The sequence below is a fragment of the Arvicanthis niloticus genome, chromosome 18 (genome assembly GCF_011762505.2).
Source record: "Arvicanthis niloticus isolate mArvNil1 chromosome 18, mArvNil1.pat.X, whole genome shotgun sequence".
Classification (NCBI taxonomy): domain Eukaryota; kingdom Metazoa; phylum Chordata; class Mammalia; order Rodentia; family Muridae; genus Arvicanthis; species Arvicanthis niloticus.
The window spans coordinates 37,167,915-37,276,501 of NC_047675.1; the positions used below are offsets into that span (position 1 = coordinate 37,167,915).

The following is a 108,587-nucleotide window of genomic DNA, read 5'->3' on the forward strand; positions in this document are numbered from 1 at the left end:
CCTCAAATTTAATCTGTGGTTAGAAAACATATTTGGGAGACTAGAATTCTTTCAAACACAAGTAGCTCAAGGCATGGTGTAAGTTGACAAGTGTTCCACAGAAATAAACTAAACTATATTCTACAGTTGCTGGGTAGAGTATTTAGGGGTTGTTGGCTAGGGTGGTGAAGATAGGCCTTGATGAAGGTCATGGCAAGGGCCGAGCTGGGCACCAGCTGCAGGGCCACGCTAGCCATACGAGGAGTGCCCAGAAGAGGTAGCTCGTCTGTGCCCTCTCCAGGACAGAGCCTCTCACAGATGGAAAGAATGAGTAATTCAGGAAAAAGCAGCCCCATTCAAGAAACCCAAGATGTACCTCCCAACTTGCTGCAGCTCCCTGAAAAGGGGATGCAGGTTTCCCTTCCAGATCCTGCAGTCTCACCTTGCTGGACCGCAACAAGCTAGGATCCGAAGACCCGGCAGCAAGGCCTGTGTGCGTAAGTTGGCTCACAGCTCTGTAAAACTGCAAGGGTAAGAGAGTCCTCCCGTTTACTACAGAGAATATTCGACAAGTACAAACCTGCAAACTCTTTATTAAATTCTCCCATTTCATCTGTACAGAAAAAAATGCACATTATGTTCAGAATCTCAGTAACATCTCAAAATTACACAGCATGAACATGTAAAAACAAGGAACTGCAGGGAATTTATACATAGAAAGGAAATCCATTTACAAAAGAGGTTTGTTAATTGTAATTTTCTTTCAAAAAAACAAAAACAAAAGCAAAAACAGGTTAGAGGCCCAAGACCCTGCACAGCACGCCACACAGTCTGCCTGTTCTGTGACTGACCTGCTTGATGTCAGGAAGCCCTCTGCCACCACTGTGCTGCTAAGTGAGCTGAGACCTGTTCCAGCAAAGGACCTCATGCTCTGAGGTTCTCATGTCAGTGTAGGCTGGGAAAAGGCGAGACATGACATAGAGAGCAGGCCTGTCTGCACGCCTCCTCACCTAGGAAGCTCTCCACTGCCTGGCGCTCAGTGCCCAGGTAGAGGGTAAAGATGTCACAGAAGATCCCTGTCAGGATCCTGTCACCACCTGCCTACACAGTCAACCGTATCTTTGTGTTCTGGGTGACAAGCAGCCCTTGGCCTCTACAGCAGTCTCACTGTCTGCTCACTGGACTGTGTCACCCTGAGGTTTAATCTTGGTTGCTTACAACTTACTGTTGTCTGAGGTCTGGGGAGAAGGAAGGGAAATTTGGCTTTAGACTTGGTTACTGTACCAGGTGATCCTGACCCTCCCTAGTGGAGAGGCCAAGGAAAAGTGTGGCTGGACAGATGGCAAAACAAAGCTACATGGAGGGAAGGGGGGGGGGGCAGAGTATCAGGTACAGCCCCTTGAGAATCAAAGCCAAGTGGAGCAGAGGTGAGTCAGGAGACCTGGGCCCTGAGGCTCATACTCTTCAGAACTACTTAGTGTGCCCAAAGGGTAAAAAACTCAAGGGCGTTCTGAGCTGTGTGAGTTTTCAAACTCACAAGATGAAAGAAACACAAACTCCCAAGAAGCATGTGATTTAAAAAGCCACCACCTTCTTTTGGTTCTCTGGCCCCTGTCTCAGGGTGCAAGTTGCCGGATTGGGCTGGTTGACTTCTGAGATACTGAACCAGGGCCAAGTAGAAAAAGCTTGTTTTTGGGCAGGGAAAAAAGAATGGAAGGGAGGTTTCTTTCCAGAAAGTCCAGAAATGGTACCATAGCCTCTAAGGAAGGCTGGGGGTTCTGGAAGTCACTCTGATCTGCAAGAGTGAATGCTCTCTCGGGAAGGCTGAGGACACTAATCACATTAACTCCATCCTAGTCTTAGTGTCTGATAATCAGGGCATCTTCCATCAGTTGATTTCAGGAAACAGGAAGACATAAAAGGTTGGATAATAACTTTCTGCCAACTCATCTGGGACAGTGGACTGTATGTTCCTATCTAAGAACGGGAGGTGGCAGCCATGGTACCTGTCCTGAACTCTGTTAACACCTAGTAACTAAATTCCACTTCATCAGTGGCTCTGCAGTGCCCCGACCTACTAAGAATGCATGCCTAAGAAATCTGGCTTGATCCACAGAACTGGGGCTGGAAATGGTGGCCAGATGTTCTGTGGCAATGCAGGGGTTAAGGCTTTCTCAGGGTCAGACTGTATCTCCAACAGCAGCAACAACAGTCAAGTCCAGGGACTGGGTAAAAGAAATGTTTTGCTCCTTCACTGGGAGAAGCCCTGTCAGAAAAGAAATCTAGTTTGTCTGGTTCTTCGTTCACTGTCAGATTTCTGACCTCCTGGTCCACAGAGGCCCTGGCCCAGGCATGGGTCCCAGATTTTGAAATAGCAAAAGGAAGTGTACTATCAACAGTCCCCAAGACACTGGCAAGATCTGGCAAAGCTAGACCACGGAGACTTAGGAGTGCCTGAAGCCTTGGCCTAACCCTCCTAACTCCTTCTGTTCTTAGGCAATGGAAGCAGAACAGTCCAGGGCAAGGCTCAGACTCTGGCTTCTACTGTAGTAGGTCAGGGTTCTTGATAAGTTCATGTCTATCTAATTCAAACCCATGATTGACTCATGAGGCCACAGAGCCCACTCCACTAAGCCCAATGAGCTACAGAATAAATAGCACTGGGCCCCCTACACATAGACTAGGAAAATCTGTTTAAGACCAGGACCATCACGTCATAAGAACTACTCCAAGGAACATGATCACTTTCTTGTACTAAGCAATTCAAGACACTAGTAGCTATCTTTTCTGACCATTTCTAATGCTAAATGTTTTAAGGACCAAACTCACCAAACCTACGAAACCTCCAAATCTGCTGTAGATAGTGTGGATTCCTGTCAGTGCAGAAACAGAAGAGCTAAGGCATGTCAGAAGCACATATCAGAAGGGAGGCTACAGGGATCAGAGCTATGATTCTACGCCCCAACGCCCATCTAATGGTGAACATCAGTGTGACACAGAGAGTGTCACTGTCTGGGGGAGGGAGGGCCTTTATATTGGCTCAGCCAGTTAGCAGTGGAGGAGGATACTTACAGAGCAGGGGTTTTAAGTCTCATCAAACTCAAGAATCCCAGGACAGCTGCTGAGAATCAGGAAGACTCTAAAACCAGTACATAGGTCCAGGTAGCTTAGCAAGCAGTACCTCTGGTGAGTTCTATTATCCTATGCAGGAGATATACAGCTAGCCCTGGAACTTACTGCCACCAGAAAAGGCAGCAAAAAAGAAAACCACAGTATTCAAACGAATGTCAGTCAGGTCAGACACGGAGTAATTTGCAGCAACTGATGGCCTGCACCAAACACATCTCAGGAAGACACGCTGCTCTGGTGCAGCAGCGTCTGCAGGTGCACATGGGGCAGGAGCAAGGAGGCACCGCAGAGGGCCGGGGTCTGTGTGGACAGGTTTAGGCACATGATTTATAATACTCTGTGGACATCTAACAGGTTAATAAAATATATATTATATAAATATATCTCCTACTGTACATGCCACCCTCTGTACAGTCACTGGGACACCATGGCCCAAACTCGTCACTGAAGGGGAATTGCAGTGCCTGGACACCTCCCTCCTATGCTCCAGCCCAGTCATCTTCACACTGGAGGCATAAGGGAAGACTGCTGGGGACCCTGCTCCTGTAAAGCTCAGATTATGGAAGGTTGTCAAATCACCAAAATATAACATTTAGCCAGTGCCTACTAGAGTGGGTACACACAGCAAATGAACAGAAAGGGGACAAGAACAAAGAAAATCCTCCATCTTTTAATGCAATCACTTCCCGCATCCCTTCATTTAGAGGCACAAAGGAGCTTGTCAGGGAAGTCTGCCTGGCATGTACAGAAAGTCCGGCTTCAATGCCAGCCACACACCCGAGACCACACCACATCTTCAGAAGCCATCACTTCTGGCCTGTACTGTTGCTCAAAAAACTAAGTGAGTCCTACCTACACCTGTTCCTTCCTGCCCTGCCACCCCCTCCCTCATCTTAGAAGCCCCACACCCCAACTTAGTAACTACTTCCTGTTGTGGTAGAGAACTTCCAGGGAACCCCACACGTAGCAGGGTTCATCAAGATGAGGCAGCTCCATCCCATCTTGGAGGAAGATGATGGCTGGGCCCCTGCTGGCTGTGCCCTCAGGCCTGCTTCAGACTTTGCTTCCTTCCTAGTCTGCCAATGACCCAGGGAGGTTCGTGTCTGCACTGAAGTGGGGAGACCACAGAAATGCTTGTTGCTATGGGAGCAGTGGCTCTTCTGGGGTAGAGGGTAGAAGGTAGAAGGCATCACACTGCAGTAGAAGCAAACAAGCCCTAGAGCAGGCTGCTGAGTGTCCCCACTACTTGCTGAAGTTCCTGCCTTGATGTGGCCCAAAGTTGCTTCTAGGAGAGGAGACAGACATTTCAATGGTCAGGCACCGGATGTGCATTCTCCTCCAAGTCCTGCTGACACCTGCTGCATTTACACGGAAGGAAGGAATAATCTACTGCTGAGGCAAGACTGAAGGAGATGTTCTACTATGTACACTTTTTCCTTTTTAAGTTTTTTTTTGTCTTTTGTTTTTTGTTTTTAAAAAAAATTTGAGTTGCAGGTCAGGTGAGTTGGTTCTGGAAGTACCAGCAGTTCTGTTGGTATGACAGAATTGTCTACAGGCAGGTAAACCTTCACCAACAAAAGCTACCACCAAAGCAGCCAGCTGCCAACGCTGCAGGGGCAGCTGGGAGGAGAAGGACAATGAGGACATGGCCAAGTCTGGATGGGAAGATGCAGTGGGCACGCGGTGCTGCTCTACTGTGGGTGCCTGCGCCACCGTTAGAAGGGCGAGGTGAGAGGGTACACTATACAGGACGGCTGTACACGCGGGCGGGCCTGGGCAGGTGGCTCCTTTGGTGGTCAGGCGGCTCTACCTGTCCTTCAGCTCTCGTGTCACTCTCTTAGTGATCCGTCCACACATCAGGCCAATCAGGAACAATATGCAGATGCTCCCACTGATCACAGACAGGATGTAGTTCTTCGAGGGGGATGTCATCACTTGCATGGCAAGATCAGAGAACCCGTCTGCTGGGGCCACCTGAAAGGAAACAGCAATGTGATCGTGAGGTAAGCTGGGTAGGGGGCGGGGCTATGCCCAGCTTGTCCCTTGGAGGTAAGCTGGGTAGGGGGCGGGGCTATGCCCAGCTTGTCCCTTAGAGGTAAGCTGGGTAGGGGGCGGGGCTATGCCCAGCTTGTCCCTTGGAGGTAAGCTGGGTAGCGGGCGGGGCTATGCCCAGCTTGTCCCTTAGAGGTAAGCTGGGTAGGGGGCGGGGCTATGCCCAGCTTGTCCCTTGGAGGTAAGCTGGGTAGCGGGCGGGGCTATGCCCAGCTTGTCCCTTAGAGGTAAGCTGGGTAGGGGGCGGGGCTATGCCCAGCTTGTCCCTTGGATTCCTGGTTCAATTATCTTTTTTCCTTTAATTTAAATTAGATTTTTTTTTAATTTTAAAAAATATTTTGGTTTTTTAAAATGGAGTCTATTCATACATGAGCTCTTTGTATGAAGAGCTGCATCAGGTAGCTCTGGCTGCCTGGAAGTCACTATGTAGCCCAGGCTGGTCTAACTCAGAGATCTACCTGCTTCTGACTCCTAAGTGCTGGGATTAATGACATACAGCGTAACACTGGCTTTTTTTTTTTTTTTTTTTTTTGTATCACTGCTCTTCTTGTTCTGTGCATGTGTCTGTATGTGTTAAGATGTGAGTCTGTGGGTGCACACATGCCCTGATGACATGTGGAGGTCAGAGGACCACTCTGGAGTCAGTTTATTCCTTCTGCTTCTGACTGGGCTCCAGGGATTGGTCTTCAGGTTCTTACCCACTCAGCCATCATGTACACCCTATCCTTTAGGTCATGAAGAGACAGGGAAGGAAACCAATCCAGCTTTAACAGTCCTCCTGGATCATAAGCTGCAGGTCCCCTCTGCCCAAACACATACAGAAAGACACCAAGAGGTGCCATCAGGTGTTGTTAATAATGCATTAGCAGCTCCTGGACAGGACTCTAAAAAGCCGAGACAGACCATGTTTTATATTTTTCTTTTCTCCCTTTTCTGTTATGAATATAAAGCGTCATTTTGACATTTTTACTGTTGTTAGACGAAGGTCCTGTAGGCTGGCTCAAACTTGAGATGCACTTGCTTCACCTCCAAGCACTGGGATTAGAGGCACAACCACAACTCTGGCTGGTCTCTATTGAGCTTCTTAATTTGACTTTACTTATTAACCACCACATTGTAAGTATTTCCACATCAAAAACATTGTATAATCATCACTTAGAATGACAGACTACGCTTTACCACACACCAATCTTGAACATTTATGGTTTAACTGTTTTCATCCTCAATTCCCACTGCATATGCCAATGAGTCAGTGTAGTACCTTGTATTATAGAACCAGGGCCAAAGGTTTCCTAGGTGCACATAAAATTGTTCTTTTGTATCATCCATCCCAGACGCATGGTCAAGGGAAACCCGAGTGGCTCCTAGGTTCATGATATATATGTAAGAGCAGCATAGGGAGGGATGAGATTAACAAGATTTGCCAACACACAACAAGCAGTAAGTGACAACCTGAGCAGCTCCAAGGAGAAGACAGCAACATGGGACGATGACTTAATATCTGCTGTTCCACCTAACCTGGGGCTTCACACATGGCTTCTTTCTTTGAGGAGAAGTGAAGGGATGGCAGACAGCTATGATAAATAATAACCTTTCAGTAGTGAAGTCTGGGAAACTGAGACAATGCTTTGCAGATTTAGTCTGCTGTGAAGGAGACAGTATTTCACGGTTCATAAACAGTCCAGATTTAGGAATAATATTTTTTTTTTTTTGAGACAGGGTTTCTCTACATAGGCCTAGCTGGCCTAGAACTCACAGAGATGGGCCTATATACTACCACCTGGCCTGATTTTTGGAATATACCTACTGCTCAATTTCTAGCCAAGATAACATCAATGACATACGCCACAGAGATAAAAATTGGCAAGAGGCTGCCATGTCAGATGCTCTCTTGGTCTTTACCTTGGCTGCGTAACTCCACATTTCAATTCGGTCATTCAGGCGCTTTTTGCACTCTGGCTGTAACCTCACTCGCTTATCTTCCAAGGCCTCCATCAGGCAGGACATCTCTGTGGAAGCAAATGAGTAAGAAGTTTGCAACTGCACAGAAATAATTTTGTAAAATCTGGGAGAAGATTCCCAAGCATCTGAGAACTCAGCAATTTAGGACTAACTGAGTCAAATTCTTTCTAAAAACCTTTATCAAGACCCCACTGGTGAGCACTGTCAGCTGCTCATGAACTCTTAATACCTCCTATTTTCACTGGGTGTTCCTGGTCAGAAACAAGCTGTGTGTCACCTGGGTTCCAGATGCCAAGAAGCTGCCATAGTGCCTATTATGGCCCCTGGGATGCTCAGTGTGGGAAAAAGGAAAGAGGGTATGATGGTGACTGAACTTTTTTGAAGACAGAGACTCTCTATGTAGTGCTGGCTTTCCAGGAACTCTCTATATAGACGTGAACTCCAAGAGATCTGCCTCTCTCTGCCTCTAAGTGCTGGGACTAAAGGTGTACACCACTATGCCTAGCTGTACCTGAATTATATAATAAATACCTCAAATTAATTTTTTTTTCATGAAATTTCTGGCTGTGATCAGTTCAAACCTGCACAACTGTTCCCAAACTCATAGCCACCAAAGCCTAGCTTTACCATCAAGCAGACATATAGAGATGCTGTATATGACTGGATAATAGCCACAGAACAGAGTAGCTGCAACTAGTACCTCAAAGGTAGCTTTTGTTCTGCCCAAGAAAGTTCAAACAGGGACAGACTGAACAAACATTACTCACGACGCCCGCGGCCGGGGGTGATGGCTGCACAGTGGTGTTTAATGTCCAAGGCACATGCTGTGTGAAGAACTGGGTCCACAAAGATGTCTGCTTTGCTTTCCTTCAACATGTTTAACACTTCCTGAAAAGGGAAGTTCATTGTGGAGAGAGCTTTGTAGAAGAAATGTATCCAATCTGCTGTTTGTAATACTCTATAGAACATGCAAACAAACAAGCCAAAAAGTGAAGGTGTAGAGAAACTATTCTGGAACAGGAGGTTGGTAATGACCAAATATGCACAGAATGTAGACTTCTGGCACCTAATTTAATTCGCTAACTACCTCTGAGGAATCCAGGATAGTCTACACAAACTGGATGACCGGGCAGGGTCCTTGGCACTCTGGCATGCCACATTATTTTAAAGTATGTATACATTAGTATTTTGTTGATATAATAGTTATTCTGTTACTTTGGAAAGTCTGAACAATGTGAAACTCAAAAATTAGACTGAGTATATTAATATACAGCCTATAAGTTTAACCTTTGAGTTCTGTTTTTCAATCACGAGGCTGGAGACATGGCTCAGTGGCTGAGAGCACTTGCTGCTCTTCCAGAGGACCTGAGTCTGCTTCCTAACACTTACAACATCCAATACCTCTGGCTTCCTTGGGCACGATGGACCTATGTTCACATATGCACATGCAGGTAACACATAACTTTAAAAAAGACTTAATTACTCAATCACATAAGGGTATATTTTATAAAGACTGTGCTGAATGTATTTGAGTCCACATTTTGAAGAAAGGTAGGAGAAGGTTGTAAACCAAATTCAAGCTGGCTGTGGTGGCATAAGCCTTTAGTCTCAGCACTTGGGAGGCTGAGGCAGGTGGATCTCTGAGTTTGAGGCCAGCCTGCTCTAAAGAGTGCATTCCATGTCAGCCAGGGATACACAGAGGAACCCTTGTCTCATAAAAAAAACACAGGAAGTATTCAAATACAAAATATAAACCTTTCTACCCAGCATTCCATGCTGTCACCTCTTTTCAAACCATAATATGGTCCTTGACCATTATTCTATGTCTCTCCCAATAACTAATGTAACAGAATCAAAAGGAAGAGAAAAGGAGGCAGGCGATGAGGCATGCGTGATGAGGGTGTGGCTACCTTCTTACACAGCTCTGTCTTGATCTTGAGCAGGTTGACCTTCAGGCATTCCTCCACTTGGCCTGTTTGCTCCTGGGCTGCTGCTTCTTCAGCACATAGATTGGCAATCTACTCAGGAAACAAGAAAACAGGGCCGTCCTGCTGAGAAACAACTGGCTTCCTTCCAGAGAAGACCAACCCTGTCCAACTAGCCCTGAAAACATGGTGCCTGTTGCTGACTCTGAATGGAATGCCAATGTCTTTAGAAACCTGGGTGTCTAACATGATGATGATTCTCCCAAACATGTAAACAAGGTTCAGCTTTACAGCTTCCTAGTGGACTGTACCCTCCCCACACCTGCACTTGATGCCAAACACCCAAGTTCTGTTCTCCTTTCAAAGTCCACTGTCAGTTCTGAAATGAGTCGCATTGTTCTTCTGTGATTCCACAGGAGGAAGGTCAACTTGACATGTGTTGCATGTGACATGAACTCACAGACTTTTCCCAAACATGGTCTTCAGAAAAGAGAGTAAGCCACTTTCTTTAGATAGCTTTAAGAGCAACCTAAGCAGGGCTCGTCAGGTGGCCTTCTCTAGCCGAGTAGATCAATTATTTCCAAGGACAGGCACTTAGAGGCACTAGGCGAGCACTGTCATTTTTCTGGCAAGGCTTAAGGAGTTCTGAATGACTATCCAGAATCATCAGGGAGGATAACAGCACATGGAAAAGTGATTATAAAGAATATTCTTATTCAATAGCAGAGCGTGGAAGCAGTAGTGTGGTGTAACAAACCGATGCCCAGACTGGCTCAGTGGTATGTAGAACCTGGAAGTTTTTCCTACAAGACAGGCCTGTAAGTAGCCCCGTGTCAGGAAGAAAGTATGGTATAGAACTTTCTCCTGTCACCTCTTTGGGGAAGCCCTCCTTTGCACCCATAGCCTACCTCATCTGAGCAGTGCAGCTGGAGCTGAGGGTCCAGGCGGTAATCTAGAGCAGACTCCTGAATGATGATACGAATCTGGTCCTCACAGTCTGAAGACAGGCGCTAGAGATGACAAAGGGAGAGCAAATCATTGCACCTGAGAGCATCAGATTTATTTGAGCCCTCAGACCCCAGCTTGGGGAAGGCATAAACATGCTAACAGGAGTGTGCTAGTGATGTCCATGGAGAAAATGCTCGTCAATGCAGCTCTACAGAGCCTGGTCAGCATACCTGATCAGCGTATCTCAGCTTGAGGCATGAGATGACTTGGCCTTCTAGCTCCGAGTCATCCTTGGCCTTGGTCAGGATGCCATGACAGAACTTAGGGATGTCAGCTTTACAGGCCTTTCTTAGCACGGGATTTAAGCGGTAATCTAGAGTAAAAACATGTCAGTGGATGATAAAAAGGTTCACCTGTAAATTTTCACATGTTTTTAGAAATTTATCTTTCAAAGGGGACATATTAGTTGGGGTGCAATTAGCTGGGGTGCATATTAGCAAAGACAGAGGCGGTGGTGCAAGCCTTTAATCCCAGCACTTAGGAGACAGAGGCAATTGATCTCTGTGAGTCTGAGCTATTTCTGTCTACAGTTCCAAGACAGGCAGAGTTACAGAAAAACCTTGTCTCAAAAAACCAAAAGAGGGGTGGGGGTGGGAGTCATGGGCGCATATTATGCCAATAGTCATGAATATAAATACCAATTTGTTATGTTAGATAATGGCAGATGAGTTATCATGCTAGGATTGCTGTTGTTTTTAAAGAAAGGACTTCCTATAGTTCAATGAATAGATCCTTCAGAGGGGAAAAGGCATGGCAGCAGGCCTGCTAGTCACATTGTTTTGAGACACAATCCTCCTGCCTCAGCCTCCTGCTGGATTTTTTTTTGGGGGGGGGGGGGAGAGGGGGGTCAAGACAGGGTTTCTCTGTGTAGCCCTGGCTGTCCTGGAACTCACTCTGTAGACCAGGCTGGCCTCGAACTCAGAAATCCGCCTGCCTCTGCCTCCCAAGTGCTGGGATTAAAGGCGTGCGCCACCACTGTGGCCACATGCTGGATTAAATGTGTGCTACCACACCTATTTTCACCAACATTGCTAATCAGCAAAGTGACTCAGCTCAAGGGCACTTTGCTGGTTCTCAGGAACCCTTCACCTCTGCAGCAGCTCTGTAGGATTTGTGGTCCAATATTTAAAAACAATCATTTGGACAGCAGAAACCTTGTCCATAATAGATAATTTTGAAAGAAATATCTAACAATTTTTGTCTACTAAGGTACAAAGTTTCCCATGCAAGAGATGAAATTTTGACTATGATTGAATGAAAATGATTGACTATGCTCATGAAGTTTGAAATTCTAGAGTAAATCTAATGCTGATTTATTTTCTATGCTTTTTAAGTCAGCTGCTCAGATTTTCAACCCCTTTCCCTTGACCTTCATTCTATTTTTCTGGAAGGCCTGCAAAGGAGGAGAGTGCACAGCTCAGATAACAACATGTCCTGCCAGTTCTACTTGGGATGCGCTCAACAGAAGCAGGACAGCCGAGTCAAGATGTACCTGTGTTCTGGGTGATCTGACGCTTGGTTATCATCTGTTTGCATTTGGGATCCATCAATTCACTGTTCTTATTTTGTTTTAAACACTGCAACATAGTTTTAGAATCTGCTTCTGGACAGAACCGCTGCAAAGAAAACACAATTATATGAAAATGGCTCTCATATTGGCCAATAATCTACCTGTGATTTTTGGTTTGCCTAGTGCTTTTTCAGTTACCAGGGAGCTCACAGAAGCACAAGTCAAAGGCATCACTTGACCTTGATGTAAGCAGAGAAAGGCCCCAGGGCCCCTCCCACATTCCTCACATTTCTCTCTGCCACCACTGGACATCAACCATTCAGGATGTACATTCTGCATGGGTTTAGTTCCTATCACTATGGCTGTGTTACAGTACAGGCCGTTTCACAAGTGCAACTGCTTGCTGAGTATGAATAATAGTCATCCTGCCCTCAGGCCGTACCTACCCAACCACAGTGGTAATACTTAGGATAACTGTTAACCACTGTGAACAGAGATTTGAGGTAAGGATCCATGTGGTTTACCCTAAGTGTTGGGAATGTAATCCACCAACATGAGGTTAGCCCCTGTATACTCACTGCTCCTTCCATCCGAGCTCAGCGTGGGGCTGGTATGAGCTCTACCTTTACTCGTCAATCTACATGTCTGGTCACGGCACCTCACACTCGGCTTAGGACCCTTCGTCCACCACAAGGTCTCCCTTGCTTAATGTTTGTGTTTTTCCTCCCTCCCTTCCTCTTTCTTTGGCATGTGAGTGTACACACGCACAAATAAATAAACATTAAATTCCCACGGACAGTTATTGATAGAATCAGGTATTTTAAAGGAAATGAGGAATTTTATTAAAGTTTCTTTGCACTTCTTTAATTTTAATATGTTTGTATACATAGCCACATTAAGAAAATTCACTGTAAGCCATGTGGTGGTGGCACACGCCTTTAATTCCAGCACTCAAGAGGCAGAGGCTGGCAGATCTCTGTGAATTTGAAGCCATTTGGTTTACAGAAAAAGTTCCAGGACAGCCAAGGCCACACAGAGAAACCCTGTCTTAAAAAACTCAAACCAACAAACAGTCACTGGAGGATTATTTGAAGCAAACGAATATATAGACTACCTACACACTCTGCAGGTTACAGATGGCTAGTGGATAAGGGCATTTGCAGATCCTTACAGAGGATCTGGGTTCAGCTCACAGCCCCCACGTGGCAGCTTACAACCACCTGTAACTTTAATTCTAGGAACTGCAATGCCCTCTCTGGTCTCAGTGGGCCCCAGGCACATATATGGTATCCATTCATACATGCAGGCAAAAGACTCATACATAAAATAAAGTGTAAGAATCTTGAACAGAAAACAACATCTTGAGTGTGGGATCCGCTCTGAAGAAAACACTGGACTGTGGCTTTCTCAGCCCACCTATGCTGGCAACCTATTCAACTGTGCTGTGTTCGGAGCACAGCTAGTCAGCTTGGCTCTGGGATTTTCCAACATGAGCAGCATCATGTTGCATAGAGGGCTGATGGACACTCTGGCTGTTCCACCCCCAGAGAATCTGGGGCTCAGGAATGCACAGGTTGGCAGGTGAAGATAATGCTCCTGGATTGCAGACCACACCGGAGGGCATCACCACACTGGCAGTGCTTAACAGGACACACTGTTATTGTCACGTAGGTTGTCCTTGGTCCTTTACCTTAATCATCTGCTTGCAGACTCGCATGAGTGTATAGTCTAGTTCTGGGTCCATCATCTCTGTCTCCTGCAGCTTAAATACTTTCTGGTGACAACGGGTACTCAGCTGCTTCTTGTTTTCTTTTAGACATTCAATAATCTATAATAGAAGATCACAGCTGAGTTAGGAAATACACCAGAAATTCACAGTTCATCTACTAACTAACAGTTATGATTAATGTAAGAGTCATGGTTGAGTTAGGAAGTGGATCAGGTTGAAAGTCATCTATCTATTCTGACTGACACACTCATTTCAGTGCATGACACTCCACTGTTTTTCTAACCCAGGACCTTTTGTTTCTAATTTTAGGCAATAGGATTGAGGATTTCCCCATTAAGGAGAATTATACTCATGGATTTATATAACCTTAGGGCCAACAGTGAATCAAATGACAAACATTCAGAGTGATTAGCAGGTGGTACTGAAATCTAAAAGGGAACCCATTTAGGCTTTCTGAGTTCTACCTTCCTGAGCCATTCCTTGTAAGGATTCCTTGTGGAGCACACATCTGACTACTCTGACTAGAGAGCAAGTCTAGAAACTTGATCAAGCTCAACATATATTTTGTAAGACTAGTGTTAAATGCTAAGTGTGAATTGTACCCAATCCTCCATGGCAAATCTTGAGGGCAAACTATGAAGACCTGTAACAGCACTGGTGGGGTGGCACTATAGAAAACTGTAACAACACTGGTGGGGTGGCACTATAGAGCTGCGACAGCAGACATGAGGTGGCGCTGTGAAGAGCATCACAGGATGGATTTTATAGTCTCCTTTCTATACCAAAGCTTATATATAAAGATATGTAACCAAGGAAAGCAGATGGGAAGCAGTCCCAAGCTAGGGCAGCAGCATGAAGTCACAACACTTCTCTGAAGGACTTTAGGGACAACCAGAAACCATCAACTACTTCAAGTACACTGACACCTTAAGAAATGATACAGAAACCAAGCCTGAGAGGAAAAGGTAATAGACCAAAGAAAAATGCAAAAACACATGGAATGTCCTAGAAGCAATATAAAAGAAAATGATAAATAAAAAGAAGCAAGCAGAGATTTAAGAACTGAAAATGCCCAATGGTGCTGTTTAAAGAATGAGATTAGTCTGGCAGCAGTGGCACAGGCCTTTAATCCCAGCGTTTGGGAGGCAGAGACAAAGGGATGGATCTCTGTAAGTCCAGGGCCAACCTGATCTAAACACTGAGTACCATGACAGCCTGGGTTATACAGAGAAACCCTGTTTCAAAAAATAAAAGCCAGAAAGAGAGGGAGGGAGGGAGGGGAGGGGAGGAAAGGGGAAGGAGGGGAGGAAAAGAGAGAATTAAAGAATAATTATTAAACGGGGTAAGTTGAGTCACTACCTCAAATGCAACACTAAGTAACCAAGACTGAAAACCAATGAAAAATGAAAAACCAAAACCTAGGGATAGACCTGGGTGCACCACTTGTCCACAGAATTCCGGCATAAAGGAAAAGCAGAGCTATATCTGAAAGAATGACACCCAGAAGAAGAATCTGTTCTGACAAGTGCCCACCATGTTAGAGAACAAGATCCCGCTTGGTCTGATTTCCACCGAAATTATAGATCGTCGAACAGAAACTCAAACCTAATAGAAAGACTAACTACAGAGAAAGAGAGAGAGAGAGAGAGAGAGAGAGAGAGAGAGAGAGAGAGAAGAAAGAGAACTCGTTTGCTCTGGCAAGCATTGACAAAAGACAGGGAAGAAAGCATCTCAGAGGCTAAAGAACCTAGCTTGGGCCTTGATAGCTGAATAAGCAGACATTTTTTTAACCAGGGTGATTCCAGGATTTGCTTCTATGTTATTTGAAAAACCTCACCGGTTATTTTACTTGATGTCTAATAAAGATTCCCCTGCAGTGCTGGGTAAGGTGGTTTAAGCCAGGTGGACTGGGAGTTGAAGACCACCCACCCTAAGCTACCTAGGGAGTTTGAGGCTAGCTGGGTAATATGATACCTTGTCCTAAAAATCAAACACACAAAAATTTCTGTGTGAGGCGCTGTCAGGAAAGAGCACGCAGATCATGGCTTAGGCAGTGAGAGAGCTGAATAAAGAAGTCAGTATGACCAAGGTATATCACATGCACATATAAAAATATCAGAAAACACCTTATTTTGAATAATATGTTGTAATTACAAAATGGAAGAAAGAAGCAGAGATGTAGTTCAGTAGGAGAATGCTAACCCAGCATTTATGAGGTCCTAAAAAAGAACTGTGCAGCAGAACCCTAGGTGGATATCGATGTGAGTTACTGGGGAAGCTGTATAAGGAAACACCTAAAACACCAGGAGCTTACTAAGCAGACAAGGCAGAGTGCATGCTGAGGAGCAGAAGGGGAAAAACTGGGCAAAGCACTCTGGGATAGCCCATGGGACTATGAGACTGTGGTGCTGGCTGTTGCAAGGGTGCCTGCCTTGAGCTGTGTAATTAAAGATGGTACCTGAGCGTTTCCATACTGCACTGTAGAACAGTAGTTCTTGATGTCACTCTTGCAGGCTTCATACAGATCTGGTTCCAAACGGATGTCCTCTGTCTGCATGAGAAAGAGCCCGTGTGGGAGAAAAATGAGAGGATTTTCAGCTGGAGATGTCAATGTATCTTTTAAAAGGTTTACTTTTATTATTTTGGGTGCTGAGAACTGGTCAGTTTGTAAGAGTAGCAAGTGCTCTTAACCATTAAACCATCTCTCTAGCCCCATGGAGATGTCAAATTTTTATACACTTGTTTGTTGACTAATGGCTTCTACAGGTGACTGCGCACTAAGTGTCACGTAGTAAAACTTCATTTGTGACTCTGTCTCATGCTTTACAACGGTGGCTGAAGTTGTCCCCTTATGCCCTTCTCCCTCCTCAGTTGTTTCAGATGGGCCACTTGTACAGCAGCCACAACTCCCAAACGGACACACTGAGATTTAAGGGAGAGAGGAAGGAGAATTCCCCTTTCTTCCTTTCTTGCTGGAGATGAAAAGTGAAGTAGTGGTTGTGATGCAGCCACCCTGCAGCCAGAGGACCAGTCTTAGGATGAAAGTGATGCCAAAGTTAGCTGAGTGTACAGGAAAGACCTCTGTCCTTGACGACAGTACTGACTCAGTGACTGCAGAGACTGAACTCTGAGTCTGTCCTAGTTTGGCTTCCAGCGTTGTGTGGTAAAAAATGTTCAATCACTTAAAACCAAACACAAAACAGTAAAGAAGCTAATGTCACACGGAAAGATTTCCAACTGTCACTACACGATGCTTCTTCGCAGCTGACTAAACACTAGTACTGTGGCTCCTTGAGGCATTACCATCTCCAGCTCCTCCACACGAAGCTGCTTGCGGCACTTGAGCGATACCCGGTGCTCCTTGGCTTCCTGCAGAGTGTCGTTTCGTACAGTGGTGCTCAGACAGATCACTACGTCCACCCTGCCATGGAAGAAGCGTTAGACCATCTACAGTGGGGTGAACACACAAGCACTAGGCTGAAACAGGGGCAGGGGTCACACTATTTGCTCAGAGTTCATTCATAAAGAGTTGTGTTTTTAAATGTCTTTTTTGGTAAATTTTGCTGTTGTTTTAAATAATTCATATGTTCCCCTTATTAACAATGGCTCAAAAAGAACAGACCCTGGAAATGGCAAATAAACACAATCATCCTTTAATTGAAAAGGTGAAGTTCTAAATTTGTAAGGGGAAAAAGTATGTCAAGATTGTTATGGATATAGCTATAGATGTTATATCTATATTCATATAACTTTTTTTTGAGACAGGGTTACTCTGTATAGCCTTGGCTATTCTGGAATAGACTATGTAGATCAGGCTGGCCTTGAGCCAACTGCCACTTCTGCCTGAGTGCTGGGATTAAATAAAGGCATATGCCACTACCTCCCTGGTCTATATTCATAGAGTATATTGTTTTAATTTCTTCTTAAAACAAAAAGAAAAACAACAACAACAATAACAACAATCAGGGTCTTACAATGTATGCCAGAATGGCCTGGACCTCATCGTCTTCTTATTTTATCTCCTGAGTTGATATTAGAGATATGTGCCACTCCAACTGCCCATATAATTAGTACCTATTTTCCTACTGTGGCTAATTTATCTAAGTTAACTTTGTCACAGGTATGCAAGGTTTGTGCAGTGGTTGGTACCATCTGTAGTCTAAGCCTCACTGTGGCTTTAGAACATGGCCCCACTGCATCTTCACAAGTCAGTAGCCTGAATGATGATTATAGTTCTGACTAGAACAGAGGTTGCACAGAGCATAAGTGATAGGACAATTCAATACTTGTTTATTAAGGACAATGTGACCATAGCAAGAACAGTGCTCTTAACATTCACACACTGAAACATTCATTAAAGTTACAGGGGAAAAAAAAACCTGTCCAAAATGGAACCTGGTCACAAAAGGGAAAATATGTCCTAGTAACATGGTTTTTCTCCCCCTTACAACTTGTAAGATTTGGGCAGCTGTGCTGTCAAAGCTTATCATCAGTTTCCTTATTAAGACCTAGTTCCCAAGCGAGTCAAGCTCCTCTACTTCAGTGAGGCTTGTGCTGCTTCTCTGTAGAAATGACACACTGTGGTGAGTCTGGCAAAAGGCTGTTCCAGCAATTTCCTTTTCCAGGCTCTCCCTACACCTGATTCAGACAGATGGTCTGAGCCTAGAGAAAAAAAAATCAGGAGTATTCCCATACTCCAGGAGCTTTTCTTTTGAGAATACCTATGTCCATGGACAAGTATGGCTGTCGGCAACTATGGCCATGGTCTTGCAGACAATGCCAGTTTTATTAGACTACCAAATAGAGACACAGGAGGCCTCTGGGCCTCACACCCTACATATTCATTAAGTAGCCCAGGGAGGCTTGGGAAGCAGAAAAAATCAATTAAGAGATACATACTTCTTTTTTATGTTGGGGCAAAGTTTTAACACGTCCTCCTTGCAGGCCATTTTGAACTTGTAAGAGAATCGAAAATCCTTCATCTGTACCTGAAAGATGAGAAAGAAAAACAGCTCTGTTGCAAGTTACGATTAAGAACAATGAGTGACACTTCAGCCAAACAATGACTGATAATGCAACTGGCTGGCATGCACTAAACTGGCACTACAAAAAATACATGCCCTGGACACCAGCACTTGGGAGACAGACACAACACAGGAAAATCAGAGGTTCAAGGTCATCCTTGGTTATATAGCAAGTTTGAGGGCAGTCTGGTCATAGATCTTTGATAGTCTGCTGAAATCTCATGTCTCTCCTGTGACAGCACACTGATCTTCCTTCCACATCTGAGCTCACTATGTCGACAGTGTTCCTCTGGCACAAACATAATTTATGCTGCTATCCCCCGAGGATCATACAGCTGTGATATATACTATACCTGCTCTGGCATCTTTTACTAGAGTCTAGATGTCAGCAGGGCAAGAGTCCATTAACATAATGAAATGCAAGTGTAGGGGCTACTGGCTCTGAGAAACAGTTAATAACTTCAGCTGACTGACAAGTCATCCTCTCTGAATAAAGTTCTTGCTATACCCAACTTCCTTAGCTGCTTCTTATTACCAAGAGTGTAATAAGAAGTAATTACAAGAGTGTAATTACCATATTATTCAAATGGTAAATTGAGTTGATTTAAAAAGAAAAAAAAAATGCAGATGTGCTGTGTTGGGATTTAGTGTAGTGGAAACTGCTTGTAAGGTGAGGCCTGGGTTTACTACTCAGCACACAGTGGTAAGGAGGGGGGAAGGGAGGAAAGGAGATGGTGAGGAAGGGAGGGAGAGAAGGAGATGGAGAGAGAGAGGAGAGAGAGGGAGTAGGAGCAGAAGAGAGGTGTCAGGGTACAGGTATTGATGTACATGCACCACACAGAAACTACAGATCCCAGTGATATAGCATCACTTAACGTGAGCATTACAGCCAGAGCAGGAGCTGCTAGCCCTCTATCTCTATCCTCCTGTAATGAATGGTTCCTAGGACTAGGTCTCATTTCACTACATGCTAATCTGATGAGAAAAGTCCTGTTTACTGAGAAGTTTGGGAAGAGCAGAGCTGCATGGCTGCTGTAAAGCAGGAGGTAGATATCCCACAGTTACCACAGCAGCCGAGACAGGAAGGGCACTGACCAGCTGGAAGTGAGTGACGCCAATAGCACACTTCTCATTCATGTCCTTCTGGTGCTTGTTCTGGATCAGACACTCCATCAGGTCCCCAGAGTCGATCTGGTTGTCTGCCACATCCTGGGAAAGAGAATACACATATACACTTTATGTGTCACAATTAACAATACAATCTATAGTGCCATCCACGAAAATGCGAATGGGGTGACCCTCAAAGTCTTCAAAATAAATTCTTCAAAACCAAGCCTGTGAAATCAGGAAAGAGCGCAGTTCAGCAGAATAATATTCATGAGGCGAGAACACCCCGTGAGAACTGTCTCCCTATTTCCTTGTATGAATAATGCCAACAGCGGATGATCCCTATCTGTCAGATCTTAAAGGTTACTAAATGTACTTCCCTCCTACAATCTAGGAAAGGGTGAGTAAGAAATAAGGTGAGGGAGTCCCTCAGCACCAAGGTATAAGGACACAGTTACTAGTTACTGCCAGTGCTTCTGAGAAGCCATAGTTTCTGAGAAGCAACTCAGCCACCTCCTGGAGTTTCCCTCTTACATCTTTTCTTATAAAGCCATCTCATCCACTGCTGCTAGCCACACTGCTCCACTACAGAGTGCTACCAACTGCTGGAATTAGGTTCTAAAATCAAACAGGGTTCCTGGATGTTGGCCTCTCCCTTGATCTTGTTTACAGTTCCAAATTTTACTTGCTAAGGCCGGTTATACATTCAACAGTAATGTATTGTGAAGACAGAGGGTCTTTGGGGTACAAAGTCCTATTAAATTTGGTTCTGTTAATAACCCTTGTTCCTATAGACATCACTTACATGGCAAAAGTTCTGAATTATAGGCTCACAGGCTCTCATCAGCAAAGCTTCTATTTGTATATCCTGTAGAAGATAAAATAGATTAATTACTCTACTATACAAAGGCCAGGGATGGAGGAGGCTCTAGGTGTCTCTGTGTATCTCCCTGTCTTAACTATGTAGCTGCAGTTAGAACTCAGAGATCCACTGGCCTCTGTCTGAGTGCTGACATGAAAGTGCCTGGCAGGCAGATTCTTCATCACCGTGAACAACTGAAGAGGCAGAATTACTTGGCAATAATATTAAAGCATGCACGTTCTCTAGAGTTTTTATGATCTCTCTATTTCTGAACAATACTGTCTATACTTATTGGGCTTTTTAATCTCATTTTTTATTTTTTAGTATGTTTCATGGTATAACAGGGATAAACATGTGTTTAATCTTTCATGTATAACTGGAAGTCCCAAGACTTTATTAAGCATAGAAATAGTACCAACTGACCAGACTAAAAGAGCTTCAGATTAAAGAGACTATGGTTGCTTAGATTGCTTTTAAATGTGATTCAGACCTGAAGTTCAGGAGCCATCTTTTCTCTAATACACAATAACTTTGAGGAAAAAAACCAAAGAGCTAACCGTATAGACTTCTGTATAGCTTCTGGAGCTGTGATAGAGGGGTCACACAGATGACTACTTTCTTATTCTCCTTGACCTCCCTTTTGTTTCTTTTTGTTTGTTTTGTTTTGAGAAAGTTTCTCTGTAACAATTCTGGATGTCCTAGAACTTGCTCTGTAGACCAGGCTGGCCTCGAACTCAGAAATCCACCTGCCTCTGCCTCCCAAGTGCTGGGATTAAACTGACAAGACAGTATGTTCTCTCAAGAGTAAGGGAACAAAAGTGCTAAGTAATGCTGGCAGCCCCTCTCTTTAGGGAGCTGCTCACTACTTACCTCAGACTCTAACTCGGTGAGGTTGCCCACGATGTCTCTGCATTCCACAGCTAAGTCATCCAGATGGTCCTGAAGGCACTCGAGCTCCTGAACATAACAGGCAAGTCCTTCAGTCACGTAAGTCAACAGGGGAAGTGGGGTTCTCTGCTCCCTTTGTACTCATCTTCCCTTTAAAATCCCCTCAGTAAACTGAACACAAACACTTCATATGACTGTAAACTGAGGTGTAACATGTTCCTTGATGTAACCTAGTGGTCGAGGGCCAAGTGTCACAATAAGTCATGCAAATTCAGAAGGCCAAATTTACAAGCCCAATGGGAATTATTCAGCTGTCTTCAAAGTATAAACCCCAGCCTATAAACTTTAGCAGGCTTTTTGTTTTGTTTTTGTTTTTCGAGACAGGGTTTCTCTGTATAGCCCTGGCTGTCCTGGAACTCACTCAGTAGATCAGGCTGGCCTCGAACTCAGAAATCCGCCTGCCTCTGCCTCCCAAGTGCTGGGATTAAAGGCGTGCGCCACCATCGCCTGGCTAGCAGGCTATTTTTTAAAAATTACTTTATGTGTAAGAATGTTTTGCCTGCACATATGTCTATGTGCCACATGTACACAAGTCATGAAAATGATATTCAACAGCCATACCCTTGGTAAGTAATTACAGTGCTTCTTTATATAGGCATAGCTACAGGCTTATTTATAGAAGCATGGTCTATACTACTTGCAAGGTCCTGGAGTGGCCAGGCCCAGCTCCTGAGGACAGCCAACTGCCAGGCCCCACCCTCTCAGAATACAGCCAAGCCCAAAATCAGGCCACAAAATCGTACCAATCCCAGGGCACCCTAGAATAGAAAGGTCTACGTCAAGAATCCTTATAGAAAGCCTGTCTCCAGCTCAGGTCTTTGTTGCTTCTCTCCCTAGTAGAGGCAGCCACTGTCCTGTTTTTCCCTACATAACCTGTGTGAGATTGGTTGTATGGTGTAATTTTGTGGTATTCCCTGGAGCTTGACTGCTAGGATACCTTAACACTAGTGAATAAAATTTCATAGCTGGATGCAGTGGCACACACTTTTAATCTCAGCACTCAGGTAAGCAGAGGCAGAAAGATCTCTGTATATACAGAGGCCAGCCTGTACTACCTAATGAGACCATATCTCAATAAATAAATTAAGAAATAAATGAATAAGAAAAATTTTCTTCATGGTCATTTACTGACTATAATCTTCAGGGAAGAGTAGGGCCTTGTGTCCTTTCCCCACTACATGCATGTGTAGGCATAACACACATGTATAGGTGTGTGTGCACATGCACATGGAGACTAGAGGTCAACCCTAGGTGTTGTTGCTTAGTAACTGTCCAACCTGTTTGTGTAGACCAGGCCTCTCAATGGGATGCGGGGGATTGCCAATTTGGTTAGGTTGGTTTCACAGTGAGTTCCAGGGACCTGCCTGTTTCTCGTTCCCAGGTTCCCAGGTGCTGGTATTATAAGAAAGAGCCACCTCACCCTGCTTTCACTTGAATGCTGAGTATCAAACCTATGTTTGTACAATAAGCACTTTAGCAACTTGGCTATCTGTCTAGTCCCTGTTGTTTGAAACAATATTTCGCACAGCCCAGCTGGCTCCAAATTCTCTATGTAGCCAAGGATTATCTTTTCCCGTTTTTGTTTTTTGAGATAGGATCTAACTGCCTAATGTAGAGCAGGCTGTCCTCAAACTCAGAGATCTGCCTGCCTCTCTTCCTGAGTGCTGGTATTAAAGGTGTGAACCATGCCTGGCTGCCAAAGCTATCTTTGAACTGATCCTCCTGCATCCAATTCCCCAGCGCTCTTAGACTTAATTATGTCATGTACTACCATGTCTAGCTATATGTGACTCTGAAAATTCCAGAAGGGGTCTGTCATGGTATAAATGAAGCCCAGAGGCCTAAGTTCAGTCCTTATTCTAATATTAGGATCTTTCTAGCAAGCACCTGCTCTTCACTTATTACCCTGCTCCACGAGGAAGATGTACTGCCTTGCTCATAACTTTCAGTAACACTTAACCACAAAAGAAACACACAGCCTTAGAGACCAGTCACAGAAGGCACGTAAGTATTGAGACTACTCTTTTCTGGTTTATTCTTTGTGGAAAGGTTATAATGAAATAAATTCTTAGTTAAAATTAGTCTTGAGTTTTTAATAAGGAAGTTTTCTTCTTTGAGTCTCAATTTGATCAACTAAGTAGAAAAATAACTCCATTCCCATGTATCTTGTAGGCTGTTTTAGGGCACGCACATTATCTACTGGTATATATCAGACACATATGAATATAGTATACCTTGCTATCACAAAAGGATTTAATGTAATCTATAAATGTTAGAAAATAATGAATTAAAAATGAGTCACAATAAGGAAAGAAAAGTAAACTATGCTAAGGAAGATGGAATGTCTAGCACAAATAATGCCTACCACAAAATCTTACATTTTTGTCAGAGCAGGACATATTTTGGCTCTAAGATTTCTTTCATTTTAAAAATTTTTAGATTTTAGTTTAAATATATGTTTTTTCTGAATGTCATGTATTTGCAACATTTGCGTTTCTAGGCCTGCAAAGTGAGAAGAAAGGAATCAGGTCCCTGGAACCGGAGTTACAGAAGGTTGTGAGCCAGTGTGTGGGTGCTGGGAACTGAACCTGGGTCCTTTTCAAGAGCAAAATGTGCTCTTAACCTCTGAGTCATCTTCTTAGACTCTTTTGCTCTAAGCTTTAAACAAAGAGGGAAAATAATCAACTCTAAATATGCAGAAACAATAACATTAAAACATATGAAAAGCCAGGCAGTGGTGGTGCACGTCTTTAATCCCAGCACTTGGGAGGCAGAGGCAGGTGGATTTCTGAGTTCGAGGCCAGCCTGGTCTACAGAGTGAGTTCCAGGACAGCCAAGGCTACAAAGAGAAACCCTGTCTCAAAAAACAAAAACAAAACAAAACAAAACAAAAAAAAAATATGAAAACTGTTTATTGTCATGCATGTTCTTTGATTATCTGGGTTTCTTGTCTTCCTTGTTCCTGGACCATTTATATTTATTGTATTGCTAGTTCCTTGACCTAGAACTGACCTTAATATTTGCATGTAATTTCAACAGTATAAAGGCAAAAAAGGAGGAGGGGGGATGGGATCGGGGAGTAATGGGTGGGGGGAACGGGGAAGAGGGATGGCATCTGAAATGTAAATAAATAAAATATTAAATTAAAAAAACATATGAAAAATGTAGTTATTCTTAGATATAAAAACAAAAAACTCTGGTGGGTTTCTCCTAGAAAGAACACTTAAGATATAACAAATCCCACCAGCAAGCACTGTGCTAGCCGTCACGGGAACTTTAGAAAAAGCAGCAGGTGGAAGCTGTCACTGACCTGCCCAGTCTCTGTCTTCTCACTGCACCACTTCCCGAGGTCTATCAGGCACTTGTCCTGCAGGGCAGGGTCCAGCTTAACATCCATGGCACGCTGGTGCAGGATCCTCTGGACTTCAGCTCGGCATTCTCGTGAGAGCTACAGAGAAAGAATGAGTAAGAGACCTTAAAGGTAACAAATAAATACATGAAGCTCCTAAGCAGAGCAAACTAATAAATAACCAACCAGGCCTGTAGTTTACCCCTTAAACTTTGACTAAACCAAATGATATCTTCTAGGACAAAAAACTAAATGCATTCGGAAGCTGCTAGAAATTTAACTCTAGCCGGGCGGTGGTGGCACACGCCTTTAATCCCAGCACTTGGGAGGCAGAGGCAGGCGGATTTCTGAGTTCGAGGCCAGCCTGGTCTACAGAGTGAGCTCCAGGACAGCCAGGGCTACACAGAGAAACCCTGTCTCGAAAAACCAAAAAAAAAAAAAAAAAAAAAAAAAAAAAAAGAAAGAAATTTAACTCTACAAGAAGTTTGTTCTAAGTCAGCATTTTCACTAACCATTAAAAACAAAGGTGTCCTTTTCTGAAAGTATCCTGAAAACAAGTGAACTAGATCTGTTCAAAGGAGGGTTTTGTTTAAGCAACCTAGCTTCTCATGAGTATGGATAAAACATTAGATCTGACTCAGGCAAGATTTATATATACATGCTGAATGCAGGAAAGAACAGAGGATCAGTTATTACATACAGTCGGGGCTGTGTATAATACAGGTGAATTACATGGACTGAGCAGAGGGTGAGAAAGATGAAAACTAATCTCTTGGAAGCTCATAGAAAAGGTGTTACAGTACAGCCAGCTTCTCATCCTAAAACACACCCACCTGAGGTAGAGTCATAGACATAATTCATTAATAGGTATGAGGCTTCATTATATTTTTTTAAATTATATCCATTTATTTCTCACTTATCTGTGACTGTGAGTACAGTAGCTGTACAAGTGCCATGGCGTGTGTGGACAACAGAGGACAACTTACAGGTGTCAAGCACATTACCCACTGAATCCAGCCCAAGGAGTTCCCTTTCAGAGTCACAGAATATTTTGACAGTATTTGTACAACACTGTGAATGTATGAATGCCATTGAATTTTTTTTCCTTAAAAAGATTAATTTTATGTTCTGCAAATTTCAGTTCAATTCTTTAAAACACATACATACATACATACATACATACATACATATTTATTTATAGCTAGCAAAAAGGGTGTGGAGAGATGGCTTAGTGGGTAAAGGTACCTCCACTGAGCCTAGTGATCCCTGGAACTTACATGATGGAGGAAGAAATAAACTTCTCCAAGTTTCTTCTGGCTTCTACATGCATACTGTGTGTGTGTGTGTGTGTGTGTGTGTGTGTGTGTGTGTGTGTGTGTATACAAAATAAAAATGTAATAAAAAAATCTAGTAGTTAAAGAGTATTAACTACTCTTGCAGAGGTCCTGAGTTCAATTCCTAACAACCACATGGTGGCTCACAACCATCTGTAATGGGATCTGATGCCCTCTTCTGGTGTGTCTGAAGACAGCTATTGTGTACTGACATACATAAAACAAATCTTAAAAATAATAATAAAAAAATTCTAAAAAGTTAGCATAAGGGATTTGATTCTTTCTTTCTTTCCAAGGGAAAGAACTTCCTACTGTGTGACCAAGAGATACTAGGATATAGGAGCATTTGGTATGACAGAATTAAAACTGAGCTGGGCAGTTGGAGCTCATACCTTTATTCCTAGCACTAGTAAGGCAAAAGCAAGTGGATCTCTGTGAGTTAGTGGCTAGCCTGGTCTACAAAGCTAGTTCCAGGACATCCAGGGCTAAAGACAGAAATCCTGTCTCAAGAAGCGCGCGCACACACACACACACACACACACACACACACACACACAGAGAGAGAGAGAGAGAGAGAGAGAGAGAGAGAGAGAGAGAGAGAAACAGAGACAGACAGAGACAGAATAAAAAATATAAAAATTTGGTAGTGAGGCCTTTAGCTATCTATTATAGTATATTTTCTAATTGTACCTCCTGGGTCTGAAGCCTAGACACTTAAAGACTAAGGTCAGAAGGGATATCTGTACTCAGGTATATAAAACATAGCTACATCTGTAACATATGCAGAAATAATATTCAATAAGATCTCAAAATGAGACATAGCAGCATGTCTAGGTGGCACCAGAAGACAAGAAGTTCACACAAATATCTTAAAGGGTAGCAACTGGAGCAGGGAGACGCCAAAAAGCTTCTACTCCAACTAGTGCATTGCCAGAGAAGTCTCATCAATATAAAGCATTTGTGTTTTGCTGCCAAAGGTGTAGAAGCCTATAGAACCATTTGTATCCCAGCTAAAAGCTTCTAATGGATCTTTAAAGCTAAACAAAGTTAGAACAGCAGAATTTAATTGTCCATTTGTAATTTGAAAATTTAAAGAGAAGACCCGGGACTGTTTCCCCACATCCTTTGTTTAGAGCAAAAACAAACCAACACACAGGATAGAAGGTGGTGGCCCAGCTATACCAGCAGGGATCTCACCGAAGGACTGCATTTCTAGTAGTAGAGCATCCTCCCATCCTACCACATATACCTGCAAGGCTTCCTTGTGATGACAGAAACCATACCAACAGGTAGGAAACAAATGACAGTGGGAAGAACCAAGGGTGATGGCATACCCTCCTTCCTTGCTCTTCTGTACGGTAGGCATGTCTGTACAGGCAAGAAAATACAGCTCCAGGAGGCATAAGTTCACTGGTCTCATTCCAACCATGGGTATGGCAAAGGCGGGAAGCATCTCCCTGGCATTTTCGATATAAAACAGGGTCCAACCTAAAAGGTTAAGAGTTAAAAGAGAAGCACAACTTTCCATATTTTCTTTCTCATACATTCTAAGGGTTTTTGCTGGCTTCCCCCGGCCCTCCTTTCAGACAAGGTCCTATATAATTCAGGCTGGCTTAGAAGCTGCTCTGTAGCTAAGCTCTTGGTCCTCCTGTCTCCACTTCTTAAACTGAGATTAGAGGCATGAGCAAGCAAACCTCGCTCTGAATGCTGCTCATGACACAATAGTCAATGTATAGAAATCTTCATACAGAAAATGTACTCTTCCTCAAAGACTCTAAGGTACCCACTGTTACTGTAAGACTTAGCAGGCCCAGATAGCAGACAGTAAAACTAGGTTTGCTGCTAGCCCAGGAAAGTCACACTGCAACGCAACTCTATCTGACATACCAGATTCAACAAAATCAAAAATGACAGGAACAGCCTCCTACTCACAACACTCTTAACAACAAAAACAATTTCTCAATCTTCTTAAGGAAGATGAAGCAGTGGTTTCTTCAATTAACCTGAAAATTGCTTATGAAGTTATAAAACATTTAATTGTGAATCATCTGAGGGCATGATCATGTACTGAACCTGCTTGTTTTCTCTAAATCAGACAAAGGAACGCCTGATTCCGTTCACATTTTATTATAAACTGTAGGGGGAACTATTTAATGGAAGGAAAGAAGCTAACATTAAGCTTTTATGAGATTATGAAGTGCATTTTTGATCACATGAGAAAAAGGGGAGGAGGAGAAATGACTGTTTTGATTAGGGAGAAGTGTAGTAAACTCAAGTTATTTCAGTTCAGATAGCTTGAGGAAGCTCAGAAAAGCAATCATCTAGTTTCCTTTGACCCCTTTCCATATCCATTTATTTGTTTGAAACAGGGTCTTGCTATATAGTCATGGGCTGTCTTGAACTTGCAATACTCTGCTTCAGCCCTCATTATACAGACACGCACTCATATGCCATAATGTCTTCCAGACTAATCTATAAAAACACACCAAACCTCAAGTAACACATGTCAATAAAATAGAAATTAATCATCACAAAAGAGTAAAGATCATAGTATATTGACTTAAACTAGTAAACAGGAAACAGCTTATGGGAAGTAGAAACAGCAGTGTTGGCAGCACTGGATATGGAAAGAGAACCAAGTACAGAAGAGGAGGCATCACTCCAATAAAAACAGTGGTTCTGACTGCAAGAGCACACTCCTAGCTCCTTTCTTCTCATTTTGCTAACAGGATAAGACAAACTGTCATATATGTAATGTCATCCTTGTAGAGTCAGAGTTGAAGATCCTCTTGTGGTCTATAGAAGTACTGGGGCTCGTTTTCAATGGATATTTGTGTTACTTGAAACTGTTTTAGTCCAACTTCCATAGTGATGAACAGGGATGCTCGGTACAGGCTGGTAGTGGGCTGACTCTGCTTTTGGATACTGCTCTAGAAGCAGTAAGAATAGGTTTCCTGGGGGTTGGAGATAGTTAGCTACTCAAGAATTTGAAAAGAATTTGTTAATTTGTTACTTATTATCATAAACTATAAAAGCGGGGTGTGGGAACAAAGCTTAGTAAAGGAGTGTATTCTCTACAAGTATGAAGCCCTGGGTTTAGAAACTTGTGTGGACTTGTGAGATGGTTCGGTGGATAAAGCACTTTATGGTTTAAGCCTGGTGACACTAGTTTTATTCGAAGAACCTATTTAAGAGCAGAGGGAAGAGAACAGACTTCATAAAGTTGCCCTCTGACTCCTAACTGCTCACTGTGGCAAACAGACACATAGAATGCATATGTACACACTGATAAGCTAATAAATTCTTGCCTATACACACACCCATTCTTTTGATATTGACTACACACGGGAACAAAATGAGGCAGTGCCTTCCACTGGTTTTAAAATACTCACTTCCAATCCCGAGAGATAAAATACTGTAGCTCTAAGAGACGGTGTTCACAGTCTTCCACCATTTTCTCTGTGTATAAATGTTCCATCAGACATGAAAGAATCCTGGTTATTAAAGAGGTAAATTGTAATGAAGAAGTGTTTTCACCACAGGCTTCAAAACTCATTTCAATACGTATTCCCCAGGGTGATATGATTTATTTTTCTAAGAATCACACAAATTAACTGATCTTGTCAGTAACTATTTCTTCTAACAGTTTTAAGTCAGTTTGGACTTTAAACTCTGCATATATAAGATCTGTGTAGCGGCTTTATTTTTATTTAGTATGAAAACATTCCAGCGTATACAAGAGTAGAGAATAGTGTACTAACCACTTCTGTTCTCCAGAGCGATTGTGAACCTATAACTAAATTTTTTTTTTTTTTTTTTTTTAAGATTTTTTTTTTTTTATTTATATGAGTACACTGTAGCTATCTTCAGAGACAACAGAAGAGGGCACTAGATGGTTGTGAGCCACCATGTGATTGCTGGGAATTGAACTCAGCAATCAGTGCTCTTAACCACTGAGCCATCTCTCTAGCCCTTACTAAATGTGTTTTAACTTAGTGTCTTTTGCTGATATTTGAAGCAAATCACAGTAAATACTTCAGCCTATTTCTCTAAAATTTGTGATCACTGTCATATCAAGAGTAACAATAAGGGCTGGGGAGATGGCTCAGCCGTTAAAGGCTAGGCTCACAACCAAAAATATAAGAGTAACAATAAAAAGGGAAATACATCATATAAAGGTAGGAGGATCTCCATCCAAATTTAAGGCCAACCTGGTCTATAGTGTGAGTTCCAGGATAGCCAGGGCTACACAGAGAAATTCTGTCTCTAAAAACAAACAAACAAAGCAAGCAAGCAAACATAACCTTGTTGTTCCCACATTTGTGAATATTTTCAACTATCTCATGTCTTTTAAAATATTTGTTCAAATCAAGCAACAACAAAGAGCTACACATTGTAATCAATGCTGTTGTGGATGGAGAGATGTATTAGTGTTTAAAAGCACTGATTGTTCTTCAACAGGATTCAGTTCAATTCCCAGCACCCCCTTACTGTTCTGGTTCCAGAAAATCTGACACCCTTTTCTGGCTACTGTGTGTTACCAGGCAAGTAAGTAGTACATAGACAGGCATGCAGGGAAAGTACCCACACATGTAAAATGAATCTCCTTTTCTTCCCCTGTCCGTCTTCTGGTTGCCATGGTTATACTATAAACATTCTGTGTATGCTCATCTACCTCCTTTACCAACATAAAAACTTTAAGCTGCCAGGCGTAATGATGCACACCTTTTATCTCATCACTTGGGAGGCAGACGCAGGCAGGTCTGAGTTTGAGGGCAGTCTGGTCTACAAAGTGAGTTCCAGAAGAGCCAGGGCTATACAGAGAAACCTTGTCTCAGAAAACAAACAAACAAACAAACAAACAAACATGAGAAAGACAGAGTGCCAAGTGTGTCACTTTATCCTGATACCCTGAGAGTCTTTGCATTCCAGGAGGTTACTCAGTGACTAATAGAGAGGTCCACATATGTCCAGTCACTGTCAACAAACATCATTACTGTACTGGGTTTAGGCCTCTCTATATCATGGGTAAGGCAGGTCAGAAGTCTCAATCTCAATATTAGTTTTAGCCAAAGTTTTGTGTGTGTCCACAATCAACAAAATTTTAGTCAAGATGTTAAACCACTCAAAAGCCATTGGAGGGAATGTTCTCTGTGTTGGCAAATAAAATACAATATGGATAGTGAACCTACATTGGGTCTCCAGATCGTATGTGTTTGCAGGCTGTCTGTATTACAGATTCACAAGCTTCATTCAAAGCCCGATCAATGCGGTAGTCTGCACCAGGGTCAGTCTCCTGAATCAGTGTCTGAAGCTGGATTGAGGGAAAAAAAGGTAGTTTAGGCACAGAGAAGAACAATGTCACACTAGCATGCTCAGTCCAGCCCGTCATAACACAACCCAAACAAACATCTGCAGATGTTACTGGCCACGATGAAAACGCTGTTGGAATATTTTGCAGTTGTTTTCTCCACTTGCCACTTGCCCTGGGTTTTCTGTTGAAGTCATTATGGAATGTGCACATTTACCTGATCTGCTCTTTCACGGGCATCTGCAAAACAAGTCTGCAAAACATGCCTATGTAGGTTCGTTCCCAACTAATCAGTTTCTCAACCTGATGCTTCGAAGGAAGCCAGAGTTGAAAGAGTAAAAGAAAAGACAGCTCAACTAGAGAACAATCTGATCCTTAAAAGGCTGTGAATGTTGCTGTAATGACATTGGTATCATAGCAAGCATACTATATTTTATTAAGGTAGATGCAAGAGATTCCAATTAACTCATGGCTGGAATTAGAAAGCAAGAATGTGCTGGACAGTGGTGGTGCACACCTTTTATCCCAGTACTTTGGAGGCAGAAGCACACATATTTCTGAGTTCAAAGGCCAGCCTGATCTATAGAGTGAGTTCCAGCCAGGGCTGTTACACAGAAATACTATCCCAAAAAGCAGAAAGACAAATCAAGAACAAAAAAGGGAAAAGAAAAGAACACTTACAATTTATTACTCTTTACCTACTATATTTGTACCACAAGCATTAGCACAGAATGCTCAGCGTGGAGGACTGAAGAAACTATGAATAAGAAGACCCAAGTGTAAGTACTGGTCTGTTAAGTGTAACATGAGCTATGTATGCGAGCCAGACAATTTCATATGCCGCAAAGTTTTTACTACCTCCTTCTCTTTTTCCCTTTATTCTTATTTTATGTGTACAACTGTCTTTTGCCCACATGTATGTCTGTTTAACCCATGCACATACAGTGCCTGTGGAGGCCAGCAGGAGGCATCAGGTTCCTTGGGACTGGAGCTACAGATGTTTTAAGTTATAATGTGAGTGCTGGGAACTGAACTCAGATTCTCTGGAAGAGCTGCAAATGCTAATTTTAACCCCAGAACCATCTCTCCAGCCCCAAACTTTAGTTCTTTTAACTACAGATTTTAAGAAATGGCCAAGTGTGGTGATGTATGTCTTTAACCACAGCACTCAGGACATAGAGGCAGGTGAGCTCAAGGCCAGTCTGCTTTAGAGGTCTAAGACAGCTACACAGTGATATCCTATCCCAGAACACACAGAGAGTGATACCACATGAAAAAAAAGTATGGTAGAGGGTAGAGAGATGGCTCGGTGGTTTAAGAGTACTGACTGCTCTTCCAGAGGTCCTGAGTTCAATTCCCAGCAAGCACATGGTGCCTCACACCTATCTGTAACGGGATCTGTTGCCCTCTTCTGGTGTGTCTGAAGACAGCAACAGCATACACACAAATAAACAAACAAACAAACAGTGAAAAGAAAAAAGTAAGGTAAACTGCAAACCATTTTATAGACAGAAGATCACTATTACCACAGATGGGTAGCAGATGGGGTTGTGAAGTGAGAATCTTAAATAGAGGAAGAAAAATAGAAATTATAACCCTTACTGCTGTTAAGTTCCTTTTTTCCATCCTTAAGAACTGGACACTTCAGCCAAGGAAGGATGGCACATGCCTTTAATCCCAGCACTCAGGAGGCAGAGGCAGTTGGATCTTTGAGTTTCAAGCTAGCCTGGTCTACAAAGTGAGTTCCAGGACAGCCTGGGCCACACAGAGAAACCCTGTCTAAACAAACAAACAAACAAACAAACAGACAGACAAGGTTTAGACACTTTCTGTGTCACTGGTTTATCCTTTCTTGGAGCCTTCTCTGATCTGTACACATCTGACCTGGGATCCCACAGTAGTTCATATGAAAGCTCTGACCCGCCTGGTCTACAGAGTGAGTTCCAGGATAGCTAGGACTATACAGAGAAACGCTGTCTCGAAAAACCAAAAGGAAAAATAAAAAAGAAAAAAGAAAAGAAAGCTCTGACCCTTTACATACTTACAGATTTCAGATAAAAGAAAATAAAGATCCTAATTCTATTATCCTAGGAAGAATCATTAAGAGAGAAATATAGGGAAAATATCAATATTTTTGGATAGAAGGTATTTCTATAAATTTCTGGTGGTAATTTAGAAAAGCGAAAGAATATTGTAGTTTGCTGGTAGGAAAATTACTTTGTGAGTAAACTGTGACACCTGATGACTAACATCAAGATAGTAACATCTTTTTCAAATATCCCATGGAGTCTAGTAGGCTAATAATTCAAGGAATTATTGCCATTTTAGAATTCAGTGTTGGGAGTGGAAAATACACAATTGGAATACAGACTGAGCCAGGTGCAATGAAGAAGGAATGCCCTTAATCCAAGGCTTTGGGGGGCAGAAGCAGGTAGATCTCTGTGAATTCGAGGTTAGCCTGATCTACATAGCAAGTTCTAGGATAGCCAGGACTACAAAGAGATACCCTATCTCAAAACAAACAACAAAAGAAAAAAGAATATAAATTGATGTTATAATTGTATATACATTCTGGCCCCTGATATTATCAACAACAACAACAAACTCTGAGCAAAGCTCCAGAGAGAATTTGTCTGGAGAATATATTATGCAGTCATCCCTGGTGTGAGAAAGTATGGGCTAAACTCCATTAGTCATAACCCAATAGAACTTAATAGTCGTAACTAGATGCCTGGCAAGAATCTGACATGGGCCAAGGACAAGGAAGTGGGCTTCAGGCAGGAATTTGACATTATGCTAGAACAAAGAAGTAATTTCGGACAGGAACCTAAATCTTAGGCTAGAACAAGGAAGTAGGCTTCAGACATGAAAATGACTTTGGGATAGGACAAAGAAGTTAGCTCAGATATTTTGGTCATCCTGATAAGCCTCTAGAAACAGAGATCAAGGGACTGTTCATGGAACTTTGTTTATTGCCTTGCTTGTTCTTTGACTATTTATGTTTACTGTCTTGCTTGTTCCTTGACTATTTGCATCTATTGTATTGCTAGTTCCTCAACCTAGAACTGACCTTAATACTTGCATGTAATTAAAGTGGTATAAAAGCAAAAAAGAGAGGGGAGATGAAAGAGGGGGTTTCTAGGGAGGGGAAATGGGGGAAAGGAAAGGCATCTGAAATGTAAATAAATAAAATATCCAATTAAAAAATAGTTGATAACTGGTAAATTTGAGGAGTGTATATACTCATTAGGATAATAATTATCATTCTAGCACTTGGGAGGCAGAGGCAGGTGGATTTCTGAGTTAGAGGCCAGCCTGGTCTACAGAGTGAGTTCCAGGACAGCCAGGGCTACACAGAGAAACCCTGTCTCAAAAAAACCAAAAAAAAAAAAAAAAAAAAAAAAAAAAAAGGGAGGGATAATAATTATCCACATACTTTACAGTTAGTTAGTACTTGCTGATAACCATTACCTGTTCACTAAATTAATCCAGAGACAGAAAGTCTGCTGTGTCAAGGAAGAAAAATTTCAAAGTGAAAGAAACCCACCCAAATTGCTTGAATATATTCTTCAGTTTGACTAAGGCTAGATAATAGAGAAGACAAAGGATGACTCCTTTGGAGAAATTGCCTTTAGTTTTTATGAGAAAAGGCAAAAAAAAAAAAAAAAAAAAAAAAAAAAAAAAAAAAAAAAAAAAAAAAAAAAGAAGAATCCATACAATAAAATGAAGTGTTTCTTTCCTGAGCAGTCTTAATGCAGTCAAAACCACACAGTTCACTATTTGTGCTTACCCCCTGGGTTTGGAAGGCACTTTCTTCTGGGCACAAAGGGTGGTGTAGGCGGAACTTATTTATCTTTGAAGCTGAGTCACTAGTTCTTTTTACAAGCTAACTTTCCAAAAACCTCCAGAGTGAACTATGTGCCTCAAAATAGAGTTGAGTCCAGTCTATTTTTTCCTGAACAGTTTACAATAGGTGTAAACTGACTATAGATAGATTCTTTTTTTTTTTTTTCTATCCTTCCACAACCTTACTAGATGAAATTAAGGATGAAAAGCAAGTCCAGCAGAGGCTGTCTCCTGATTCATTCTGGACTGCAGCCAGGCATACTCACTGGCACAAAGGGCACCCGGGGCCATTGCCAACAGGACTACAGGAGCACAGTGCACTCATCCTCACAGTCTACAGCAGGCTCCAGAAGCCTTCCTTCTAGCTGACTTTGCTGGTTTAGAGAAGAGGCTGCATTTGTCTTCCCATCACAGCATAAGATGTATAATGTAACTGCTGTTACTATCTACTCCGGGTCACGGTTAACAGAAACTGACTCCATATCTAAAGCTCATAAACTTGTGTTTCAGACTATGAAATTTTGTTACAAACTGTAAAATTTTGATTTTACATGATTATCTAGAAAGCAAAATTCAAGTAGTATTTAGTTTTTAATAAAAATACCCAAAACAAAGTAACAAATGAATTGTGGTTTCCTAAAGTGTGATTTATGTTATAAAACAAAAGTATCCTCCATGTTTTAAAAGGAAAGGCATTGCAAAGTGCTACATTGTGGAGGGTTACACTTGGTATTCTAAATTGCACAAGGATTTATCCAATAAATATATCAAACATGGTCAAAGGTAATGAGATAGACGCACTTTCTGGTATTGTGTTAACTCTATATTGTGATTTTCAGTTACTGGACTGCTTATGAACACTGGATCAAGAGTCACTTTATCAACCACCTTTATATTCTTGTTTGTAAAGTTCGGAGCTGGTGAAAGATCTGTTTATAGTTTCCCTGATTTAATAAAGACAGTTGATTCTAAAAAATGATCCTTCAGACCTGTGGCATATCAGTAAAAAAGTAAAATGCCTGAAATTTTCCACTCTTGTCAATTCTCAATGTTAACTCAATCGAACTTGTTAAGACAGGCACTGCCAACAGCCTCTCTTCACTTTGAGGAAACCAATTTGCCTTTATTCTGTCTTTTGTAATCCAACTTGGCAAGTTCTTTAGAAACAGGAAAACAATGGATTTCCTTTACCTAACTCCACAGCAATTTTTATTGATTATGAACTCAAGCTTTGTTGTGTACAACTTTTACATCCTTATTAAAAATCTGCCCCACAGCAACAATATCTTTGTGTATCTTCAGTACCTGATGCTCACTGTGATGTCAGAAGTAATGCAAAGAAACCATGTGTCAGGTAAAATGTGACAATTGTGCTGGCTATTTTTAATGTCAACTTGAACTAGAGTCTGCGAGGAGGGAACCTCAACTGAGAAACCCGCCTCTACAAGATCAGGCTGTAGGCAAGCCTGTAGGGCATTTTCTTAATTAATGATTGATGGGGGTGGAGGAGAGCCTAGTCCATTGTGCTTGGGGCCACCTCTGGGCAGATTGTCTTGGGTTCTATAAAAATGTAAGATGAGCAAACTACAAGGGGCAAGCCAGCAAGCAGCAATCCTCGATGGCCTCTGTATCAGCTCTTGCATCCAGATTCCTGCTTGAGTTCCTGCCTAGACTTCTATCAATGATGGACTACGATGTGAAAGAATAGCATTTAAAATAAAACCTTTTCTTTCCAGGTTGTTTTTGGTTATGGTGTTGCATCACAGCAATAGTAATCCTAAGAAAACAGTCAAAGTGGCAGCAGAAATATTTTTCCTTACCGCCTGCTGGCAGTTCATTCCAAGGTTCCCCTTTTCACCCCGAACTACTTTCATCAGACAGTGGAGGGTTCGCCCTTTCCGATGTAATCCAGAGCAGTGGTGTTCAATTTCTCCTCGACAGCTCAGGATGATCTCGGGGCTCAGAGAGAAGTCTTCCATCAGCATGCGTCTATAATCCAACATCTCCCCTTGGCACTCACTGCTCACTTGTCGCCCTGTGTTAGGGGTAAGTAAATAGTATCGAAAAGTGAGTTTGAGGACCAGAAAGCTCTACACATTAAAACACATGTTTCTGTCTGGAAAAGAATAAGCCACAGCCTTTCCAGATGTAATTACTATCTAGATTGAAATGCTTAGAACTTGGCAAAAGTTTTTGCAGCACAAGCAAAAAAGCTTAGACTGCAGAGACCCAGGTCTGTCCTGCAGGGCTGTGCACTATAGATGTCAACTAATAATGCAAATCTTCTGCCAAAAGAAGTCCTTTTCTTTTTTTTTTGATGTAGGGGATTGAGCTCATGGTCTCATTCATGCTACATATCAATATGAAAACTATCGGGGGCAGTAAATAAACTGAGAACAATCTTTATTGCCCTATACAGCTAAAGTTTGTGGAAAAGACTATCCTTAAAAAATTCATGACAGCTATAAATGTGAACAGGGAAAACTTAAAAAGCAGCAACCACCCAGTCCTCAACTCCGAATACATAAATGTTGCCCAGTTACTCAGAGTTTAGTGATAGAGCCAGAATTTGAAGTCACATCACTCTGACCAAAAACTCATGTGACATAATTTTCTCCCAGTCTTCTAAAGAATGCTTCAGTAGTCATTCTAAAAAAAATCAAAAGGTCTAAAAGAAATGCAGAAGAAAACCACTAATTACAGGTACAAGAAGCCTCAGAATGTGAAATGAAGAAGGAATGAAAGGAGAAAAGGAAAAAGGACATCACCTCTGTGCACTGCTGACTCCAGGCACATCAGAAGGTAGGAGAGCCTGGCTTCCCGGGACCGAGGAAGGTTTTCCACATTGCACCGGTATTTTTTCAAGTCACTCTTACAGGATTTGGCCAATGAATAACTGACTTTATAATCCTGGGCAATGAGCTTTTGGCGTGTAGTTAGTGCTTCTCTACACTGAGGAAAGAGTATAAGGAATGAAACCTTAAATCTGCCCTGAGACTTATCTGATAAACAGAAGCTCAGAACCAAGCATGGTACACTCTTTACAAAAAAGCCTACTTGTACGTCTGTTGTGGATCTGCTCTAGGGTCTGGAGATATGACTCAGCAGTTATGAGCACTTGTGTCTCTTCAGAGGACCCAGGCTCCATTCTCAACATCTACATGGTGGCTCATAGCCATCTACAATCGCAGTTCCAAGGGTGCTTTCTGAAGCCCTCTTCTAACTTCTGCTGACACACACACAGTGCATCTACATATATGCAGACAAAACATTTATACATAAAAAAATGATAATAAAAAAATCTGACTCTAGTATGGAAAGAGTAAGAAGTACATCACTGGGAAACTGAGATTAGGCAGTAAATTGGGGGATAACTGTTGCTAGAAGGATATCACATAGGGTTTTGGAGGGTCCTAATATTCTAAACTTGACACAAAGTATTATTTTTTCTTCAACCATACTTTTGATATAAATTTCACAAGAACTAAAGTGACAGCTGACATTGTATTTGGATGTTCTATTGTACAGAAGTTTCTATTACTCTGAGCACAGTAAATACTTTAGCTGTATAAGAAAACAAGATACAATTGCAAAGTTAGTTAAAGTATTAAAAAGATTCTTGTATCCATTTAGTGACAGGACTATTTAATGAGATAATAGTGAAAACTTAAACTGGCTATCTATGAAGGATATTGATGTGGTTAGCATATACTACCTGAGTATGCAGAGCTAGTATTAATGTGATTCTAATTAAGACTTTTTTTCAATGTTACTCCCAAATGATATTTCACTATATAGGCATCACGATTAGAGGATCTTCCCCCTCCCTACCACACTCCTTTTGGTTTGAGGCAAATACATTTTTTTTAACATTTATTTATTATTATGTGTGTAAGTGTGTGGGTGCTGGAGAGGGTGGGTATACTATAGCATGTATGGAGGTCAGAGTACAACCTGCAGAAGCTGGGTACAGACCCCCTCCAATCATGTGGGCTCTGGGATAAACTCAAGTCATCAGGTTTGGTGGCACGTTTCTTTATCCTCTGAACAATTATGCCAGACTTTACTTGCTTTTTTGGTTCTTTTGTTTTTGTTTGTTTGTTTTTATTTTTTGAAACAGGGTTTCTCTGTATAGCCCTGGCTGTCCTGGAACTCACTTTGTAGACCAAGCTGGCCTCGAACTCAGAAATCCTCCTGTGTCTGCCTTTCATGTGCTGGGGGGATTAAAGGAGTGTGCCACCACTGTCTGGCTGCTTTACTTGCTTTTAAGATGGAGTATGACTATGTACCCAGACTGGTCTCAAACTTTAGATCCTTTTGCCTTAGCCTTCTGAGTAAAGGTATTACACCCATGCACCGGCATACCAGGTGTCCAAATATATTTTATGTACTTAAACAAAGAAGTCTCAAATCTGGAGGGCACATACTTCATCAGTCATTCATACCTTGATAAAGGCAATTCTGTAGATCCATAGTTTGAAAATATTTGGTAAAAAGGAAAATGTGTTTGCATTAACTACACAGATGATTTTGTAGTCATTATTTCCTAAACAATATAATGTAGCAACTAACATTATGCATTATGTGAAATATTTTAAACAATCTAGGCACTATCTAAAGTTCAAAGGAGAAAGTACTTAAGTTATACACAAACACTGTGTCCTTTTTATATAAGAAACACTAAGTTTCTTGGTGCTTGAGTATGTGGGTAGTGTTTTGAAGTCAACCCTTTGTAAATACCACAAGAAAACTATCTAAGAGCATGTCTATGAAAGCCGGGAATGGTGGCACATGCTAACCCCAGCACTTGGGAGGTAGAGGAAGGAGGATCAGAATTTCAAGGTAATCCTTGGCTCCATAGTGAGTTTAAGGCCATTCTGGGCTATGAGACTGTATTCCAGAAACAATCACTCAAACCTAAACCAAAAAAGGAAGCAAAAGTTGGTGAAAGTTTTATGAAATTAGTAAGACTTTAGTTCTTTTCAAAGAGGTACCTTTTCACTCATGGATTCTTCAAATTTGTGGTTAAAAAGGCATTTATATACTCTTCCTTCACCAGCTTGTGTCTGTAAGATAAAACATACACATTATTACTATTAGCTAAGTAAGTAGTTTTGCTGTGATATATCCAGTCTTATATAGAACTTCTATTAAATAAATACAAAACTCAGAGACATATCAGAGGGAGTCTCTTACAATTTGATACCACAGTCAATAAAACTTTTTAATCAGTGGCTCTAATAGTTAATCTTATAAATTCAAAACAGCAGTGGTGGCGCACGCCTTTAATCTCAGCACCTGGGAGACAGAGGCAGGCAGGTTTCTGAGTTCAAGGCCAGACTGGTCTATAGAGTGAGTTCCAGGACAGCCAGGACAACACAGAGAAACCCTGTCTCAAAAAATCAAATAAATAAATAAATAAATAAATTCAAAACAGCAGGCAGAAAGGGAGGTCGTACAAGAGTCAGAAAAGACAGGTCATATACAAAGATCAGGAGTCCAGCACATATAAGGTACTGCATTCAATCCACAGCACAGAAAGAAAAGAAGGAAGCAAAGGAAAGAAGGAAGAAAAGCAGGAGGGAATGTAGACAGAGGGACTGAAAGTTGTCTAATGAACCAGCAAGCTCTATCCAAGGACTTGGTTTTAAAGTTAGATAACTTCTATTTCCTGTTTGTTTGTTTTCAGACAAGGTTTCTCTATGTAGCCCTAACTGTCCTAGAACTCACTCTGTAGACCAGGCTGGCCCCAAACTCACAAGAGCCACCTGCCCCTGCCACCATACCCAGTCACTATCTATTTTATTAACCTTAATTAAAACCATATAAAAATATAATGTAACAGAGCTTTAGCCATAGGATATGAACAAGACTTCCTGGTAAAATAAGATTCTTATAGATAAAATAGATTTTCTTTTTTCTGTTTTTCTTGAGAAAAAGTGTCTGTATATAGCCCTGGCTGTCCTGGAATTCCTTCTCTAGAGCAGACTATAGCCAAACTCAAGATGTGATAGCCTCTGCCTCCTCAGCGCTTGGATTAAAGTGGTGTCCTACCACTGCACCACAGGTAAGACAGGTTTTCAACAACTGAAATTGTATCAAGCATGGTGGCCCACACCTTTAATCATAGCATTCAGAGGGCAGAGGCAGGTAACTTGAGACTAGCCTGGTCTATCTAAATAGTGAGTTCCAAGACAACCAGGGCCATGCAGAGAGACCCTGTCTATAAAAACAAACAAACCTAAAATGAAAGATAAAAGAAAGAAGACAAAATAATGTGTAGAGTATCAGAAACAAATTGTTAACTAGATGCTACATCTTCTAGACTGAGTATCCAAAACTATCTTTTGTATCTTGGGATTAATTCCATCTTCTGCTTCAGCAGTTTTCCTATTTGTGAAGGTTGTGCTGGTATATTACATTCTGATATACAATACTAAAGATACACTTAAAAAGAAAGGAAAAATAGCTTCTTAGTGACTCACGTTCTCACAAAAGCGTTCCCGATCATCTCGGCAAGCAAAATACAAATGACGGTCTAAATGAAAGTCATCCGAGGACAGCTCAGCTACCCTAAGAATGGCTTTCTTGCAAAGTTCTGAGACTTGAATCTTGGGCTCCTTTTCTTCTGCCTCTTTCACCAGGCCTTTTTCCAAACATGACACCACCTCACCTTGTGAATGCGCATCCTAAAACAGCAAAAATATTTTAAAACTTTCACCATACAGTATTCAAATAAACATTTGGTTAAAGAAATGGGTGTACAGAGACTGGTTAGATGGCTCAAAAGTTAAAAAATTAGTATGGTTTAAATGTTAGGACACCACCTCCCCCGACTAAGGCAGTAGGCTTTAAACTTTTTTAATTACATCACTTATTTTTTTTTCTTTTTTTTTTCTTTTTTTTTTTGTTTTTTGAGACAGGGTTTCTCTGTATAGCCCTGGCTCTCCTGGAAATCACTCTGTAGACCAGGCTGGCCTTGAACTTAGAAATCCACCTGCCTCTGCCTCCCAGGTGCTGGGATTAAAGGCGTGCCCCACCACTGTCAGGCTGATTACATCACTTATTTAGTTGTGGGGAGCCACAGACGCAGCTATCATCCTTGCAGCCATCTTGAGCCATATACCCTGACAAGAGACTTGATTACAACAGCCTACAACAGCTGAGCACACTCTGATAACATCTTGTTTTAGATACCCAGGATTTTCCCTTGGGTGTGTGAGACTTAAAGGTGTGTGACTTAGAGATCAGATTTAGAGATAAGACCTAAACTCATGATTTAAAGGCGTGGCTTAGAAGTGAGACATATAAAAGGTGAGAGGCAGACAGAACAAATTATTAAGTATTAGGCACTTGGCACTTGGAGGAAGAACTTGGTAGTAGTAGGCACTTGAGACCAAAAAAACAAAAACAAAAAAAAACAAAACAAACAAACAAACAAACCAAAAAAACCCCACCTTGGTCAAGCACTGGGATTACGAGATTATAGGTATGTGCCACTACCCAAGGCTACATTTTTTCCCAAAATAAAGATATTTGCAAAGGTACCCTGAGTTTCTTCTGTCCATTCAGTAACTGAATCATATACAAATATTTGGCAATGACGCTTATATGTCTAAGGCTGAGGATACAGCTCAGCAGTAGAGTGCTTGCCTAATATACACAGCTCATGATTCAATCTCCAGCACTGGGAGATTGTATATGTGAGGTAACTCTATATAAGGCTCACTGGACATGTTGGTACAGGTTTATAATCCGTTGCACTAACTTGGAGCTGGAGCAGGATGGTCAGGAGTTTAAGACTAGTCTCAGTTACACAGTGAACTTGAGGCCAGCCCGGGTAACATGAAATCCTATGTATTTACAAGCAAACAAGACAGACAGACAGACAGACAGACAGACAGACAGACAGACAGACAGACAGGAGAGAGAAGGAGGGGGGAGGGAGGGAGGGAAGGAGAGAGGGAGGGAGAAAGGGAAGGAGGGAGGGAGGGAAGGAAGGAAGGAAGGAAGGAAGGAAGGAAGGAAGGAAGGGAGGGAGGGAGGGAAGGAAAAAAGAAAAAAAAAAGAGGCAGCCACGTGCAAGTGGCAGGCCCGGACATGCCTGATCACCACAAACCAGGAGCCCAGAGGGTTAGGTAGGCAGGGGAGGGGATGCCTGGAGTTACTGTAAAAGACATTAACCAGCAGGAGTTTGTCAGAGCTCTGGCAGCCTTCCTCAAAAAGTCAGGGAAGCTGAAAGTTATCACAACATGAAGAACTGTGTTAAATGAAGGTCAAAGCAGTAAGAAGGTTGAGAACCACTGGACTAATAATTTCGAATGGAAGATCAGTTGTACTAAGGAAGAAGAAACTAGTCGAGTAGTTATTTCATTTCTGTCTTTATTATAATCAGTTCTTTAGTTAATCAGTTCACAAGACATTTTTCTTCTTGCTAGTGAGAAGTAGCTTCACCATTCTTAATTTCTCTTCTTCCAGAAAACAAAAGTGATGAAGAATATTTAACTGGTAATTTGATGGGTTTTTGTCACTTAGGAGGTAACCCTCTGGGTGGGTTTGTGAGGGTGTTTCCAGAGAGGTTTACCTCAAAGAACTGAAAGAAGAGTAATGTGAAAAAGTGGGAGAGGTCCTGAATGGAATAAAAAAGACAGCAAGCGGCGCAGCAACTGTCTCTCTCTGTTTCCTTGCTGTGGGTGGAATGTGACCAACCATCCCAGGCTCTCACTGTATGCTATCTGCCTAGGAAGACCAAATAAATCTATCCTTCTTTCCTTAAGTTGCTTCTGGTAGGTATTTTGTTACAGCAACATGGAAAACAGCTAATATAAATATTGAAATATTTTGTCACAAACTCACAAAATGTCCTAATTCAATCAGTCTTGGACTGAAAAAATTGTACAAGTTTTTTTGTTTTGTTTTGTTTTGTTTTGTTTTTTAAATTTGAAAGACCACTTCAAGGCTAGTTTTCTCTGATGTGAGTTACACAATGGTTTTCATTTATTAAGTTCACTGGTTCATTGGAGAAGTATGTAGTAAATACCTTTTCCCCAAGACGAATGCTGCCACATTTCAAGAGGTTGATGTCATTTTTGCAGTCATCCATGAAGCCACAGATCAAGCGGTAATCACTGAAAATGATGGCTGTCATTTTAGTAATGTACTGATGACACTGATACTCGGTGATGTTGCCTCGGTGATCCACCAAGCAGGAAACCATGTAACCTTTTCCAACTGGTTCTTCAGCACATTCTTTAATCTGTTTCAAAAAAGGAAAAGTGGCTGCTTTACAGGTGTAAATTCAAGAAACCATATTTACATCAAACTTATTTTGTTGTTGTTACTTGCTAGAAGTAATTTCTTACTATGGAGCCCTGCCTGGCTTGGAACTCTCAATATAGTAGGCTAACCATCAACTTAAGAGATCTACCCACTCTGCCTCCTGAGTTCTGAGATTAAAAGCTCTTTACATAGGAGTCAAAAAAAGAGGATGATTAGAAATACACTGATTTTAAGGAAAGACAATGTCATTCTGTGAGACAGCTGTTGCCTTCTCTGAACTCCTCAACTATCATTCATTCCCTGGTAGGTCATGAAAACCCTCTTATTCCATAGCATCAGGTCAGTACCACAGAATGCTGCAAAGGCCAAGAAGAATGCTGACAGGCCCAGCTGGATTTCTCCACCCACTTTATATATTAGTTATGCAATGAAGTCTCCATAAAAATCTGGAAGAACAAGGTTTAGAGTTATTCTAGATTCCTACAGAGTGGGATCCAGGAGTGGGGCATAGAGCTTGAGGCCTTTTTCTTATACCTTGACTAATTTGTTCCATCTGTATCAATGGTTTTCAACCTGTGGGTCAATACCCCTTGGAGGAGTGGGGTGAGGGTCGGGGTTCAAATGACCCTTTCACAGAGGCCACCCAAGACCATCAGAAAAGTCAGATATTTATATCACAATTCATAACAGTAGCAAAATTACAGTTATATAGTACCAACAAAAAATAACTTTTATGGGTGGGGATTACCACAACTGAAGGAGCTATATATTGAAGGTTGGCAGCATTAGGAAGGTTGAGAACCACTCAACCTTCAAACACCATTTAAAAGACAGCAGTAATTATGTTCCTCAGTCAATCACTCAAACAGAGAAACTGTGGAAATCCCCCATTTTGGGAGATGGGGGAGATAGGGTCTCTCTATGTAGCTCTGGCTCTCTTGGAACTCACTACATAGACCAAGCTGGCCTCAAACTCAGATCTCCCTGCCTCTTCCTCCTAAGCACTAAAATTACAGGTGAACCCCAATTTTCTTTTCTATTTATTCTTCGCTTTCATTACATCCTACTGCAGTTCCCCCTCCTCCCAATCCCCTAACACACACACTCTCCCTACATCCACTCCTCCATTGCCCTTAACCCCAATTGTTTAGACAATCAGAAGAACCAGTTAAATCGCCCAGGGACCATGTATTGTGGTGAATGCTTATCATACCAGCACCTAGGGGCTAAGAAGGACTTTGAGTTTAGAAGTGAGCCTTGACTGCATGTACAGTCTTGGAGGTTAATTGTCCTGGTTCCAGTATAATCTCCCTATTGGGAGAACGTGTCTTTGGTACTGGGATGTTTATAACACTACAGAAGGCCATAGGGGACAGTGGCACTACTACAATGAAAGAGGGGCAGCCAAATCAATGGGGGTGATTCCAACACTCTGCAGGTAGAGGCAAGTGGATCGATCTCAAAGGTTCTACATAATGAGTTCCTAACCAGCCAAGGCTACACTGTGAGACCTTATCTCAAAACAAAACATCCATACAGAGACACATAGTTTCTTTAACTGTTTCTGTCATTATATTAAATTACAATGTAATTATATCAACATTGGTTATTTTAAACACTAATACCCATTATACATATGCTCAACCAACCCAACTGCAGAGCTAAGTCACTTAGGAAGGTTTATAGACCTCCAGGGAAATCTACTGACAACCTCAGTAGCTGTACTGAACATCTGGGAAACAACAGAGCCTGATCTCACCCTGCTGTGTCTGTGGGTAGTTACACATCCTTCTTGTATCACAACCAAGACAGATGAGGATGCCGAGAAAACAAAAACTGAGTCATTCTCCTAATGAGGAGTGGGTCAACAGACGCTACTTTGTCCTACAATAGCCACAAAATTATTTCATACTTTACCTCGGAAATAGTTGACTTGCAAACCTCCCTGGCCACAGATTCAAATTTGGGATCAGTAGTCAGGTTCAGCTTGTAATTCCACAACAACTGGGTTCAAGAGAAGAAGAAAACAAAACAAAAATCACCATGAAATTTATCATCAGTGATTATTATAAATGACAAAAACTAATTGTACAGTCACACAAAGCACATTTACATTTCCAGTAACACAAAAGTCATAACATTCATAGAAAAAAGCACAAAATATTTACAAACATAAAGCAGCACCCAGCATTCAGATGTTCTTTCTTCTTTCCTGATAAATGATGTTTTTAAAGCTATGAATTAAAATTATGTGGCACAGAAGCTAGAGAAATGGTTCAGTAGCTAAGAACACATACTGCTCATGCAGAAGACAGTTCCAGAACTCAGGTTCTGAGGCTCAAAACTGCTTAAAGATCCAGCTCTGGGTCATCTGATACTTTCTTCTGGCCTCCATAGACACTGCACCCACATACACAACCCACAGATAGATACACTTAATTAAAAGTAAAAATTTTTAAAAAAATTATATGGTATTAAGAAAAATATTAAAGCGGTCCCTGATAAAGTTTTGGAAAAAATATCTGTTTCCAAAAAGGCAGCCCCAAATGCTCACATGTGGCACGGTTTGTCTGAGATTTCACAAATTAGTATTTTCCTTAGATCAGCCTTAAGGAAAGCTGCTCAGATTATAGTTTCCAGGAACATCCAGCTTTATTCCCTGAAAACATTTGATCATTCATGGTTTAGTTTTTTGGTTTTGCTTTGTATTTATTTAATGTATACAGGTGTTATGCCTGCTGAGACTAACTACTACTGTGGCATAGCCCTCTCTTTTGAGGGTGCTACTATACAGTAGATATCTCAATGAAAGAATTTTAAAATGAAGCTGTTGGCCGGTGGTGCACGCCTTTGATCCCAGCACTTGGGAGGCAGAGGCAGGCGGATTTCTGAGTTCAAGGCCAGCCTGGTCTACAGAGTGAGTTCCAGCCAGGGCTACACAAAGAAACCCTGTCTCAAAAAAACAAACAAACAAACAAAAAAAAACACCAAACCAACCAAACAAACAAAACAACAACAACAACAACAACAACAAAAGCTGTTGACTTGATAAGCAGGGAACTAATTCTTTTTATATGGCAACTGTAATAAGAAAGGCCATGAGTAATTATTATTGGCCAAGCCTAATGATTCCTACAGTGAAATGGTGTTTATAAAGTTCCTTAAACAAGGCTTATTATCCATTTAAAACATCAGAGAAAATATAAAGCTTCCAGAAAAAAATGAAAGAGCATCCCAAAATCTGTCATCATATTTATAAAGCACAGATGGTGAGTCACTGAAAATCCATACTTACATGATTGCAGTCTGAAGAAATCTCGTTCTCGGGCTAGAAGAAAAAAAGCAATGTTTAAAAAACCAAACAAACACTAAAAAACCAACCCCTTAAGTTTTCAAACATCACAAAAAAAGTCAAAACCAGAATCTGAATATTTAATCAAATGTCTTTTTAGCACAGGAGTAAACTGGAGCCGACAGACCTTGCAGATCTCTGAGGGTAAATTTACCAGAAAGGTACATATGAGAAACAATCCTTTCTGTGTCACAGGTATGTAGAAATGGGAAAATATACTAACACAATAATGCAACAGCAACATTAGTGCTCTTCTTTTTTTTAATGACATTTTCTTTCTTTCTTCCTCCTCCTCCTCTTCCTCCTCCTCTTCCTCCTCCTCCTCTTTCTTCTTTTTGGGGGGGTTTATCAAGACGGGGTTCCCTGGCTGTCCTGGCACTCACTCTGTAGACCAGGCTGGCCTCGAACTCAGAAATCCGCCTGCCTCTGCCTCCCAAGTGCTGGGATTAAAGGCGTGTGCCACCACCGCCCGGCTTAAATGACATTTTCTAACTTTGAATGCTACAGAGGAGAGTCTGGAGAGATGGCTATGTGGTTAGGAGCACAGGCAGCTCTTCTCAAAGACCTGGGCTCAGTTTCTAGCACTCCCATGGCTACCCACAACCATCTGTAACTCCAGTTCCAAGGGATCAAATGTCCCTTTTCTGGATTCCATAAGCACTGCACGCATGTGGTGCACAGACATACATGCACACAAATCACAAAACATACAATTAAAATTAATTTAAAAAGAAACTAGAGGACCAGCTAGAGCCAGGTGCACTGAGAAGGCAAAGGCAGGTGGACCAATGTAAATTTCAGGCTAACCTAGTCTACACAGTGAGAACCATCTCAAATAAAATAAAACATCACACACTGAGGGTCAGTATGGGTTGGTTTTTTTTTTTTTTTTTTTTTTAAAACTAATGAGAAATTAGATGTCTACATACAATCCAGGGTTCCTGAACTGGGTATGGTGGATCACTTCCAGTACTTGGGAGGCTAAGACAAGAGGATGACCACAATGTTGAGGCTTGAGCTACATAGTGAGATTCTACCTCAGAACCACGTCCCCCAAAACCAAAGCAAGCAAACAAGTCCTAGGCTTATCAGAGTGCACAGGAGGTCCAAAAATGGTTTAAAAACTAATTTAGGGCATTTTGAAACTAGGACAGGAGGAATGTGGATTGGAGGTAACTCTAGGCTATATAGCCAGACCCTGTCTCAAAAACTAAGAGTAGTTGAATACCTCAGTTTGGGTTTGTAATCCCTGTACTTGGGAGGCTGAGACAGGAGGGGTGGTGTTAGCTTGAAGTCAGCCTGAGTCATGCTGTGACTTTAAGGCCAGACTGGGTTTAATGTGAGAGGACTTGTTCCACAAAATTAATTAATTAGTTAACTACAATTTAAAAATTCAGGATTCTGGGAAGGCCCATGGCTCAGTAGTTGAGAGTGCAGGCTGCTCCTGCAGAGGATTGAGTGCAGTTCCCAGCGCCCATGTTGGATGTCTAGTAACTGCCTGTACCTCCAGCTCCATAAACTTCATAGGCAGCTACACTCACACACACTCACCTATACATTCATTTTGAAATAAAAACAAAGCCAAAAACAAAATAAATAAAATAAAAATAAGTAAATACATTAAAAAATAAAACAAAACAAAAATAAGGGATTGTGCCAGGAGGAATCCTGTTGTTTTCTATGCTGCCCAGGCAGGTGCCCTGAAATTCCCGACAAGCCTCCAATCTCAGCCATGCCAGCCTGGCTGGTCAGGAGCTCAATGGGACACTATCACTCTGGTTTTGTTCTCCATCCTACCCCTGAACTCTTCCTTTGTTAGCTGCATATGGTCTAGAAAAAATACACAAGAAAGCAATAATTTAAAGAAGAGAGGGGTAAAGAAGGCACAAAAGGGACTGCTCATGAGAAGACCAACAGAATCCTCGATAGCAAAGAACGACTGCCATGGATTTCCCAAAGGAACTTACTTGTGGTTTAGATCTAATGATACCCAGTATCTTTGTACTTACCCCAGACCCTTGACTCTAAGACTAGAATTTGAGATAGACAGCTTGGGAAATGCACGTTAAATCCACTTAAAATGCACTTAGTATATTTAATGACTTCATTCTTGAGTTCCTTTTTAAAAAAAATTAAAGTAACTTTAATTTCTATTTTTTGCCATTTTATTATTATAAATCACTGAATTTGTGACAGTGGACAGATACTTGGACCCATGTTTGTTGCCTCTGCCATAGTGATGGATTTAAAGGCATGTCCCACCACTCTTTTTTTTTTTTTTTTTTTTTTTAAACTGAAGAACTAGCAATGGTGAGTTTAGGTAACCCAGTCACACAAGTGACAGGGCCAGAATTTGCACCTACATGTTTTGAGTTCAAAGTCCATTGGTTTAGTTTACCCACTGTGTGCCTGGCATAGGGGAAGCAAACCTCTTGGCCAGGTTGCTGCTGTAACAGTCCTGAGAGTGAGGCCTCGCTACCAGCTGAGCTACTGAGAAAGGCCAGTTTATTTGCTGTCCATTTCTCTGTAGGCTACATTTGTAAGTAAAGTAGAGCAAAATTCACTGTGAAGTGGTACAGCTGAAAATTATGTAAAAATAATTACTGCCTGACAAAATAGAGCAGTCTGTCCAAAAGTGTAGTAACAGCTAGTTACTGCAATGAGAAAAATGAAATCACACATGGCAAAGTTCTTTGGAAAATGAAACAGCTTTCACATAAAAATAAACATTAGTTTAAAAGAAAAACAAATTTGGCCAGGCGGTGGTGGGACATGCCTTTAGTCCTAGCACTTGTGAGGCAGAGGCAGGAGGATCTTCTGAGTTCAAGGCCAGTCTGGTCTACAGAGTGAGATCCAGGACAGCCAAACCAAAATGAAAAAGAAATTTAATGTTACTATAAGAAAGGGCTCTATGAACTATAGTATATAGAAGTACACTGAACTTCTATATACTATTTTTTCACATTTCTTTCTTTTGTTTTTTCCAGACAGATTTTCTCTATGTAGCCCTGGCTATCCTGGAACTCTTATCTGTAGATCAAGCTGGCCTCAAATTCATATACATCCACCTACCTATGCTTCCTAGTGCTGGGATTAAAAGTGTACACCAACACGCCTGGCTCAAATTTCCTTCTTCTTTCCTTTCTTAAAGATTTGTTTATTTTATGCGTTTGTCTCCTTGCCTATCTGCACACTATATGCACTCATGTGACCAAGGAGGCCAAAAGAACTGACATTCCTGGTGGTTGTAACTGCCAGATGTGTGAGTGCTCATGTCCAGCCCTCTGGAAAAACAGAACCTGAATGAATACCTGGCTCTTACTAAGCCATCTCTACAAGCACCTATTTTTCAAATTTCTTATGTCTACAGTGTTGAAAACTAGAATGTTGGGCTGGCAAGATGGCTTGACAGGATAAAACCTCTAGCCCAGAGAAAAATGTCAACTTACCTCACCTTTAAAACTTTTATACAAATCTTTTAATCTTCCCAACATAAAACTTTTGTTTGTAGAAAGCATTGGTTCCCTCACTTTCTCTATATTCCAGATGACTTAGCAGCTGACCCTATCCTTCTTTTAAAACTAGCCAAGTAGAAAGACTATGATATGAGGCTGGCCTAAAGCTTGTGGGGAAGACACAGTACCTGAATACCTGGCCAGAATTAGAATAAAAAGTAAGTGAACTTCCTGCCGCTGTGTTCATACTAACCTGGCTTGGACAATGCTATATTCTTTTTGAAAAAAGCAATTGGCTTGTTCAGATGCTTTACTCTGTTCCTATGTTTCCTACATCGAGACTACTCTTTCTTTGTTTCTAACACACAGAAAGAAATCAGACATCATAAATTCTATCCCTGGAAACCCCATGGTAGAAGTCTAGAACCAACTCCAAAAGCTGTCCTCTGACTTCCATGAGTGTGCTCTGACATATGCACACTTGCATGTACACATACATAATTTTTTAATTGAGAAAGGAATTATTAGCAAGTCAAAAAATTACACTAAGTATTAAGAAAAATACTTCTACTGAACTATTAATTCAATTCAGAATAGGAATTAACATCATAGTTATTTATAAAATCCATTTAAAATGGAATTAATCCACATAGGCACATTAAATAAGTAAAATATAATTTAAAAATTAAAAAAAAAAAGGGGGGTGGTGGTGACACACACCTCAGCAGAGGCAAGAGGGATCTCTTTGAGGCTAGCCTAGTCTTTATAGTAAATCTCAGGCCAGCCAGGGCTACATATTGAAATCCTATTTCAGACCTGTAGGGACTCCATAGGAAGACCAACAGAGTCAACTAACCTGAATTCTTGGGGGGGGGGTGTCCCCCAAAGACTAAAACAACAACCAAAGGGTGAACACGGGCTATATCTAGGCCCACACATGTATGTAGCAGATATACATCTTAGTTTTCATGCACGTCCCCAACAACTGGAGCAGGGGCTGTCTCTGTACCTGATGCCTGCCTTTGAATTCTGATTGGCAGCCTTATGTGGCCTCAGTGGGAGATGTGCCCAGTTCTGCAGTGACTTCATTGCCAAGGTGGGGTGATACCCTGGGGGGGGGGCTTCTTCTCAGAGGAGAAGAGGAGGGGAGGAGGGAAAGAGGGGGAGGAGCTGTATAAGGGGGGGGAACTGGGAGGTGGTGGGGCAGATATTGGGATGTAAAGTGAATAAATAAATAAATTAATGAAAAAAAGTAAAATTCTAGTTCCACTTCAAAAAAAAAAAAAAGGTATGGACAGAAGTTATAAGTAAAACAAATGTTGGAGATTTGGCTTGTTGATAAAACCCCATCGTAGGCTTGAAAGCCATCTTATAGCAAAGACAAACTAGAATCATTCTTGTTTATGATTAAATCTGTTTCTCAAGGGTTGGGCTATGCCCTACCTGTAACCTTAACTACAAATGGTTCTGTACTGCCTGTTCCCGGAAATGGCAATTACATCTTTGCTTCAAGAGGCTATTAAGACCACCTTGCAAGCAGGTCTTTGCTTCAGGAGGTTGTTATAACCAAGTTGTAATGCTTATGTTCTGCTTCTGTAACCCCACCTATTTGTTTGTCAAATCCCCCATTTGGAACTCCCTACTCCTGAACTATAAAAGCCCTTGTCTTCCCCATGTCCACGATCTCTTGAACTTCACCTTAAGGAAAGACAGCCTGTGTCCATAAATTAAAAGTTTGCTTTAATTAATTTGGCTATGATTTGGGTCAGTGGTATTCCTCCTCACATTTGTAGGGTTAGCACACTGTATTCTAGAACTCTTGTCTCCTATTGAAAAGAGTGTCCAGGCTCTGTTAGCATGGAGCAGACACAGGAAGCAGATGCTGAATCTAGCCTCCTGTCTGGAGTGAAGCCTAATCAAATAACCTGCATACCCGCACACAAGAAAACAAATATCCTTATGGGGGAAACAGTAAATAAGATCCTCAAACCTTCAACTAGTAAAAGAGCCAATATACTGACAACAGACAACTGTGTTTCTGTATTTTCATATTTCATTAATAATTTCTGATTTGTGACATAATAAAACACAGAAGAACTGCAACTTTAGAAGCCAGTGCTTGTTTTTTCAACTTTTTTAGTGATTGTTTTGACTCTCTCTCTCTCTCTCTCTCTCTCTCTCTCTCTCTCTCTCTCTCTCTCACACACACACACACACACACACAGACATGTGCATGGTACATGCACACGGGTGTGCATGTTCCCACATCAGAGCACAACTTGTGGGAACTGGTTTTCTTTCCACCTTATGTATTCTGGGAATCAAATTCAGGTGGTTAGGCTTGGCAGCAAGCACCCCGTCTGCTAAACCATCCCATAGCCCATCATCTCCTGCAAACTAAACATAAACTTGTTTTATATTTTCTTCCTAGATTTTGTTTTTCTAGAAAAAAGCCACATACAAGGTTATGATATCAAACATTTAATATTCATGGGACATGAAAGCTGTTAAGAACTTGTAAGTAAAATCACAAGTGATTAATTTTGAAAACTTAGAAGTGTCTTTAGAATCAAAGAAGAGAGGAATGACAGAGGAACAGAACAGTATCCTGCAACTTGGAGAACATAGGCACATCATTACCAATGGAAATAAACTAGAGAAAGCATAAAAGAAAATAGGTTAGCCATTTGATAAGAAACTAAAATATGCAGGGGGTGGGGGGGGATGGTGGTGGCGCACACCTTCAATCCCAGCACTTGGGAGGCAGAGGCAGGTAGATTTCTGAGTTCAGAGCCAGCCTGGTCTACAGAGTGAGCTCCAGGACAGCCAGTGCTACACAGAGAAACCCTGTCTCAAAAAACAAAACAAAACAAAACAAAAAAAAAAAAAAAAAAAAAAAAAAAAAGGAGGAGGAGGAGGAGGAAAAGGAGGAGGAGGAAGAAGAGGAGGAGGAGGAGGGGGGAAGAGAAGGAGAAGAAGAAGAAGAAGAAACTAAAATACAGAAATTTCAAAACAGATGTGGGTGCTAACTCTGGCTTGTTTCTCAGAATATACTAATTCTACAATACCCCCAATCAAATCATTCCACCAAACATTGTAACAACTAAAGATAACCCATAAGCCCCACTTGCCCAAGGACAGTTGACTTCCTGGTATGCTGGAGGCTGTACATGTAAGATAAAAAGTCAGATCTTTTAATCCCAGCACTTGGGAGGCAGAGGCAGGTGGATCTCTGAGTTCGAGGCCAGCTTGGTCTACAGAGTGAGTTCCAGGACAGCCAGGGCTACACGGAGAAACCCTGTCTCGAAAAAAACAAAAACAACAACAACAAAAAAAGTCAGATCTTTTCACTTCAGTAAACAAGGTTGGTTGCCCCAATTGCACAGGATGTGCTGGATCACAGGTAGGCAGGCAGGAGACACCTAAGCAGAAAGTAATCAGGAAGTATACTTGCTCCTGATTGGACTAAGACAGGAAGTATGTTGCCATGTGGGTTTTGCCTTTATGAGTATCTGACTGACCTAACTCAGCACCATTCTTTAGGAATCCTCGGTATGGACCTGGGCGGCATTAAATTGTGCTTGCTTTAATTGTACAATTATGGATTTGGTCTTTCTCTTAGTGATTTTCAGGCTTAAGAACACCTATTTCCTCCAAACTATTTATGTAGGCACACTTGATTATCTTTAATCCTAAAAGAACAGCACAGGACACAAACCCCAGAACTACTGAGGGAGAATATAGATGAGAATGCTCTTCCATTTTTCTAGCCATCAGTGAAATGATTCCCAAACTGAATTAACCAATATATATTTTGAGGGAACTCTGGCCAGCTGGAGCGTGGCAGGCATGGTTCTGGCAGGCCTTGCCCTTCTCCCAGACTCCCTCTGCCTTGCTAGAAACCATTAGATTACATTCCTGAAGCTAGCCACCAAGGCTTATTCCCTTATTTGTCCACTTCCCCCTTCTGAAACTGACAAACAAGGTCCAGCTGACAAAGTATTGAAGTTCAGTAATTAAAAGCCCCTAATTAACATGCCCAATTAAAAAGTAAACACCCCATCCTAAGGCAAGGTTTCCCCTTTACCTTTATATATCACAATTTTCCTAAGGGCCATGTCTGTCTCCTTTCTATCCAGAGGCAGTCCTTTGTCCCTCTGACACAAGTACCCCTTCCCCCTCTCCCTCATTCTCTATCTCCTGTCTTTGTCTCTTATTTTCTGCCCTCTGTTCCTCTGAGGTAAATAAATCTCCTTTCTGCTGAGAACTTGGTCTTGGGGTTCCTGAGCCAATACTGATCTCTTACATATTCAGTAATAATGTCCCCCAAATTATAATAGGCACTGTTGTAAGACATGAACAAAATTAAGGACTTTAGTATCTAATCTCAGGTAGTTCAGAATACAGTAGTATAGAAAAATTTCCAGGTCAAACAAATGTAGGTTTTAAGGGAGATCTGAAGAATTACTTAGATCAGTGATTCTCAATCTATGGGTCATGACCCCTCTGGGGAATCACATATCAAATATTCTACGTATTAAATATATATATTATAATTTATAATAATAGCAAAATGACAGCTATGAAGTAACAACAAAATAATTGTATGGTTGAGTGCCACCAACGTTATTAAAGGATTGTAGCACTAGGAAAAGTTGAGAACCACTGAGAATGAGTTCTATGCAAGGACAAGTGGGAGAATACTTGGGAGGCTGAAGCAAAGAAACCAACCAAAGGCCAACCTGAGCACACAGCAGGAGACAATGCACCTAATTTCCACAAACAATTTTTTTTTTCAAGTATAGTAGGGAGAGATTGAAGGAGGGAGGGAGGGAGACAAACAGACAGAGTCTGAGAGGGGGAGGGGGCAGGTCAACCTTGGGTGTTATTCTTCAATGTCTGCTCACCTTGTTTTTTTAAGACACGGTCTTTCATTGAGACCCAAGGCTCAATGAATAAGCTACACTGGCTGGCTAGTGACCTCCAGATCCACACATCTCCATTTCCCCATGATTAGGATCACAAATGGGCACACCATACTTAGTTTTTCATGTGGATTTGCATGGTTCTCATGCTTGCAAGGCAAACATTTTTCCAAGTAGCTCCCCAGCCTCATATGTTTTAATGGATCTTAAAATAGATGTAATATTAGAATATTTCATTAATATGTACATTAGAGGTATTAACTAAAATCCAAGTGGCTGGACACACCTGTGAAGGATTTTTTTTTCCCTTAATTAAATCATATGAAGTGGGAAGATCCATCTTTAATCTGGGCCTTCTGGTAGTGGCAGCCTATATAAAGATCCAGGAAGAAGGAAGCTTGTACACTCTGCCTGCTTGCTCTCACTGGCACGTCCATTCCTTCACTGGCATTAAAGCCTACTTCTTCATGATTATGGCATATACTGAAGACCAGCTGAGACATACAGCCTCATGGACTGAACAACTACTGGATTCTTAGGCTTTCTATTGGTAGACAGCCATTGTTAGACTAGCTGAACACAGCCTGTAAACCACTCTAATATTAATACAGAGAGAGAGAGAGAGAGAGAGAGAGAGAGAGAGAGAGAGAACTATCATTTGTATTCCTTCAGAAAAGCCTAATATAGATATGCATAATTTTTCAAATGATAAGGATAGAAAACTGAAATTTGGGGGTCAATGGTTAACATGGCTCAATGGTTAACAGCACTTGCTCTTGAGGACCAAGGTTCAGTTTCCAACACCCACTCATAACTACCTATAACTCCTATACTAGGCACATGTGGTGCACCAACATACATGTGAGCAAAGCACACACACACACACACACATAAAATAATGATTTTAAGTCTTAAAACAAAAAAGCAGCAGCTATTACAATAAGAAAGGGAGCACCCAGGACACATAGCCACCCTCAATGTAGTAGTAAATAAAACAGAGAAGGAACTTGTCAGTGTACAAATAATTGCAGCAAACAAAGGCATTAAGACAGGAGAGAGGATGACCACAGAGTACTTGGAGATACTTGCCTGACTCCAATAAAAACCAACGCTCAGGGCATAAGCTGTCACATAACCGATACTACATTTCTTTCTTTCAACATAACAAACTAACCCCCAATGGGACTGTGCCCAATTTTACAGGCAAAGATATTCAAGTACAAAGAAACTGATTAACATAACCAGACATACTCTTGCTAAGTGGCAAACTAGGCTATAAGGAATGACAATGAAATGATAATGAGAGACTTAAGGTGAGCTTTCAGAGTGATGCCGCTCCCCAAAAAGATGGGTTGGTAAGGTAGTCAGGTATAATACACAAATTTAGTGTTCTAGGATCTTAATTTTAAAATTTTATTGATGATGATGATGGAGGTGGTGGTAGTGAATGATGATCCTGAGGATGTTTAGGGTATATTATTTGTGTGAGTACAGGCACATACCATCCATGTATGCCACAATGCCAGTGTGTAAGTCAGAGGACAACTTTCAGGAGTTGGTTCTCTCTCTCCATTATGAGTTCCAGGGATGTCAGCTGTCATGACAGGCTTGTCAGGCTTACATGACAAGTAATTTCACCCACTAAGGCTCTTTAAAATCTAAAATGACTTAATTTGGCAGTTAAATGATGAATTCAGATATGGGCAGATGACACAGATCAACTAGGGACCTAGATTAGCCCTTCAATAGCCCCCTGAATGATGAGAACTCTGCTCACCTTACTCAGCTTTTTTACACCAGTGACTCCAGGTTGTGGCTACTCTTGTACCTAAGCTCAAGAAAAGAAAAACTCAGATGATTTTAAGACTTAAAATTCCTAGCCCTGCCAGGCTGTCATGGCGCATGCCTTTAATCCCAGCACTTGGGAGGCAGAGGCAGGCGGATTTCTGAGTTCTGAGAGAAACCCTGTCTCAAACAAACAAACAAACAAACAAACAAAATCCTAACCCTTTCTTAAAGCTCCATAAATTCAGAGCTGGTTGTAAAAAAAGGAATAGATGATAGAAGAACAATGCCCAGCACCTGGGAGGCTCAGACAAGAGGACAAGGTCTTAGACAGAGTGAAACCCATGCATCAAAAGGAGCCTGAACAACAGAACTACAGTATACATCTACAGAAGTGTATGACTGCGTATGACTGTATGCGACTGACTTGAGGACAGGTTTTGGACTTGAACTGGTATTTCTTTCCATAGGGCTTAGGATTCATAAAGAGTCAATATGCTTTTGGAGTCTGAGATTATCTTGAAATCCAATGCAAACTTCTGTGGAAACTTTTTGTTTTAAATCCCCCAAAGATTTACTAGACAAATGAAAATTATGAAACACTGTTTAGGGGGTAGACAGTTCAGTAAGGTTAAGAGAGCCTCTGCTCTTCCAGAGGACACAAGTTTGAGTCCTAGCACCCACGCCAACCACAACTGCCTGTGACCTCAGCTGATCCCTGAGGGCACCTGTACACACACACATACATATATACATATAAACTTTAGAAAATTAAATATGAACTTAATAATTTAAGTATTAGTTGAAGTTTGTTCCATGAATTTTTAAAATCTGTGATGTGGAATTTAAATATAGAAGTATGTTGAATTTTCCATCTTATAATGCAAGTAATTTGCATATTATCATGGCCACCACTGACTTACTTCAATCATTCTCACTAGTCAAAGTCATAACAAAGAGCTTTCAAAAATTAATTACTAAATAGGTTTAGGTCTGAATGTTCTTTATTGAACTGACAATCCCATTCATTCACTTACAAGGAAGGTTTTTATAAGAAGCATAAATATAAAGAGATGTACTCCCTAAGGTAAACTGGCCAACTTATTGAGTCTTGCCAGAGAAATTATGAGATTCCTAATGCTAACTGAATGAAAATACTTGACAGGAATCTGCAGAGACTGCCTGATAGGAATTTCAGTACTGTGGAGAGATTGGAATGTTGCAGGTTCAGAGGCTAATTACCCTGGGCTAAGTTCTGGCCATCTAGAGGAACCTTTCCTTGCCCCAAATAAGAACTTAGCATCTTGTGACAATAGATAAAAAGCCTTTTGATTAGAATCTATTAACTTAGCACACAACTAGCTTCTACCAGCCTCAAAGACAGAAATGCCATCAGATATTATCTTCAGCTTGTAGGAAATCTCCCTTGTAGATGTACCTGCCTCTCTAATACACCCATCAATGTATTTTAAACTTGCCTTGATTTATGACTTTTTCTGTTCTATAGAACTATACAAAACTTTACAAAACTGTTTGCACATCAGAACATGAACTTTGGGGTAACCTGTATCTGTGTTCCCAGGTATGGTCACTTATAATGGCTCCAGAATAATGATCCCTTTAAGATGAGCGCTCCGTTTTTGTGTGGACATAACAAAGAAACTACCCCAGTTTCTGAGACAGAAACTGAGAGTTGGGTGGTGACTAGAATACTAAGCATCCTAAAGTTTTATCAAGTAAAGTTGAAATACCCACCTAAAGAATACAAAAAAAAAAAAAAAAAAAATGATGCTTTTCCTAAGTATTAGGTACTAAATTCATAACAAATCTGCTTACCAATGAAAACGTCCTTGAAAACATTTGGAAGGCAGCACAAACAGATGCCTCCTCCTGATTAGGTACATTCTGCAGTAGTACTTTCAATTCATCCAGGAGTTTATGTTCTGAATTCCCAATCATAGGCACAATTCATTTACTAATCTAATCCAAAGCCTGCTCCTCAAAGCAAAATGAATATAACATAATTGTTATCTAATGGGATAAACTATAACTTTGGAAACTGTCCCTGAGTAAGTCCCCTCAGATTCAAAACTGTTTTCCGCTCAGTGCCTTATTTCTGCTCATCCAGGGGATAAAGCTGAATTCTGTTTTTCCAAAGGACAGTGATTACCACAGTTGTATGTCCCCTAACAGTGCTGACTCACTAAAGAGTTATGATTTTGATGGGTACAGTGGTCCATTCAACTGCAAGGCCAGCACTTTGGAGGGGGAGGCAGTTAGAAGTTCAAGGCCACCCTTGGGCTATATGAGACAGCCTCAACACCTCCCTCCCAAACAAACAGAACATACAAACTCTGGCTGTACTAAATAGTGTAATAATGGAGAGGTAAGCCAAGGATTACACGCCACCCCCCACCCAATTTAACCATTCTTCACAGTTCATAGCTGAATAAAGAGTAGATGGGGTGAAGTGTTTGCTAGTATTTTTTTTTAAGATTTACTTATTTTTATTTATATGAGTACACTGCAACTATCTTCAGACACACCAGAAGAGTGCTTTGGATCCCATTACAGATGGTTGTGAGACACCATGTAGTTGCTGGGAATTGAACTCAGGACCTCTGGAAGAGCAGTTAGTGCTCTTAACCACTGAGCCATCTCTCCAGCCAGTTGCTGATATTTTAAAAAAAAAACAAAAAACAAAAAAACAAAAAACAGTACCAGCAATACCACAAGGATCAGAGAAAGCAAAAAGAGAATGTGGGGAGGATAGCTATTGAGCTGAGCCTTAAAGAAAGGGTATGATTGCTTGTACTTTGCTGTGTAGATGTTGAGGTAGGTGATGAGGGCTTATATGGGATTGAAACAGGGTGATGGAGGTATTATTGGAAAGGCATCTTCTATATAGATACCTGAGCAAGAAAGTGAGGAACCCTATGCTGACCATTTGATTATTTATTATTTCCTGATATGTAGCGGGATAACTATAAGGCTGTAGTTTACCTCAAGGTAGGTACAATTTTGTTTTCCCATAATCCAAAATTAACATGTTACACTAAGTCCTGAGTAATGGTTTTAACTTCCATTACTTGTGTTCTTCCCAAGTGAGTGGTAAGACAACACTGCTGGTAAATATTATATAGTTTTTCACTTATATAGATAGGAACTTGCTTGATTTTTAAAAGGGGTAAAGGAGTGTCAGGCAAGACAGATAAGGTAATAGTCTGAGAAAAATAAACAGGCAAAGGTTCCAGAATATGCAGGACCTAGTTTTTATAGGACCTAGTTCAAACTACCAGTGCTTCTAAGGGAACAACGTAATTCTGAGACTAGCCTACCACTGAATTAGACCAAGTCAAGCTGCTACACAGTCACCCAGGAGTGTGATTCTAGCTTTTAGGAACTAAGGAAGGATTATCTCTGATGGTAGAAGACCAGCTTGAGAAACCCTGGCTAGCCCTGGCCATAGAGTGAAACTGTCTCAAAAAATAAGTAAATAACTGCTACTTGAAACAAATGGTGCTGAAATGATAGAAGCTAAACACCTACTTTGAAAAATGCTGCTGAATTAATAAACAGTAATAATGATGCAATCTTTTACAAACATTCTCCTAAATCTCTAAATCGTATCTATGCCTTCTAAAGTAGTAATTTACTAATATAAAATCAATTAACTTAATAACCAAAGCACAAAGCATCATAGATACAGAGAATCCTTTTGATGGTACTCCACTTGAATTATAAGACCTGCACAAATTACAATGTCCACAATGTAGTTATCAGAGAAGAGAATCAGAATAAAAAGACATTTTGAATCCAACTGCTACGAATCAACTTGAATTTCCTAAGAACACATGATTACCACTTCAAGTAAGAGGAAGTAACTTCAGAGAGGTAAACAAGGAGGAACAAGAGAATAAAGGCAGAACAATGACAGTGACAGATCTTTTTTTTTAAAAAAATACAGGGTGCATGGCTATGCCTTTAAGCCTACCACCTGGGAGGCAAAGGTGGGCCTTGTCTACATAGCAACTTCCTGGACAGCCAGAGAGATCCAGTCTCAATGCTCCACCCCAAATTATTTATTTATGTGTACATGTTCAAGTGACTGTGTGTATGTGCATGTGTATGTGCAGATGAGTGTGCCTGTGTGTGTATGGAGGCCAGAAGGTGTAAGATCCCTGGAGTTAAAGGCTTCTGTGAGACATCTGACTTGTTATGTGTGCTGCAATCCAAACTCCTATCATTACAACTGTGCAGGAAGCACTCTTAAAATATTGTTTTAAAATACTTCCTAAACCAGGCGGTGGTGGCGCATGCCTTTAATCCCAGCACTTGGGAGGCCAGCCCAGCCTGGTCTACAGAGTGAGTTCCAGGACAGCTAGGGCTACACAGAGAAACCCTGTCTCGAAAAACAAAAAAACAAAAAACAAACAAACAAACAAACAAAAAAACTTCCTAAGTATGGCTGTGATTTAAACATGTGCTCCTTCCCTAGTACAGAATGTTCATCTTCAGTCCTAAGTATCCATCACTGCAAACTATAACAGTGGCTACAGAGTACAGACTTCGGAAAGAAAGATCTAGATATCAATGCAGGCTCTTTAAGAAACTGTGTGTGCTCACATGTAGGCATAATGGAACAAAATAATGCAATCTTTGTTGTAAGCAAATAAATATAATCTATAGTTACAAAAGCAATATTCTATACTTAAGAGTATCAATTTTGCTGTCCCAACAGGATGAACCAATCTCAAAAATTAAAGTCTAGGCTAGATGCACTAGCACACATTAATCTCGGTGTAAGGTTTCAAACCTGAAACAAATGGCTGAGGTGCCTATTAACATATCAAAGTGAACCTGGCCACTAGATTCTCCCTGCATACCCTAGTCCCAACTGATTAGGAGGCCCTTTCTGGTTGCATCTCCCCACCACCTGTCCAACCCTCCCAACCCCCACCCCACACTCTGAACTCTCTAGCACAGGGCTAGGCTGCTCTTCCCTGTATAAACCAACCATTTTGGTTATCTGCTCTCTTTTGTACCTGGTGTCCCAGCTCTCCCCTCTCCCTCCCCATCTTCCTACATGGCCTGGCTCAAGGCCATGTCCACTCTGGGCTCCCCTAGATGTCCCTGGTTCTGGCTATGCTCTCCCCTCTATCTATAATAAACGGTCTCCTCCACCATACCTAGATGCAGTCATCTCCTTTCTTTTTTCTTTTCTTTTCTTTCTTTTTTTTTTTTTTTCATTCACTCAGTACTCAGAAGGCAGAGACAGGAGATCCCTTGAGTTCAAAGCCAGCCTGGTCTACACAGCAAGCTCCAGGACAGCCAGAACTACATAGAGAGACTCATATTCAAAAACCAGAATACGTGCTGGAGCCAGAACTACATAGAGAGACTCATATTCAAAAACCAGAATATGTGAAATATAAAATAAAATAGGGGCTAGAGAAATGGCTTAACAGTTAAGAGTACTTGCTGTTCTTGCAGAAGATCTAAGTTTAATTCTCTTACCCACACAGTTGTTTACAATCATCCATAACTCCAGTTCCAGGGGATCTAATGTTCTAATCTCCATGGGTACCAGACAAGCATGTGGTGGACAGACACAGATGTAAGCAAAAACTAACACACACACACACACACACACACACACACACACTCTCACTCTCTCTCTCTCTCTCTCTCTCTCTCTCTCTCAAAATCCAAACAAATGAAGAGGTTTCCTATTGAGCAGGACTAAGTTTCTAAGCTATGTGGAGTTGGAGACATAACTTAATGGAAGAGTACTTGCTGAACACAAGAGAAACTCTGGTTTCCATTGGGTTTTGTTTTGATTTTGCAATGGGGTCTCACAATCTAACTTTGGCTGGCCTGGAAGGAACTAATGTAATACTATTATCTAGTTTACATAAATAACCACCACCAAAGAATATCAGACACAGTGTCTTACATTGCCATACTGGTCTAAGGCCACAGTTTATTCATGACAAAATTCAATTATTTCCTTTTTAAGGATAACAAGAAAAAAACTTGTGCTATGATTTGGGAGAAGCCAATTTTTTTAAAGAATTATTTGTTTATTTAGGTTTATGAGTACACAGTAGCTATCCTCAGACACACCAGAAAAGGGCATCAGACCCCTTTACAGATGGTTGTGAGCCACCATATGCTGGGAATTGAACTCAGGACCTCTAGAAGAGCAGTCAGTGCTCTTAACCTCTGAGTCATCTCTCCAGCCCCGAGAAGCCAATTATATTAATTACATTCTAAAAACATAGAATGTTTTAAAGTACAGTGAAAAAGAAAAAAAAAAAAAAAACACTTCTCAAACTTATCTTCCATTAATATTAGAGTTGTATCTTTCTGAAACCATCTGACAGAGTAATTACCAACACCAAACATCTTATAATAGTCAAAAATCAGATTGTAATATATAGATCATTTCAATTTCTGATATCAAAATCATATCCCTGTGATGTATATTTATTTAATATATTGATGATGGTTTAAACTTAAATATTCAGGACAGAACATGACTGAGAAATAAAAATCAGTGGTTAAAATTATTGCTGCTTTTTATAAAGGAACTGGCTTCAGTTCTTAGCACTCAAGTCAGTGGCTTAAAATCAATCAGCTGCAACTCCAGCTCCAGAGGCTCTACGGCCCTCTTCTGGCCTCTGTAGATACCCAAACTCACATGGCAGACACATAAACCCACACAAACAAACAAATGAATAAACTTTCTTCATAAACACATCCCTTTAAAAATTCCTAAGGCCAGGAGATAGGTCAATGGTTAAAAGCACTGGTTGTTCTTACAGAGGACCCAGGTTTGATTCCCAGCACCCAAATAACAACTCACAACCATCTGTAACCCCAGTTCCAGGGAATCCAATACCATCTCTGATATTAGGATATCTGAGGATATCCCAGGCATATACACAGGTAAATACTGCCCCCAACACACACTTTAAAAATAAGAACAAAATTAACTTTGAGGTTTGCCTGAGCTAAATACTCAAACAATACTGGGTAGTGGGGGTGGGGTGTTATGTCAGAAATTTCACTTCTTAGTAGTCTAAGGTAAATGCTATAGGTGGAGTATATCCTTCAAAGTACATGTGTTTTAGAGCCTTGGTTTATAAGCGGCAGTGCTGGCAAGTGAGGCCTGGTGGTAGGCACAGCTGAGCCCTTGTGAATGGATGGTATTCCATCCATGATCGAAGTTGGTCCCCTTTTCTCTTTTGCACATGTGCTCTCTCTTCCATTCTAATCTCTTATCCCATGCATTTATATTAACAATCTAATGCTTGCAATCTCTATTCCTTCCGGATATTTGGTTAGGGTGAGAAACAAATAAAAAAGGAGAGATCACACTGGTGAGTGTGCACGCACTTACGGGATACTAAACTATATTCTAAAAAGCATACATTCCTCTTTCCCACAGTAGCCATTCAAAAGCTTCTGAGACCCTATAAATTTTAAGGATGTGTTTATAATGTGGTCAGATACTGAAGCTGGGAAGAGCTGAAAGGCTTAATTTATGTGATACTGTGATCTGCTCTAATTCTCAGGTAGCCTGGTCAACATGCTTGCTTTAATGAGATAAGCATATAGGAACAGCAGCTCTGCTTCATGTCAGGCAATGTCGCTACAGTGTGTGGGTTTTCTCAGAACAGCAGTCCTACCATCTGGTGCAGCTTGTGTTGGCACTGTCAGGACAGAAGATGCCAAAACCTCAACACGCTATTCTGGGACACTAAATGTGGTAAATACAAATTTAAAATATAAGCATGTTTTAAATGAAAAAGAGCCTTCTGCATTAAAAATATCAGACTTACCACTTAAAGCTAAATTATGTAGCATCTCTTGATCTTTGAAATAAGACAAAGACTCAAAGAAAAGTCAGGAGATGGGAAATAAGCTTGGAAATTTTCTGAAAAAAAATTGTTTAAGAATTTAAATGAAACCTAATTCTAACTACTCTATAAATATAAAGGTGCAATGCACAAAAACAGCTTTTGCAACACTACTTTTTTTAGAAGATAGGGTCTTACTATATAGACCTGGTTGGCCTTGAATGGACAGAGAACCCCTGGCCTCTGCTCTCCACTACTCTACTCCAAGTGCTGGGATTAAATGTATGTGTCAGTACACCTGGACTGAAATGTATATTTTGGCCAAACAAGGACAACAGAGTTGAGAAGCTAAAAGGCACACATCAATGGAATGAACAGATCTGCCTCCAGCCACTCCTCCATGTCCCACAGAACACCAGAACACACCAACAAGCCTTTTTTTTTTTTTTGGTTTTTGGTTTTTGGTTTTTCGAGACAGGTTTCTCTGTAGCCCTGGCTGTCCTGGAACTCACTCTGTAGACCAGGCTGGCCTCGAACTCAGAAATCTGCTTGTCTCTGCCTCCCAAGTGCTGGGATTAAAGGCGAGCGCCACCATCGCCCGGCTTACCAACAAGCCTAATCTAATGTGTGAAGTAACTGAATTTTGTAAAGATTCATGCTCAGCTCAGAATACAGCTCAGGGTAAAGGGCTTACCTAGCTCAGATGAGGCCATAGATTATATTTTCAGTACCACTTTTTTAAACAAACAAACAAACAACAACAAAAAGACAGGTTGGAGACACGGTTCAACTGTTAAGAACGCTGGCTGCGCTTCTAGACAGAGGTCCTGGGTTCAATTTCTAGTACCACATGACAGCTCAGAGCTGTCTATAGCTCCAGCTCCAGGGAATCTAGCACCTTCACACAGATTACATGCAGGCAATACACCAATGCACATAAAATAAAAATTAATTAATTAATTAATTAAAAATCATGTTGCAGGCTGGAGAGATGGCTCAGTGGTTAAGAACACTGACTGCTCTTCCAGAGGTCCTGAGTTCAATTCCCAGCAACCACATGGTGGCTCACAGCCATCTGTAATGTGATCCGATGCCCTCTTCTGATAGAAGACAGCTACAGTGTATTCATATAAATAAAAATAAATCTTTAAAAAAAAAAATCATGTTGCATGTAACAAAATCCTTTAATCCCTATAAACTGATCGACTATATCTGCTTAACAAAGTTCATAATTATAAAGACAACATAAAGCTGCGTCTGGCAATACTCATTTAAAGAAGGCAATGTTTTAGCCTTTTCACTTGTTTCAGAGGTAAACTTTCTTTTAAGTTTTCGCCTTTTTCCTAAATTAACTTAATTATAGTAAGTAAAAAATAGCATTTATCTTACCCTGAGCTAGCAACAAGAGTTCTATGAGTTACTTTATAGAAAGCAGGGAAATTTTAAGATAAGATTAAGTTGAACTTAAAATTGCCAGTGAAGCAAGGTGGTGGTAGTGCACACCTTTAGTCCCCATGGTCGGGAGGCAGAGGCAGATAGATCTATGTATGAGTTTGAGTCCAACCCGGTCTACAAAGTGAATTCCATGACAGCCAGAGAGACCTTGTCTCAAAAAAAAAATTATATATATATATGTGTGTGTGTGTGTGTGTATGTATATATGTATATGTACACATACACACACATATATGTGTGTACACACACACACACACACACACACACACACACACTCCAGCACTCTCAATCCTAAGCCTGTAGAACAAAAACCTAGAGTTAAGACCTAGCAATCACCGGGCAGTGGTGGCACACGCCTTTAATCTCAGCACTTGGGAGGCAGAGGCAGGCGGATTTCTGAGTTCGAGGCCAGCCTGGTCTACAGAGTGAATTCCAGGACAGCCAGGGCTACACAGAAAAACCCTGTCTCAAAAAAACCAAAAAAAAAAAAAAAAAAAAAAAAAAAAAAGACCTAGCAATCTGTGTTTTTAACAAGGCTAATAACTAAGAACTATGGAGGTATGGAATTCTTAGGTTTGGAGATAAGAAAATGTGTCTATGGAAACATACACACATTAGTGCTGAAGCACAATCTAGCAACTTTTTCCACCATTATGCTTTGTTTTTGTTTTCTAAAACTCCGGTACCTAGGAGGCTCATGACAGAGAAAACTAAAATAAATAAATAAATAAATAGTTTTTCAAGTGCTTCTTTACATTCCTTCAAGGGCTTTATCTATTTTTTAAAAGGAAATAAAACTTTCATGTGTCAGTCAGGCCTGGAGATGAAGTGCAATGCTAAGTGCATGGGGAACTGGGTTTGATCCTTAGCAATCCCCTCCCCTGCCTGATAGAGTGCCAGTTAGTTGAGTATATAAAAGTGTTGGTATGCAGATAACTGGGCAAGACTTAAATTTAGGTGTCTTTTTGCCAAAGCCTATGATGCTATGTAGTTTATATTAAATATATCAGGAGAATACTAGGGAGAGGAAGAAAAGATAGCATTCTTGGTTTTGTAAGGCTTCAAACTCATAATCCTCCTGCCTTAGCTCTCTGAGTGCTGGGGTTGCAGGTGTGCATTACCTTCCTGGCAGATACTGGTGTTAAAATACTTGTCTCCTCGCTGGGGTCAGTTCAGTGGAGCACCTGGCTAGCATGCACAGGGCACTTCTAGCACCACACATAACTTTTTCTACTTGCAGGTTGTTAACAACCTCACCTATTAGCCTAAGAGGTTACAACAGAAAGTAGTCCAGAACAGAAGGTGAATTATAACAAGAAGAAACTGCCAAGTGCATTCCAGTTTCTCTTTTCCTTCACCTTTAATACTAAAGAGTTAAATATTGCTTACAAAAAACTGAAGTATATATAGTTTAAGCTACTGCTATTACCTTATTTAGGGATATGGCAACAAGTTATATAAAACTTCTTCTAAGCATTTAAAAGCATATCTAAAATCTACTTGAGACCAACACTGTCTTTGGGGGGATGGCTTATCATCTCTTCCTGCAGTGCTTGGAAGACAGGCGTGATCGGTCTTTCACGTCACCACAGTCAACCTGTGCTGTGCCTTTGATTTTCCCTGCCAGTTCTGAAAACACTCAAAATTGGATTTAAGTTCACAATTTAGTGTTAGTTGGTCTTCTTTGGGGGCTTGTTGAGGATTTTCTGAAGCATGTTAACGTCAGTAAATTCCATTATAAGATGATGGTCCTGCAAGGCTTCAAACTTATCTCAGCTTTGGAGCTGCCCACAGTCCTCTACCCAGAGCAGAAGTTACTGAAAATTTATGGCTTCCAGGAAAGGAAGTCAGCTTTCCTTAAAGGTGTGTGGCCCTATTTATTTAGTCCACCAGTGAATGGCTCCACACCCATGATTACGGACAGGACAAATTGGACTCTGTGAGTTATATTTAAGAAAAAAAAAGCCACGAAACTAGGAGGGGTTGGCTATAAATCTGGAAAAAGTTAAGAGGAGGAGTTGGGGTAAATATAAATACACTGTACATATGTATGAAATGGCTCAGTGGTTAAGAGCACTGGCTGCTCTTTCAGAGGACTCACATCCAATTCATAGCACCTTTAGAGTGGCTTAAAAACACCAGTTCTAGGGGATCCTACATCTCTGCTGTTATTGTATGCACTTAGTGCACAGACACACAGGCAAAACACTATACACATAAAAAATAATAATAAAAACAATAAAAAGTTATCAAAGAAAAATATTAGAAAAAAAAAATAGGCACAGTACAGCACAATCAGCTACAAGAGATAACTAGGGCATTATTATTAGTTCCTCAGATTTATTTAAATTCTTTGTTTCAAAGTGATTTTACAACAGACTTCCTCAATAAATGAAGTAAAGCTTTTCCCAATTATCCATGCTAAATAAACTCAACAAATACAATTTTATTAAACCATAAGGAAGAGGTACAGTTAGAAGAACTATTTACGGACAGGAATTGGCAAAGAAAATTACTTTCTAGTATCTTGTTAACATTCACTTTCTCGACTTGTAAAGTTACTACATCATTGTCTCTTTAGCTAGCTCTCTCTGCCCAATACTAGACCTAACCAACCAATACACGCATGAACCTGAAATGCTAATATAAAAAATCTAAAGGGACTAGAGAGACAGCTCAGTGAATAAAGTGCTTGCTATGTAAGCATGAGGACATAGGCTCAGGTCCAGAACTCACATAAAGCCAAGCACTGTATCTTGTATCTGTAATGCCAGCACAGGGAGCAGAAGCAAAGGGGTCCCTGGAGTGTGTGGGCCAAACACAGCTACTAGAAAAAATGACAATGAGTTTTCTTTAAGGATGTATCACAGTAGATCATCCACATTTAATGAATGGCCACATACAAAAGATTATGAACTTAGGCATTGGGGGAAGGAATGATCAAAATATATTATATAAAACTCTCAAAGTATTAATAAAAAATATATTAAATAAGGTTGTGAATGATGGAGGAAGACACCTGACACTGACCTCTGGCATCCACCAATGCACACAGGCAAAGTCATAGACATACCATAATACCATATGTATATTATGGTCATAAATTACAATTTTTCCTTTATTGAACAATGGATCAACTAGGTATAAAGGTACAAGCCTTTAACTCCAGCACTTGGGAGGCAGGCAGATCTCAGCTTAGTTTACATAGTGAGTTCCAGGGCAGCCAGGATTATATAGAGAAACCATGTCTCAAAAAACAAACAAAAAAGAAACAAAAACAAAAAGAATAAACAAGCAAACAAAATAAAAGTTAACTGTAAATTCCTAAATCACAAAAGTGTCACTTTTGCTCTTAATACAAGAAAGCAAACTAGTCCTCCAGGAGCTATCAACCACTACATAAGATATATGGCCAAGATGGTAGGAACAAGAAAAAATGGGTATTTATGGATTACTCCAAATATCAAACCCAGAACTTTTTATATGATAGCCGAGCACTTTACTATCAAACTGTTTCCTCATTCCCCAAGCTTCCTCCTTTGTTTAGTATGAATTTCCTCCAAATAACTAGTATGTTTTATAAAAAAATAATTTATTTTATCTCAACTTCAATATAATGGTATCTGATTAGAGACCCATGATCTTCTAGAAAGAGAGAAAGCCAGAAAGAAAGAAAGAAAGAAAGAAAGAAAGAAAGAGAGAGAGAGAGAGAGAGAGAGAGAGAGAGAAAGGGAAAGGAAAGGAAAGGAAAGGAAAGGAAAGGAAAGGAAAGGAAAGGAAAGGGGAGAGAGAGAAATTAATTCTACCAAAAAGCCAATCTGGCTGTCACCAGATCCCTCTGATATTCTGGAATCAAATCTTCTGACACCTTTGCTCTGATTTGCTTCCTGTCTGCCACTCGCTCAGAAGTCAAAACTCAAGTTTTCTGAATGTTTGTGCTTCTGTTTTAGAGTCTGCAAATCTCTGCAAATTACCCTCACCTCAAGGCAAGTGCTTGTTTCCCCACAGATCAGCCCACATTCCTGGCTGCACTCCAGATCCAGAGTTCCCAGTACATAAAAAACTGTGATTACAATTTTCTGTTACTGGAGTCTTTTCTTTATTATTAACCAAGTTTGTTTATTTGTGTGTGTGTGTGTGTGTGTGTGTGTGTGTGTGTACACAACTTGTAGGAGCAGGTTCTCTTCTCCCACCATGTGGGTTTCAGGGTTTGTATTCAGGTTGTTAAGACTTGGCAGTAAGCATCTTTAACCAATGAGCCATCTCACTGAAGAGCCTTAAAAGTGGGTAACTATACAGTAAATAAAGACTCATAAAAACAAAATAAAACTTCACATAGAGAAAAGTATAGAATAGAATCACCACGGGGATTGGGAGGTATCACGTACATGGTGCAAAGACATTCATGTAGAAACCCCCTCTCCCCCCACCAAAAAAAAAAACAACCAAAGCTACCTATGTTTTTAAAAAATAAGTCTCAAAAAATTTAAATAAAGATATACTGAAAATTAAAAAAAAAAAAAAAAAAAGACATATGAAGAATGGTGGTATGTACTCCAGAGGCTAAAGCAGTAAGATCACAGTTTAGTCTACATACATTCCAGGCTAGCTAGAACTACTACTACCTTAATCCTAGCACGTGGAGGCACAGACAGGTAGATCTCTAAATTCAAGGCCACACTGATCTACCAGAGAATTCTAGGACAACCAGGAATACAACGTAACCCAATCAAAAGTCAGGTGGTGTTGTGCACACCTTTAATCCCAGTGCTCAGGAGGGAGATGCCGGCAAATCTCTGAATTTGAGGCCAGCTTAGTCTACAGAGTGAGTTTCTGGACAGCAAGAGCTACACAGAGAAACCCTGTCTCATAAATAAATAAACAAATAAATAAATAAATACAGGGCAGAGCAAGAGAGAACGAGAACAAACATCAACAAAACCCACATCCTCTTTTTACCTAAAGAAAATCAAACTTTTTGTGTGATGGGCATGAGAGCTCGCACACGTGAGCATCCTGATGACTCCCTACCTATTTCATTTCTATGTACACCTTCCATTTGCAGAAGTTTAACCAGTCAAGTATCCTAACTTATATTAACAGCATGGAGAAAAAGATATAGATATATATAAAACTGCCAGCTTTTGGCAATAGTATGTTAGAGCACTTAAAACAACTCTGCAACTACAAACAACTAAGACTGAGAAAATGATCTTAAAGAAGCTACAGGCTAATAATACTAAGCCAGAGCTCAAATGAAAAGGGGGTCACTCACTCAGAAGCATAGAAGAGGACAAAAGCATACTTTTGTCTGGAAGGAACTTGCTAAACTTAGTATCAAAGTGGATCCTCACTTCTGAAAGGATTGTAGGCAGGAATAGAGCCTAAGACCTTCCAAAGGAAGGAAATCTAATAAATGAATAAACGGTCCAAATTTCAGCTAGCCTCTCAAAAACTCTATCTTTAAGGTCAGGGCAAACCAGAAATAGACCAACATCCTTTCCACAGATCCAAATACAGATTGTAGTGTTCCAGAAAACCTTACACTATAAAAATGGTTTATAGAAGGGTCACAGAAGCTGGGCAGTGGTGGCGCACACCTTTAATTCCAGCACTTGGGAGGCAGAGGCAGGTGGATTTCTGAGCTCGAGGCCAGCCTTGTCTACAGCGTGAGTTCCAGGACAGCCAGGGCTACACAGAGAAACCCTGTCTCGGGGGCCGGGGGGAGGGGGGAGGGTCACAGAATAGTAATGGTCTAAATGTCTGGCAGAAACAAAATTTTTCAAAAAAACATTATTTTTAATCTTGGGCACAAAATTATTCCCACCAATAATTTCTGAAGGCAATGAGGAACAGGCAGCAAAAATATATACATACAAAAATACTATACATGCTCCATGCTACAAAATAAGACAAACATCAAAATGAGCAAAAAGAGAAAAAGAACCAGATCTTTAAAGACTTCAGCTGACCAAAGTAGACAAACTACTGAAAAGGAAGACCTCAAGTCTGAGGTGAGTGTAGGGAACACCTTGGTAAGGATATAGTTCACTTGCCTAGCATGTGCAAGGCCTAAATTCAATCCTCAGTTTAAAAAAAAAAAAAAAAAAATCCGCCTGCCTCTGCCTCCCAAGTGCTCTAATTGCATTTTGAGAGAAAAGTTTTATTTTAACAGGAAGAGTAAAGCTAGGTGATGAGAGGAAAGGGGGGGGGGGGGCATGGAGGCAGATGTTCACGTTTGACTGGTCTCTACCAGTCAAAGATAGTTTATATATCTAGGTTGGGTATTGGGTTACACTTCTGATTGAGCATTACCAAACTTATAAAGCCTTTGATTAACATTTTTAAAAAATGTATAAAAGCAAAAAGGAAAAGGGGGCACGGGATAGGGGTTTTCTAGGGAGGGGAAATGGGGAAGGGGGATGGCATCTGAAATGTAAATAAAATAAAAAAAAAAAAAAAAAAAAAAACAAAAAAAAAAAAAAAAAAAAAAAAAAAAAAACCAAGTTGAGTATACAACCTGCTTGTGGGTTGTATAGCTACTGGGGAGGCTATAGCTAGAGAATTGCCACAAGTTCTATACCTTAGACAACAGTGTGAGACAGGTAGACAGCACAGCACTGACGCACAGCACCTCAGTTTCTATCTTCATCACTACTACCACAACCCCACACACACCACTCACACACCACTCACAGATCTACCACCTACACACACGCACACACACACCACTCAAAGATACACACCACACACACATACCCACACACGCACACATCAGTTGTTGAACTTATATATGATATAAATGATAAAAATGCCTGCACCAATTAACTGTCCATATGTAAAAACATAGTAATAAAGTTTTCATTTAAAGTCTTTAAAATAGTTTTATATACTATGCTTATAATACATCTTGATTTATGTAAGATATTTTAAAGTGTTCAACAGCCACAAGTGGCTGGTTACTACTATAATGAGCCATGATGTTAGAACAAGGGTTGAATAAATAAGTTAAACTTGAAAAAAGAAATCTTTAGAAAATAGGCAGGCATTAAAAGGGACCGAGGATGCTGAACAGCTGGCTCTGGAGTCCAGAGCACGCACTGCTCCTGCAGAGGACCTGTTTAATTCCCAGTAGCCATGCCAGCTGGCTCATAACCACTTGCAGGTCCAACTCTAAAGGGCCCAACACCTTTCTGTATATTCCAGAGGCACCTGCACCCATATGTGTACACTTATACATGTGTAAAAAAATCTTTTTTCTTTTTTTTTAGAAAAAGCAAACAAACAAAAAGTTAATGCATAGTACGTGCTTAGTTTGAATTCAAAGGCAGTTTGGCCTACACGGTAAGAACTTGTCTGTAAAACAAAGTGATCTAGTAGATTAAATAGAAATGAAAGAACCTGTCAATTTTGATAAGAAAACCTGATAACTCATACTGCCTAATTTCAAAACTTACCTCAAAGCAACAGCAATTAAGAGTGTAACATTAGTAAAAGCAGCTTGGACACAAAGGAATGAATCATGTATATGTTAAAACCTATCAATTACAGACTGGGAGAAAAAGGAGAAATTGTACTGCATGTAAATTATTCCTTAATCCCAGCAAGCAGAGGCAGGGGGACTCTCTGAATTTGAGAACAGGTAAGGCTACACAGAAAAAAAAAAAAAAAAAAAAAAAAAAAACAACCTGTTTCAAAAAAAAAAAAAAAACAAACAAACAAAAAAGATGGATGGATGGATGGACGGATGGATGGATGGGCAGAAAGACAGATGAGGTAGAGGCTACAGAATTGAGTCAGGAATTAACTAAATCTTTAGAGAATGGAGAGATGATTTAGCATTTAAGAGCACGAGGTGCTCTTCCAAAGGACTCAGATTCCATTCCCAGTACCCACACAGCAGCTCACAATTGTCTGCAACTCCATTAGTGGATCCAGTACCTCTTCTGTCTTCCAAAGACATTGCACACACATGGTATACAAAACTTCAGAAAAACAGTTATAGATATAAAAATAAATTAAATTCAAATTCTCTGGAATTGGAGCCAATATAGACAGTTATGAGCCACCATATGGGTTCTGAGAAAGAAGGTAAGAAAGAATAAGAAGGAGAAGGAAAAGAAGAAGAAAGGGTCTGAGAAGATAAGATAGTTCAGCGGGTAATGTGCTTGCTACACAAGTGAGGGCAAGTTCGAATCCCAGCACCCATGGCATGATTGTTCAATATCAATAATGAAAACCAAAAGACAGTGGGATAAAGAAAATGGATTGAAAGGAAAATTACCTACCTAAAACTGTGTACCTTGGTAAATGTGCATGCATACCTAACTTATTATGGACCAAGAATTATTAGTTATTAGCAAATACAATAAAAGGTGTCTAAAGAGTACCTATGCCAGGCGATGGTGGCACACGCCTTTAATCCCAGCACTTGGGAGGCAGAGGCAGGCAGATTTCTGAGTTCGAGGCCAGACTGGTCTACAGAGTGAGTTCCAGGACAGCCAGGGCTACACAGAGAAACCCTGTCTTGAAAAACCAAAAAAAAAAAAAAAAAAAAAAAAAAAAAAAAAGTACTATAAATTTAAACATAGCCGTAACTTCATCCCTCCTAGGTAATGAGGCTTCCATAAGCAGCCAAAAGAACTGAGTTCTGGGACTTCCAGATCATGTAGAAGCATCTGGACAGTTAGAATAGGGTCATAGAAGATCCTTATCCTGGTCTACATGTCACCCTTTGCATTTCTTCTACACGGCTGCCTGATTTATATTTTTTTAAAAAAAAAATATTTATTATTATGTGTCTGTGCATATGAATGCAAGTACCCACAGCAATCAGAGAACTCCCATCAGGCTATGCAATTCCTAGTTGAGTACTAGGAACCAAACACAGAATCAGACAGTCCTCTGCAAGAACAGTATACTTTATTAACCAATGATCCATCTCTTCAGCCCCAGAAATTTTTCTCAATATCTGTTTGACTAACAGTTTCCCAAGCTCTGTGTGCTGCTATAATAAACTAATCAAATCCAAAAAGACCACAGAAACTGATTTATAGCCAAGGGGCTAGAAACACAGGGGAAAACCAGTTTTTGTAACTGCATCTGAGTTGAGTCTTGCAAGATTGAGCTCCCAACCTGTAGGATCTAGCTATATCCTGATAAAATTCTTTTCCTGGTTTAGTCTGATAACTGATAGGTATGTCTTGTATCCAGGCAGCCAGAAGGGGCTGAAGTGTTACCAATGAAGCCAAAGAGAAGGTTACTTCAAGAAGACAGTTAAGTGCCCTCAGCTGATTAAAGACCAGTGAAAGGTACAGAATCAGAATGGAACTGAGTGAGTTCCAGCTGACTGCAGCTGGGGTACACTGGAGAACTTATCTACAAAACTGGATGTTGCTGGGAAAAATCCACAGACACATTCTGTCAGAAATGGGAAGAAAATCTGGTGTGGTGGTGCATGACTTTAATTCTAGCATTCTGGAGACAGAAGCAAGCAATCTCTATGAGTTTAAGTCCAGAGCTATGTAGAATATGTAGAGACAAGGGAGGGAAGGAGGGAGGGAGGGGAACGGAGGGAAAGGTGAGCAAGAGAGAAATGGTATGAGACTATATTTTGAGTAAACAGTAGAAAAAACATCCCCCCCCAATATGTCCTGAGACATACAAATAAATATATGATTAAAAAACCCAGAAAAATTACTTCAAGCACTGGACAAGAGCTATAGTCATAGCTTAGTGGCAGCCATGCCTGGCATGTAGAAGGCCCTAGATTCATTCCTCAGTACAGGGCATGGGGATGGAATCATGGGAAAACACACACAAGCACGCACACAGAATAAAGACCAACAAAAAGATCTACTGGTAAACTGGCACACAGTGATGCATTTACTTATTATCATTATCATTATTATTATTTTGTTTGCTTGCTTTTTGTTTTTCAAGACAGGGCTTCTCTGTGTAGCCCTGACGGCTGTCCAGGAACTCTGAGTGCTGGCATTAAAGGTGTGCAATACCACCTTTGGCCCAAGTGACTATAACTAAAAGAAGTTCTAGAATCGAAAATATGGTTCAACAGTTGAGTGCTTGCCTAGAATGTATAAAGCCTTCAAAGTTCAAGCCCAGTACTGTAGCCATTAATCAAACAACCCCAAAAACAAATCTGAAAGAATTTGCTATACATAGCTGAGATACAAGGCCTAGAAACAAAGCACTAGTAATGTAGGTAGATCTATTTTTAATTTAAAAAAAAAATAAACACAGCAATAACAGTAAAAGATTAAAATGCAAGTCAATGCCTATTAATTCTTTCTAGTCCTTTTGTCAAAAAAAAAAAAAAAAAAAAAAAAAGTGAGCACTGACATTCTAAAAAACAAAACTCGCCAGGCAGTGGCAGCGCACGCCTTTAATTCCAGTGCTTGGGAGGCAGAGGCAGGCAGATTTCTGAGTTTGAGGCCAACCTGGTCTACAGAGTGAGTTCCAGGACAGCCAGAGCTACACAGAGAAACTCTGTCTCGAAAAACTAAAAAAAAAAAAAAAAAAAAAAAAAAAACCTCACAAACACCCCCCCCCCCCAAACTCATCCTATCCCAGGCCTGTGCTCGGGAGACAGGGACAGAGATCAACAGATTTCTGTATACTGAGTTTCAGTCTAGCCAGGATTGTGTAGTAAGATTCTGTCTCAAAACCAAATAAATAAAATAAAATAAAAACCACCCTAGGTAAAACTCAGGTTAAATCTCTCTACTTGAGACAGGTTGGAGGTGGCATGCACACCTTTAACCCCAACACTTGGGAGGCAGAGGTAGATTTGTCTGTTGTTACACATACACACACACACACACACACATACATATCCATACTCTCCCCCCCATGAGCAGGACTGGGAGACCTTGGTTGCCACAGCAAGGTCAAGTGACGGGATCTAGGTGGAGTTACCCACCTTGGCTGCCCGGAACACAGCAGAACTGCCCCTGGGCTTGCCTTGAGACATCTCCGGCCGTGACCTGGAATGGACTATGGATTATCCCACCCATCTGAAACCAGGAGGGGTTGTGGGTTGGGTCTTCCCCTTTAAATTGAGAGCTGAACATTAAAGCTTTGGGCCTTGATCAGAGAACTTTGTCTTGGCCTCATCTCTTCTCGCCCTCCTTCCCCCTTCATTCCCAGCCCCCCTTTCAGGTGAATCCAGTTGACTTGTGGCCGCAGGCGGCTACATATATATATATATATATACTTTATTAATTTAAGCTGCACCATTACCTCTTCTGATTTCAAATATGTTAAGATGAAAGTATTAGAAAGTGAATACATGGGCTGGAGAGATGGCTCAGTGGTTAAGAGCACTGACTGCTCATCCAGAGGTCCTGAATTCAAATCCCACCAACCACATGGTGGCTCACAACCATCTGTAATGGGATCCAATGCCCTCTTCTGGTGTGTCTGAAGACAGCTACAGTGTACTTGTATAAAATAAATAAATACATATTTTTTAAAGTGAACATTTTAGACAGGATCAATTAGAAGGCATTAAAACCAAGGAACTAGGGTATTTTCCTCAGAAACCATACACCAGTTTTAAAACATTCCATCAAGGTGCTAGGGAAATTGCTTAGCAGTTAAGAGCTCTATCTACTCTTCCAGAGGACCCAGGTTTGATATCCAGCACTTACATGGCAACTAACAACTATCTGTAACTCCTCCAGTTCCAGGAGATCTAATGTCTCCTTCTGGCTCCTATAGGTACTAAGCACATACAACACAGTACACAGACAACATGCAGAAAACACTTATAAAATGTAAACTGCAAGTAGGGTAGTGGTGGCGCACGCCTTTAATCTCAGCACTTGGCAGGCAGAAACATGCGGATTTCTGAGTTCGAGGCCAGCCTGGTCTACAGAGTGAGTTCCAGGACAGCAAAGGCTATACAGAAACTCTGTCTCAAAATAACCCCCCCCCCCAAAAAAAAAGAAGGATCTAGGAGACATACTTCTGAGTGAGGGCCTTTCCTCAGAATGAGAGCCTTTCTTCAGATGTGGGAGTTTCACCCATGAGTGGCTGAGCTAATGAACTGACTATGGTGGATACAATGTAACTGTTCACCTATTCTTACTGGGACAGACCATCTGTGAGCCAAACTTCCTTCAGTCACCTTTAGTCAGGCTTTTTTTCCAGAGCATGAAGAGTAACATAAACTAACATAAATATATTAAAACGGATTCATAAAAATGTTCACAATCAGTAGCAAACAGAAACCTGCAAATATGTGCATTTGTGCACATATCAACTCTTAAAAACTCAAATTAGCCTGGCAAGGCAGAAGCAGGTAAGAGGCTGTTCAGACTGGTCCCCACAACAAATTCCAGAACAGTCACACATAGTGAGACTTTCTCTCAAAAACTAAAACTTTTAATCCCAGCACTAGGCGGAGGCGGAGGCAGGCGGATTTCTGAGTTCGAGGCCAGCCTGGTCTACAGAGTGAGTTACAGGACAGCCAGGGCTATACAGAGAAACCCTGTCTTGAACTGCGCGCGCGTGTGCACACACACACACACACACACCCAAAAAAAACAAAACTACTCAAACTAGGTTTTTGACTGCTTTTGTTTTTGTTGGGGGGGGGCGGGGTTGGTTCTGTTGTCTTCAGATTCTTCTGGAATCTGAAGACACTGCCCACAAATGGTGTCTAGACATACATGCAGGCAAAACACCCATATAAACTAATACAATAAAAATTGTTTTAAGAGCTGGAGAGATGGCTCAGTGGTTAAGAGCACTGACAGCTCTTCCAGAGGTCCTGAGTTCAATTCCCAGCAAGTACATGATGGCTCACAACCACCAGTAATGGGATCTGACACACTCTTCTGGTGTGTCTGAAGAGAGCAACTGTATACTCATAGATGAAATAAATAAATCTTTTTAAAAACAGTGGTTTAAAATGGGGATGGCTTCATAACTTCAGGTTGTTTAGGGTTGTTTGTTTAATTGGGGAGGGGTAATTTTATTTTTTATCACCAGGCCTAAGTAACAGTGAATCTGATTTCCTTAAAAAAAAAAAAAAGTCATGTTTCCTGTATGAGCATGAGGATGACTCATGATGGATGGATGAGAATGAGACAAGGAAATGAACTAAAATTGATCTCATTACAGTAAAGGTAAAAAGCTTTCCATAGAACTCAGCCAAATAATGTCTTGTTCTACAGCTACTGACTTGCCTGAATACTGTTTGCAGTGCAGCATTCCTCACCCATTTTATTCTTCAGCTTTACAAGATTTCTTGCTCTATGAAGTACACTTTCAGAGTATACCACGAAAATGAGTATGTAATATGAAAATAAAAGCAAATTCTAAGAAATCAACAGGAGGGTAGATAGCTTATTGAACATGGGCTAGGCCCTAGGCTGTATCCTCAGCAAGAGAGAAAAAGGAGGGATTGAGGATGGATCTTAAGTATTCTTAAGATTCTTAAAACACTGGGTAAATAAAACTAAGGATTTATGAATTGAAAATAGAAGCCTGGCAATGGTGGCTCATGAACTTAATCCCAGTATTTGGGAGGCAGAGGCAAGTGGATCATAGATTTTAAGGCCAGCCTGGTCTATGTAGCAAGTTTCAGGACAGCCAGAGCTACAGAGAAAGACCCTATCTTAAAAAAACAAAACACAGTAACAAAAAGAGGGGAGGGGAGTAGAGAAGCAAGGAGAGTAGGGAGGGAAGGGGCTGGAGCAGGGGAAGAGGAAGTAGAGAGAGCTGAGTAGGGAAATTACAGTTTTCATATAAAGCTGGCAAGGCTGACTATTAAAACTATATATACACATTGCTTGACTGAAAAAAAGGAGGGAAAAGACCCACGGCCTGTCAGCACACCGAGTATACATATGACTGCAGGAGTATTTCCCAATGTTCCCTTGGTATTTTTACTGTTGAACTTCAGCACACACAAATACACAAAAAGATCTGCAACCCAGGATGCAGGGGAATGTGTGACCCTCCTAAGCTCCCATCTCCTGAATGCTGGAATTCAGGCTTGTGCTATCACACCCAGTTTATGGGATGTTGGGATCAAACTCAGGTTCTAAGGCATTCTAGGTGGGCACTCTAATCACTAAACCATGTCTTTCGCACCACCATCTTTCCAAACAAAGGTCTGCATCATAAAGAACAATTATCAAATATTAAAGATTCTATGACAAAGAACCAGATTCAAAATACCACTCTTATCAGGAGTTGAGCACACGCCTTTAACCCAGCCCTGGGGAACAGAAGCAGTAGATCTTTGTGAGTCTGAGGTAATCCAGGGCTACATAGTAAGACTTGTTTAAAAAAGTAGTTAATTGAAAAAAAATTTTTTTGAGGTAGGGTCTATGTAGCTAGCTCTAGCTGGCCTTGAACTCACAGAAATCTGCCTGCCTCTGAGTGCTGAAATAAAAGGTGTACACAACTACGCCCAGCTTAAAATAGTATTGTTAACACACATAATAACCAATTCCAGGATGGTTTTCTGAGCCTACCAGGAAAAATGGGAGATTTAAGTGCCAAGTGGATGGACATGTAAGGAATTGTTAAGAATCACAAATAGCTGTTTATGTAAAGTACAGACATAACACTGAGCATAGTGGCACACAGAACAATGAAAACTGTGGGTGGAACACGCCTAAAATCCCATTGGGATTTCCACTTCCACTGGGAAGTGGAATCAGAAGATAAGAGATTTCAAGGCCAGCCTGGACAAACATTATAGGACTAGAAAGACAAGAACCAACACCGAGTTGTTCTCTAATCATACAAGCACAAAGGCATACGTACAAACTTTACAGGGCAAAGCTGAGTGCGGTGGTATACACCTTTAACCCCAGCACTGAGGAGGCAGAGGCAGGCAAAACTCTGTAGATTCAGGCCAGCCTGGTCTACATATCAGATTCCAGTTTCCACAAGGCCAGTGAGACCCTAGTCTCAAAAACAAAACAAAACAAAACAAAACAAAACAAGCAAACAACAACAACCAGAAAAAAACCAACACTTAAAGATCATCCTTGGATACACAGTAAATTAGAAGCCAGTCTGGGATACAGGACTGCCTCAAAAAATAAAATAGATCCAGGTGGCAGCAGTGATGCATTCCTTAAATCCCAGTACTCAGGAGGCAGAGGCAGGTGGATCTCTGTAGATTAATTTAAGGCCAGCCTGATCTACAAAGTTAGTTCCAGGAGAGACAGGGCCACAAGGAGAAATCCTGTCTGGAAATACCATAAACAAAACAAAACAAATAGAAGTTAAAATATCTTACATACTTACACACACCCATGCATGCTTCATTCACCAAGAATGAACATCAGAGTTAGGCATACCAATATACACATGCATGTATGTCATGTTATCTGACACCAAGTTAATCTTCCCTCCATCCTTCCTTTCTTCTCTTTTTTTTGGTTTGGTTTGGTTTGGTTTGGTTTGGTTTGGTTTGGTTTGGTTTGGTTTTTAAAAACAGGGTGTCATATAACTAAGGCTGGTTTCAAACTCTCTAAGTATGGGCCTTCAACTCTTATCTTCTTTGCAATTACAGGTGTATACCTCCATGACAGTTCTCTCTCTTTCTCTCTCCCTACCTCCCTCTTCTCTCCCTTCCTCCCCTCCCTCCCACTCCGTGTGCGTGTGTGTGTGTGTGTGTGTGTGTGTGTGTGTGTTTATAGTATATGGTATATGTGTGCATGTGTGGTATGTGGTGTTTGTATATGTGTGTGTGTGTGTGTGTTAGATTAGGAAGGAATCGCCAGGCGGTGGTGGCGCACACCTTTAATCCCAGCACTTGAGAGGCAGAGGCAGGTGGATTTCTGAGTTCGAGGCCAGCCTAGTCTACAGAGTGAGTTCCAGGACAGCCAGGGCTATACAGAGAAACCCTGTCAAAAAACCAAAAAAAAAAAAAAAAAAAAAAAAAAAGAAAAGAAAAGAAAAGAAAAAGAAAAAAAAAGAAAGAAAGAAAAAAGAAAAAAAAAAAAGATTAGGAAGGAATCTGTGTTTTCCTTCCCTTGTGGATTCCAGAGATGAAACCAAGGCTATCAGGAAAGCCCATTTAATTGATGATCCAACATGCCGGACACTTTTTCAGTAGTTTGTTGAGATAGGGTCTCATTCTAATGGAGACTGACCTCACATTTTCAGTCTTCCTGCTTTAGCCTCCCAACTATCAAGATTTGCCCTTCTGTTAATTAGTTCATTAATTAAATGTTGGGTGTCTTCTTTTTTAGTCATTCTCCATCCTTTTTTTCCCTTTAAATATTTTTATGTGTATGGGTATTTTGCTTGTATATTTGTCTATGTACCACAAGCATACTTGGTGTCCAAGGATGCCAGGAAAGGGCATCAGATCTTTCTGAGCTACCATGTGGGAGCTGTGAATCACTTATTTCCTGTGCAAGAGTGAAGAGGGCTCTTAACTGAAATGAGTCATCTCTCCAGTTCCTCCACTTTATTTTTTGATACAGGGTCAGAGCTGGAGACATGTTTCAGTGCTTAAAGAACTGGCTGCTCTTCCAGATGACCCAGGTTTAATTGCAGCACTCACATGGAAGCTCATAACAGTCTGTAACTACAGGTCCAAGGAGTATATCATAGAATCTGGACCTCACCAATTTCACCATACTGGCTAGCCAGTGAAATCCAGGGAACCATGGGTCTCCATTCCCTGGCACTTTGGTTTCAGATGAACACTTAGGTGCTAGCTATTTTGGTTTTGAGGGGTGTTTTGTTTTGTTTTGTTTTGCTTTGTTTTGTTTTGAAAGACTAGGGTCTCACTATGTAGCCTTAGCTGGCCTGGAATTCACTATGTAGGCAAAGAATTTACCTGCCTCTGCCTCAGCCTCATAATCCCTGGAACTACAGTTATAACCTACATGCTCTGCAAGAGCAACAAATTCTCTTTAAGCCCTTCTCCAGGTCACTTCCGGCCCTTTTTGATGCAGTGCACTCATTCCAATGCTCAGAAGCACTTCCAGTCTCTCTTCACTGGTTCCTTTTTCTATGTCCTTAAACTAAAATAGGTTTTGTGTCTGTGTGTCTGTGTGTCTGCGTGTCTCTGTGTGTCTCTGTGTGGGGTAGTGGGGAGTGCTGGGAGTTAAACATAAAAGCTGTGGCTATAGACTGAAAAGTTTTATCTCAAAAGATCTATATAGCTAACGGGGATGTTATAATTACCTTTTCACCAGCAAATTTCTCAAGTACACTAATATAGTCTCAATTAGTTGAAATCTAGGTTCTAAAGGAACTGCTGTTCTATTTTTCTATAAAACAATGTCCTTGGAGTTCAGCTCAATGGCAAGAGCATTTGATTATAACATGTTCTTTTCTCGGTCCATAATCTTTTTTTTTTTTTTTAATTATTCTGTTTACTCTCCTGATTACTACTACCTCTTTAAAAAAACAAACAAACAAACAAACAAAAAACTGTCCTCTTCTTGACTCTCACTACCACTTTCCTTTCCTTGGTTTTCACAACTAAATCCTTGCAAATCTTCTTTCAATTTTTACCACTCCTTCTGTCCCCTACAATTCCCTCAACAAGTCTCTTTCCAACCCTTAATTGTAAGTACTCCCCAGGGCTCGGTCCTTGGAATCCTACTCTGTATTTACACATTCTTTAAGAGAGCTCAGGCATTTTTCATATTCCAGTTACACCTTTTTTGAGCTAAAATAACTGCAAATTTCAGATTCAGTTCAACATTTGTTCTAAATTTACATCCTCTTACTGGAAATGGCTTTTAGTGCCTGGCTGTCATCTGAAACCCAGCACAAGCTGGAAACCTGTCTGTGTCCCTCTCTTTCACAACACTTACCAAAGCTGTCATTTTCCAAATACTCTGAGTGACAGACTGCATGTGGTGCTGGGGATTTAACCAGAGCCTCACACATACAAAGTGAGCACTATGGCGGAGTTATATCCCCAACCTAAAGATATGTTTTTGTTTTGTTTCATTTTGATTTTCGGGTACTGGGAATTATTACCAGGACTTAAATATATTTGGCAAGTACTCTGCCACATCATCTATATCGGCTCTTATTTGTAATTCCTTATTGCCCAGCTTCTCTATTAGAAGATACTGCCCATGAAAGTAGGGATCAGATCTTTCAGGAACAGGTAATCAGGGAATGAATGGCCACATTTCCCAGGACCTACCATTATGTTTCTGTAATGTAGCAAATGGTATTTATTCAAAATTAGACCAACAAATTAAAACATATTAAACCAAATCCAAGTTTGCCAACAAATTTCAAGTCAATTAAAGATACAGTTCTTTTACTTAAAAACAGTTTAAAACATCTGTCTATAAACTGTTTTAAACACGGGGTGGGGAAGATGGGACAGCAAGATAGGGCCCTTGCTACCAAACCTTATGACCTCAGTCTTTCTTTTTTTTTTTTTTTTTTTTTTGGTTTTTTGAGACAGGGTTTCTCTGTGTAGCCCTGGCTGTCCTGGAACTCACTCTGTAGACCAGGCTGGCCTTGAACTCAGAAATCCACCTGCCTCTGCCTCCCAAGTGCTGGGATCAAAGGCGTGCGCCACCACCGCCCGGCAACCTCAGTCTTTCAAAACCACATGATAGAAGAGAAGTGACTTCTACAAGTTGTCCTCTGTTTCTACATGTCCTCGTGTACATACATATAAATATACATAAATATACACATAAATGTTTTCTTTTTTAGTTTCCAGATCACTGGGTGGCTAACCATTTCGCAAGTCTTCAGTGTTAGGCAGCTGATATTTTTGGTCTTGTCATGGCAATGTTTTATCATAAATAATATATAAAATGAAAGTTTGTTTTTTTCAGACAGGTTCTTAACATAATCCTCCTGACCCGGCTTCTCAAAAGTTGAAATTACAAGCCTATGTCAACATGGCTGGTTTATCTTAATTTTTAAAAGGTTTTGTGGCCACACAATGGTGGCACACCCCTTTAATCCCAGCACTTGGGAGCAGAGGCAGGCAGATTTCTGAGTTCAAGGCCAGCCTGGTCTACAGAGTGAGTTCCAGGACAGCCAGGGCTACCCAGAGAAACCCTGTCTCAAAAAACCAAAAAAAAAAAACAAAACAAACAAACAAACAAAAAAACCAGCCCAACAGGAAATAATCAAGAAATAAGAACCCCCAAGATAAGTATACAAGTAAATTTCTTTAATCCTAGCACTCAAGAGGTAGAAGCAGGTGGGTCCCTGCGAGTTCAATCCCAGCCTGGTATACATAGGACACATGCCAGGGCTATGTAAAAGGCTGTGTCAAAAAACAAATTAAAAAAAAAAAATGAGAACCCAAAACAGTGAAAATACTGAAGGCTGAAGGGCCAGTGTACTTTAGGAGGTTGAGGCAGAACAGGGAATTTGAGGTCAACCTGGGTACACATTGAAGACTGTCTCAAAAATGAAACAAAGATGGATGGTGTGAGACTTTAATCCCAGCACTTGAGAAGCAGAGGCCTGTGGATCTCTGTGAATATTGTCCTATATAATGAGGACCAGGCCAGCCAGGGCTGCATAGTGAGACCTAGACTCAAACAAAACAAAAACACACAAAAGGAAATAAACAAAAACTCGAAATATGTATCTACAGAAAAAAAATCAAAACCCTTTCCAACAACCACCACAGCAGTTGTTGTCTGCCTAGCATGCACCACAAAATCATATAAACCCTACAAAGTCAAAACTGTAACTCTGTACTCTCCAGAGACCCACAGCACTACTCTATGTATTTCGGGATGGGCAGTAAGATGTGTATGGGGTCAGTGCAAAGTAAGGCAGGAAGGTTGGCTGAGATCAGGCTAATGAATTAAAGCAGGTTCCCCACCCCTCGGGAGAGGGGCTACCCACACCCACATAAGTTCTGACTTTAGCATTCTTTGTCCTCATCTTATTTCAAAGTACTTTCAAAAGAAAATAAAAATATACAACACTGTAAGTCTTTGCAAAACCATGGAGCCAGGAGGTGTGGCGCACATCTTTGATCTCAGCACTTGGGAGGCAGAGGCAAGCAGATCTCTGTGAGTCTGAGGTCAGCCACTTGAAAAATCAAAATTTTTAAAAATTTAAAAAAAAAGTTAAAAAGCTATGACAGTGTGATGGTTCATGCCAATAATCTCAACACTTGAGGTTAAAGCACTTAGGATCATAGCGTTCAAGGCCAATCATAGAATAAGACCCTGTCTTGAAATAACACAAACAAAAAGTTTTTTGTTTTGTTTTGTTTTTAATTTCACTCAAGTATGGTACTGCTCAAGAGCTCAAAGTTAGCCTGGGCTATGTAGTGAGAACATGTCTTAAACAAGCAAGCAAACAAACAGCTAGGCCTAATGGCACAAGCCTATAATCTCAGGATTTGGGAGGTTCCAGCAGGAGAATTATAAATTCCAAACCAGTCTGGAAAACTTGTTTCAAAATAAAATATATTAAAATTTAATAAAATATAAAAAAATCTGTGGTAAGGCCTGGCATGGTGGTAACATACTCTGTATGTAACATCTCAGTACGTAGGGAACTGGTGTAGGAAGGTAAGACTTTCGGTGAGTGGGGTGAAAAAGGAAAGAAAAAAAATTACGTTTTTATCCGACTCATCACTTTTTCAATGTTGCTGAGAATCAAACTCAAGGCCTCATGCATATTGTACAAATACCACCAGTGAGTGACTCACACCCCTAACTTTATCCATCCATCCATCAATCCATTTTCTTGAAAACAAGATCTTAGATCTTTCTATGCCTATGTTAGATACAGATGGATACCGATGGTCTCCTTTCCCACAGAATTCCCTGCCAAGAGCACAGAGGAATGTACTCTGACATGTTCTTTTTTTTTTTTTTTTTTTTTTTTTGGTTTTTTTTTTGGTTTTTTTCGAGACAGGGTTTCTCTGTGTAGCCCTGGCTGTCCTGGAACTCACTCTGTAGACCAGGCTGGTCTCAACTCAGAAATCTGCCTGCCCCTGCCTCCCAAGTGCTGGGATTAAAGGCGTTCGCCACCACCGCCCAGCACTCTGACATGTTCTTGATGGACCCTTGGAAGGATTATAAAAAAGGTAGGGAAGCCTAACGTGGTAATAGTGGAATTATGACAATAATTCCAGCAATGGACAGTCTAAAGCAGGAAGACTTCAAAGGACAGGACTTTTAAGTCAACATGGGCTATGTATAGTGAAAATCTATCCAAAAAACAACAAAACAAACACAAACAAACAGGAATGGTAGTCCCTGCCTATAATCCCAGCACTTGAGACAGAGCCAGGAAAACCTCAAAACTCAAGACCAGCCTGATCTACATGGAGACGAGAGGGAGACAAATGAACTGCCTTGAAGTTATCTGGCGAGCTAATGTGGCCAACACAACACAGAAATGAAGCACCCTACATCAAAAACAAGTGGAAGAACAGACTTCCAAAAGTGTCTTCTGTGGCATGTGCACTCCCAAAAGATTGGTATTAACTTGAGTTAGGTAAGGCACCTTCAATCCTAGCACCCTGGAGGCAGAGGCAGGCAGATCTCTGTGAGCTGGAGTCCAGCCAGTGTTGCATAATAAAGTGCTGTCCCCAAAGAGGGAGTGAGGAGAGGTAGACTGGTCTAAGATCCTAGTGATGTGAGCTGGCCCAAAGCCATAACTCCAAAGCCCATTCTGTTTTCCTCAGCATACTGCTGCTCCTCAGATCTTAAGTTCCACATGGCAATAAGTCCTTAACTCTTCTGATTTTTATTTCACATATATGAATGTATGCTCAGTAGTTACATTAATTAACACATGGCAGACTCTGCTTGTAAGAACTCCCTGAGCCAGGTAGAGTAGCACACCTCTGTCATCTCAATATTTAAGGAGATTGAGGTAGAAGCCAGCCTAGGCTACATAGTGAATTTAAGGTCAGCTTGGGGTACACAGGAAGACTTAGTCTCAAAAATCGTATTGACACATATTTAAAACACACACACACACACACACACACACGAAAGAGAGAGAGAGAGAGAGAGAGAGAGACAGAGAGAGAGAGACAGAGAGAGAGAGACAGAGAGAGAGAGACAGAGAGAGACAGAGAGAGACAGAGAGAGAAAGAGAGAGAGAGACAGAGACAGACAGAGACAGAGACAGAGAGACAGAAACTTCCCAATACATACTATAACACCATAAAGCTAATATGACCAATATGAGAACTCTGGAGAGATTCTGTTCCATGCCATGCCCTGTTTTGTTATTGTTGTTTTGCTTTCTTTATTTAATGTGGCTGAGGTTATGTTTGTATAATAAGCCAGCTCTCAAACTCACTAGCTCCCAAATTTATTTATTTTCTTTGTTTATTTTGGTTTTTCCAGACAGGGTTTCTCTGTATCCCTGGCTGTCCTGGAACTTTCTCTGTAGACCAGGCTGGCCTTGAACTCAAATCCTCCTCCCTCTGCTTCCCCAGTACTGGGATTAAAGGCGTTTGCCATTCTACCTGGTTAACCTTGAACTTCTGATCTTCCTGTTTCCCTCTTCCAAATCCTGGTATGTACCTAGTTTATATAGTGATGGGGATCAAATGCAAGGCTTTCTGTTAAGCAAGTACTCTACTAAGCAACGTTCCCAGTCCCAAAATACAGAATTTCTAATCCTTCTGCCTCCACCTCCATACTGCTATGTATATATGTATGCTATGCATACAAGCCTATGCCACTATGCTGGATTTATTTGGTGCTAGGGAATCAACCTGAGAGCTTCAAACATGCTAGGCAAACTAGCTGTATCCCTAGAACTCAATCTAATGACATCTGATGTCAGTAAATTAATGCTGAATGAAAACAGATGTTTGGCTCTCTCCCTTTATTTATTGTTTTTAGATTCCCCTCCACACTTCTCATTCCTCCACACTCTATTTTAATGCAGAATCAAAGGTTATTACGAGCCAGCTCTGAGCTCTGAGGGACATCACTTTAGAGATTCTTGACTTTCAAATTTATCTAACTCACCCAAATAAGGATGAGTCATTGAGCAATTTCAGTTTTATCGGAGTGTTGTTCCTCTGGATGAAGTTAAGACATCCCTTACAGTCAACACACGAATCAAGCTGAAAATCTAACCTACCCATTAACAAGATTAGGAAACACTGTCCTTTCACTGAATGAGAGGGTTTGAGACAGGGGCCCTGTAGCTTACCCTACAACAATTCCACACCAATCCTGCCTCAGCAGCTGAGTACTGCGATCAGAGGTGTGCACCACCACACTTGGAAAAAAGTATCTGATTTTAATAATATATTTTAATAAACTCAATACACACAAATTATCATTAAGCATATAATCAATATACAGACTGAAAAAATTGCACTGTCTTCTAAATCAAGTGTGTACCTTACTTACACTGTACACCTCAACTCAAAGTAGATACAGCTCAACTGTTAACAGCTACAGCTGGCTGGTGATTACCACACCAAATAGTACAGTCCTGGTGTATAAATGCTATAAGCATAGACAGATTAAGTTATTTTACAGTTTACAGATTTACTTGAAGCTTGTTATTGAGGCCTGTTTACCTCATTTAAAAATAAAAATTGTGGGTGGAGGCAGGAGGATTGGGAATTTAAGGTCATCCTCTTGCTGAAAAGAAAGTTCTAGGGCAACCTGGGGGACTAGGGATCCTCTTTTTTAAAAAAAGAAAAGAAAAAAGCTAAGTGCAGAGGTTACTTATAATCCTAGCACAAAGGAACTCAGCAGTCTGAGAAGAATAAGGCCAGCCTAGGCTACAGAGTAAGATTCTGTCTCAAAATCAGCCCCACTATCCAGGTAGTGGTGGTACACCCGTTTAACACCAGCACTCAGGAGGCAGAATGAGTTCAAGGCCACGATGGTCTACAGAGCAAGTTCCAGGACAGACAGAGTTATGCAGAAGAACCCTGTCTCGAAAAAGCTAAAAATCTCCTCATCCCAAAAATTTAAAAATACACTTTTAATTGGATTAAATAATACCTAGGAAATATTTTGTCTCTCTTAAAACAGAGCTTATAAGAAACAATAGCAGCCAGGCAGTGGTGGCACACACCTTTAATCCCAACACTGGGAAGGCAGAGGCAAATGGATCTCTGAGTTTGAGGCCAGCCTGGTCTACATACAGAGCAAGTTCAAGGACAGCCAAAATTATACACAGAAACCCTGTCTTGAAAAACTAAAAAAAGAAACACTCAATAAGAGCTATTATCAATATCTATATTATCAACACTGAACAGTGTGTTGTATACAGGATTCAGTAAATATTTGCTGACAGATGAAAAATTAATTACCTATTTTAATAGCTTTTTTTAAGAAACATAATCTTGATATTGCTGACTATATTTGTTGAACAAAACAGACAATGAAGCCATAGCATTTCCTCTTTTGAACTATTCAATTATATTACTTCCTTCTACAGAACAATAAATTATTAACAACTATATGCTATAAAGCACTTCCATCAAGAGACTTCTTGAGTATTTGCTGGAAATGTGAATGCTATTTTACAGGTAACTCTCAATTATCTGGAGGAGTATCCTTATCTCAAGTTGGGATAAAAAACATGACAGCACTTAGGAGGCTAAAGCAAAAAGATTAAAGTTTCTAAGATTATCTTGTGTATAGAAAAAGACCATTTAAAAACATTCCATTTCTGAACTTTATTTAGAAAACCAGTTAGTAGACCTAGCACAAAGGAATGCAGGAGGCCTTGAACTGCTGAGTATGTACACAATTTCTGATAGTACAATGATGTATATTTTCATATATTGCACCTATTTAGCATAAATATGAATAGCACTTAAGCTCTTAAATTCATGTATGTCTTCGCTTAAAGCACAGTTAAATACACAGCCATTACTTTTAAAAAATATGATTTTTTTCCAGTACTAGAGATTGAACCCATTAATAGGCAAGTGATAGGATTGTTTTTGGTGTGTGTGTGTATGTGTTAAGACAAGTTCTGAGTCCTGGCTATCCCGTAACTGGTTATGTAGATCACACTGGCCTTAAACTCAGAGATCCATTTGTCTCTGCCTCCAGAGTACAGAGATCAAAGGCATACACTACCTTACTAGGCTAAATAATATGATTTTTAAACTAGGAGTAGCAGGGCTGGGTACCACTCAAATTTTTACCCTAGATTTGTGTTCATTCCACTGCCCTAAAAGAATTTAGAATCTATATGACATCAAGTTATTAACACTCATATATAACTGTTTCTTGTTCACAATCTCATTTATCAAACTAACTGTAAGCAATGGCAGTATCTCAGAGTCCTAATGGTTTTCCACAATGAAGTACATAACGGGAGGCCAATAATGATTGCATTAGGTGGTTAAATGACTTCCAACCACTGGGTTAGAACGAGAGGAAATGCCATATGATCCCTAATAAAACTACTACACACTAAAGTCAAACAATGCTTGGATTAATTGCTGTCTGTGCTATTCCTACCACTATTTCCCTCTGGATGAGTAAGAGATCATGAGACAGTTACATATGTAAATCCTAGAATCCATATATCTACCCAGAATACAAACGGTAAATAACTTATATTAGACAGAAAAGTTGGGGATCAGTGATATTACCTAGGAAAAGCCCTGGGGTTCAATTCCCAGCCCCACATGGCAGCACACAACCATCTGTACCTCCAGTTCCAGGGGACTCAACACCCTCTACAGACCTGTATGCAGGCAAACCACCAATGCACATAAAATAATTTCTTTTTAATTTATTGTTGTTTTCAAGACAGGGTCTTTCTGGGTAGCCCTGGCTAGCTTGGAACTCACTGAGCATTGTGGTATAAATAAATAAATAAATAAATAAATAAATAATAGGGCTAGAGAGATACCTCAGAGGCCAAGAGCTCTTGCTGCTTAGCTCAGGTCCCAGCAATCATATGGTGGCTTACAACTATCCAAATCTCTAGTTCTAGGGCACTGATTCCTTCTTCTGACTTCTCTGGGTAACTTCTCTGGTCAGCAGGCATCCACATAGTATATATTCATAAATGCAGACAAAACACTCATCTACACAAAATAAAAATAAGTAAATCTAAAAGAAAACATTTTTATGAAGGTGAGAGAGTGCTAGAAAAGACATCCAATGTTGGACGTATACATACACATACATCAAACACAACAGGTAGATGGCTGGGTGGGTGGATGGGTGGACAGACAGCAGGCAAAGTCAATGGCCATACTATTACAGCTCAATTCATTTTTTGTGTGGTTCATGGAACTAATTCAAATAACAGGAAAATATAACCAATTCTATTTCAATAATAAAAATTCTGGTTCAAGTGAGCTGGGATTTCAGATCCACTGCATTACAGAGATTCTGTTCATGACAGACCCAGACCAGTGATTAAATAAGCATTATCTGATATTGCTGGTTTGTCTGCCTGGAAAAAAAAAAATCAACACTATTTCAGTGCACAAAAGCTGCTACTATTTAATTGTTTTTAATACTGAAGAAAAGAACTTCTGGTACTACATGTGATGTCCCTTCCTATTTCGTATCCATTCATACATATGCAGAATCTTCAACAACCACATACTTCCTAGCTGCAAACAGTGACATCAACAGTAAACAATACGGTCTCTCTAAGCCAGAGGACCTGTTAAACATCAGCCTCACCAGACAAAAAGACAACACTACCTGTTGGAGGCTATTCCTCAATTAAGAAAATAAAACAATACTACTCAGCACATAGGACTATCACGAGTATTAATTAAACGACAAAGAGTGTGCCTATTCCCTCAGGTAAAGTCAAGTTAACGATTAAGAACAGGATAACAGCTGGGAGGTGGTGGCACACACCTTTAATCCAACACTCAAAGAGGAAGAAGCAGGTGGATCTCTAAATTCAAGGCCAGCCTGGTCTACAGAGAAGTTCTAGAAAAACCAGAACTGCACAGAGAACTCTAGTCTAGGAAAAGAGGGGAAAGGAGGGAAGGGGGCAGGGAAAGAAAGTATAGATTAACAGCTGGGTCTGGGAATTTATTGAGACCCTACTTCAAAATTCCAAAGAAGAGGTAAAATGAGGGTCAGAAATACAGCACAGTGGTTTGTGCTTGGCTGGCTCTGGGCCCATCCCCAGCACTGTAACAGAGTTATCAAAAATGCCCACCTACTGACTTTGAAAGTGAGTTTAATACCAGGGCTGTGATACACACCTTTCATTCCATATTTGGGAGGCAGAAGCAGGTACATCTTTGAGTTTGAGGTTAGCCTGATATATATAGTGAGTTCCAATCAGACCCTGTTTCAAAAAGAAAAGTTTGTAATGCTGAGATTTTTTTTTCCTGCTCCTTATATAAAACAGTCCACCTTAAACAAACACAAAGTATTTACTCTATACAAAGGTTTAGGTAGTGGCTCACAATTTTTGAGATTAATATATTCATAGCAAGTGCTAAGAAATACGTTTAAGTATCTCAGACACACACTGAAGTACTCGTAAATAAAATGACATTTGGTGTATGCTTTAGAATATATCAGTCTCCCAACACTATGCTAGAAATACAGGAGGGGAGTGATCCACATACACACAAAACACAAGTATTGACCCTCCTCCACTGTTAATACTCTACAGTCTACTACTTAAGAGTGGGTATAGGACAGATTCTGAGGCCACCCTGGTCTACAAATCTAGTTCTAGGACAGCTAGTGCTACATAAAGAAACCCTGCCTCACAAAACAAAAAACAAAACAACAAAAATGTGAGCTGGAAAGATGGCTCTGTGGTTGAGTCTTGAGTTTAATTTCCAGCACCACATGGTGGCTCACAATCATCTATAATGGGATCCAATCCCCTCTTGTGGTGTGTCTGAAAACAGCCACAGTGTACTCATCATACACACAAAATAAAAAACTAAAATCTTTTTTTTTTCTTTTTAAGATATTTTTTTAAAGACTTCCTGGGTCCACATGGTAGTTCACAACCATGTGTAATTCCAGACTGGATACCCTCTTCTGGCCTCTGTGGATACTGTAACACTGCACACTTGTGAAGCAGACAAACATGAAGACAAAACACCTATACACATTAAACAAACAAACAAACAACAGAGTGGGCCTATTGCCTACATTATGCCCTTTAAAAAGCATGACTCAGGCTGGGTAGTGGTGGTGTAATCCCGTTACTCAAGAGACAGAGGCAGGTTAAAGCCAGGCTGATGGACATAGAATTCCAGGGCTACAGAGTGAGACCTGTGGAGACCTTGTTTATAGAGAGAGGGAGAGAGAGAGAGAGAGAGAGAGAGAGAGAGAGAGAGAGAGAGAGACTGACAGACAGACAGGAGAGAGGAGAGAGATTGTTACGGGGACTGCTACAAAAAAAGAATGTGTACATTTTGAGTGATTGCCATGTAAACCAAAATGTTTCTACCATTTTACAGAGAAAGAGACAGAGAGAGAGTGAGAGAGTGTGTGTGTGTGTCAGGCAGCATGCCTTTATTCCCAGAACTTGAGATATTCTTCAAGATCTCTTGAATTTGAGGCCAAACTACAGGAAAGCCAGGGCTACACAGAGAAACCCTATCTTGGAAAACAAAAACAAAACAAAAAATGAACTTGCAGGATTAGGAATGTCTTAGATTCATGGTGCATTGCTCTGCTCAGCAAGTGAGACCCATCATTATCCTGAATATCCGGCTCCTTCCTTCCAATATCGGGTCTCCCTTCCTCCGGAATATACGGAATATAAACATACACCCATCAATTCACTCATCCTCAAGCAGTTAACAATATTCTCAAGTTCCAGCACTGAACTTGGTACTCTAGAACATCACAAAGAAAATACCAAACTATAAAACATAGCTACCAACCATCAGAGTTTATATATGATCCTGACAAAAGAAAAATAGTGTACTAAAGTACCCTTGCTGGGAATTAGGAATTTTGAAACCAATGGTAGACCACTGACTACGTTTTCAGATGAGTGTACTTTTCTTTATGCAAACTAATCTACACAGGCATGACAGAAGACCATTCAGTGCTCCTATAAGGAAAGGTATATAGGTGTCCAGAATGCACACAGCTTTAGGAACTCCATCAACTGAACCTTTTTTTGTTGTTGTTTTGTTGCCAATTTCCCCTAATAATATCCTTTTTCTACAACAATTCAGTAACAATGTATTTACTAACAGATACTATGATCTCACCTAGGGAAACAACATCTAGTAAATATCCTCAAAAATCAAATATAAAAACCCAAAAAGGGGGCTGGAGAGATGGCTCAGTGGTTAAGAGCAATGACTGTTCTTCTAGAGGTCCTGAGTTCAATTCCCAGCAACCACATGGTGGCTCACAACCATCTGTAATGGATTCTGATGCTCTCTTCTGGTGTGTCTGAAGACAGCAACAGTGTACTTGTATACATAAAATAAATAAAATCACACACACACACACACACACACTTTAAAAAAAAAAAAAACTTTAACAGTTAAGACTATTGGCTATCTACTTTCCAATCTTCAAAGCTATACATGAGACCCATGTAAGGTTCCACATTTCTGGTGGCTCTGGAAACTTTCTGCTCTTGATTTTGTATGTCTTTTCCTCTTCTGACTTTTTTTTTTTTTTTAAGTCTTGTTGTGCTGGCTGGTCTGGAACTTTCTTAGACTAGACTGGTCTCAAACTCAGAAAGAGATCTGCCAGCCTCTTCCTCTCAAGTTCCAGGATTAACAGGATGTGCCATAGGGAAAAAAAAAAAAAAAAAAAAAAAAAAAAGCCTTACCTTTGTATAACACTAAAACCTGACTAGCAAATATCTACAAACCAGTGGTCACTTTATGGCCTTTAACAATCCTGAAAATACACTATTCCAAATGAAATGGCCAAATAGCAGGGGGGTTTTTTCCTACTTGCCAACCTTTGGGACTAATCTTGTTTATCTAAACCTTTGAAAACAAATATTTCTACCAATATGTCCTCACATCTGCAGCACCAAATATAGAAAAGAAGTTGTCAATGTCTTTTAACTGAAGCACACCAAGTAATATCAGCTCTAGAACTCACGAAGAGGTACTGTTAAAATTACTTCAAACTAGGCAAAGTGGCTCAGCCAGAAGCAGGATGCCTCCCGTAGGTGGCCAGTCTGGGCTACAAGCAGATCCTGTCTCAAAAACAAACAACTCTCTTAAGACTTCAGAAAGACCCCACTAACAGACCACAGACACTCTATATTTATTATAGCATCAAATGCTGCCTGCAACTTTCTCAGGCTTTGGGGTTCCAAGGGACACGAAGGAATAGCCTAAAAATGAGGTCCTTTACAAACTGACCACAGGAATTGAAGGGAAAAAAAAACATAATTAGCTTCCGCACCAGGTAGATAGTAAGGATTTACCAATTACAAAAGAATGTGGTAGAAACAGTAAATTCGGCTCTTGACTACATTCACACCAGAAGAGAACCCAGGTTCTCACCTCACCAAGTGTCTACTGCTAAATAAACAGCAGATCGATCTTTAGCAGTTTAAATATACCGATCATTTTTCACGTTGAAATCCATTGCTACAAACTGTCGAGGTCGAAACGGATAGCAAAAAAAACCCTAAACTGGCTTTCGGCGAGGAACCACTCTGCATAGAGCATCACACAAAAGACAGGAGCGCAAACAGAAACACGCTCCTTAGGCCTTCGCCTACTGAGGCCGTGAGCCGAGGTCCTGATCCCAGAACACCGCGACGGGGAGCGAAATCGGGGACTGGGGAAGGAAGGATTCGGGTGGGATCCGCTTGCCTGAATGCACCCGGGAGTGAGGGGCAGGAAAGAGAAAGGCGCGAGCACAGCCCTGAAGGAAAAGAGCGAGGGGCGCTGCAGCCGGGCATCCGCGGCTTCCAGGCCGGCGACACCCTCCGGCCCGCACCAGGCTCGGCCCTCCTCCCAGGCCCGTCCCACCTTCTCACCTCCCTCACGTCCTGCAGGCACTCGAGCACCGCCAGGTTGTTGCTCCAGGTGTGTTTGGGGCACACACGGGTCACGTCCTCCCTGCAGGACTCTTCCTCCGCCAGCTTCCAGCCTCCCCCAGTCCCACCGGGCCCCGCTCCGCCCCGCCGGGCCGGGAGCCCGACCGCCGGGAAGAGAGACTGCTGCTGCTGAGGCGGCGGCTGCTGCTGCTGCTGCGATAACTGAGGCTGCTGAGGCGGCTGCTGCCCGGCCGGGTTGCCGTCTCTAGCTTGCCCTGCGTAGGACCCAAAGTTGGTCCCCGGACCCTGGCCCTGACCGTGGCTATTCTGGGCCCCCGCTGCCGCTAGCAGCAGCAGCTGCAACACCGCCGACAAGCGGAACATCCCCCGTACACGTCCACACACCGCCATCTTGGGTTCGCGGCGAGCTCGACGCACCCGCCGGCGACGTGTATTTAAATGAGGGGGTGGAGCCGCAGGCGTGGGCTGGCGTGGCTCCTCCCCAGCGGGCGGTAGACCCGGGAGTCCACGGAGGAGTGTAAAGCAGAGGATGCGCTGCGAAGGGCCCACGCCCTGAACCGGGCTGGCGGGAAAGTGGATATCCTTCCCGGAGGAACTGAGAAAACCTGGGTAGGGGTACCATGGTATAAATCTCTCGATTGTCGTCACGGAAAAGAAAAAGGAAAGAGAAATGAATTTGGGCTGACACAACTAAGATGGCCGGTGGAATATTTCGCCGGTTCAGTGACTCAAGGCTGGGGGTTTGGGGGGAAAGGGTTAAAAACTTTGTGCGTGTAGATGAACTTCAAAACCGAGTGTATTCTGGTATCTGAGAGCCTCATTTTGTGTCTGACCTGTATTTCTTACCTAGAGAACCAAGCGGCAGTTGGATGAATGTTAAAGCGTACATAGGTTATAATCCTTGCTCTTGGGCCTTCTAGGTGGTCCCCCAAATGTAAAGTAAAACTGTGAACATTTAGAATAAAAACAAGGGGGGCCGGGCGGTGGTGGCGCACGCCTTTAATCCCAGCACTTGGGAGGCAGAGACAGGCAGATTTCTGAGTTCGAGGCCAGCCTGGTCTACAGAGTGAGTTCCAGGACAGCCAGGGCTACACAGAGAAACCCTGTCTCGAAAAACAAAACAAAACAAACAAACAAACAAAAAGAATAAAAACAAGGAAAGGCTGGTGGTGGTGTAGAGTGAACAAAGGCACGGGTTTGAGCCCCTGCAAATCATAACCTGAGTGTGGTGGCATATGCCTGTGATCCTAGCTTTCAGGAGGTGAAGGCAGGAAGTTTGAGGCCAATGTAAGACTGTTTCAAGAAAGAAAAAAAAAAAAAAAAAGTAACAAAATCACGGAAAATACCTGGCCTGTAACATGAAGTCCCAAAAGTTATAGTCAATATTATTAAACATTGAGGGCCTTTGCCTGGACGTCTTATTTAAGACCAGGACTTAGATTCCCCTTACTTCTGTTTTTGAAACAAAGTCATAAGTTACTTTTGCGCCTCAACTGACCTGAAACACACTAAGTCAATAGACCAGGCTGCTCTCCAACTCAGAGACCCACCTGCCCCTGCCTGTGCCCCTGCCCCCTGTGAGCCACAGGTCCAGCCTGTGACCCTTCTTGGGTTGAGAGCATCACGCTTGGCTTCACGGAAGGTGTCAACTAAGCCAGCATCACAAAGGTTAGGTTCTAATTCAATTGAGAAAAACTTTGTATGGAAGGGAGATATTAATGGTTCTGTACCGAGAGATTAATAAATGAACTGACCAGGGTGAACTCTGCCAGCCTGCAGACCGTTTCCAACTAGAATCCTTGAGTCTTCTCACCACTCTGGGACACTTCTATCCCACTCTGGCAAGTCAGCATGTTGGTGGTCAATGAAGACAACTTGAGACATAAAAATCTCTACTGGTCAGCATTTACTGACCATACTGTACTTTAAAAATGCAGCTAAACAAAAGAATGGAGAGCTGGGAAAGATAACTACTCCAGAGGACTTGAGTTCCAATCCCCAGCACCCACACGGGAGCTAAAAACATCAGTAACTGCAATTCCAGGGGCTCCACTGCCCTCTTTTGGTTTCTCTGGGCACTGCAAGCACAAGGTAAACAAACAGTTATGCAGGCAAAACACCCATACACAAAAATAAATAATTTTTTTCTTCTTTCTTCCTTCCTTCCTTTCTTTTTTTCTTTTTTATTGGGTATTATATTTACATTTCAGATTTTATCCCCTTACCCCACTTCCCCCCACCACCAGAAACCTCCTATCCCTTCCCCACTTCCTTTCTTTCTTTGTTTTGTTTTTTTTTTTTGAAATAACATTTCACTACCATGTAGTCCTGTCGTCCCTGGAACTCACTCAATAGACCATGCTGGCCTTGAAGAACTTACCAAGATCGGCCAGCCTCTGTCTCTGCCATGCTGGCATTAAAGACATGCACCACCACCAATCCGCCAATACGGTGTTTTTAAAACAAAACAAACAAAAAAATGTGGTGGAGCATGACCTTAATTCCAGCATTCAGGAAGCTGAGGTGACGGATCTCTGTGAATTTGATACCAGCCTGATATAACTAGCAAGTGTCAGGCCTGCCAAGACTATATCCATAGTGAGACCCTGCTTCAAAATCCAAAGCAAACAAAACTACAGCTTCTGCTGTTCCGAATCCATAGATGGGCAGTTAAGACTAGACTGGAACCAGAAGAGTTAAATAGGGGTTTAGCTACCAGGAAAGGAAACCCCTGAGACAGAATAGTCTGTAGGTTCCAACTGCCCACTGTGGTTGTCCCTGGCCTCTATCTCTAAGAATAGAAGTATGCTGGCATTTCCACCAGCACTTGCACTTGTTACTACCACAAAATTATCTTGAGACTCCTGTTAACCTTAGTCATGGACTAAAGTAGCTCAGGGTAGACTAAATATACACAATCCATAGTATTAATAAGACATAGGTAAATCTCGCACAACCACACCGCCACAAGCCCATGAGGTCACTAAGAGCCAGTGCTCAGATTATTTTTAAGCCAGTCTAAGGCTTGCAGTGGACAGTCTGCTCTGAGATGGCAGCAGTTGCCTATCTCTCATCTTGCACTGAGCAAATCCTACACCATGCCACAGATGGTCTCTAGTGATAGGGATGAGGATAAATCTATCTTGAAGTCTCAGTGACCAAGAAACAAGATACTGAAAAATCTGGGAACCTAGCCAGCTCAGGCTGTGCCCTACAGATCCAGACCTTACAGAAGGCATAGCCTCACAACAGTAGTGAAACAGTTGGTTTTACGCAAGTCTTCCAGCCTCATTGACTTTTCAATATAAGGTACACTACACACTACGTCAGGCCAGGCATGGTTGCTCATGCCAGTAATTCCAGCACTTGGGAGCTTGGGAGAGAGGAACGAGACAAGAAGAGAAACACTACCTGTCAGCACATGCACACACACACACACACACACACACACACACACACACAGAGAGAGAGAGAGAGAGAGAGAGAGAGAGAGAGAGAGAGAGAGCACCTAGGCATGTAGGTCAATTTTTTAGCGTATGCCCAGCATGTCCTTCGTTTAACCTCTAGACTTAATAAAATACACAACCTCTATCAGAGCTAGGCATTTTTACTTGTACTGTGTTAAGATCCCTACTTCACTAATTTATTTATTCAGTAGGAATCTGTTGACCATTTTTGTTTGTCTTGGTTTTTGAAACAAAGGCCTCACTACACAGAGCAGGCTGGCCCAAACTGGCCTTGGTTTCCAGATATTCTTGCCTTGGCCTCCCTAGTATTGGGGTTGCATACTAACCTGCACACCTGCTGATGAACATTTTAAAAATATGCCAGGCATTGCTTAAGATCAGGCATATGTGAGGGATAAACAAGCGGACTTTTTAAAGATGTAAGATCGTGGGGCATGGTAGTACACACCATTAATGAGCCTTGAATTCCAGCACTCAGGAGGCAGGAGCAAGGCAGATTTCTGAGTATGAGGCCAGCCTGATACAGAGAGAGCTCCTGGACAGCCCGGGCTACACAGAAAAACCCTGTCTTGAAAAACCAAAAGAGAAGACAAACAAAACAAAATTAAACTAAGTTCAAGACCCTGAGGAGATGGAAATTAGCATCTATAAGGAAGAACTAGGTTTGGAGGCACGGGTTCCGGCTAAGGGAGGATGGCTGCAGGTTCAAAGCCCGGCTAGACAACATAACCAGACCTCCATGTCTATAATGAGGAGCAGGAGAGATGGGAAAACCAGAGAACTGGACAGGGCTCAGCTCTTACAGGCCCCAAGAAAGTTTAAGAAAGCAATAGCTCCAGTTGGGTAATAAAGGGTTGTAAGTCTAAAGAATGTACCTTTTGACTGGATTCTCAACATTGTGACAGTTCATCAGAAGACAGACCATAATAGAAAATAGTATTTTTGTTGAGTTAAAAACACACAGGAAGGAGTTCAGAGTCTCCCTCCCCCAGTACCTGGTACTTGAGGACCAAAACACTGGAAAGAGCCAGACCCTATGATACGTGCCTCTAATCTCAGCATTCAGGAGTCAGAGACCGTTTGCCACAAGCCTAAATTACTTAGCAAGACCCAATCTCAAAGCCAAAACCGAAAAGACAAGCTAGTCCCCGCCACCTGTCCTCAGGGTACCAATTAAGCATAGTAGTGATAGAGAGAGGCTTTCAGGGGATGTGTTCAACGTGGCCACCTTGGGAAGAGAAATAAGTGAGTTCAGTGATGCCCACATCCATCTTCCTTAATCAGGGGGTATGAGGTTTATGTTTACATGATGTGCAAGACTTATGCATAGCTAAGTAATCCTAATCAAGGGGTTAGGGTGTGGTCCTGCCCTTCCCCTCCACTGTTACCTTGGTTTCACTCTTTCTTGCCAGGTGGTTGGATAAATTGTCCGAACTGTAAGAATGTACCCTCGCACCACACACACACCCAAGTATCCCCTCTAGCCTTGCCCTCTCCCAGCCTGAGATTCCTGAGGAAATAGCAATTTGTTAGGGTCCGTTGTTTAAAAAGTCTGACGGCTTAAGGAGGCTTAAGTCTCTCTAGAATATCTTCACTTCTTCCAGATTGTTGAAACACAGAAACAAAACAAACAAAAACAAACACTTCCCCCACCACCACAAAAAAAAACTATAATTTTTAAGTGAAGGAAAATCACAGAAAAGAGCTAAAAAAAAAAAAAAAAAAAAAAAAAAAAAAAAAAAAAATCTCTGAACACATTCCCCACTAAGTCACAGGCTGACTTTTAAGGCTGCAGGTATAGAGCAAGGCTCCCAATGTCCCAGAAAACAATAGTCAGGGACTAATAAGCTGAATGGAGCTTCCAGCAGCTTTAAAGAAGTAGATTGACCTTAGGGTTTAAACCATGCTGAGATAGAGTAACAGTGGGTAAACACTTCTCAGTTGAGGCCTCAGAAAGGCAACACCCTGAAGTAAAAGACTCTAGGCACTCAAGGGAGGACCTTGCCCTGGGTTAAAGGGCAAGACTACAATAGATCAGCCATTATAAAGCTTAACACATTCCCCAGTTAGATCAAGGTTATTCATTCCGAAGGAGATGTTTTGAGTGAATTATTCTTTTTGTTTGTTTTTGTTTTGTTTTTCGAGACAGGGTTTCTCTGTATAGCCCTGGCTGTCCTGGAACTCACTCTGTAGACCAGGCTGGCCTCGAACTCAGAAATTCACTTGCCTCTCTGCTTGCCAAGTGCTGGGATCAAAGGCGTGCGGCACCACTGCCTGGCTGAGTGCATTATTCTTGTGTACACATGTGCATGCTCGTGTGTGTGTGTGTGTGTGTGTGTGTGTGTGTGTTTTGTTGTGCTGGTGGTCTACCTTCATTTGTTTTTGTAGGAATCTTTGTTTTTCAGAGTGTATCCCTGGCTGGCCTGGAATTCAGTACACAGACAGATCAGGTTGCCTCTGTCCCTCGAGTGTTGGGATTAAAGGTGCACACTACCTCTGACTGACTACAACCCAGGTTGTCATTAAAAATGACTTTGAACAGCTCATTCTGCCTCCACCTCAGGAGTTGGAATTGCAGGCAGGAGCCTCTGCCACACCTAGCTGTAATTCCTCTTATCAGGAAATCAAAATTAGTATCTGATGTTTTTCCTCGACACTAAGAGGGGGAGTTGAAGGAGAAGCATATTTGCCCTGTGACATGAAGTACATTCACTTTAGATTAACAGTTAGGGCATCCCCTTCATGAGAGGAAATGGAGTCATGGCCACTTTGGTAACTTGGGTCCCAGAACTTCATTGGGTTTAGAGTCTGTACCTACTTCTCTCTAGACCAGTGTCACCGTTTCTTAACTGTTCCTGGGTACAAACAATTCTTGAGATTTATTGTCAGTGGAGTAGGTGGGGTTGGGTTTGTTTTGTTTGGTTTTGTTTTTTTGAGACAGGGTCTCATATAACCCAGGCTTGCCTCAAACTCAGTATGTAGTAAGGTGACATAGAACTCCCTAATCCTCCTGCCTCCACCTCACAAGCACTGGAATTCCAGATGGACATTTACCACACCTGGCCTTGAACAACCAGCCTTTTAGACCACATTTGAGAGAAGCCGTGAGTTGTCAGGTGATGGTGGCATATGCCTTTAATTCCACCACTCAAGGCAGAGGCAGACAGATCTCTGTTCCAGGCCAGTGTGGTCTATTGATCCAGGATAGCCAGGGCTACACAGAGAAACTTAGTCTCAGAAAACCAGGAATAAAAAGAGAAAACCTTAGGTTATCATATCCCCTCCACTAACGTAGGTCAGCCACTGTTTTCAGGTATTGCCCCAACACTGATGGCATTTAAATCAGACAGTTGGGGCTATAAGCATCAGGAAGAGCTTGAGAATGTAGCATTAGTTTTATTATTTTTCAAGACAGGTTCTTAATATATATATGTATGTATATATATATGTGTATACACACACACACATACACACACACACACACACACACACACACACACACATATATATATATATATATATATATATATATATATATATACATATATATATATATTGAAGCCTGCCTTCCCTGGTATTACTTTTCTGGCATAACTGTAGCCATTTTGCTTCAGGTCTGTCTGCCATCCTATATTGCTGACACAGAAAGCAGCTTAACTAGAGACACAGAAAAATAGTTTGGCTCAGAGCAAGTCGAGTTGACCATATATCCTGCTATGCTCAGGGGTTTGTTATCATGTTTTGAGGACTGTACTTCTTGGAAATTCTCCAGCTGTAGCCATCTCTCAAGGCCAAGCAAGAGAGGGGACAGGTTGAACTGTTATGTCTGAATGACTAAAGAAACTTAAGAAGGCAGACTACCCTGCAGTCCCTGTATCTGCATATGAACTCATTATGTTTTTTTTTTCTATATAAACTGGCCCTGGACAGTGGTCATGGTTGAAGCTTCTAGCTCCTGAGTCTGAAACTGTATTCCTCATTGATCAGTCTTGGGGTGTGTGTTCAATAAATTAGCCCTGTCTGCCTGAGATGGGTGTTTGAGTGGTTTGTGGGGGCGATTTCTGGACCCTAATAAACCTAGGCAACCAGAATGTCCAAAGCCTTTAATTATAACTGTTGGGGTTCAGGAATCACCACTCAACCCAAACAAAAACTGACCTCAGTTAAGCAAGAATAGTTTATTGAATGCACACCATAATGCTGTATGTCCAGGACCGCCAAAAGGACTGTGGGAACTTAATTGTGGCACTAGTCTACTCTCGGAGTTGATTTTCTTTTATAGGAAAAACAGGTTGACAAGTTTAAAGGGCAAAGAGGGGAGCAGTTGGCTTCCTGGGCTAAACATTATCAGTATTAACCTTTAATCCGATTGGCCCTGAATAAGGTAAGGGGGGTTGGTGGATGGGTGGTGAACAGGGGAATTTCAGAACATTGAGACAAAAAGGCATGAGTATCATAATCACAACTTTTTTTTTTTTTTTTTTTTTTTTTTTTTTTTGGTTTTTCAAGACAGGGTTTCTCTGTGTAGCCCCGGCTGTCCTGGAACTCACTCTGTAGACCAGGCTGGCCTCGAACTCAGAAATCCGCCTGCCTCTGCCTCCCAAGTGCTGGGATTAAAGGCTTGCGCCTCCACCGCCTGGCCATAACAACTTTAATTGTAAGATTATTCATTGTTGGCAACTCACAGACCTTTGCTTAGATAACAAGATAACAAGACTCCAGGTCTTTTTAACTAAAAGTATATTTTGTAGTATATTTTTAACTAAAAGTACTATTTTTTTTTTTTGTTTAAGATGTATTTTATTTATATGAGTACACTATAGCTGTCTTCAGACACACCAGAAGAGGGCATCAGATCTCATTACAAATGGTTATTAGCCACCATGAGATTGTTGGGAATTGAACTCAGGTCCTCTGGAAGAGGAGTCAGTGCTCTTAACCACTGAGTCATCTCTAGCCCCGATTTATTTTTATTTATTTTTAAGACGGGACCATCATCTTGAAATCCTATTTTTCCTTCAATGTTTATCATTTATCTTATTCAGATTCAGATGTTAGCTGTGGCCCACACTGAGCTTCCAGGACAGCCCTTCTGCCTAGTGTCCATTACTGGACAAAATGCTACAAGGATATGTGTTTGCTTTGAATTTTCGGTATATAAAAAACTTGTGGGGGGCATCTGTCTCCGTTGTCCTGGAGACAGCATCATGGAGAGTTGGAATGAGCTTTTACATCTTAAACATGTATGTGCATGTTTGCCCAGTACACTCGGAGGTCAGAAGGCACTGGATTTCCTGGGACTGTAGTTACCATAGTTGTGGGAGATGAGAGCTTGGCCTTCAGTAGTTTAAGTGTGTGGTGGAAGGACCAGGGCATGTAGAACTGAAACACTGTCTGCATGCCATTTCCCTTGGCAGGGAGGGACATGGGGCACACAGAATTTGTTTCCAATGCTACTCTTGAATTTGAGATCCTTCTGCTCAGCCTCTAGAATGCTGGCATGCCTGGCTTTAATTTTATTAGGATTAAAACAAAACAAAACAAAAAAATTCTTTACCTACTAGGAATTGTAAGGGTTCATGATTCACAAAGAATGATACCCCAGACTCAGATAGTACGCAACAGCAGAGACCGTTTATTCTGCAGAGAGCCTGCACGAAGGGGTCTACCATGCATCAGGATGGAAGACTGAGGTGTGGATTTTACAGGGTCCATTTAAAGCATGTTAGAGTAGAAGTAGTTGGTTCTATCTCCGGGGTTATAGGTGCTTTTGTGATTGGTTAAGGCTCTGGGGGGGGGGGGGCGGATTTTGGAGACTGTTACAAATTAACTATACTTGGCTCAAGCTAGGTGTGGAACATCTTCTACAGCTTCTGATTGGCAGCCCATGAGGGGTAGTTTTTCCTGAAATTGACTGTTTTGGACTTTTCCAGTTCTGGGGAACTGGAAAACTTAGGCCTAGTCTCCCAAACTGCTAATTGGAAGACTGTCATGGAGTCAGTCTGGCTCTGGCTAATTCGGTCCTCTCAGAATGTACTGTGCACGCTTTTAATCCCAGCACTTGGGAAACAGATGCAGGTGGATCTGGTCTGCAAAGCTACATGTTGAGTTCCAGACCAGCCAGGAATACATATATAATAACTTAAAAAAATGTTGCCAGGCAGTGGTGGCGCACGCCTTTGATCCCAGCACTTGGGAGGCAGAGGCAGGCGGATTTCTGAGTTCGAGGCCAGCCTGGTCTACAGAGTGAGTTCCAGGACAGCCAGGGCTACACAGAGAAACCCTGTCTTGAAAAACAAACAAAACTGTTGTTAGGATTCATAGCACTCTGGGATTTATTTCTACCCCTCTTGAACTCCCTCTTGAAACACTTGGCTCTAAAGCAGTACCAGTATACTCTTATTTGTTGTTCAACTGGATACTTCTACCTTTTCCAGTCTGTAGAGCAGGTTTGTACGAACATATTAATTTGAAACAGAACAATCTGAACAATCTGAAGCAAGTGGCCAGAACTGTGCTGAGCAGGCAGAACTCAGGTGCCATACTTGCTCATTGATAATATCCCTGCCCAAGTACTGGCAAATAATTTTAAGAATTTTCTTCCTGCCGGTGGTGGTGGCGCACGCCTTTGATCCCAGCACTTGGGAGGCAGAGGCAGGCAGATTTCTGAGTTCCAGGACAGCCTGGTCTACAGAGTGAGTTCCAGGACAGCAAGGGATACAGAGAAACCTTGTCTCGAAAAACAAAAACAAAAACAAAAAAAGAATTTTCTTCCCATCTCTTCCTATCTTACAGGTGCCTCAATTTAAAGTAGTAACAGGAAGCCACCAGGCAGGGGAGTCTGAGGAATCTCTCAGTCTGGCCTGAAACTTGTAATCTTCCAGGCTGTTGGCTGAGTTCTGGGATTAAAGTATGTGTTCCCATACTTGGTTGATTTAAGAGGCAAATGACGCTTCCAATTAGCAACAGCAAAAAGAACCGACAGGTGGAGCCTCCCCAGTTTAGAAAAAATATTTA

At 41.2% G+C, this 108,587-nt stretch overlaps 1 protein-coding gene across 1 annotated transcript; it reads right to left on the minus strand.

Moving 5' to 3' along the window:
- Positions 1-552: 552 nt before the first annotated feature.
- On the minus strand, positions 553-98,519 carry Glg1 (golgi glycoprotein 1). Its single transcript, XM_034523078.2, has 26 exons — positions 98,083-98,519; positions 47,650-47,682; positions 46,272-46,358; positions 44,116-44,331; positions 41,561-41,764; positions 40,070-40,141; positions 37,844-38,027; positions 36,896-37,110; positions 31,111-31,232; positions 29,311-29,412; positions 27,253-27,406; positions 24,546-24,683; positions 21,158-21,244; positions 20,231-20,293; positions 19,414-19,527; positions 18,194-18,282; positions 16,598-16,715; positions 15,753-15,845; positions 13,256-13,393; positions 11,548-11,671; positions 10,226-10,368; positions 9,956-10,057; positions 9,033-9,140; positions 7,890-8,010; positions 7,063-7,169; positions 553-5,082 (listed from the first exon to the last, which is right to left on the minus strand). Exons 1-26 carry the CDS (start codon positions 98,491-98,493, stop codon positions 4,915-4,917), a joined length of 3,513 nt encoding a protein of 1,170 aa, XP_034378969.1. The 5' UTR covers positions 98,494-98,519; the 3' UTR covers positions 553-4,914.
- Between the last annotated feature and the right edge of the window lie 10,068 nt (positions 98,520-108,587).

What these genes read in the sequence shown, in the direction of transcription:
- Glg1 (XM_034523078.2), bottom strand. Translation starts at nt 98,493, where the DNA reads ATGGCGGTGTGTGGACGTGTACGGGGGATGTTCCGCTTGTCGGCGGTG. An exon ending in TCTGCAAGCAGATGATTAAG is followed by an intron (nt 11,672 to 13,255) that starts GTAAAGGACCAA and finishes TTTTCTTTGCAG; the next exon opens with CGGTTCTGTCCAGAAGCAGA. An exon ending in CACCCCCGGCCGCGGGCGTC is followed by an intron (nt 7,170 to 7,889) that starts GTGAGTAATGTT and finishes TTGCTTCCACAG; the next exon opens with AGATGTCCTGCCTGATGGAG.